The sequence below is a fragment of the Hibiscus syriacus genome, unplaced genomic scaffold, assembly GCF_006381635.1.
Source record: "Hibiscus syriacus cultivar Baekdansim isolate YM2019G1 unplaced genomic scaffold, ASM638163v2 tig00110548_pilon, whole genome shotgun sequence".
Classification (NCBI taxonomy): domain Eukaryota; kingdom Viridiplantae; phylum Streptophyta; class Magnoliopsida; order Malvales; family Malvaceae; genus Hibiscus; species Hibiscus syriacus.
This window is the reverse complement of record NW_024062775.1, coordinates 6,436,541-6,578,916: the sequence shown is the minus strand read 5'-3', so window position 1 is coordinate 6,578,916 and position 142,376 is coordinate 6,436,541. Positions and strand designations below refer to the sequence as shown.

Here is a 142,376-nt window from a genome sequence, read left to right as displayed (position 1 = left end):
TTGCCCCAAAAAAGGTCTCGAATAACTGCATCTCCGGCCTTCGCTCTATGCCGAGCTCGTTCCAAATGAAAGTTCCATTGGAGCCCTCAATCCGATGTTTGTCGACCTGATCTTGGAATTCATCAATAATGGTCTCCGACTTAGCTAGGGTTTCACCATCTTGTTCTCGTAATTTTCGAAATGACTTTCTGGGTCAGTAATCATTTCCTCGTCTTGCCCCTGCAACCTTTGCCTCTGAGTATTCTTTGATCACGGTTGGACTTCTGAGCTTTTTATCTCTTTGTATTATAACCCCTTTGTCCATTTATGCAGATTATTTACGTTTAACAAACACATTTTTGGTGGATCAACACCTCGTTTTAATGATGCGAATGATAAAAAATGCAAAAGAACAAAAATGAAAGGAGAAAAAAAAAGTTAGTGAGATAAGGATAATAATATATAAAAAAAGATGAAAAATGAAAAGTCCTACCCCACATGCTTATTATTCCTACCCGGACATGATCTCTATCCCGCATGCTAATTTCAAACAAATCCTAACCGCATATTTGTCTAGTTCGCATGCTTGGAGCAGAAAATATAACAGGAAATAAAAATAACCTAGGGTTTGGAATGAGGTTTTGGGGTGGGCTCTAATTCCCTACAATCTCCCGATTTACGTTCTAAAAAGGTACTCGAGTTCTCCTTACTGGTGCCCCCTTGGGCTTGTCAGACCCTTAGTCCTAAGCCCATTACAAGCTTGTGTGGACTAAGTTAAACTCGAGAGGAAACATTCCCTTATGCCCGCACGGTGAATAAATTCACACGAAGACATAAGGTATATGAATCCCGAAGGCTACTTGCTAGGCATATGCGGTGAATAAATTCACACGAATGCGTCGCTTTCACCCCCACTTAAAAGGGTTTGGAGCTCGGGTATAGAGCCAAAGATGAAAAATCTGAAATCATTGAACAAACGTTAGTACAACTATTTATTTGAAAAATAATCAAAGGTAAATAATTGGAATCGAATAAATAAATTAAAATTAAATTTACAATTTTCGCATAAAAAGACAACGGAAAATTAATTCTGGCCTGACTCACTTACCTGTCCCCAGCGGAGTCGCCAAGCTGTCGGATCCGTCTTTCGGTTGGGCCCCGGAATTGGGCTTCGACTTAGATTAATTGGGTTAGGAGTCGCCACCGACCACTTTAAAACAAATTTAGGTGGGTCGGACACCATCTTACCTGATCTGCGTTGTACCAGAAACGTGTCGGGCTCGGGAGTCGGTTACGGTCAAGGAAGGATTAGCACCCTTGAACCGCCCTTTCGGTACCAATTAATTTATCGATTGTCTTATTTGCGAAAATTAGAAATTTAAAAAAAAAAATTAAATACTCGATTCAAATCATTTACCTTTGATTAGTTAAAATTCTTCTAAAAAAAGGGTCAAGGACGTTAGATAAAAAAATAAATAAATGGGAAAAAACATAAAAATAAAAAAAACTTAGAGTATCAAATTGAAACAAATCGGGGTTAATAGATTAAATCGGGACTAAAAATGAGCTGCAAGAGAAAAAAATAAATAAATAGTTAAAGGGGTTAAAAAAATGTAAATTATAAATAGGGACCGAATTGAATAAATTGAGAATTCAATGGCCAAATTGAGCATAGTGACCAATTCTAGCAAAAGGCATACTAATTCCCCATCCTCTTGTTCAACGCACGTGAATGAACATAATTAAAGCTCTCAAATGACTGTAAGTCCAACAGTTGCCATATTTGGTCGAGTACTCCATAGCTCCGACACCAGGGCCGTAAACCCTTCCTCTGTTTGTTGAAAAGCTCTTTGAATGGTCTCAGCAGTCACAACTTCCCCCGATTCAACCACCATTGCTCGAAAATTATTGAACAAGTGATCGCAAACGTAACGCACCGCCTCGGGTCCTCCGTGTCAGTCATAGATTCCGATGAAGGTGCCGAATTGGCCCGACTCGATATGGCTCTGGTCCTCTAGCACCTGGTTCGCTTGGATCACGGCTATGGAAAATTCACCGGACCCAGATTACCCTATATCATGAAACCAAATAAACCCGTCTCTAACTTCCCTTGAGCCACCGGTACTTCCGCTGTCGCCGCCTCCGAGAATGCCGTTTGTTTCGTGATTTTCTACTTCATTCCCAAACGGGCTCCAGCAAACCGAGAATAGATTCATTAATCCCTCGGTTCGTGCTCTGTGTCATGAATACTCAAGTGTAAACCTTTATCTCCAGATTACCATAGCTGATTCGTTGGAAGCTGCCTCTAAACCCAGCAGTGAAAGAGAATTTTGACTCGGTCTTCATTGTTGAGGCGTTGGCAACGTATCACGCGTTGAAATTTGCAGCATAGAGATAATCAGAGTACACTGCAAGAAGAAATGTTGTTGTTGATGCATATTGCAAATTGTTCCATTCACGAACATACATTAAGCCTCCAGGGGTGAAGAGGGCATTGTAGCCATCATTCTTTTGCAAGCAAGCACATGCAAAGTTATATGCTTTGACCTCCTCCCCCTCGATTCAACCAATACGTGAAGAATATATAAGAAAATTATAATCTAAAAATAGCTTGGCAAAGCGGTGATTTTCTGTTGTTCCTAGTTTACAGGAGAATATGGGTGGTGCGTAGTTAGAGAGAGGGGTCCCCAGAGTCCCATTTTCAGTTGAATTTATCGGGGTTGCACTAGCCGGGTTTTTAGGGATTTAGTGGGTTAGTTGGAGTAGTGGTGGGATAGTTTGTTGTTGAAATAAACCTGCAAAAATAATATTAATAGTATTAATAATATAATAATAATAAGTAATAATAATAATAATAATAATAATAATAATATAATATATTTTTTAAGTCCGGTCAAAAACGGGTGTCTACAGTGTACTTTCGAGAAAAACCAATATTGCCCTCGTATTATTTTTTTCCTTAATGTGATCCTTCAACTCATAAAACAAATACAATGTGACCCTTTGACCAACGTTTTTTCGTCGTTGACCGTTACAGTACTGGCGTGTCGATTCACGGTGCTAACATGGCGGTCCACGATACTGACATGGTAGTCCATCTGCAATGTTTGACTAACCAATTTAGCCAATCTATCACGTTAATATGTCTCCCTAGATTGTTTGTCAGCATCATAGACAACCATGAACTGACACATAAGCACCGTAACGGTCAACGAAGAAAAAATGTTGGTCAAAGAGTTACATTTAGTTTATTTTTTGAGTGGGAGGGCCACATTGAGAGAGAAAATAATATGATGATCACATTGAACGTTTTTAAAAGTATAGGGACCTCTGATGCGAGTTTGCCCTAGTTTTTTTTTATTCTTACACAAAAAGTTTATGGAGTATAAATTGATCAAGTCCCCCTCTTTTTTAGGCTGAAGATGAAATATTGAAGATAAAGCTCAACAATGGCGGCCAAGCTTGGGATTCATCATGTATTATCCCTCTTCTCCACGTTCTTCTTCGTTGCACTGTCGAATAACATGACCGTAAGCCCAGAGCAATTAACCTTCGGACATCCACTTCGCAGGTCCCAGATTGCGCTGGTGAACTTCGCGTGTGCCATGGTGCCTATACTCCCGATGCCGCATCCTCCGCCGGTAGACGGACACGAGCGTAGATCGCACCGGCACAAGAACATGAGGAGCCGGCACAGGCGGAGGCATGGGATTCATGAGACACCTTAACAACGCTACTGCCGTGAATGGCTGAAGCAGATAGATTCTTTCCGTGTGTGTGAGATTCTGATTCATTTGCCGCCGTTCCTTTGGAAGCCTAATCATAAGTACACCATGGTCGTCAACGACAAATGCAGCGTCACCTACGCATGCGAAGGTTGACGAAGATTGTGATGCAGCCGGCGGCCGGTTTGATGCTGAACAAATATGTACGTGTTGCTATCAAGTTATTATCATCTAGAAAGAGAATTTTTTATTCAATTGTTTTGTTCTCTTGACCTACGTAAAAATGCATGTAAATTAATCTAAATCTTTTTAAAATTATTGTCTTAACATATAACATATGATTGGATATATACATTTTCCTATAAATTTGGAATTATAAAATTTTATTTTAAGAATTGAATAGGTTTATTAAATTATCAAAAAAGTAATTTTCTATATTATTTTCTTAATATAAAGAAATCTCTCAACACAAAAACAATTCATGTCAACAAGACATGTTAGAAGGATTAATTTTTTAAGCCATATTTTAACCTAAATATTAATGGTGATAACTATTTGGACTAAGGATAATGTAAAAGAAAAGGATTAAATTATAAGAAACTAAAATACAGATACTTGATCACGAATTTAAGCATGGTAAAGGGACCGAAATTAGGATTTGACCTAATATTTACGCTATTATTGAAGTCAAGGGAAGATTTTTGGACCGATACCTAATAAAAGTCTGGCCCCATGAATGCAGCAACTATTTCAGCACTCGCCCGAGCCATGAATTTCCCTCCCAAAGCAGCGAACTCCCGCTTATTCACACAGTTCCTCAGCCTCTCTCGCCTTTGCCTCAAGCCCTAATTTTCCTCAACATGAAGCTCGTCAGGTCAGTTCGTTGATTCTCTCGATTTATTTTACTTTTTTTTATTCTCGATATATTGGAGTTGATTTGAAATAAACGATGGAGCAGGTTTTTGATGAAGTTGAACAATGAAACGGTGTCGATTGAGCTCAAGAATGGAACGGTTGTTCACGGCACCATCACAGGTTCCGTTCGTTACCTTCCCCTTTTCTAATCCGCATTAGGGTTTAGCTAAACTAACTCTCCGTTTTAGCGAAGTTGTTGAAGGTGAAGGTTATTTGTTAGATCTTTTCTCGGTTGACCAGAGTTATTGAGGGTTTACTGTTTTCTCAGTTTTTTTCCTTCATTTTTATTAAAGTGAGTTATGCCCTTCTCGATTGTGAATTATGTAGCTTTCCTTTTGGTAAAATTACTAACTTTAAAATCAGGGATAGATTTAGGTGTTTGTGCACACTTGTAATCACCTTTGAAGATGAACTGGTTTTGGACTTGGTATGCTTGTTTCTAGGCCTCATTTTTCAGAGGAAGCTTATATTCGGTAAAGTATTTGGCTATCTTGCTATTAGTTGGTTACATGTATTAGATGGAATCGTCTCATTTGCAGACTTTTGTTTAGGTTATGAACCTATTACTATGTGCAAATTTTCTATTCATATTGTATATAGGACGACTTTGTGTGGCATGTTTATCTTCTATTAGTTGTTCTATTCTATTATTGGGCTTATTGAATTGTAGGAATTCAATATGAAACCGGTGATTATGTTTCTAATTCGAGCAGAATCTGCTTTTACCAAGTATTGGGTTTTTTAAAATGGTTATACCTTAGGGATTTCCGTATGGAACATAACATTTTAGCATGCAAGTTTTCTGACTGTTCAATTTGATGTGTTTGTTGTAGGCGTGGATGTCAGTATGAACACTCATCTGAAAACAGTGAAACTTACACTGAAGGGGAAAAATCCGGTGAGTTTGGATCACCTTAGTGTGAGGGGTAACAATATTCGTTACTATATTCTGCCTGACAGCTTAAATCTTGAGACCTTGCTGGTTGAAGAGACACCTAGGGTGAAACCCAAGAAACCAACAGCTGGTATCGCCATTTCTCTCCGGCTCCATTTTCCCTCTTTGAAAGTTTCCTACTTGTATAAGCTTTGTTTTTTTAATGCATTTTCAAATTCAGGGAAGCCTTTGGGACGTGGTCGGGGTCGTGGGCGTGGAAGGGGACGTGGTCGAGGCCGTTAACCCTGTTCCCTTGCTTCCAGGCTCTTGTTCTCGAGGTGATTTTACGAATATTAAGGGAATCGTATGGCATTTACCATCGTGAATGATTATTAACCTGGGCTTGGATGGCTTATACATGAATCCTGAGATTCCCAACATCGGATGCTATGATCTAATGCTAATTGGTGAGCAGGTAATCTTTCTTTTCCCATTTGTTGCCTTTAGAACGACAGGGTAAAAATATGATGCAATCATGGACTTGAGTCATGCAGATGTTGAGCCTGGAACTTAAAGACGATTGATGTTGTTACTTGCTAGAGTTATCAAATTGGTTCGTCTAGAGCCTAGTTATCTTGTTGTAAATAGTAAGCTGAAGTGCCAATAAATGCATAGGGAAGGCCATAAAAATGCAGGATTTTGAGGCCGCAACCACCATCTACCTACAAGATTACACAGTTCATACACTCTCAAGGCAAGATGCAATAATTCATCGTGTATTTGAATTTAGATAAATGAAATAAAAATTGCAGAACGTGCAATTGGCTCTCCATCAATATTTACATCAAATTACCTTACCATACAACTTGCCTCAATCCATGGAAATCCGGTCCCTTACCCCATTTCTTCCTATGGAAGAACGGGTCACCTGTCATTGTACGTTCAAGGTCTCAGAACTACTGTTAGAACACCACAGCAGTAAAACTCTCAGGCATACTATAGAAGCCATGTTTAAATCCAGAGAGGAGGAAAACCTGCTTTGTGAGTTTATTAACCAAATACTATAGCGGCACAGCTCGACTAAACTGTAAGAACAAAATTGTGTTCTAGGGTGGGGAAGATGTCTGCACCATAAGAATAATATTCTCCTAATACCCAAAATAGGACAACGGATCAAAGCATAAAGTTCAATCCCTGCTTGTATTAATCCTTTCTATACATAGCACTACCTCTAAATACCCAAAATTCCGAGAAAGTTCAGAAGGAAATCTTTAATATTAAAAAAAACATAGATAAAGCAAAATCAGTATAATAGTGAAAAAGAATCATATATTACTTTCTACTGGCACAGATACCCCATTAAGCAATACCCAGACATGCAATTTAGATTGCAATAGCAGGCAATAAGCAGGTAATCATCAGAAACTTAGAATCACCAAGGTTCAAAAGAACTTACAATATCAAATATATTGAACAGAAAAACAAAAAACGCATATATTGAATAGTAAACCCATGGCTCTGCACCAACAGATGTTGCAGGGTTCAATATCTCCTTAACATGCTCCCAAAATGGTGAACCAAGGATACTACAAAAATGCAGTGTGTTAGATAATTGCTGGGCATCCGAAAAAAGATGGCCTTAAGGTAAGTGCATTGGATAAGACGAACAACAAACCCAGGCTATGTAATGCATCAAAAGAATATTACCTTGAAATACAAAAAGAAACGAGGATTCAGGACAAGTATTTTAATCACATCAAGGCCCACTTACCTGGCAACAGTGAGAACAGGCTGCATTCCAGATGGATTAATATTAAAAGGAATATAGGGTTCTACTTCAGTGATCGGGGAACTGTCCCTGTCCAACACACAAAATAAAGAAAATATGATATTGATAAAGATCGTATAACCATTAATTATAAGTAAACAGAGCGAAAGTTACAAATCTCCTTAAATGAGTTTAACCATAGCCTTAGTTCACATAAAATCAGTTATTGTGCTCAGATTAGCCATGGAATGTAGCATCTGTAATTGAAATCAAGGTCTATGTCTGTACACCGAATGCATCTAATGTGTAGGTAAATAGGGCTGACTTTACCTTGCAGCGGATGCTAGTTTAAATCCATAGTACTGTAGCTTTATTTTCCTGCAACCCTCAGTTACAACAACTGCCCCCATCGTGACCACAGTAAAAATACCTAGTACAGCAAGCATGTAAGGCCACCAACTCGCAACACTGCCTGTGAAAGCAAGAAACTATCAATGATGCACTCTGAAATGTTATAGTTCTGACAAAAGCTCCACACAACTTACAAAGAAGACCTTAGTCAGCACACATTACATACCTGAGAGCTGAGTCAACATCTTGTACAGTGTATCAGTGTATCCGGTTAATATTCCAACACATAATTTGAGACGAACCTTGACCTGAGAACATTCCAGTAATATGCAACTTCACTTTCAAAATATAAGAAAACATGATTTATAATAAGCACAACAATTTTCTATATATTTTCTTCGACTTCGGACAAGCTGAAGAATGAAAGACCAAAACTTTTAGTGGGTTTCTTATATTCTACAACTTCTAAAACTAAAATACATTTTCTAGAAAAACAGGGATGGTACCAAATCCAGATTCTGACATTGTATCACAGATCCATGTCATAGTCGTTGCACCACAAACCAATAGAAAAACAGTCACCATCACATGCTTGACCCTGCAAGAAACTATAAGACTTTAGTTTACAAATAAAAGCTCAAATAAAACATATAGATGGAAGAAAATTTATTCTAGGAAAAGGCGGAATGTCTCATATCCTGCCAATTTCTTGTGAGAAACAAAAGCATCAAAGATTGTTGCTTTGATGTTTATAATGCTAAAGCACCTGTATCTGGCTGCATAAATTGAATAGGGAAGAGAATAACAAGAAACTATAATAGCTTCTAGTATTGCAAAGCCAAGCGAAATCAACCATCTGCAAAAGAGAGAACAATAACATGTTTTGTAAATGTTCAAGAAATTTGATCAAGAATTATACATGTAGCAAGGACTCATCTCACTGTCTGAGATGAAAAACTAGACACACATATAATTCTTAATCTTCTCGTGACCATCCAATCCCTCCTTCCTCAACTTCACTAAGGATGGAACAATATGACAGAGTACCTGTTTTCAATCAGTCCAAGAAAATGCATGTGAGAATGCACCATAAATTAAACACACACACACACACACCCCTTAGGCCAAAAGTAAGGTTCTATGGATTATCTTTCTCTTGGAAAGGAAAAGTATGTCCATCTTCCTTCATTTTTTAAAGATAATTTCACAAATATGTCTACAGAGATCATAGACATTGGTCACAAGGACTAAATGAACAAGAAAAATTTACAACCACTCATAAATACAAAATAGAAGAGCACCGCCACAAAGTATGAAGAGATTCCTATGTTAGACAATGAGGTTGATTGGGTTGCTAAGCCAGTTGGACTTACAGCTGGAGCCTGTTAAAATAAACCTTATATGGTCAAAGAGAAGTTACACAAACCTGCATAATTATAGATTCAATGATCTGAGGGCTGATTCCAAGCTGAAAAAAGGACAGTTTAAGCTCCGCAGAAAAATCACCCAGGTCATCTACCAAAAGCAAAATAAAAGGCCACAAATTTGTTATAGACGAAAATTAATTAACAATACTGACCATAAATAAAAACAAAACTCCCCGTAGCTTAAAAGGAAGGGAAAAGGGTGAAAGCTTTTATTCTAGATTGCAGTACCAACAGACCCACAGACAAAACTAAGATAATCCTGAGGTATCAACCTTCTATCAAATCCAGGTGGAGGGATGAAATATCCAACACGACTAATTACAAGAAGCACAGCTGTAACAAATAGCCTCCGTCGAATCTCACTCTTGAAGAATGATTCAGCGGCATTATTCAGGACAGAACTCAACCGTACAAAGTTTAGAAACCCATTTCTAAAATATTTTGGTCTGACACGTGAAGTCTCAATGTTATTAACAACATTGTAATTGGAAGTATCAGCCCCATCATCTGAACTTGAAGGAACTTCCACATTTAAAGACTCTGAAGATGATGATTCAACATTTACATAGTCACTTTGAAGCTGATCTGTAGAATTGCTCGGCCATGCTCTTTTTGTTCTTGACTCGCGCCATCTATTTGGCAGCACAAAATGGCTTCTACTTGAGTTTACCAATTTCATCTTGAGAACCCAGTGGGATCGGGTATGAAGTGAATGATAAAACCGTAGGTCGCAAACCACATTTCTATCTGCATACCAAGTCATAGTAAAATATTTACACATTATCGTTCCATTAACACATCAAAATAAGGCTTATGCGATTGCTATGAGCAGGGATTTAAATAGCGTTCGCGGTCACGTTTTCGGTCGCGTCGCGTTTATCGCGGTTGCGGACATAACGGATGCAATCACGGTCACTGCGGGTGTCGCGGTCGTGAATTTTTTTAAAATTAGCACAAGTTAATAGAAAATATAATAATTATACTTGATGTTCTATTTTTCCATCATACATTTTAAGGTAACAACATATGCTTCTAACTTATAAACGGTAACAAGTTTACCACATTTTTTAATTGGATTCTTAATCTAATTTAAAATCCAAGATCCATACACCAAAAAACAGCATCAAAATCAAATTATAAAGGTCCGCTTTAACAACCCAAAATTTTAAATATCCAAATATTCACCCAAATTGAACCCCAAGCCCAAATCCTTTCCTTACCTAGAATAAGCCTTTGTCTTCTTCTCCACTCCAACAATCCTCATCGACAAACACATGCAGAGAGCACCAAAACAAAAGAAAAATTAGAAAGTCCCAAAAGCAGCATGTAATTCTCAAACAAAAGCAAGAAACCATAAAACATAATCCATAAACAATGCAAATTAGAGCTTCAAAAATGGAGGAAAGTGACAGTACATACCATCTTCAGCAAGTGAAGAAGAAGATGAATGAGCATAAAAACGAAGACGCATTTGCTTATCGACCAGCTCTCAGCCATTTGTAAGAGGCTTACTCACTTTCTCTGGCGTTGCTTGCTTTTCTCTCTCTTTAATATTTGTTCTATTTTGATGATGAGAGCAAGCTATGGCAGTGGGTTTCTTTTACGCGAAAACTTGTGTATAACGGGAATAGCGTCCTGTTATCGACGTTATTTGCCGTTAGACGCTAAATTGCGGCCGCGAAAGATTGTTATTGTTGTGATTCCGCCACCCACCGCAATTTTTCCAATTATCGGTTTCGGACGGCGGTGCTACCGCGAAATAACGGTCGCTATTGCGGTTGCGCTCCGCTTTTTGATTCCCTGGCTATGATCATATATGATCATAAATAAGGCTTTATATCATGCTTATAACATAAATCATGTAATCTACCATTAGCATATAACACTAAGCTTCATAACTTACGCTCAAGCTATAACTCATTTCTAATGACCACTAGGAGTACGAAAGAGTTGTTAGTATGTTACCTGGCCTCCTTAGTTGCTAAAAGCTTTCTCAATTCAACTAGGAGTCACCTTACCTTTATCCTTTCCTTTAGAACTTCACCCACCTCATTGGCTAATCAAAACAAAACTAGGGATTATTAACTTGTCTTTGACTTGGAAACTAAGTTAAAACACTCTATACTGATTAATATTACTCAAAACGAGCTTAAATCTCTAGGTTCCTTTCAAGTTCCCAAAAACTCATTTTGAAAACAATTTCTAAAACTAACAAAATAGAGCTTGAAACAAATCTTGAAGGATGGAGAGAAACATTCTTACCCGAGCTAAACAAATCTAAGATTGAAATGCTCGAAACTTGACTCTTGAAAGGAAGAAGAAATGGAAACTAATGGACTTCAACAAAATTATCATTTCACGCTAAGAGGTAGTTTTAAAGTTTAGCCTAAGGTAGGCCCAAGAGTTAAAGCTAATAGATAGTTTTAAAGTGAGTTAATAGGTGAAGGACCTAAAGTGTAGTTTACCCATTTTGTTGAAGTTGAGAACTTTTATCACCTTTTATATCATTTTACCTAACCAAACTCCTCATAATATCTCACCCACTTTTGACTTATACAACTTGGTCCAACTATTTTGGGAGGTCTAATTGGTTTGATTTAAAGGTCTCGAGTTGACCCAAACAACTCGAGTTTCGGGGTATTATATTAGAAGTTTTGAGTTTGAACATATCATATACATAGATGTTTGGGAGAGTTAATTTTCAAATGATAAAGAATTTTTCGAATAGATATTACCTTGTAATCGTTATAAACTAATAAAAATATTAAATTATATATACTATTATGAAGTCAAAAGAAATAAAATTATATATTTTTTTCAATAGAAGTATAATGATTCTTACCACTACAACTATAGCGGGTTATTCGATGATAATAAAAAATGGGATTTTATCCTCAATTAGCATATGGGCTTTACTCAGTTTGTCTCCGAAGAATTGAGTTCCATAAACACATGGGCTTAGTAAACCTATAAAACGTATATCCACTCAATTTTGAGTTTGTTGTAAATGAACAGAGCGTTTGGTGAACTGTTCGTATAACGTTCGTTTATGTTCATTTGGTAAGCTAAATAAACGAACATGAACAAATAATTTTATGTTCATTTAATAAATGAACGAACACGAACAGATGTGTGTTCTGTTCATTTATGCTCAAGAACAAGCTCTTTTATGGGCTCGTTTATGAGCTTGTTTATCAACTCGTTCATTGATGTTCATGAACAAGTTCGTTTACCCAATTCCCCTTTTATTTTTTTACATTTTAAATACTAGTGAAGATAAGAAGTAAATTGAACACATGATAAAAGTTGTATTTGAAACTATGAATTTTAAGGAGTTTAAGCACTAGTAGCGTAATTTTATTATTTTTTATATAGCTTGCAAATGAAACTAAAAATTGAATATATAAACGAACGATAAACAAACACTAAAACTACGCTGAACAAACCCTAAATGAATTCTAAACAAACATGTTCGTGAGCATATAAACGAACACATTCGCGAACGCTAAACGAACATGTTCACGAATACATTCGTGGACAATAAATAAACGAACACGAACACCTTCAAAAATAAATAAACGTTCATGAACATGTTCGTTTTTTAATATAATTTTATATTTTATTTTGGTTAAATAACTTCATTTTGACATGAATGTTAACAATTGTTTAAAATAATTCTCAATCAATTGATATTAAACGCTCACACTTTTAACATTAATCATTTAAGTCGCTCGGTTCATATATGAGTTTTTCTATATTATTTATTATATATAATATCCATATAATATAATATAATATATATACCCACCATTGGGGATCATAATCATAATCATAATAATAAAATATCTATTGAATTAGTATTTAGGGTTTTAATCGGTTCTCCTTGATGTGTGATATAATGGATCGTTTTATTATGTGGTGCAACTTTTTCAGGCAAACTTGGCTCGTCATCCGCACAGGGACAACGACGACCCTATCCTAAACTCTTAATTAGCAGCCATCAAGTTGGAGATGTCGTCCATGGCGTAAAATGCCAAACCCTAAAGCGAAAGCTCAACTCATTTCCTCGTCGACGCTGATTGTGAACTCATGTCAAATTCAATCCACAAAAACCGAAGGAAATTATCCATATTTGGGTTCGGATAATGTTCATGTACGATGATTATGATCGTCGGTGACAACTTATCTTTACTAATACTAACGTGGAACCACGAGTTATGATAATATGAAGCCCTAAGCTTGACGGGTGTATTTGGAGAGCTGTGGGGGCATCTGGGGGAAGGCCAAAATCCTGGCCTTATCGAGTGGAACCAATTATTACGCTCATCTCGCATTTGTCTGCCCCACATCCTCCCACTCACTAACTACCATCATATAATTTCATAGGCTATTATATAAATCTTAAGAATTATAGGAGTTGACTTGTAATTTAACTAAATCTCTAATTTAGTTAATCTTTGGTTTATTTTATTATGTTTATTAATGGACGTGTTTGTTTTATGTTTTGTTATTTATGAAATCTGTGAGGTTGCAGTTAGGCGGGTATGAGCGGGTAAAAGATGGGTGGTGGGTATTTAGTTGAGTAGTGGGTGTAGGGTGGATTTGAGAATGTACATGCTTGAATGGATGTGGATCCAAAAAAAATTATACGTCATGGGTGGTGAGTAGGTAGTCGACACAAAAATATTATGTGGATATAGGAACGGGAAAAGGGTATCTGCATCCACCTGCTCGTTTATCATTCATACTTATAGACAATTTAGATTTGATGTATTACTTGAAGTTGGTGAATTTTGATAGGGTTAGACTTACTTTAAAATTCAGATCGAAATCGAATTTAAGGTGAAAAATTCAGTCGGGATCACATAGAAACTTTTAATTTTCGAAACGGAATAGAAGCAACAACAAAAAACCTGAACTGATATTACCCAACTCTAATCTAAACTACAACTACACATGTTTATAATCTTGATCTATAAATTTTGGATACATATGATTTATTAGGCTTCCAAGGTCTTATGTCCTTCTATAAATAACAGTGATGATGAAAAGCTTGCTGCCCATTGCTTTCCATCACATGGTTTCTCCCGGCCATGAACGATATTTAATTGATATATGGGTTAATTATACTAAACGTCCCGATTTGTTGTTTAAATTCAAAATTGGTTCCCAACTTTAAAACATTCTGATTGAATTCTTATAGTATTACTGTTATATCAATCAGCCTTGTATAGATATAGATGTTATTCAATACATTGACGGTAGGGTTTTTGAGCTTCATAAACGTGATTAAAAATTAATATATTTATAAATAAAAAATAATTATCATATATATATATATAATATATAAGGATTAGAATCTACTTACACTATGTAAAACTAATAAGTTTTACAGTAATTTATAGGCATTAGATATAGATAAATAAATGACTTAGATTTAATTAAAATTTATAACCCATAAATATTTTTTTTGACTCACGGTAAAACAATATATTTTCCTTTTAGGGTTAGGTTTATGATTTAGGGTTTAGAGTTTGGGATTTGTGTTTGTGTTTGGGATTTAGGGTTTGAGGTTTTAGGGTTTGTTGTAAAAAAATATTTTACCATGAGTTAGATAAATATTTGTTTATGGATTATAAATTTTAATCAAATATAAGTCATTTATTTTAAATCTAATGACTATAAATTAGTGTAAAACTTATGAGTTAGATAAATATTTGTTTATGGATTATAAATTTTAATCAAATAAGTCATTTATTTATTTAAATCTAATAAATATAAATTAGTGTAAAACTTATGAGTTAGATAAATATTTGTTTATGGATTATAAATTTTAATCAAATATATGTTACCATGAGTCAGATAAATATTTGTTTATGGATTATAAATTTTAATCAAATAAAAGTCATTTATTTATTTAAACCTAATAAATAAATTAGCGTAAAACTTATTAGTTTTACATAGCGTAATGTAAAACTTTTAGTTTTACATCTTTTTAGAATCGTTGAATGAGAGAAAATCAAATGATGAGAATAACTCTTTATTTTTTTACGTGAATATCTCTCATTTTCTACTGTTAATCTTAGTCTTTGATTTCCTCTCATTTAACGGTCCTAAAAAAATATAAAATTTGTAGTTTTACACTGCGTAATTGGATCCTAACCCTATATACCAAAAACTATTTAGCTAAAATCAAATGAAATATTCTAGCAAGTGGAGTTTGATTTTGTTCCATAAGCTGCACCACTCATATTCCATCTTGTCCTGAAAAGAGGAGTGAATGGTCATCAAAAGTTCCAAAACCCTACATTACCAGACGAGATAACGCCATTCCCATGTTTGACGGTGTAAAAATATAGGTAAAATAAACAAAATGACACTAAATAATGTCCAAATGATCTTTTGATCCTTGAAATTTTTGAAAGTTATAAAACCATCATTAAACTTATTGAATTATCATAAAATAGTCACTACAAGTTACTGAGTAATAAGATTTGATAAGTTTAAGGATCATTTGTAATAGTTCTACAAATTTAATTGATTATGTTATAATCTTTAAAATTTCAATGACTAGAAAGGTTATCTCAATATAACTTAGTGACTATTTTTGTACTTTACCCAAATATATATAAATAAAGGGTGATGAGAGAATCTGTGCTTTAAAGTAAGGGTCTCTAAGGTTTTCCAAGGGCATGGTGTTAAAAAAAGACAATGATACAGATGCCGATGTTTGACAATTCCTACATTGGCCCCCCACCTAAGGCAACCAAACAAATATAAGGTACCTTAATGTATGGATGCCCACTCTCCACGGTAGGACACTGCCCTCCTCTTTTAAGGGATGTTTGGCCTACTCCTTTACTGAATCCGATCCGACCGACCAACCAATCAAGTCCCAAACCTTTACAAATTACAATCGTTCTTAAAAGTATTTTTCTTTTATAAAATTTTATTGTTGATTAAAATCTAGGGTAAAGTATATAAATGATCCCCAACTATAGACTATTTCTTTATTAAGTCTCTCGACTGTTAAAAATTATAAAATGGTCATCCGACTATTCATTATGTTTCAAATTCGTCCTTTTCAATTAAAAGATTGATGTTATTTTGAGTTGAACGTTAGCCTACTGATTATGATATGATAAAATATGATCTTATAATCTCAAACGACTATCATATCTCAGTTATCATGCTAACGTGTAGCTTAGACAAACACTAATTTTTATAGGAAAATAACGAGTTTGGAACATGATGAATAGTCGGGTGGCAATTTTGAAACTTTTAATAGCCTAGGGACTCGATAAAGAAACACTCTACAGTCGAATGACCATTTTGTAACTTTTAATAGCCGAACGACTATAAAATCATCATGTTGACTCTATAGTCATCATGCTGACGTCTAACTTAGGTAATCGCTAATTATTCGTACCCTGATATATTACATAATATAATAGTAATATCATGTCTATTTTCATTATTATTATTTACGATAATAAATGTTATCATTTTATTTTATAACCATATTTTAAGAACGTAATACATAATAGACTTTAGGACACGTGAACTAAAGTAGGGATAAAAATCGTGAGGATGTTTTTAAAAGTGAAACTAAATTGTGTGTCACGTGACATGAATAAGAGAAAGAAATCTTATGCAATCATAAGCATCTTTTAACCGATTGGAATATGATACGGTAAATACAGCAGCTACCAAAGCACATGGAACATCAACTTCAGTTGCAAGTAGTGTTGTGTGGGTCCAAAGCTTCGACAGTTGCCTCGTATCCGTATAGTACGAATATTAAATACAAGGTAAAAAGACATCGAGGTATTTATACTTTTAAAAATAAATAAATGTGACCCTTAAATAATTTTCTTTTTCAATTTGGCCTTCCGGTTTAAAAAATAAATCTAATGTGGTATTTTGACCGACTTTTTTTTGTTGTTGATTGTTACGGTACTGATGTGACAATTCATGGTTATGACGTGAGAAGTCCAGGATAGTAGATTAACGTGGCGGATGACATGGCAGATTGACTGCTAACGTCAGCACCGCGAACTGGCATGCCAGTACTATAACGGTCAACGACGAAAAACGTTGGTCGAAGGGCCGCACTGAGTTTGTAATCTGAGTTAAAGGGTCACATTGAGAGAGAGAAATAATACGATGAGCACATTGATTTTTTTTTAAAAAAGTACACAGACTTCTTATGTCTTTTTACCTAAATATAATTATTTATTTGATAATAGAATGTTGAATTTCATAATATTTTTTCATATTTTAAAAATTGAAGATTAAAACCAATTTCAACCGTTTTTCATATTAGAATGCTGAATTTTCAAATAGTTTTTGGATTTCATGTGGTCACTTATCCAATGAGGAAGATGCTGCTACAATATAATTAAGCATTATTTTTTAAACGTGACTCGATAGTTAAAAGAATCGTTATTGTTTCTAAAGGTCATGAATACGAGCATCAACAGCTGCAATGTGATAGTTTTATTGAGTCATTTGACTATTAAAAGTTACAAAATGGATATCCGACTATTCATTATGTTACAAACTTGTTTTGTTCCATAAAAGGTTAACGACACTTCGAGTTATACGTTAACCTGCTGACTGAGATATAATAAAATCTGATCTCATAATCTCAAACGATCATCATATCTCAGTTAATATGTTAACGTCCATCTTAGACAGACGTTCATTTTTTTAACAGAAAATGATGAGTTTAGAACATAACGATTAGTCAAGTGATCATTTTATAGCTTTTCATAGTCAAGTGATTCAACAAAGTAATTTCTTATAATAGAGGGGTCATTTTATAAATTTTAATAGTCAGAATACTCAATAAAACATTGTCCGGAGATATTTGTGTACTTTCTCTTCCGAAATAAAAAGAAAAACCAATTTTATAAGGACACGTCCCAATGAAAAAACACGTTTTAGTACCAAATATGTGATGAGTTCATTGTAGTAATTTTAAACCCCCCCCCCGTCTCGTCCAAAGGTTCGTATTTCCCTTTCTTAAATGGTATATGACGATGGTCCAACAATTTGTGCCCCTATGAAAGCGATGCTAAACATTAAATTGAGGAACCCTATTTGATCGAACGTGCTTGGTTGGGACCATTCAATTCAATTATCTTCGGTGGTCGGAAAATTAAATCCATACGTTATTTTTTATTGATGTCGGTATGATAATTTAATATATTTAAATAATCTTGAAACACAATTTTGAACTCTAAATCTTAAATCTCGCGACCTAAACTTCTAATTAAGAGAGATAGATGACCCTAAAACTTCTCTACCTATAGAATGTATTTTTATAATGTTGAAAGAACATTTTAAGTAGCCACTAAGTATGGCTCCCAAGCAAGTAACCCTTTGTGCTTGCAACGTCTTTCTTTGCAACTGCTTGGCCTTGCCAACTTCCCCATTCCAATTTTACCCCCAATATTCCCACTCCTTACATTCATACCCTCGTCTCCCCAATGACACTTTCTTCTTCAACTTCATATTCTACAACGCCGTTTTCTTCTTCTTCTTCGGATACCTCTCCCCGTTCTCGTTCTTCATCTTCATCGTCGGAATTCAGGATGGTAGGGATAGTAGTATCTTCCTCTTCACCGTCTTGGTCGTCGGAAATTGGGGTATTAAGGGTACTGTCTTTAAAAAGGCAGAGCCTAAGCCTTCCCTCGCTTCGTTCTGCATGCATGTACGTATGACAAGTAGGGGCACTAACGGCTTGAACAACGAGGCGGCCGCCTTCACGGTGAGACGTGACTTGAACACCGTTTGAACCGCTAATGGACGTCAATGGAGGCGGAAAGGTGCTGCTTCGACTCATTCTTCTAGTATTCGATGGAATGTAACTCACGGTTGAGCCGCTAATGGACGTCAAAGGAGGTGGAAAGCTGCTTATACGACTCATTCTTCTTGTACTCATCGGATAGCAACACACGGTTGAACCGCTAACCACCGAATTTTCCCTCGGTCTCGATGTGTCGCAACCGTCGGTCCCCGGAAAAAGAAAGGGAATGCTGCAGCTACGGCCGCTGATTTCGCTTCCCGTCTCACTGCCTAAGCTTTCTGTGCACATATCAAGGCTTTTTTCACTTAGGGTAAAAGCTGTGTTCTTAACAAGAGGGTGCACGTAAACTTCGTCATGGTCGATTGAACTCTTTGAGCAGGCCAAGGATTGAAGAAAACTCCAGCCACCTATCGGTTTACACTCGTTGTCGCCGATATCAGTAATGCCGGCACGTTTTTCTTCATTGTAGGACGTAGTTTCGGGCTCCGTCGGGTTAAGGTTAATCGGTGATGGAGCCAAACTGAGCCTAAAAAAATGTGATTCAACGATCCTTGGCTCTAGGCACAGTTGCAAACCTTGACAGACACCTGAGAACATCTTTCTCTGCACAATAAAATGTAGTGGGAAAACAGAGCAAAAAACAGGGGAGCTTAAAATCAGTAAAAGACGACCCTTTTTTTCTCCTTTTTGTTTTGGAATTTCCTGAGATAATGAGAGAGAAACCTCAGAATCAACAAAAGAAAACAAAATGTTTGGTTTTGTAAGAGAGAGAAACTGTAAGGAAAAAAAAGACTGAAAGGTGAAGGGAAGTGAAAGTGTTGAAGGATGATTTATAGGAAGTGATGAATAATAGAGGAGAGGACATAAACCTTTTGAAGCCCACACTACGTTCTTTTTATGCTACCACACGTTTGATACCATAGAGAAGAAATGACATAAATTCGGCCCAATCGGTCATATCGGTAAAAAAAATTGGTCCATTGGGTCATCCCAAAACTAATTTGGAGTGTACGATATTTGTTATAATGATTTAAAACTCATCACGTCGACCGCAACATAATGATTCTACGTTTATTGTCATAATTAAAAATATTTAAAACCGATATTATTTTAAAATCACTTTAGCTTAATAAAAAACATTAACCTTATTTATAAAGCCATATTTAAATTGGATGGTAGCAAAAGGACCAATGATCTTCCTAGTAAGTGTGATATGATTAAAGTGAGTTTATTGCGTAAAAGAACCGGCCTAGATTTTAATGTCTTCTAAGGCAAGAGGTCTCTCAAATTCTCTTCTTTCAACAATCATTCATGAGAAGGCTTATAAATTATACCTTAAATCTCACTTAATTATACAAATGTCATTATTTTTTTTTATAAATCTGGGGTAAATATGAGGTAGTATCTATTCAAATACTTCCGATCATTTGATAATAAACGCTCACACCCCTGATATTTCACGATGCTCGAAACCAAAACCTCAAGAGATAATAACAAATTCCTTAATCATTGAAGTTGTATATGTTCTGTTCTATTTTACAATTTATGCACTAGATTTATTCTTCTTTTAATCATCTAAAGTGATTACAATGTAGTTAGGGATATCAACGGGTCGGGTTTTTTGTCAACCCGACCAAAAAATATGTATCCTTCACTCAAATTTGACCCTACCTGAAAATTTTATATCATTCATCTAACCCGAAAAATATATATCATCCACTAGATTTTTTAGAGTATAAATCTGACCCGACCCGATATAAAATAAAGACTTAATTAAAAATAATAAAATTTTTAAGCAAATTACATTATTATACTAGGTCAGGTTAGGTCGGAGTTTTTCACTCTTCATCTGAACCCGAACCGAACCAGAATTTTTTTAAAAAAAATCCGACCCTATCGGGTCAGGTCAGATTGGAACTCGTGGATTCAGGTTAAATTACCATCTCTAAATGTAATATACATTTAAAATCTTTCTTAGTCATTAATAACACATACACAATATAAACATAACCGTTCGAACATAAAATCTAGAGATAAACATATTTCCTTTCACAGGTTGATTTTAATATAGAATTCTAGTCTTCTTCCGTATTAGCTTAGGCTGATTTTTATATAAGCTATGGATCGTAGGTTGACAAAGAATATGTGCCCGATCGCACATACTCTTTGCCCTAACCATAGAATTTTGCTTTCAAAATTGTTGTTTGAAAACACGTGTTCGTTTTGTATAGGTTGGGCAACCAAAAGGAATAAGAGGAGACCTTTAAAACCAAGGATATAGGGCTCTTTGCATGGTCATCTCATGCCCCTATAGCCATTGGCCGAAGGTCATCCCATAATGAATTGAAGTCATGTCTGTGTATTTGTCTCTCCTTTTTTTCACTTTAAATTATGATTAAACCTAAGAAAGATGATAGAATCAAATTCTTGGGTAATGGATAGTACATTGCTTCCATTCTTTTATAAACTATCTTTTTATAAACATAGGTGAGATTATCTAACACCTTTAACCCGTATACATCTCGATATACGAATTAAAGATATCACATCAACTTAAAACCATTTACTGAATTGAAATTGTCTAAAAATTTGTTTCCTTTGAAAACGCTCTTATTCTAACTTTAAAAATCTCTTTTAAAGTATATCTCAATTTATAATTTATTTCTTTGTTACATGAAAATAAAATCATTTGTTAATCAATAATTTTACTAAACCATGTCTTTTCATAAAATCTTTTAAAAACATAATAACATAATATATTCTTTTCATGCATAGATATTGATAAAACTAAACTAAGTAAAATAAACTAAAATAGTTCTAGTTTACTATTACAAATTATTTAAAATAAATACGATAAATAGAAACTACTGACTTAATTATACATGCCACTACTAGTCAAAAGAAAATTCAATGATGTCTTACTGATACTGATATTATAGATGATCTGCACATGATGCTTGGAAGACTCCTCATAAAACATATGTATCTCAATCAGACCCTACGCATGAAAATCATCACGCGCTAAGTATAACTTAGCGAGGCAGTAATAATCTAAGGTGAGAGAAATCTGAAAATATCATAAACTGATATGATTAAAATAATTCGAAATAAAACATTAAACTGACAAACCAACTTTTCCAAGTCGATTTATTCACTGAGACCTGAAATTTCTTTTTAAATCATGAACTCATGAAAATTCTAATAAATCATATATGATAAAATAAGCATATCATGCTTTCTGTCAACTGGAATTCATTCATAACTTGCATATTCATTTTCATAGCACAATGCATATTTATAAGAACATAAGATACGTGAGTAAGGTGCGCACTATGCATACTGCGCAAATCGTAATGATACTGAGATATGATGCACTTCAGTGCCTCATAATCTGAATAAGCACCTATGGTGTGGACATTGATACACGAATACCAAACTGATATGATAACATTGATACACGAATGTACTAAAGTGATATGATAACATTGATACACGAATGTATCAAAGCTGATAATACTCAACTAATGGCATGCCAAGTGTACCAGTAATTCTCATTATACATACAATGGGCTCATGTACCATATTTAAATCCATAATCAAAATGTCATGCTTGGGCAGTTCATACCCTAAATCATTCATAAAACTGATATAGAATATTATGAAAATATTCTTTATAAACTTTATAAATCATGCTGTAAATTGGAATGAGGTTGACTCATCGCAAGTCATTCTCGATCAAAATAATTAAATAAATAATTGCACTCACCTTTGCCTCACTACAGAACTTGTATATAATAATCCTAGTCACGAGCTTTGTCCTTTACTTTTGAATCGTTCGGATTGCTAGATTTAACGTAGTCTGACAATACCAAATTATAACACAAAAATTGTTCGAACTACATATTAGTACTGTACTAATATAAGCTCATTTTAACATTTGAAAATCGATATCATCCAAACTCATAACTCCATTATAACTTCAAACTTATCGAAACATTTACTCAATTCCATAAATAATTATTCCCAACATGATTCTTCAACTTTTACCAATTATAAAATCAAACCACATATTTTAAATTCTTTCTAGAATTCAACTCAACTTTTCCTTTAATTCATAATGGTCCTTCACCATTATGATAATTGTACATTAACTACTAAAATTCCATCACTTGAATAAAATACCCAAATCAATTCTTCAATATTCAAAACATTATAAATTTCAACCCAAACTTTCCTAAACTTTCGATTTTCAACACTTAACTTTATAAATTTGTAATTCAACTTCAACTCAATATTTAATTCAAAATTCAGCATAATAATAAAATTTTTCAGCATTCAATAATTTACTCAAATAATACTTCTTCATTTAAGAACTTGCAAACAAGTCCCCAAAGTTTTGGAACCTTTCGAATTCCACCATCTAACCATTAAAATGAATTCTTTTAGAATTCTTCTCAACATTTCCAATTTTATCTAAAATGGTCTCTTGCCATTTAACTTCAATTCCAAGCATCCAGAATATACTCAACATTTAAACATTACTCTTCATCTTCTAATCCATTTCAACTTAAATTCTAAAATTTTCATATTCAGACAACTTGCACTACCGTTAAAGAATCAGCATTATGTATTGATATTACACTGGAATTTAATTTCGTTTCTTCTGTTGAAAACTAGACTCGAATACAATATATCCATATAAAGAATTCCTAATTCATTATGTACAATTTATGGTGAATTTTTAAAGTTGATCGACAAAATCTGTTTTGTGCAGAATCTGCTGCCCGTTTTTCTGACATTTCCTCAGTTAAAATTCATATCTTTTTTTATACAACTTGAAATTGATTCTCGTTGTTTTAAACAAAACTAGATTGATATAAGAACATAATATATAAAAATAACCTCCAAATAATTTTTATATAACTTCGGGTGAATTTTCAAACTCACTGCCAGAATCAAAAATCTAAATTGTTTTCATTAATTTGCATCCTTAGGTTCTTCATCAATTCTTACAACCAATTCTTTAAAATCACTTAACTCTTCATAATTGAACTAAGCCAAACCTCAGCTTATTCAAAATTTATCAAAATAAAACAAATCAATTTTAACCGTTCTCACCCACCAAATTCATGGTTGAATCACTAAACTAGTCTCTCTAATATTTTTTTCCCACTTTCATGCTTAATCATGCTTCCATTACACTCCTAAACCCAAAATCCCAATCTTATTTCCAGTTCAACCTCCAAATTCACAACTCTCGTAAATCAACATGAAACAAAGAAATAATTATATCATCTTGTAGAGAAAATAGTGTAGGTAAATTTCTTATTTCACACTTTAGCCCAAAATCCTAATAAATTGAACCAAAAAAATAAAAAAAAAATAAAACACACTTACCTTGCTATGGAGACTCGTCGGTAGCTGAATATGGAGGGATAGTTCATGAAATTTCTTGAGAAAATATCTCCCTTATCTTTAATATATGATTAAAAATGAATTTTATATTATTTTAGGCTAAAAACCTAAATTATCCTTAATGAAATCCCAAAATTACACCCATGCCACTCAATGACATCATCCCTTACCTCATCATATCCAGAAAAAATATCTTAATTCTGATTTTATATTTTTTTCCTTTAAATTTTTTAAAGTTGCAATTTAGTCACCTAATTCTAAAATTTGGCTTAACATGGAAAATCGACCTTAATTCTATTGATCCATGTTAAATTTCACTTTTCTAAAATATAAATAATATTTCCAACCATTTTATAACATCCTTCAAATTTTCATAAAATTTCAATTCAATCCGAATATTCGATTTCAATACCGAACTTTACTGCTTTATAGGTTTTAACAAAATTCTCGTACCAAAAATCTGATTCCCACTAAAATCTCTGTTTTAATCCAAACTGTTCATTTACAGGCTAAAAAAATATAACTTTTAAAAATTACAATTCCATTCCCTACACTTTTCAAAGTTTATACTTTAGCCACTAAACTTTCAAAACTTACATTTTAGTCATTGGTCAAAATTTGGGGTATTACAAATTAGTTTTTGTTAATTAATTCGCAAAGGCTTTGACATTCATAGAACCTTTGATGGACGGTAACGTAGCAATTCACGGTGTTGATATGACAGTAGTTTACAGTAGTCGATAACATGTCGAATAACACGATAGATGAGTTAAATTGATGACTCAAATGACAGATGAATTACGACATCAATACCGTGGACTACCACATCAGTACCGTTAACTATCACGTCGGCACCGTAACGGTCACAAGACAAAAAACGTTAGTCAAGTGATAACATTTGATTTATTTTTTAAGTTAAATGGTTACATTGAGAGAGAGAAATTTTAGATTTTATGTGTATTTTTTAATTGAAAATCTATGTTCGACCCCCTAAAATTTTATAAGTTCAAATTTATCTCCTTGAATTTTAAAAAGTTTAAGATCCCCAAAATAAATTATACGTTGTAATAACTTATTAATTGTAGTCAACCGACAAAACAATTTCCCTAATATATTAAATCTTTGATAAAATTCGAAGTCAAAACACCCAATTTGTAAATTTGCTAAAGAATCGTAATGACATTTGTTTATAGGGGTGAGTATTCGATCTAGTCTAGTTGAGTCGAGTCAAAAAATTTTGAATTATTCGAGTTGACGAGTTCTATTTTATAATTCGAAGTTAACTTGAAACCTTTTTGAGTTGAGTTGAGTCAAATTTTCAAGTTTTTGTTTAAATTTAATTGTAAATATTTATAATATTATTTAACTTAATTTTAATTTTTTATAAACATATACAATAAAATTATATTTCTTCAAGTTTTTTTCGTATGTGATATACACATATCATATAGAGTCAAAGGACTCGATTCGAACTTGAAAAATAATCAATTAATTACTACAAATTTTGATTTATTCAAGTTGTATTTGACCACTCGATTAAATTTTTTTTTTTTCAAATCGAATCGAATTTATAAAATTACAATGTATATTAATGAATGTCAAACTGGGAAAATACATAAGCCTTTTTAACTATATATTCTATGGGTATACAAAATGAATTAAACAAATTTTCTAAAATCTCTGACTAAATTCAAGTATCAAATTAGATCAAAATCCTTCGAGTTCGAGTCCGAATCTCGCGTCCATCCCTATTTTATCCAGTTATAGTCTTAAATTTTTGGTGCTCCGAGTCGACTCTGAGCCGGGCCTAGTGTTTGCAGGCGGTTAACCCAAAGTTGATGGGCTAAGACTTGCGTATTGGTGGAAGGTCAAATTGTAACTAAACCGAAAGCCATCTGATCCGAGAGAACTCTGTGGAAGTGTAAAAACTAACCAATATTACAGGCCCTTTGTTCTGTTATTTGACTTGTAGTGAAGGGAAATATGATCGATGGATTAGTTTAAGTGGTAATCAGTTTGATATAAGATTTTAGATTCGAGTCATTATATATGAAGAAACTCTCTATTATATAATTTATTCACTAAAATTAAATATGTGACCCGAATCAAAACTTATAAGCGAAGAAAAAAAGGGGGAAATATGTGGGACCAAGCCCGATTTTGACAACGCCTGTATGCTGTTGCGGTCGTGAATTGTGCATTCCCCCTAGCACTGCTGTTCTTGTTGTAATAAAATTGCTTCACTTCCGTTGGTCGTGTCCGAATAAAAGCCGTGTGATTTACAAGTAGAAACGACACTGACAAATAAACTGCCTGCATCAGCACTTGTCGTTTTGTTTCTATCTACAGAGTACGGTGAGATTGTGGTCCATCATTTGACCAAATCTTTGACCTTTTATTCCATGAAAAAGCTCGAGTCGTGAACCGATGTCCATATACAGATTTGGATTGCTAACTTTAAAATGCATCAAGAATCTTCTAACCTCACCGAGAATTGCCCTGTCAGGTTTCTCTAGAGGTTTAAGGTTGGATAATATTTTTATTCAACGTATTAAAATAATTTTCTGCGCTCTCTCTCTCTAATTTATGTCATTTTTTTAAAAAAAGGTACAATTATTTAGGGTTTTATCTTTCTAATCGATGAACTCAAGCGAGTAACTATTATATTTCTCCTCAACAATGAAAGTGGAAGCCAGGGTTATAAACGAATCGAGTCGAGTTCGAGTATTATAGAATTCGACTTGATTCAAAAATTTTAAAATGAAGTTCGATTCGACTCGACTCGAAACTATGAAACAAAGTTTAAAAAAACTCGAAATAAAATAAAATCTTAAACTTAACCTGGTTAAAGCCCAAAGTCGAGCTCGAACATGAATCTTATGCACATGAAAACCTTATACTATATATATATATATAATCAATCAATAAATGTTAATATTATCAATACTTTAATTTTTTAAAAAATAAAATTTAAATATATTTTTTTCAGTTCTCGTGACCTATTCAAGTCAAGTATCAAGTAGTAGCACGTTTCAACTCGTTAAGAACTCGAGTCGAATATATTCGAATCGAGTATTGATTGAACTTTGACTGAGTCAATCTCGAGTAATTCACAATTTGACTCGTCTCATCTAAAATTCTAAAAAAAGCTGCTTCTTACACATAGTTTCTTAGAAACTTCCGACAAGTACAAGATGAAAACACTACTTTTAATGAACTAGTAAAATATCAAGGGATGAACTCGAAAAATTGATAGAACGATCGTCCTCTTTAAAATTTTAAAATTTATATATTTTAGATACGTTCTTACGATTTCATTAAATTTTTAATTTATTTTTCTTTAAAAGTTAACCCTATGACCCACTAGAATCTGTTCCTTTTAGTCCGACTAGATCGCATTCACATCCTTACTTTGCCTTTTCTTTACTCTATATTTTTTGCAAATCATATGCTCCCATCCTCTATGCATATCTATCCAACAAATTTATTTTTATTTTTATTTTTCAAAATAATAAAAAAATGATCTTTTAATGCCACCATCACTCGTTGCTTGAAGTGATGTTCGTATAGAAGTGAGTCGAATTCCATCTTTGTGATATGATTAAGCTCCTCCCCCTAGTCGGCTGGCCCCATGCCTATCTTATCAAAGTCTAAATGATTTTCCATGTTAATCTGATTATTATGTCATTAATCTCTACATTTTAATTTGATCTGATCTAGTACGAACCAAACGACCTCGATAGTAAATGAATTGTTGTTATTTTTTAAGGTTTTGAGTTTGAACACTATGAATATCAGGGGTATGAGCGTTCATTTTCAAACGGTTGAGAGTTACCTTTGAACATGTATTATCTTATATTTATCACAGATTAATCAAAATTAATAATTTGGTCGGTTTTAGTTTATATATTTTAAAATTTTAATCATAACGTACATAATATAATGATATTATGATTAAGTTGTAAATATTAAATAATAATAATAATAATAATAATAATAATAATAAATTTACTATTTATGGTTAGTGCATGAACCAAGATAAAGTATACTATAGGTCACTATACTTAAATAATTATTTTAGCTATTGAAATTTTAAAAAATAAATAATAAATAAATTTATTAAAATGTTATAAAATAATTTCGCATTATATTTTGGTCTAATAATAAATTTGGTCATTATAAATTTAAATATTAGATAAATTAGACATTGTCTCTAAATTTTAAGTTTAAATACTTAACAACTCATTATATTTTTATTAAAATGTTCAATATTTTAACCCTGTCCATATTTAATTCTGACTTCGTCATTGAATTCGGTACTAATGTGAATTAAAAGTTTAACAATTTTATAAGAAAATAGGGATATTTAATTATTATACTATTCTATATTTATAATAACAGTATCTTTTATTAATTAATAAAATAAATGCTCTCCATAATAACAAATCCATCAAGACAAAAAATTTAAGTTCCCGACTTTTGTCTATTTAGCTCTGCTTGAATCCAAAACTATTTTACAATATATATTTCGTTTTCTAAATTGTTAATATTTTATACAAAAATACTTTATTGTTTAATAAAAAAAAGACTTTTTTTTCTTTATATCAAATATTAAGAATGCGTTCGGAATTATAGCGATTGCGAATGAAATAAATTAGATCGGGAGGATCGTCATTGTCTTTACAGTATCTTCTGGATTAGTCAATAATAGATCAAATACCAATGGTTATACAAAAAAAGTTAAGAATGTGTTTGAGAAAGTTATCTTATAATTAAATTTAGGTGTGTATACATGATTTTTAATTAGGATGACGATGAGTCGGATTAAGGTTGAGTTTTTGGTCAATCAGATCCGGCTCGAAAATATGTATTCTCTACCTGAATTCGATCTGATCTGAAAATATTACATCTTCCATCCGATCCGAATAATACATATCCTCTAGTCGATCCTGTACAAAATAATGATTTAATTAAAATAATAATAGAAATGTTAAGGAAAACATATAATTATCATCGGGTTAGAGTTTTCCACCTTCCACCCGAGCCTGATCCGACCCAACATCGCCCACTTAAAAAATCTGACCCGACTCGAAACTATTTTAAAAAAATAAATTTGATCCTATCAGATCGGATCGAATCGAAACCCGTCAATTTCAAGCTAACTTGCCATCCCTATTTCGAATGATGAAAATATTGATTCCGATAAGAATATCAAAAATATTTTCTTTACCAATCATTAATGGTTTATATAAATGTCAATTGATTATAATTATGTAAATTTAACCCTTAAAGTTGCTCAATTGCTTCATTCTATAACCTACCATTAACTTAAACCCCTAAATTATAAACCCTAAACCACAACCCATAACCTTTAAATAACAAGCACTATACCCTAACTGAAGGTTTATAATTTAGTGTTTTAAGTTAGGAGTATGTTATAGAATGATGTAATTGAGCAACTTCGAGGGCTAAATTGATGTAAAAATACGATAGAGGCAAAAATAATAAATCGAGTCTACTACATGGAAGATAACCCTAAGCCTAATATTTTCATGTGATTACCATATCCAAACATGTTTTAATTACTTTAACAATACATTTCATATTTATCCATTTATAATTTCACACCAATAATTTATTTATTTTGCAAATGGGCCCAAAGCGCTTGTCTCAATCAACTAACATATCATATTCATTTGTTTTAGTTGTGCATGTACATAAAATACAACAAAAGAAATATTGTCAAGATTACATTAATAGTTTACTTTATTAAAAAAACAAACGGGGGTATAATATAAAAATATATATATATTAAAAAACTATATATTAAAAGTCTAAATGCGCGTATACTATTACTAATCACGTGGATTAGAGGTTAATTAAAACCCAACCCAACAATGTTGATGATGATGAGGGGAAAATTTTGCTTAATTTTTTAAACATTATTTTATTTGAGGCGTCTAGCAATATTTTATTTGATTTAATAATTAATTCGGACTAGTGGGAAGAAGGTGGATATCTCTTTCTAGGGTTTAATATTATTTAATTATTACATTTAGGAACACAAAGTATTGAAGAAGAAAAAAAGACATGTTTTTTTATTATTTTATTGCTAATAATAAAATATTAAGTTAAGGTGGATTCTTGCGTACCCAGATTTACTTCCAATAAAATAAGGTTTTGTCATGAGATGGCAATTGGTGGGTTTTTTTTTTAACCTGGACCGACTTAAAAATATGTATTTTTTACTGAATTCAATCTGACTCAAAATTTTATATCATTTATATGATCTGACTCGAAAAATATATACTCTCCACTCGACTCTGACCCGACATGAATTTTTAGAGTATAAATCAGACTCAACCCTATATAAAATGAGGATTTAACTAAAAAATAATATATTTTTATGAAAATTATATTATTATCCACGGATTGAGTCGGATCAGAGTTATTTCACCCTCCACTCGAACCCGACCCGACCTCACTCAAACAATTCAACCTGAACTGACTCGAACTCAATTTTTTTTATAAAAAAAATAGATCCTATAAATTTGAGTTAGGTCGAACCTGTAAATTCAGGTTAAATTGACCTCAATAGTTTTGTTATTTAAAAAAATATAATCTATTTAATCTATTTAAAAACATCAAAATACTTATAATTAAAACCTCTTGTAGAGTTGTATAGTATTTAATCTAAATTAATTAATTAATAATTTTGATATAAATAAATAATTTGTATTTAAATAATTGGTCAATGATATTAAGATTGTTTCATTATAATTGGTTTTATTAAAATGTTTGGATGATGTTGTGTAATTCATTTTCCGATGTTGGTAATTTTTACTGAAATTATTTTTGTGATTTGTTTTTATTGAAATTAAAAACATAATGTAACTTTTTTTTATCTTTTACTTTTTATTGAATTAATTTTACAAAGTTGTGTGTGTGTGGGTATATATATATATATATATATTATAATATTTAAATTTTATAAGTTTACCAAATTAAAGTTTAATATTACTCATTCTTTTATAAATATAGATAATATGAATAATAATTTCTATAATCAACAATTTTTATAATCAAACAAACTCAAAACTAATAAACACAAATTTAAAACATATTGATATTTCCAATAACCAACAAACATGTTAAAGAGGTAATAAAATCCTTAGTGGTGCATTTAATTCAATAAATAGAAACTAAAACTATTTTTACAATAATTTCCTTATATAAGCAACAAATAGAAACCGAAACTATTTTTACAATAATTTCCCTATATAAGCTTATATGAACTGATACACATTTACATATCATGGATAACATTAAACTATACCTCCTGGGAAAACTTTAAAACGACGAGGAAAGCCGGTGATCACCATAGAACACGAGCTGACGCTTTTCGACATTTGTTCTCAAAGTTTTCATCTCGAGATCGAGCTCACGCGTAGCCTCTTTGAGTTTCGCAAACACTTGGCTTTCTGGGGGGGGGGGTTTCTTTGTCCACTTTGTGTGAACTTTTATTGCTGTTTCAAGTTCAACATTTCCGAAAAACAATGGACACAATTGGGACGACAATGTTAGTGAGCTTTGAACTTCCTAAAATGAAAAAGAAAGAAAGGAGAGAAAGGAAAGAACATACTCGATTGTCTACTCGATTTGATTTGAATGCTACAACTCTGCAAACTTGTAAGAATGTAATGGAAGTAAATTCGTTGAGATGGTAATAAAGAAAATTCTTCACACAAATACAAGAGAAATAAATCGAACAATACCTTAAACTTCGAAGAAGTGACCAAATGGAAAACTAAAACATCTTATTCGACTAATTTCCGATTAGCCGAGAATGCTTTTCATCCGGTACTCTATGTTTTACTTTGTGCAATATAAGATACTTTATATTCTTTCCCATTTTCATCTTTCGAAATTATTGTTGTATCTTGCTTGGGCATTATGCAATTTGCAGAAAGGCAAAGGAAGAAGTTATCACCATAAGACTAAAGAGTTAGGTGGCGTTTGGTTCGTTGGAATGTTTACGAGGGAATTGGAATCTGTGAAGGAATTGGAATCTGTCAGGAATTCGAATCTGAATCTGAAACCTGTTTGGCTGGCAGGAAATTGAATTGGAATTCAATTCCATATTCTGTTTGGTTCGCAGACATGTCAGATGAATTTGATTTTAGTAATTTAAAATGACAAAATTGCCCTTCTTATTTATTTTTTTGCTTTATTTTAGTTTGTTTTATAACTTACATGTAGCAATATTTATAAAAATTAAAAAAAATATTAAATTTTTATTTTATTGATTGATTATTCATTTCAATAAATTATAAAAACATGCTAATAAACATCATAAGTTAATATCATCGCAATTAGGGATGGCCATGGATCGGGTTTTTTGTCCATACAACCTGAGAACAAGGGAACCTCCAAACCCGACCCGACCCGACCTGAATATATGAATTAGAAACCCGACCCGACATGAAATAATAATAAAAATTATTTTTATTCAATAAAAACAGTGACTTAAAAAATCCTAATCCGACCCCAACCCTAAACTCGACCCCTAAACCCAACCCGAACCCGAATATCACACTTAAAAAAATCTAATCCGACCCGACCAGAATATCAAACTTAAAAAAACTCGACCCGACCCGAACCATAATTTTTTAATAAAAAAATCCAACCCGATCCCGATTTTTTTTAAAAACCCGACCCGAATAGCAAACTTAAAAAACCCGACCCGATCCTGGATTTTTTTTTTTTAAAAATCCACCGAATACTAAAAGATTGATGAGGGTAGTATGGTTAAATTTCACATTCCCTCATCCAAAGGATTTCAATTCCATCATGTTATGGTTGAAATTTACTTTCCCTCATTTGATGGAATTGGATTTCAATTCCCCCTTTGAAAACTTGAACCAAACATGAGAAAGTGGTGGAATTGGATTCCAATTCCCCCTAATTCCAAGGGATTCAACGAACCAAACGTCACCTTATAACTTCAAACATTTGAAACTTTTTGGCACGATTGATATCATTCAGAATTGAATTGCTTGAAGATCCTACCCTTATTCCATAATATTAGGCTTGATTTGATCAAAGATTAACACCTTTAGCTTCTTTTATTTGCAACATTTCCTGGGGAATTAACACAAGCCAAATCCTAATCGAGACTCGAAACGATATTACTAATCCTAACCGATAATCCATACCAAGTGTAAAAACTATCTCAAACGACACCAACATAGTTATCTAGCAGTCGAAAGGGAAAAGAAAACCTATTGTAGGTGTTAAATGTACTATGCAACAAATTGTTTAAATCTAAAGCTAACCCAAATTAGAGTTGTTCCTTAGAGAGCCATGATATCAGACAATAACCTAATAATCATCTGCATTCATAGATTCTTTGACAGTACATAACTGTCCACTAAAAAACAATTTGAAAACTTCAACTTTTTGTGAAAATAAAAGTAAACCCATTAATAATTATTACGTAATTTAAACAGGAAATAACAGTCGGCGTTGATCTCACATCGACAAGTGAATAAATCACGAGGATCCAAAGACACTTCAGAAAAATAAGATAAAGAACCAAAGGATTTGGAGAAATAGAAAGAACCTGTACAAAGCTTTAGATCGACGACAATGAACCCGTGAAAAATTGATGAGAGGAACAGAACCAGTGAGGGGAAGAAAGCCGATGAATGATTGACAATGGTGAACTGTGGAAACTTAGAATTTTATATTTTAATTGTTTAAATATTCGGTAATGGAATGTTTATTTTTTTTTAAATTATCGACGAGGAAACTTTATATTTTATTTGTTTAAATATTCAGTATTGGAGAAATCATTTTTTAATCCCATGATTAGAAAGCTATTATATTTTAATCCTTTAAATATTCACATGCAAGTTGATAATGTTAGGCATTGGGGTATAAAAACATTATCTTTTTTGGTGACATTAGATTGTTTAATAAAATATAACCATTTCGCCAATGAGTGTTGGTACAAATAGTTGGGATTCAGAAATTTAAGTTTTTAAGGTCAGGTTCGAATCTTGTCACCGGTACTCTTGGTGGGTAATATGTACATTCCTATGTAAATCCCAATTGGGTATTAGGTATGCCCTAGTCATGGACCAGACCTAAACTTTTTGGTACCAAAAAATAACATATAATCATTTCTTAATCCTAGTTTAAATTTAACATTTCCTACTTGATTGTTTAAACTTTCCTTAAGATAATCATGAAGCATTTGAGCTATTTTCTAATGCATTAGTACATTAAAAAATTATTTCCATATACATTTTTTACCCTAAAAGTTGCAACTTGAAAGATTTTGATAATAAATATTTATATTCTATCCATGATCTACTCAATTAACTTCTATATTATTTTTTAAAAAATAAAAATAAATATTACAAATAAATGTAATGATAAAAAAATTCCTATCTTTTGTTTAAATAATTATTTTGATACATATTTTTAAATATTTCAGTTTCTAAAATTTCATTTAAGGAAAAATACATGAATGTTTGATTCATTAAAAAAATTAACCTTTACGATGATTATTAATTTAAAGATTTTTTTCATATTAATATTTCTTAATGAAAAAAAATAATAATAATGTTAATAGTTCAATTTTATTATAAACATTTAAGGATAATTGTTGTAATGTCTCTTTATAATTTTTTTAATGATGTATTTACCGTATAAAAATAATTATTGTATATATTTCTGTCAAGTCAAATTGGATCTAATGTAATTTTTTACCATAACAGTAAATTCGAATGAAAGATATATACTTTTTAAATCAGAGCAAATTCAAGTGAAAAATGTATACTTATTAGATTGAATCAGGTTTGCCCGACCCAATCCGTTGCCATATCGAGTGTCGTCTGTTGTTATTAATTTGGGTAAATTACACGTTTAACTAAACTACTACTCTTGATTCATTTTAATATCTAAACTTTAATTTTTTTTAAATTTATACCTAAAGTTTAGTTTTTGTTTTATTTTAGTGCTCTGTCATTAAAAATTAGTTTTTATTTTATTTTAGTATATTGTTAAAAAATTGACGTTATCTTTTGAAAAATTGAAAGTTTAGGTATTGAAATGAAAATTAAACGTTAAATCTATTTTTAAAAAACTGAAAAATTTATGATCTAATGATAGTTAGATACTAAATACGTAATTTACTATGTTAATTTATAGATGACGTGGCAGTAACGAGATCTAAGACCATTTGCAGTTGGAGCTAAAAGACACGAAGCAATCACAGCACACACGCTCACTGTCGCTATTGCCTCCTTGGCTACCTGCCTTTTCTCCACGAGTACGCTCCCGTCTACTTCTCTCACACTCGCTCCCTCTTCTATACTCGCCATGCCAGACACAAACTTGTCCTTGGGTAAACAGTCCCGCCTGTTGAAACGCGAGTGCACTGTACGCATCTAACCAACACCACTTTCCACATTAAATTTTTCAATCATCATTCATCCCTCTATATCTATGACGTCATGCATCAATGCCAGATCAGCAAAAAAGCTCCACATGAACCCGCTGACAAAAACATTTTTGACCGTCCGATCATGAAGATGATTGCTCAATCCCGGTTTCAAGTCTGACTCACCGTAATGTTAAAGCCACGTCGGATTTGGATCCAACGGATGCTCTCTTCCTGTCGGCATCGAACAACAAATCTTGATTGTTGATTTCCCCTAAAAGGATTTGAGGGAATGTCTCAGGAAAGGCGGGTTAATATACGGCTAATATACAGCATTACCGGATACATTAAAATGTATTTAATAAATTCGGTTTAGCGGTACCTATTATGTTGACAACTAATAATGTTTTAGGTAGAAAATATGAAAAACTATTAAAAAATTTGGTAACCGGTAAACTTTGGTTATCGGTAAGTATCTATCCTTTTTATAAAAGTGTCCATACGTTTAACATATCAAGTAAATTTTACCGGTTTTGTCATAATGAATCTGGTTTTGTCATATTTTTACTTGTTATATTGTAAATTATCTATCCTTTTTATAAAAGTGTCCATACTTATTTCACTGTGAAAATATTTATTATTATCTTTAGTTAATATTGTTAAATAATAAGTCTAAATAATATTTTATAAAATATCAAAACAATCAAATAATTTTTTGTGTAAATGAAATTATTAAATTAATATTGTAGGTGGAAAACATGAAACACTATTAAAAAATTTGAAACATAAATTACATAACTTTCAAAAAAGTATATCATTTTTATAAAAGTGTCCATACTTATTTCACTGTTGAAAACATATTTATTATTATATTTGGTTAATATTGTTAAATTTAAATGCTAATAATATTTATAAAATATCAAAACAATCAAATAAAATTGTGTAAATTAAATTATTAAATTAATATTGTAGGTGGAAAACATGAAACACTATTAAATAAATGAAACATAAATTACATAACTTTAAAAGCAGTTTTAAATCCTAAAAAATGTCGATACTTTTAAAAATATATCGATCCAAAACGATATACCAGGTAAAAATATGATAAAACCGGTAACAAAATGATAAAACCGGTAAATTTAAAAGTGTCGATACGTTATATAAGGATCGACACTTTGTGAATTTAAAAGAGAAGCAGTTATAGCGCCTATAATGTGTCGATACTTTAAAAAAAAATATCGATCCACAACGATATAACAGGTAAAAATATGATAAAACCGGTATCAAAATGATAAAAACGGTAAAATGATACCGGATATATTAAAGTGTCGATACTTTCGTAAGTACGTGTAATAAATTATCGCACTTTCAAAGAAATAGGTAATTATCCTTTCGAAAGTATCGACACCTGACATAAAAGTATCGACACTTTTGTATTTGTATCGATTAAATATAATAACATATCCGATGAAAATATAAGCTAAATATCCTCTGAAAATAGATAGAACGGACGAGTTTTTGAAATCGAAGAGTAATTGTTGCTGCATTTCAGAAGGCGTTTCTAAAGCGAAGTTTGTTTGTTTGTTGCTGCAGTCGAATCGAAAAGTATGTTGTCGAAACCCTAATTTTTTATTATTACAGTAATCGCGATAGGGTTTTTTATGTGTTGTTTGGGGTTTTGGAGTAAGGAAGCATTTGGGACCGATTGCAGGTAGAAATAGATATTCAAGGAAAAATATAAATGTCGATACTTTTATTAAATATTATAGGTAGAAAATGATATATAGGTTGTATAAATGTGCCGACACATTTTGGTGTGGCCATTCAAATTCTTTTGAAGAAAACCGTTTTACCACAAGAGTAGTTATCTATATTTGTATATTGAAAAGTGTATGTAACAAATAATTTGATTTGCGTAAACTGATATATGAAGGAAAAATGGAGTCAATGGGTTGGAAAATTGTTGGTGGAGCAGATGACTTTGAAATTGAGGCCGAGACTCGAAAGCAACCAAAGGGTGGATATATGTACTTCTAGTAAGTATCAATGTCTTTTTGTTATTATTGTTGAAATGGTAATTGGATTAAAGTATCGATAAACTTTAAATTGATTACAAATTTTAAATGTTAACAGTATGGCCGAATGCAAAAGGATGAAGGGAGATGGCACACAGAGCGGTTCGGTGTAAAATGAAATTGACATTGAGTAGTATTAGTATTTAGTGTTAATGTATTGATTAAGAAACGTTTATGTTTAATATTAGGTGAAAAAAGATGTGAGGTCCAAATGGAATTCAATGAGTGATGCTGAAAAGGAACCTTACATCACACAGTCAAGGAATGATAGTAAAGAATACAAAGAACGGAGGAAAGCACATGAAAATAAGGTATTCATTAAACTTGTAAATACGTTGATACAAATATATAAGAACTATAACATTATATATTGTTAAAAAATGTAGGAAGTTTCGACAAGATGCAGCATTAAAAGGGTGAATTTATTAATTAAACACCTTAAGGAGAAGGTCAGTTGAATGTGCTGGGAGAAATAGGTTTTGGATCGTTGATCGGAGTAAGGGATCGACCTATTCGGAGGGAATTGTGTCGATCCTTGATGGCACAATTTGACGTCAGTCAATGTATGGCTAAGTATGGTGATTATTCATTCCCTCTGGGGGTATCGACTGCTGCAGCCGTATTGGGGGTACAAAACAAAGGCAAAAGTGTTATAGAAGTCTGTAGGAGTAAACTGGAAAGCACTTGCCTCCAAATATGGTTTGAATCATAAGGTGACATATACTGAAGTTGAAGAGGATATCAAAAGTGGATCTTACTTGGGGGATGAGCTGAAGGCCCGAGTTCTATTGTACCTTGTCGGTATATTTCTTGTCCAACGGGTGATACGTCAACGAACAAGGAATATATGAAGCTCATTTGCGATGAAGGCTTGAAGGGTGAATTCAATTGGGCTGAATATATCCATTCGAGATTGATTGAATCAATTATCACCTTTAAAAAGGGCAGCCAGAGATACCTCAAAGGGTGCATAGCAATCTTAGAGGTAAATGAGTTGAATCACTTTTTGTGTTTTTATATAAAAATTCTAATTTATTATAAATGCAGGTTGCACTGTTCGATTTTTGGTCGGGCTGTGAGGCAGTGCCGGCTTATGAAAGAACCGGAGTGGCACGCATCCGTGCATGGGGGAAGGAAGAGGTGGTTAGAGTGATGGTGAAGTTGAAGTTGGATAGAGGGAAGAAGCAAGAAATGGTAATAAATGTAATTAAATAATATTAAGAATATAATCAATGTCTTAATATTGTAATTTAATTTTTTGAAGGTTATTGGCAAGGATGTAGAGGAGGCAGTGGAGGCAAGGAGAAGAAAGGAGGGATGGTTGTATTGGGGGATGAAGGTGAGTGGGACGACGGTGAAGCAAAACAGAGTAACTTCGACATTTTGATGTCTGAATTGGCTGATATCAAAAAAATCCAATTTGAAATCATGCAAAGACAATCAAGAGTCGAAGAGAAACTTGATCAAGTCGTAGAGAAACTCGAGAGGCATAAGGGGGTAGTGGAAGGAAAAATAGATGGAGTGGTGAAAGAAGTAGAGGTGTTGAGGGGTGAAGTGGTGAAAGAAGTTTCGGTGTTAAGGGGTGATATTAAGATGGTGACGGGAGAAAAATTTGAGGGAGTGGTGAAGGAGGTTGTTGATTTGAGGAGTGAACTTACGGGGGTGAAGGGGGTGGTTGATAAATACTCGGATGAAGGAGCTCAATTGAAGGGTGAAATAAAAGATATGAAGAGCTATGTAGAAAAAAAGTACGATGAACTGAAAAAATATGAAGAAGAAAGGGAGGAGGAAGAAGAAGAGATGGAAGAAATGAGGAGGAAGGAAGTCGATGTCATTTATACACCGGAGAGTGTTATAGCAGCAGTTTTGGATTCGGAATGTCCTGCACCCCAGAAGAAGCAGAAGGTAAGTTTAATAAAAGAATACTTAATTTGATTTTTATTATGTTGTTGTGACAAAATTTGTATGCAAAATTGTAGGTTGAAAAAGCGGACATTCCAACCGGAATTGATGACATCGAAGCTGCAATTTGTGATTATTTATGGAATAGCGAGTTAGAATCGGGGTAAGTGAAATATATTGTTTTGTGAGTGATATTTAAATATTTCATGACAAGATATTAATCCTAATGATTCATACAGTATTCTGTAATATCAATGGGAAATCAATTCGCTACTGTATACGACGTTGCAACGTTGAAGCCTACAGAATGGGTTGGCGGTGTGGTAAGTAGAAAGTAAAATAATAAAACTTATTGAATATGTTCTGATTGTGTAATTAATTTTGTTAGGTTATCGATTTGCTCGCCTGGACCATATGCTACGATTCTCAAAAGTCACACCGGAGGATTGGCTACCTTCCATACCTCTTAGTGGTGAGTTAAATTAATAAATATTGAAAAGTAGTGTTATAGACGGTAAATTAATAATGTTTGTTGCGTAATTACAGCAACAGGCGTTGGAAGCCAACATAAAGAAAGTGTTGAGAATATTTCTACCTTCTGGGGTGTCATATTGGATAACTATGTGAAATTCACCGACTGTGAGAGGTAAGACACCATACCAATTGCAAATGATGTTTTCGGATATAGAATGTTGAATTTTGTCAAATTGGGTGTGAAATTTGTTGCAGATAATGATCACAATAACTACCATAATTCACACTGGTATCTGTTGGTGTTGGATATGGTAGATCATGTTGTAACAATATGATAGTATGTTTACAACTGAAGCAGCTAACAGAGAGTGAAGGATGCTAAGAGATTGGTATGTATGTATGTATGAAAGGACATTATGTAAATTATAATGCATAATTTTTTTGGTGCATAACTTCTTCTATTTTAATGCAGATTAAAATATTAGATTCTTATAATAAGAAACGCATTTGGGTTGAGTCATGTGGATCTCTAGGAAAGTATCCCTTGAAAAACTTCAAATTTGTGGAGCATAAGAAGAATAAGCAATTGAATGGGTATGAGATGTTATCACAAATAGAAAGCTTAATTTATGCAGTATTCATCATAATTGACATGTGTGGTTTTCAATTTTGTAACAGATATGATTGCGGCATGTATGTGATGATGTGATGGAATCGATCGGTTCTACAGGGCAACTGGTGATTTTGTAAGTGGATAGAAAAAATTGTTTGTGGTAAAATTGTTAAAAGTCATAGATTGAATGCTGTAGTTGACAATACTTAACGTTCTGACAATTTGAATATAGGTTGTTGGAGACTGGGATCGATCGCGAGTATTAAATGATCTCGTAAGCCACAATCAAAATGAACGAAGACAGGAGATAACAAAGCTGCAATATTACATAAGAATAACAAAAGGATGCAATGATGTAAATGTCGAGTTAATTTTGTATAAGATTTATAATTTTGTATACGATTTATATTTTTTTATGTGAATATAATATGAATGAGATGAGAAAAGTTAGCAGTATGTTGTTGTACATGTTTCTTATACACATTAAGGGTCATGTCGATACTAATATAGTTTGTGTCGATATTTTTTTTCCAGAATGAATTAAAAACAAGGTGCACCAATAAAGTGTCGATCCATATATAAAAAGTGTCGATCCAAATCATCGAACCCAAAAGTATAATGTAATATGTAATTTTTTAATCTAACCGGTACAATTATACCGGTTTTATGAGAGAATAAGTCTAAATAATGTGTCGACACTAATATAGTTTGTGTGGATATTTTTTCCAGAATGAATTAAAAACAAGGTGCATCAATAAAGTGTCGATCCTATATAAAAGTGTCGATCCCAAAATCATCGAAACCAAAAGTATAATGTAATCTGTAATTTTTCATCTAACCGGTACAATTATACCGGTTTTATGAGAGAATAAGTCTAAATAATGTGTCGATACTAATATAGTTTGTGTCGATATTTTTTTTCCAGAATGAATTAAAAACAAGGTGCATCATAAAGTGTCGATCCTATATAAAAGTGTCGATCCCAAAATCATCGAACCCAAAAGTATAATGTAATATGTAATTTTTTAATCTAACCGGTACAATTATACCGATTTTATGAGAGAATAAGTCTAAATAATGTGTCGACACTAATATAGTTTGTGTCGATATTTTTTTTTTCCAGAATGAATTAAAAACAAGGTGCACCAATAAAGTGTCGATCCTATATAAAAAGTGTCGATCCCAAAATCATCGAACCCAAAAGTATAATGTAATATGTAATTTTTCAATCTAACCGGTACAATTATACCGGTTTTATGAGAGAATAAGTCTAATAATGTGTCGACACTAATATTTTGTCGATATTTTTTTCCCAGAATGAATTAAAAACAAGGTGCACCCATAAAGTGTCGATCCATATAAAAAAGTGTCGATCCCAAAATCATCGAACCCAAAAGTATAATGTAATATGTAATTTTTCAATCTAACCGGTACAATTATACCGGTTTTATGAGAGAATAAGTCTAAATAATGTGTCGACACTAAATAGTTTGTGTCGATATTTTTTCCCCAGAATGAATTAAAAACAAGGTGCACCCATAAGTGTCGATCCATATATAAAAAAGTGTCGATCCCAAAATCATCGAACCAAAAGTATAATGTAATATGTAATTTTTTAATCTAACCGGTACAATTATACCGGTTTTATGAGATAATAAGTCTAAATAATGTGTCGACACTAATATAGTTTTGTCGATATTTTTTTCCCAGAATGATTAAAAACAAGGTGCACCAATAAAGTGTCGATCCATATTTAAAAGTGTCGATCCCAAATCGAACCCAAAAGTATAATGTAATATGTAATTTTCAATCTAACCGGTACAATTATACCGGTTTTATGAGAGAAAGTCTAAATAATGTGTCGACACTATATAGTTTGTGTCGATATTTTTTTCCCAGAATGAATTAAAAACAAGGTGCACCCATAAAGTGTCGATCCATATAAAAAAGTGTCGATCCCAAAATCAACGAACCCAAAAGTATAATGTAATATGTAATTTTCAATCTAACCGGTACAATTATACCGGTTTTATGAGAGAATAGTCTAAATAATGTGTCGACACTAATATAGTTTGTGTCGATATTTTTTTTCCCAGAATGAATTAAAAACAAGGTGCACCCATAAAGTGTCGATCCATATATAAAAAAGTGTCGATCCCAAAATCATCGAACCCAAAAGTATAATGTAATATGTAATTTTTTAATCTAACCGGTACAATTATACCGGTTTTATGAGAGAATAAGTCTAAATAATGTGTCGACACTAATATAGTTTGTGTCGATATTTTTTTCCCAGAATGAATTAAAAACAAGGTGCACCAATAAAGTGTCGATCCATATTTAAAAAGTGTCGATCCCAAAATCATCGAACCCAAAAGTATAATGAATATGTAATTTTTCAATCTAACCGGTACAATTATACCGGTTTTATGAGAGAATATGTCTAAATAATGTGTCGACACTAATATTTTTGTGTCGATACTAATTTAAATATCAAGTGTTTTCCACCGTTTATATAGTACTCTTAATCGAGAAACCCTAAACATAAATGCAAGCAGGCAGATCTTCCTCTTCTTCCTTCTACGTTATCATAAGTGACGATCAGATATTCAGGTAAATTTATCGATATTTTATGGGTTTGATTGATTTCTATATTGGAGTTTTTATCCTGAATGTGTTTGTGTTCCATTGTAATAGGGGTAGCATCCAACCAAAATGGCTCCAAAACGTCAGCGTCAGAAGCGAGGTCTTTCTCAAAGCTCTTCTCAACCCAGTTCTTCTCAACCACCTCCTTCTGTAACAAACGATTCTTCTGAGGAAATCAGGTCCTTCGAAACTCTGAACTTTAGATCCGACATGGAGAAACAAAGATGGCAGACGAGTTTTTAAAGTAAGGAAGATTCGTCCCGAACGTGTCATTGACCTGGGTTTCTTGTTTGATGATAAATATGCATTTAGTTTTAAATCCACATTTACATCTTGGGGTTGGCTTGAATTCCTTGGTGTAGAACCAAGATATTATCCCAACCTAGTTAGAGTCTTCTACAACAATGCTTCCTTACAGCACGAGCCTAATAGACTAATATAATAGGAATTAATACACATGTCATGGGGAAGGATATATATATCTCCAGAAACTATTGCGGAGGGTTTAGGTGTAGCGAATACAGGGGATTCAGATGAAAATGGTGTAGATTGGTCTACAATTAAACGGGTTACTAGAAATAGCCCAATTCACCTCGATGTAGAGTCGAGAGTGTTTCACAAAATGCTCACAGGTATATCCGGCCTAGTGGGGGAAAACATTCAACGCTTCGAGACAGCGATTATTGGTGGATAGCAAAGTATAAATCCAAAACGGCTCCAAACATTGCAAAACTCATATTTAATACAATTGTATATGGTCACAAAGGGAGCAACAATTTCAACTACACTACCATATGGATGTGTCATCACCCATCTGTTGAAGAAGAAGGAAGTTGATTTTTCGCATGACGCCCCTGTTCGATTAACCCGCAAGATTGACATGGTATTTATTAAAAAGCGGATATGATTTTGTTGAAAAACTCGGTTGGAAGCGTGTCAAGGAGGTCGGATTAGATCAAGAGAGGGAGGAAATGGACCCTGTTGGCCATGAAGAAGAGCAACCAAGTGGAGACGCAATGATGGAAGAAGCAACAGTTGCAGAGGATGTCACAATTAAGACCGTGATGGAATACATGGTCAATTTTCGGGAGCATATTGATTCCCTTGTGAGTGGAATGCGATCCGATATTTCATCATTGCAACGTGAAGTCTCCATGTTGCGTAACGAATTACGTCAACGACATCAACGAGTTAGGTAATTCATTATCTATGTTTCTTAACATTTACACGTTCTGAACTTTATTTTATTTTCTTTTAACAGATGTGGACAACCAATCGGTCGCAGAAGATGAAGCTGACGATGAAGATGACGATGATGATGATGATGACGATGAAGCTGGCGATGAAGATGATGACGATGATGATGATGATGATGAAGATGATGATCCAAACAAGTATATCGTGTCTGCAACGCCGCCTTCAAGAAAACTTTTAATTTTTGATCTCAATGGGTGTCCTTGCCTACATCCCAAGACTGCCGGCAGGTTTTAATTCTATTTTTTGTATCCATTATTTTAACATATAAGCGTAGAACTTTAATCTCATTTTCTTCATGTTGTAGATGTTGTCCTCAGAAGAGGATTATTTGAATTTATGCAATTTTGTGTCGACAATTTTGTTGTTGCCCTTTGGTCTTCAAAGATGAGGTTAGAACATGTTTGAGGCAATTGAATTACTGTAGTCAAAATCGTTAATATACATTTGAATGTTAACATTCAAACTTGATTACAATCTTAGGCATAACGCCGACCGTGTACTTGAGAAACTACCTGTATTTTCCGAGCATTTTCTATTCGTGTGGGTAAGATGAATGTCATTACAGTTTGCTGACTTTTCCTTGTCTATGATTCCTACATATTTATGTTCGACTGTTTGTGAACAGGATCAAAAAATGCAAAACATACGATTCTGTTACCTATTGTAAAGATCTCAATGATGTTTGGAACGCGTGTCCAGATTTTAACGAGCTAAATACACTTTTGGTCGATGATTCAGCGGAAAAAATGATTTATAATCCGGTAGGTTGCATTTATGCAATATGTTTCTGATCAGTTGAACAGGTGTTCAGACATTGATTATTTTAACAACTTATGTGTTTATATAGAAATACAATTACATATGTCCACATACCTTTGACGCTGCTTCTCATTCGAACGACAAAGCTCTAGGTATGACAAATTATTCATGCTTATGCGAATTTAATTTATTGTTAGTAAAATTGCACCTCATTAGTTTGATAATTGAAATTATTTATGTATGTCCTCAGAAAAAGGCGGAAACATACGAGAGTATTTGGAAAATTTGTTGAAGGCCTCTAATGTTCCGGACTTCGTTAGAAACAACCCTTTTTCATCGGATTAATTTTGTTTGTCGGTACATTATTTGAACATTCTTGTGTATTTAAATTTTGGTGTGATTATATTGTATGTATATTTTCATTAATTATTCCATATTTGCTTCTATGTGTAATATACATTTGAGTGTCTATACTTTTTAATATATTGTAAAGTATCTATCCTTTTTATAAAAGTGTCTATACTTTTTTCACTGTGGAAAACATTAATTTAAGGTTATCTTTTGAGTGAGTTTTAAGATATTAATTTAGTAATTATAGGCGTCTAATGATTAATTTTTTACGTTACGGTATATATTATTGTTAAATTAAAATTCTTAATATTATTTTATAAAATATCAACACAATCAACTAATTTTTTGTGCAAATGAAATTATTAAATTAATATTGTAGGTGGAAAACATGAAACATACTTAAAAAATATTGAAACATAAATTACATATCTTTAAAAAAAGTATCGATCCTTTTTATAAAAAGTATGGACACTTTCAACATATTATAATAAAATAGATAATTTTGTAAATATAACCGGTATAAATATACCGGTCTTATGCGCGAATAGGTCTACAACCTATATCGACACTTTTTAATATTGTGTCGGTACTTTATGTCCATATTGGAAGAAAAATGTGTCGATACGATTTAAAAAAGTGTCGACATTTTACACATCGGAACCCATAATTATAATGTAATAGATAATTTTGTAATATAACCGGTATAAATATACCGGTTTTATGAGCCAATAGGTCTACACCTATATCGACACTTTTATATTGTGTCGGTACTTTATGTCCATATTGGAAGAAAAATGTGTCGATACAATTTAAAAAAGTGTCGACATTTTACACATCGGAACCCATAATTATAATGTAATAGATAATTTTGTAATATAACCGGTATAATATACCGGTCTTATGCGCGAATAGGTCTACAACCTATATCGACACTTTTAATATGTGTCGGTACTTTATGTCCATATTGGAAGAAAAATGTGTCGATACGATTTAAAAAGTGTCGACATTTTACACATCGGAACCCATAATTATAATGTAATAGATAATTTTGTAATATAACCGGTATAATATACCGGTCTTATGCGCGAATAGGTCTACAACCTATATCGACACTTTTTAATATTGTGTCGGTACTTTATGTCCATATTGGAAGAAAAATGTGTCGATACGATTTAAAAAAGTGTCGACATTTTACACATCGGAACCCATAATTATAATGTAATAGATAATTTTGTAATATAACCGGTATAAATATACCGGTTTTATGAGCGAATAGGTCTACAACCTATATCGACACTTTATAATATTGTGTCGGTACTTTATGTCCATACCATTTAAAAAAGTGTCGGTAATTTGAAGTAACGCGTTTTTCTTCCTTCATTCAAAATATTTATATGTACATACAATAGGAGTGATGTTGATACTTATATTATATGGAGATCGTTGTCATTCCATTCCGTCTTCGAAAAAATCAGTTGATGTAGGCTGTGTGCTTGTACTCAAACTAAGCTTGACTTGAGGACATGTTAGTTTGTTATGCCCCTCACGTTGCAGTACCCACATCGCCTAATTTGCTTATCGACCTTGTTCTTCGGCACTTCTTTTCGCTGCGTTGTTTTCGTTGAGGGTCACGAACATTGTTTACTACAATGCTCTGGTTGACTGAATGATTCAAACCAAACGAGTTTTCTAATTCTTCTATTAGTTTTTTCATCTCATCTCTTGCGGTTTGAAAGACTCGTCTGTCTTTGATGCAATGTAGCATAACCTACTTGACGTTGAACGTAGAGCAGCGAACCTTGCCATTTGCATCACTTCTGGAGACACATTCAAATCAACATAGCTGGGTGCAGAAGCCTTCGCATCATTAGTCCACCTACTTTGAATCAAAGTCCCGGGCAAATATGTAGTCCAATTGCTTCAAAATGTGAAGTTGATGGCGACACGGAAGTCCAACGGTCTCGAATTTTTTGCAGGAGCAAATTAGAGTTTTCGTACGAGAATCAAAACTAATTTCAAATTTCCTATTTTTTCTGCGTACTTTGACAAAATATAATGTTGACATTCATCTGATAAGGACTTAATCTCTGCCTCAATCCGGTACAATGTCTCCCGTGTAAGTTCATCTTGGAACACACGAAAGATTCGCGGGGTAAAATCGCAGCGGCATGGCTTTCAAGGTCGACCAGTTTTGTGATCTGGAAGGGCTTCGTATGGGAACTTAAGTAATCCGCTTTCAACTCGTTCATACGCATTCTACTAATTCCATCTTCAATTGCACGAACAACATCTAAATATGTCTCTTGTGTTTCAGTGCAATAGCTAGTGAAGCATTCATAGACTCGCACCTTTGTGTTGAGCGAATATTGGCAAAGAAATGACCGGTTAGATATGCTTGTGCCCATAAGTGTCGTGTATTTCCCTTCTCAATCACCCATGGATGCTTTTGGACGTTGAATTCTGAAACAATCGAACGCCATTGAATATCAAATTCCTTGGTTGTCCACCAGGAAGCCATGCATTTTGAGAATGCTGCTGTAAACTTTGGGTCACCAATGTTAGCTTGTGCATTGCGAGAAAGATGCCAAGAACATAATCTGTGCTTAGCATAAGGGATAACAGATTTGATAGCCCTCTGCATTGCCCTATCCCCATCGGTTACAACAGAAATAGGTGATTTATTCATCATGGCTTCTAAAAAATTCTGTAGCACCACTCGAAAGATTGAGACGTTTCGTCAGCGATTATGGCAGTGGCAAACACAATTGTGTTATGGTGATGATTGACACCAACATAGGCTAATTGGCGACCATACAAATTATCTTTGTACGTTGTGTCGAACGCAATTACATCACCGAAGCATGTGTAATCCGATCTCGATGTAGAATCCGACCAAATAAGATTATACAATGCCCCCGATTCGTCTACCGAGTATGTCATAAAAAACCCGGGATCATCATGTTTCTTATAATCAAAGTAGGCAATAAGCGCATTCACATCCCCATCGACGATTTCCTTTGCTTTACCTCTTTGAAGTGCATTGTAGAGGTCTTTATGTGTAAATCCAACATTATGATAGCCCCCTGCCTGCTGCGTTAAATAGTTCATTACTTGTGACGTGCCAACACCGACCTCTTTCAATGTTGTTGCCTCATCGATATCAGCCTTACTTACAGCTCGATTAGAACGCATAAATGGTGTCATAGCAGATGTGCACAATGCATGATTATGTTTCTGATTAGACTTACTTATAACCCACTGATCGTTTGTATTTGTTGCTGTAACTACGACTCTAGCCTTACATCCTGTTCTTGTGACTGGCGTATGAGCACGTTGACGATCAACAGTATTGACTTTTGATACTCGAAACCCTTCTTTGGAACAACAAAATTCTTGTGTCTTCACATTCCCTTCCACGTCAAGCCGTGTTGTTCCCTTACGTGCACTAAACCCATGTTCCCGTGCGAATCCCTTGTAAAAGTGCCAAGCTTGATCACGTGAACAGAAGAGCTGACCAACCAATCTGTCAGATTCATCAACATTATGTACTTCATGCATTCCTCGGTGGCTTAACATTGTCTACATCAGTATTATCCATGGCAAAAATTTTGTTGTGCAAGTTCAGTGCTCCAGGAGTTGATGGATATGTAAACGAAGGTTCATTTTGAACATGTTTCTGTAGTTAAAGGGGGGTACAACATTAAATTCGCAGTACATATTTAGGTATGTACAATAACTACAAGTATTATCATTTTAAATTCGCAGTACACTGTTAAAAAAATTGAAACATAAATTACTAAGTTTTAAAAAAAGTATCGATCCTTTTTATAAAAAGTATGGACACTTTCAATATAATAGGTAAACATATGATGTAATAGGTAGCCCTTATAATGTAATAGGTATCGTTTATATAATGTAATAGGTAATGGTTATATTGTAAAGTGTCTATCCTTTTTATAAAAGTGTCCATACTTTTTTCACTGTGGAAAACATTAATTTAAGGTTATCTTTTGAGTGAGTTTTAAGATATTAATTAGTAATTATAGGCGTCTAATGATTTATTTTTTACGTTACGGTATATATATATTAAATTAAAAATTCTAAATAATATTTTATAAAATATAAAAACAATCAAATAATTTTTGTGCAAATGAAATTATTAATCAATATTGTAGGTGGAAAACATGAAACACTGTTAAAAAAATTGAAACATAATTACATAAGTTTTAAAAAAAGTATCGATCCTTTTTATAAAAAGTATGGACACTTTCAATATAATAGGTAAACATATGATGTAATAGGTAGCCCTTATATAATGTAATAGGTACGTTTATATAATGTAATAGGTAATGGTTATATTGTAAAGTGTTTATCCTTTTTATAAAAGTGTCCATACTTTTTTTCACTGTGGAAAACATTAATTTAAGGTTATCTTTTGAGTGAGTTTTAAGATATTAATTTAGTAATTATAGGCGTCTAATGATTTTTTTACGTTACGGTATATTATTATTAAATTAAAATTCTAAATAATATTTATAAAATATAAAAACAATCAAATATTTTTTTGTGCAAATGAAATTATTAAATCAATATTGTAGGTGGAAAACATGAAACACTGTTAAAAAAATTGAAACATAAATTACATAAGTTTAAAAAAAGTATCGATCCTTTTTATAAAAAGTATGGACACTTTCAATATAATAGGTAAACATGATGTAATAGGTAGCCCTTATAATGTAATAGGTATCGTTATATAATGTAATAGGTATCTATCTCGCATGTGAGTACTTTATTCCAACCATGTGACAAGTGTGACAACTCCATCAACTCACACTCAACTTTGAACTCAATCAATATTGTCTTTAGCTTGATGGTTCATAAAGCATGTTACTTGAACAGTATGAATCAATTATGCAATTTTCATGTCAATTTAACACTGCATTTCAAATTCATTCATATGTAATTGGAGTTTGAATTTAAATTTCAATTTGAGTTTGAATTTCATATATATTTCGGCTCCACTATAAATATTAGCCCAAGCCAATATGCATGTTATCATTGATTATTCCTAATTTCCATTGTTTTTTTTCCAACGTATAAACGCGAGGGAAATCCCGACCATTTTATTTTTGGTCAACTTTAAAGCGTCAGAAACGTTTCGGGCGTATGATCTGGGTGGTATACAAGAAATGTAACAAATAGCAACTAAAATCATAAATTGAGTACCACCCAAATCATAAGTCTGAAATACTTCCGATGCTCATCAAAATCCAAAGCTCATTTGGTGTCAAGCAAAAGGAAATCAAAATCCAAATCTCATATGATGCCAAGCAATAGGTAGTGGTTATATTGTAAAGTGTCTATCCTTTTATAAAAGTGTCCATACTTTTTCACTGTGGAAAACATTAATTTAAGGTTATCTTTTGAGTGAGTTTTAAGATATTAATTTAGATATAGGCGTCTAATGATTTATTTTTTACGTTACAGTATATATTATTATTAAATTAAAAGTTCTAAATAATATTTTATAAAATATCAAAACAATCAAATAATTTTTTGTGCAAATGAAATTATTAAATCAATATTGTAGGTGGAAAACATGAAACACTGTTAAAGTATCGATCCTTTTTATAAAAAGTATGGACACTTTCAATATAATATAATGTAATAGGTAAATTTGCAATGCTATCGGTATAAATATACTGGTTTACTTATAAAATAGGTAAATAAGCGCTACCTATTACATTATATAAGCGCTACCTAGTATGTTATTGTACTTTATAATATTTCCGGTTAAATAATATAACATAACCGGTCTAAATTTTAACCGGTCACTTGTTTAACCGGTCACACCGTATATTAGCCGTTTTTTAGGCGCCGCACCGCAGAACGACCCTTTGTCCGACCTTAGGGTGCACACTGAACAACGGCTCCCAAATTTGTCTATTATAATTTTTATTTTTATGGTTGAGGCTTTCAACTTTTAATTTTAATTTTTTTTATCTTTATAATTAAGTTTTTTTTTTAATTTTTTTAATTTTATTTTTTATAATTGAGCCCTTAATTTTTTTAAACTCATTTCTTTACATTTATAATTGATAACTCTTAAGTTTTTTAATCTCACTTTAAGTTTTTTAATCTCACTTTGTATGCTCCCAATTTTGTTAATATCACTTTTTAATTTTATAGTTAAGGCCCCTAATTTTTTTATTTTCACTTTTTTAGACCCATAATTTTTTAATCTTATTTTTTTACTTATATAATATAGGTTCATAATTTTTTCAATCTCAGTTTTTACTTTTTGTAATTAAGGTCTCTAATTTTCGTAATCATATTATTTACGTTTATAGTTTAAACCCTTAATTTAATTATTTTTAAAATTTATTAATATAATATTAAATTAATTATTTGAAGTAATAGAATATATTTTTATTTTACAATCATCTATATTTTAATTTCACTTAGGCCCCGAAATATCCGGGACGAACCTAATCCGACGACGTTTTTACCGATTTATCACCTATATATTATATATTTCCCTGTCAGGCACCCTTCAGACTATTTTTCCCGATCTAACACCTTTGCAGTAAGGCGCACCCCTTGTAGCGCGCTTTACGCTGATATGACGCCACGTGGGGTAAAACGCACCACCTGCAGCGCGCTTTATGCTGAGTTGGATACACGTGGCTATAGCGCGGCCCCTGGGGCGCGCCTTACTCCACGTAGGGCTATAGCACTGTGCAGGGGCCGCGCTTTTCAATTATCACATGCTCAATTATCAGACATGCATAATGCAAGGCGCGATATAAACTTAGGACACACTATAAAACACATGTCCACTTCTGCTGTCATCAAGTAACAATTGATGAGGAACTAATGTAGTTGTTTATGAACTAAGAATTCTTGTACTTTAATTTGCATTTACTTCAAGTTAATGTCATTCGATATTACAGTAAGTGACAAACTGAAGAAAGTTATCGAACACAATTATTAAATTTTATCATAACAATAATAATTTGGTATTTGAATATAATTTTAAATACAACAAACTTACAATAAGTATTAAATGGTAAATGGTAAAAAAATTAAAATAACTGATATTGAATGGTAATAAACAAAAATAACCAAAATACATTAACAAAAAGTCCAACAAATTTAACAAAATAAATTAAAATAAATCCAACCAAATTAATGAAATAAAGTAAGTATTAAATGATAAATAAAAAAAATTACAATAAAAAAACCCAATAAACAACTAATTACAAATATAATAAAAAAATAAAATCTTTCGATGCCTGCGACGCGAATGTGTTCCATAGGGCGGTGGCTGTCGGTCTCGAGGAGGATTTCTTCGTATCAATGGTTGCGACTCCTCACTGTCATCATCATCACCATCGTCGTCGTCGTCGTCGTAAGCAACTACATTAGGTTGATGAGAAGCTGATGACGATGAAGCACCTCTATAGAATAAGGACCCTGGAGGTGTATGACTGACTGTCTCACCGACCTACGAAAACTGGGAAAACTCATAAAACCCAAACATCGCTGAGTGTGAAAACTGTACAGGATGTGTTTGTGCTGCAGCCATGGGTGACGAAGTTAAACCCACCAAAATATGGGCATATGAACCCCAAGTCAGATCTGTAAACATAAACTCATAATATCCTCCAAGAGAGGTCATAAAACTCTGTGACGGTGGCGGCGGCGGGGTCATAAAACCAGGTGACAGTGGCGACGGCGACATTGGGTAAGGGAACGACGATGGCGACATCACATATGGCTGCGGAAGGTAAGTCCCTGTAGACGGTGGTTGTTGTGAAGGTCTTGTTGGTGCAACTGAGGATAAACGGAAGCACCTACTCTCCGTCCACGAGTTGGGGGACGATAGTGCTGTGTCGGTGAACGTCTTTATCGACGTCGCCGAAAGGTCCGCCCTCGTCCATCCTTGGAAAGAAGAAACGGTTTCCCGTTACTATTGAACCACTCGTAATAACCGTCAGTAACCGTCAAGAGGTCAATAAAAATGGGCTCTCTACGGGGAAGACGCCGATGTCGATCCTCCCACAGCACGACCTACTCGTGATGCCTCACCAGTCAATCTGTATCGGTCTTGCCGCGTCTATCTGTGCTATGCAACTCGTCCATCTTGCGAGGTGCTTGCGGAATTGGTTGAAAACAAACAAATTGCCGAAGCACGCGATCAGTGGAGTGCCACTCGACGATCGCATAACAGATCAAAAGGATCATCGCCATCCAAACATTTAATGGGCCCCTCAACTCAGGTGGGATCACCATCCTCACATCATCATTAGAATATGACACACATTCAAACTAAAACAAATGTATATAATTTTTATCAAAATAATAATTTAATTATACAACTATAATCTAAAATCGATATTTAAACATTAAAAGGCTTAACTGTGTGGCAGCCTTCTGATCAATTAGCACCTTAATTTTTTCTAAATCATCATGTAGCTCTTGATGATTTTTCCTATCAGTAGACCACCTATTCAAGGAAAACAAAATTTATTATACACTGTATAAAATGATGAATATACGAAATCAGTTTTATAATTACCTCAAGAGTAGCGGAAATATAAATGGGTTCTTGACAACGGGACATAAAAAGGGCAATCGATACCATGCCCAAGACTGTAGCAGCAAGAGACATCCGTCGATAGCATTTTTCTTATAGTCAGTGGCTCGACACATCTCCCTGTACAGGAAAGCCAAAACTGCCGAGCCCAAACTGAGTGATTCGGCCATACGAAAGTCGTCAAAATGTCGCAACCACATACAGTGAACTTGGTTGCATGATTTGTTCGGCATCAGCAACCCTCCTATCAGCTGCAGTATGCATGTCCGTGCATACATTTTAACTTCATCATTAGAGGCGTCCTCGCTCAACTCCCGAAAATTGGCATATAACCAATTTAACTGTATCCCACCACCGTTAAAACTTTATGGGACACATCCTAGATAGTCCTGACACAAAGCAGTCCATGAACCGTGCGCCATCCCCGATATCACATCTCCATCTACCGGAAGCCCCAAGTGCATAGAAATATCTTCAAGTGTAATTGTGCACTCTCCGCACAGAAGATGGAATGTGTGGATCTCCGGCCTCCACCGCTCCACTAAGGCAGAAATAAGGTATGGTTGTATCTTACAGTGACCCTCATATCTACCTATGTGACCGAATACAGCCTCTACTAAATACGACAATACACAGTTAGGTATTACTAACTTAAGGTTCCTAATAAAAGGATATAATACACGATATTTCTCTTAAAATTAAATAATTACAAAAATTAATTTTTAAACTAATAATCATGTATTAAATAAATAAATAAATTATTACTAAAAATTTAAATTATATTAAAACGTTAAAATGTTATCGTATCAACAAAATGTCGCGATATATGATTTCTATCCAAGTGAAGTAGACCTCCTTCCATTTTATATCTGGGAAAAAAATTAATTAAATAAAATTTTAAAAAAATTAAATACTTAAATAAATTAATAATAAAATATTAAATATAATAAAATATACCTTAAACAGTTAAAATATAATATAAGAGTATTTGAGAGAAATTGAGAGGATTTGAGAGAATGAAAGTGATTGTGAATAGGGTATTTATAGGGAGGGGGTGGGGTGTGAACAGCCGGGGGCAGGTGGGTAATTAAACCTAAGGCGCGTCGCATGGGCGCCTTACTGATGCGTGTCAGATTTAAAGATAAAGCGTGACTCTTGCCCCGCGCTATAACGCACGTAGTGCTAAATCAACGTAAAACGCGCTGTAAGGGACGTGCCTTACTACAAATAATGTTAGATAAAAAAAATAGTTTGAAGAGTGTCTGACAGAAAAATATAAAATATATATATATATGGAAAAACGCCTAATCCGACCGGGTTTCCTCTGGCTATAATGAATAACACGGGCAACCGGCGAAAACGGGCTTCCTCTGCCAAGCTGTACGGTAAAAGAAAATAGAGATATTTCATTTTAGTGGACCGGCCAATGGGCAGTGGACATGTGTGCTTTCTGAAGTGGGATCCGCCGGATGAAGATGTGAATCCTTCTCACATCGTCTACTCACGCGCCACATGGAAAGTGAAGATCAGTTCCCGCCCCTAAAGATAGAGACCAAAAGGTCTACGTTAAAACGCCAGCGTTTTGTTTTTTTTTAATTGTTAAAATAAATTCTTATAATTTCTGGTTAAAAGTAATAGCTCGTACAGCGTTATATAAAATATTTTCACAACAGAAAAGTAATTTTAATTTTAAAAACAAATAAAATAAAAGTATTTATCTTAAATTAATATATTTAATTTTTATATTCAAAATCGGTTCAAAGTGAGTAAGGTTGTTGATATTTAATTATATATTTTTTTAATATTATTATTCAAATTATGAAACGTGGCGAGTTAGTGGTCATTTGCCATATTCCATCAGGAAAGTGACGTATCTGTCATGTAGGCATCTAGAATACACATCTGTACAAAAAATAAACGGTGGCGATCACCCCACTCTAGTGAAGGAAAAATCTTGACCGTCAGCGCAAGAGTAGGTTTCCACTTTCACGCGAGTGAATAAGCAAAAAATAATATTAAACAAATTAAAAAGGGTATAAATTGGTTAACAGCTGGCCGTTCAAAGTTAGTTAATATTATTTTTCCATTTTTTCGATTAAAATAATGAAAATATATTAATTTATAACCTTTTTTTTAATTTAAATATCATCGTCTGGTTACTAAAAAAATAGAGAGAATGAACAAACAAAGAGAAGAGATCAGAGATTTTTTTAGCATAGAAAGCGAAAAGTCAGGTTGAAAATCAGAAGAGAATCGCTGAGAAGAAATAGACGAGAAGAGAGAACGACGAACTCTTTATCTTCTCGAAAGACAGTTTTTTTCGCCGGAAACGACGGCGAATTGGTTAACGGCCGGCTGTTATCGTCGGAAGATTGATTTTTTTGGTTGGCTGAGGTTTTGATTGAAGAGTATATATATTATGGAGAGAAACAAAGAAGGAAGAAGAGGGTTGCATAAACTTCGTCAACGAAGCAATAATCTCCGATATTCACCTGGTCTTGGACCTTTTTCCTTTTTACCTGTGTGGAGAGTTTTTTTTGAGCTGTTTGTTTGATGTTTTTCATTGCTTTTTTTTTGGCTTACAGAAGGTGGAGAGATGGAGATGCAGGAAACGGTGAGGTTGAGGGAGAGAATGGGCAAGAGAGAAAGAGACCGAGATTCGTTGAATCGGAACAAGCGTCGAAGACCGAATAAGGTGGACGGAGAAGAAAGTACGGGTGATAGTTCAGGTGAAGAGGAGGAAGAAAACGTAACCGAGCAGCTCAGTAGACGTAAAATCTCACCCTCGGCTAGAATTTCCGGGCAAGCAGCAACCCATTCGAAGGCCGCCGATGAAATGATAGGTTTTCCAGTTCCCAGAAAAGCTCGCTCGGGTACCAAAATTGCTGTCTTTCTAATTATTTATATTTAGATATGGAAAATGGAGCTGATTTTCCCTTTTGGTATTTTTTCCAGCTTCATTGAAAAGGTCGCACGAGAATTGGGTGGCCGAAAATGGTGGTTTCGTCGAGGAACATCATCATATGCGAGCTTCCGTGTCACCGGCTCGTCGGAGCGTTGAGTCTGACCGAGTTCCACCGTCTTTATCAAATGGTTCAGTTAGAAAGAAGGTGTTAGCTTACGTTTTTGGTTTTAGATTTTCTTCTTCTTTTGAGTGTGACGAAATTGAGAGGATTTAGCTGTTTTTGGGTCTTTCTTTTTTGGATGTTGCAGAAGACAATTAAACCCAAGACTCGGCTTCCAAAGGCGACCACGTCGAGCTCTGTTCAAGAGGATATTGAGATCGAAATCGCAGAGGTTCTTTACGGATTGATGAAGCAATCGCATAGCTCCAAGAAGGAAGATAGCGCCAGAAATCCTTTGTCGAAGCTTGAATCTGAAGATGCAAATATTTCCTCCGCCGATATTAAGCCTGATCCATTACTTGCCGATGGTAAGTACTTTATTATTCAATCCTTTTGCTAGAAAGTCTTCTTCTTCATCTTCTTCTTTTTAATTATTAGCATATGCAGGCTCAAAGGAGAAGAAAGTTGCAATTGAGGATTCTCCAACTCCACCGATAGTTGAGAACCAGCAGCAGGCAGAGATGGAAATTTGTTCACCGAAAAAAGGTCAAATTTTGGGACCTACTGCTGTAATTTCCGATAATGGCGCTCCCGGAGCTGCATCGGTGGTAATCGAGTCACGGGACAAGCAAGGAGATCCGAAACCATCCGTTGAACAAACAAAATCCGTGGATAGAGTTACGACCGAAATGGAATCCGCTAATTCTAATGTCGATTTTCAGGACCCGACAGTAATCAAACCGTAAGCATCAAAGAATCTTGTTATTTTTCTTTGCCTCCTTATTAATGCTCTCAAGATATCCGATTTCTTTCTAACTGGTATGGAATATTTATAGAACATCAACAGAGAAAAACGTGGAAAACCAGCTTGAAGAGAATTTCAAGATCGATTTAATGGTGAGAATATCCTTCTGTCGAAAAAAATGATGTCCAAATCACTGAGGAAGACTAATGAGTAATGCAACCTTTTTTCAACAGGCTCCTCCTATGGCGTCATCTCCGGTAAAGGATAGCTATGTGGATATCGCATTGGATCCTAATTACAAGGTTCGGGACCTTCGGGTATATTGATTTCTGTTCATGGACTAAATATATTTATCTTAATTTATCATTTCTGATACAGAAGGTGGAGACCTTGGCCAAGGATGAAGCAAATGCTGTGAAGAAAGAAATGAGGGCAGATGATGGTAAAGGGAAGAAGATGGATACTAATGTGAAACGAGATTCGTTGAACCTTACTTTGGAGAAGCCGGATCAAGCTGCTAGTGGTTGTTGTATATCCGAGCAAGGTCAAAAGCAATGGCTACCTAAGGTTGACCTTTTGAAAATGCAGCTAACAGTAATTTATTAGTATGTTTCAGTTTTGACTCACTGTGCTGCTCAATGAGTTTTATTCGTTAACTTTAGCTCTCGGTTCTCTCGAGTTATGATAAGAGTCGGGTTTACTAATTGTTTCTCTCTTATTCAGCTCAATCTACTTCAGTGCCTATGCCAAATGGTTTGCCACCTTTGGGGTAAGCTATCAAGACTTCGTTTTGGACCCACATTTGTTTTTGTTTAAATATTCTGGTGGTATATCATTTTTGTTTCTAAGAAGTTGAATATTATTTTTATAACAGGTATATGCCTCCCTTCCCAACAATTGCGCCCATGGATGCTAGTGCTAGACCATCTACGGCATTGCAGGTATGAACTACTGATTTCCTTACTAAGCCAAAGGTTTCAGCATATGGCTCAGATTATTTGTTACATATTTTCTTGGCTTTAAGTTAACCATGAGTTCCTATTGGAAATATGCAGCCTCTTCAGTTCTTGCTCTCCCAACCTCGGGCAAAACGATGTGTCATGCATCATTACATAGCTCATAACATACAATTACACCAGCAGTACGCAAAAGTGAACCATTTCTGGCCACCAACGGCCGGTTTTGCTTCTCTGTCTGGGGCCAAGCCCAGCAATCTCAACGTGGCACCATCTGCAGAAACTTTGACTCTTGGAAACCCATCAGTGAATCTAAGCCTTGCGGATGAGAAAAGTAAGGTTGGAACGAGTTTTCCTGGTGTTACCAGGAAAGATAAAAGATGCGCCACGGATACGGCACAGAGAAAGCAGGTTGTGGTTCAAAAGGCTTCCCAACCAGTTTCTGCTGGCAACTCAATGGTATGTTAATATACTTTTTAAGTTAATGAAGAGTTCTTGCTTCTCCATTTTCATTCAACTTGTTTCAAGAATTTATCATTTTCTAAGCCTTGATAAAATGTTGTGGCAGCATGGCCCTGCTTTCATATTCCCCTTGAATCAGTATCAAACAAGTGCAAATCAACCTGGCCTTTCCAAATATGATACTTCTGCTAGTAAAGCATCCTCCACTGATAATTCAGCACCTGGAATCTCAACTAGCTCTACGGTGTTACCGGGAGTAGCAGCAGCTGTGAGCTTTAATTACCCTAATTTGGCCGCCAACCAAGCTCCGTACATGACTAATGCAGAACAACGGTTACCCTTTTTCTATATCTGCTCCTGTTGGAAACCAGTCGGCAGTTAGAGGAGGAACCCCCAGTCAAGCGTTGCCTGTGTTTCAGGGGTCTTTCAATTCTTCTCAGATGTTCCATCCTCAAATTAAGCAGCAGCAAGCTCGCTCTCAGACTCTGTTTCAACCGGCTTATCAAAATGCAGTCCCGTCAAGCAGTTCATCATCATCCCACAAGAAACCAAGAGTCAGCAGCCACTGGTTGCTCAACAAGCATGCATTCACAGCAGTTGCAGGAGCATAAGAAGCTTTCATCCAATCAATCTCGTAAAATGGAGCACGAGATGAGTGGAGAGAATACAACTGCAAACACGCTGAAAAAGGTTCATGGCCAGAACCCACCAGTTCATCATCAGCCGCTCAACTTTGCCTTGGTACCCTCTTCTGCATCTGTGGGTGGAGGCGGAGTTGATCTCGTCCCTCCTCAAGCATTTGCCATGTCGTTTGCCTCCACTGGAAACAACAAAGTTTCAAATCTCAACTTCTCATCAATGGCTCAGAACCCTACAATTTTTCATAGTCAGCCTGAGATGGCTCGGCAAGGATACCAAGTTGCACCTGTACCACACGCTACGCAGCCGAAGAATCACCAAATATCTGATGGAAAGAGTGGATCTAGTTCAGGCAATACGGATGATGGAAAAAAGGCAAGTTCGGGGAAGTCACATACTACAAACGGACGGACATATGTTTTTGACAATTCAGCTAGATCTTTGAATTTTGTATCCTCCCCTGTCACTGGAAGTTGGCCTCCACGCACCGTCACCTCCACTACTGCAGCCATAAATCCTCCTGTTGTTTCTAATTCATCAAGTTCCCATCCACAGCTGCTTCAACTCCAGAAGCAGCACATGGCGCAACAACACCATCAGCAACCTGCTACAGCTTCTCGAAGCAAGACTCAGGCAACAGACGCCATGCCTGCATCTTCCATTGCGCCTAAGTTTTCTAGCAATGCTGCTATATTCTCACAAACTGTGCCCCAACGCAACCCTGCTGCACAGTCAACCCCATGGAAAAACTCGACTAGAACCCCAGCTTCCCCTGCTACCAATGTTAAATTTCCCCACCAGCAACCATCGAAGCCTCCAAAAGGCCAAACACAAATATCGTTCGGGGTAAATACCAAGTCCGGGTTATCACCCCAAGGACAAGAAATACCTACAGCAGCTGGTCTGCATCGCCTATGATTGTTGGGTCCTAGCAGTGGCAACTCGAGAAGAAGCTCAACAAGCAGCAGCACAGTAGGCTCTTCGGTTCCTACTTCCAACACTGCAATCAAGACAGAACGAGAAATCTTCTGCTGATAACAGCCAGAAATCATCTCCGGTCCGTAGAAAAAATGTGCATCTGAACTCCGATCTTGACCACACTTCCCAGCCACCTTGTGGAAGGCATTGAAATTAACTGCAATTAGTACTTATGACTACAGCAGATTCAACATTCAAGGGACAAGGTGCAGAGCGCATTACAAAGATTTTTTGTAGGGGGCAAGCTGTTCATGTTAAGTGGAAGTCTCATGGGTTCTTGTTCACAATAACATTGGTCTTGAGAAGAGAGGATGGTGTTGAAAAGGACGTTGGCGGCTTTTTGATAAAAAAAAAAAAGTTTTGAAGTAGGAGCCAAAGTGGGGGGGGGCGACCGACCAAGCCAATACCCTAGTTCCTTTACTATTTTATTTGAAAATTTGATCAAGTTTTGTTCACTTCCCTTGATTTTGTTGTGTTATTGATCGTGGGGGGACGTTGAGAACAACTTTTGATCCAACACAAGCTTCTTTAAACAGTATAAGTAGCAGAGTGTAACCCAAACTCATTTCACATTAGATGATTCATAGAATGGTGTCGAAACCCCAAAATGAGAGAGTTTTGAGGATAACCCCACAACGTTTCCGCACTAATGGGAGCCTTGGACTTTTGGTGATAGAGAAGGCCCATGTGAATCCTGATATCTTACCATATAGAGTAGGTGATGGAGCCATTAAATGTCCTCTTTAAGTCATTAGATACATAGAAATTGATCTCGATGGCGATTCATAGGTGAACAATAACTCAATTAACTGCACCCTTTTCTTTTTGTTCCTGTTGCTATTGTGGAGGGGTTTTAGAGAGATTCGAGAAACAACGTTTTGGGAATAACTTGATGACGCTTCAATGGTGATGGGAGAGTCTTAAAGCAAAGTATTTTTTTTAATTAATCAAGGAGGCTTACAAGTTACAAGTTACGTTATGTGATCCGAGTCTTGAACAAAACTTGATGTGAACCTTAGTAACCCTATCAAACTGATAAAATTATCGAATGTATCCATATAATGTAATTAGATTATGCTAAATTTATATAACGACAGACATAAAAGATTTTATTGCTCATGTGCCAGATATAATTAAAGATGATAATAGACTAGGTTGAATTTTTTTTATCTACTCAAATATCGCCTTTTTACTCATCACCCGACTCAACTCGAATAGAAAAATTGTATTTGACCTAACATTCAATCTAAGTTTTAAAGTAAAAACCCACACCATATTCAAATTAATTTTTATATATTTAACTATAATTATTATAATATCAGTCTATTCTTCTTTTAGGAAAAAAGACCAACCTCTAGGTATGTATGAGTTTGGTGGTATGTAGTTGATATTCAATTTTATTGCACATATTATATGAAAATAAATGTATTGGATATTAGAAAAAGTGAGAACTAGGGTTGGGTAAGAGCAAGCATCGAAATCAAGTATCCTATTGGTCCAAGTAAATATCATCTTATCCGAATGATCTAAATCCAAACACCACCACCCATCTAAAAACATTTTCCCTTATCACCATCATCATCCATCACACAAATCTCCAACCCCCCCCCCCCAATAAAAATTCAACAACAAGAGAAAAGGGAACTCACCCCTGCAGACCTCATCATCCATCATCTACATCGGCATGGCAACTCAAGCAGGTTTCTTTACCCCCACAATCACCACCCCAAAACCCCTGGTTGCATGGAAGCCATCCTCCTCTATTTCCTTCTCAATCCCCAAGTTCCTCACCTTCTCTCAAAGAACCATCAGGGCTGCAGCTGCAGAAGAGGCACCGGCAGCGGCAGCCGCCGTCACAGAGGAAGCTCCGGTTGGTTTCACCCCACCAGAGCTGGACCCAAACACCCCTTCACCCATCTTCGGAGGAAGCACAGGAGGACTGTTGAGGAAGGCACAAGTTGAGGAATTCTATGTCATCACATGGGATTCCCCCAAAGAACAAATCTTCGAGATGCCGACAGGAGGGGCAGCCATAATGAGGCAAGGCCCTAACTTGCTCAAGTTGGCTAGGAAAGAGCAGTGCTTGGCGTTGGGAACTAGGCTGAGGTCCAAGTACAAGATCAAGTACCAATTTTACAGGGTTTTCCCTAATGGTGAGGTTCAATACCTTCACCCCAAAGATGGTGTTTATCCTGAGAAAGTTAACCCTGGTCGTCAAGGTGTGGGTCTGAACTTCAGGTCATTGGGAAGAATGTTAGTCCTATTGAAGTTAAGTTTACTGGGAAACAAGTTTATGACTTGTAAGATTAGTGACTTGGGATAGCGCTTAATGTAATTGTTTTAAGTACTTCTTTTATGCCACTGCTGTGTTTGTTTACTGCATTAAAGTAAAATGTATTATCAACTTTTAGCTAACAATTGCAATGGAACCTTCATCCTCTAAAAGCACTTCATACTTTGCAACAAAAGATGTATACAAAACAAATAAATGATGGTCAGTAGATGCATACAACACAGAGATTCAAACATCGCATGACGCTTACCCAGATGAATTGTCCAATGGTCTGTGTACGATCATGATACAGTTTGGCAAATTCTGATGACAAACTCAAGAATATGCATGAACAAGCAATATGCTTAATGTCAAGTCCCCTTGCAATAGCCATATATGATATAAACTAAAGAGGACTTTAGATCATGCTACAAGCTCTTTCTTCTTTGTCACCTCTAGAAACAATCATAAAATGTGTTCGTAAGGCTATGGCACCCAATCTTCCAACATTTAGCAAACTACAAGCCACAAAACGTAGTATCCAACAATTAGAGCTTGGATTCCAAAACCACTATGGTCAGTAGATGCATACAACACAGAGATTCAAACATCGCATGACGCTTACCCAGATGAACTTGTCCAATGGTCTGTGTACGATCATGATACAGTTTGGCAAATTCTGATGACAAACTCAAGAATATGCATGAACAAGCAATATGCTTAATGTCAAGTCCCCTTGCAATAGCCATATATGATATAAACTAAAGAGGACTTTAGATCATGCTACAAGCTCTCTTTCTTCTTTGTCACCTCTAGAAACAATCATAAAATGTGTTCGTAAGGCTATGGCACCCAATCTTCCAACATTTAGCAAACTACAAGCCACAAAACGTAGTATCCAACAATTAGAGCTTGGATTCCAAAACCACTATTTGAATATATTAATGGCGAAAAGAGAGCACATTCTACATGTCCTGTGGCCATGATATTAGGGGGAAAACCCCAAGAAAAGCCTATTCTGCTCCCAATATTACCAGAATGCAAATCATTAATCATCAACCATTATTTGGTCACTGAGTCGGATTTTGTATGAAATCATTAAAAAAATCCATAAAGAATATAATAATCTCAAAACCAACTCACCCAAGCCTATCCATCCTATTAACATCTAAAAAACTTCATATGCTCCAACGATTTCTACGACGTGGCAGACAAATTTAAGTTTTCATTAACAAGATCCCAAGCTTTTAGCCCCCGTAGCTTAGATACTTGAAAGATATGCAATCATTAGGACCTGAGCAGTGACAAATTTCTCTTAAAACATTAAAAATACAAACAAGAACCTTCATCAGCTTTTGCCAATGTCAGTATAAGAAATTTTGAGGAATATATTCTGGAATTTTCTTGTCCAAATATATTCTTATCACCAGCTGAACGTTCAGTCACCATAAAGTCCAGGGTTTCTATGGATTAAGGGTTTCTCTTTCTAACCTTTTGCCTCCTCCAAGACCACCTGACAATAATCTTCTCAGTTGAAGTATCACTAATTAACCCCAAACAAAAAAAGGATTTCGTAACAAAGCAAATTGTGCAACATATCACAAATTTTCTCATTTCTAGTTTCTAATGACTACATTAAAAATGCTGTCTTTAGTGCATACAGACCCCAAAAATACTTAGAAAAATCTCAGCAGTTAACATTTACTTATAATGCTTTTAATGCAACACACATGAACAAATTAGCAATAAACTAATAAACCCAACAGCAACATACATGAGGTTCAAGCATCAGCCCCATCTTTTCCAGCAAAAGGGTTGTGAGTAGGACCAACATCCTGCCCAATATGGCGCTGAACCAGCCTTTGCAAATCAGCCATAACCTTGTGCTCACGTTTTGCTTTCTCTTCATAGTTAAACATAGCCAATGCCCTCTTGTCCTCCGCACTGTAAACCTGGTTTTCTTTCCTAATACGAATGGCATTCATTCTCTGATGTCTGCTACCACTCATCACAAACCCAAGGTCCTCAAACTTTTGAATCTCCTCAGCAGAAAGACCCACTTCACCTCTTCGTGGGATACGCTTTCCTTGTTGGACATATTGTGCAATAGCATCACCTTCACCAGGCCTCAGAGCACCACCATAACTTATATGTCCCTCGGCTCTTGGCAATGGTGCCGGGCCAACAATAGGCTCATTATCTAATGCAGTTTTCTTCTGAGCCTCTATCATTTCTTTGAACATAAGAGCTTCAGCAGCATTAATATCAGCCATATTAGGATCATCTGTAATTGTTTTACTCTTGGCATCGACTTCAGAATCTGAGCTCTTATCAGAATCCAAAGTTTGACTTTCAGATTCTGATCCTCTCCTTTTCTTACTCTTTCTAGACATTGAATTCGGAGAGTTTTTCCGCTTCTTTGACTTCACACGATCATCAGAGGATATGTACGTTTCGCTTTCACCACTACCGCTCTCATCAGAACCACTATGCCTACTCTTCTTCCTGCTTATTTTCCTTCTACTGCTTTTCTTACTATTCTTATTACGGCTACTCTGCTTTCTCCTCGACTTCCTTCTCCGTTTGTCTTCCTCGTCATCAGATTCGCTATCCCTGGAAGATGATGTCTTCCTGCTTATACGTTTGCTTCTCCCACTTCTTCGCTTAGAAATCGACCCCTTCTTCCTCTTCCTAGATCTTGAATAATCTGATTCAGATTCCGACTCACTCTCTGACTCGCTCTCCGATTCGCTACTACCAGATTTGTCAGACTCGAACTCGGATTTAACTCTCTTATTGCTCTTCTTTTCGTTTTCTTTATCAGATTCTTTCTTCTCATCACCTTTATCATCACCGTACTTCTCTGAAATTTCATCACCTTTATCCTCCAAATCATCGTCTTCATTCCTTGGCGGACTCGGCGTATTCTCCCAAATACAGAATCTCAAAGCCTTCCTCATCTTCTGCCTCTTCAGCCTCCTATACTCCTCAAAGTTCAATCCTTTCAACTCCTCGTCCGATTCCGACTCCGATTGTTTTCCGTTCCTATAATCTCGGTCCAGGTAGCTATGATTCTTTCCAAATTTCTTGGGCAGAGATTTTAGGTTTCGGTCAAGGGTAGGGCTCCGCCTTCTAGGGTTTTCGCCTCCAGGAGACTCTGCTCGGTCTCGGTCATACGCATCGTAACTGGGACTGCGTCGGCGGCGGTGGTAAGCGATAGAATCATCAGATTTTTCGCGATCAAAACGCTGTCTTCTTTCAGGAATTTCGTTAGGGCTTCGTCTTCTAGGGTTCCTGTATTCAGGCGAAACAGAATGGTCAAGCTGTTGGTTACCCTTGCGTCTCTGGTGGTCGCGTCCGTACGCTTCATAGCTAGGGCTATGGCGGCGACGGCGGTAGTGGGGGGAACCATCGGATTCCGATATGTAGCGGTCGTTTTCGCGATCAGATTCGTGCCTTCGTCCCGGAACTTCGACTGTGGATGTCAGGCGGCCCATCGGATTCCAATCAAAGGACGTAAGCAACTCGAAGTATCGACTTTTGCAAAATTATCAAAAGCGAGCGAAGAGGATCAGATCATGTTCATCGAAAAATTTATCCCGAACCTCAAATGAAGATAACGATTTAGGCGGAATATGAAAATAACATATTCTAAAGCCTATTGAGCTTGAGAGGCTACAACCCAAAGTCCCAATGAAAGTGGACTGGCCCAATATTTATATAGGCAGGCTCTCCTGCTTTAGTAAAATTATTTTCCCCTAAAATCGTAAAATTACCCTTTGGTCCCTGATTTAGTAAAAGTGTCCGTTTGATCTTAAAATGACAAATTTGGTTTAGATGTTATATAGTGTTTGAGGAGCACATATAGGGATTGGAACTGGTCGGCTTTCGGTCAACATCCGATCCGAAAATTATATATCTTCTATCTGACCCGTTTTGACATGAAAATATACACTTTCACTCAATCCAAATCTGACCCGACTTTTTGAGATAAAATTTGAACTCGATTCGACCCGAAATAATATATTTATCAAAAATATTAGTTTTATTTCAATAAAAATATGGATTTAATTGAAAAAATAATATATAGAGGGTTATTATTGTAATTATCCTTAAATATGTAAGGTAAATTATATTCTTTTCGGGGTCAGGTGGGATATTTTTCACCCTAAATCCGAATCTGACTCGAACATACCTATGAGAAAACCCAACCTTACTCGACCCGACCCAATTTTTTAAGAAAACCCCGACCCGATCAGATTGTATCAGGTTAAAACCCGTCAGATTGAGATCTCATGCCCATCCCTAAATACATTATTTAAATATGATTAAAAATAAATTTAAAATAATATAAAAATTAGAAGTAGGTGGAACTAATAATGAATATTATAGTTAATTTAAATTTATCGAATTAATGAATTATATTTTATCATTTCAAATTTATTTATTTGAATTTTAAAGAAAAAACATTGGAGGTTCCTATACTTCTAAAAAAATCAATGTGGCTCTCGTATTGTTTTTTCTCTCAATGTGGTCCTCCAACTCAGAAAATAAACCCAATGTGATCATTTGACCAACATTTTTTCGTCGTTAACCATTACAATGATGGCATGACAATTCATGGTGCTTACATGACGATCCACGGTGCTGACGTGACAGTCCATTTGCTATTTTTGAGTTATCAATTTAGCCCATCTCTAATGTCATCCTCTATGTTATTAACCACTGTAAACTGCTACGTCGATACAGTAAATTAATCTATCATATCAACATCATAACAATTAACGACGAAAAATGTTGGTCAAATGTCACATTGAGTTTATTTTCTTAGAGGACCATATTGAGAGAAAAAATAATACGAAGACCATATTGGTTTTTTTCAAAAGTACAATGACCTCTATTACATTTTTGCCAATAAATTTTGAACCAATTTTTTATATCAAATGTACACCCATCTCAACCAATAATTGATGTGAATGATGAAGAAAGTAATCAAGGATAAAGGCCAGTTTTCCAATCAATGCATCATCACCAATTGACAAATCCAAATCATATACAATACTTTGATCTGACAAAAATTAATTTATAATATTTCTACATCATCTCCTCTCTTATCTCTATCTGCAGGCTGAGAGGGTTAAACCAAAATTAAAGTAAAGAAAAAGAAGAAGAAGAAAAACAAGAACTGGGTTTCAATGTTTGGTTTATGAATTCAATCATTTGAAACTTGAAAATAATTTAACCATGCAGCAATGGAATGTTCTTAATTCTCCTCTCCATCAAGAACCATTTCCTGGTATTGGCATTCTTGACTGCAAAATGCTTTATCGCCTCTGCAATTATTAAATCAACCATCACATTATGCCCATTTAAGCTCAACAGAATCTAGATGAACACGAACCTGTAAATGTAAATGTCGATTTTCTGGTGAAGATTCTTCTTGCATGTATGACAGAAGCTGAGGAAACTCTGGGATGCACTGCAACCGGACGCCACGACACAGTCATCGAAGATATGGGTTGTTTTGGGGTTTGGCCCGTGTGATATAACGCATGTGTAATCCTCTGATAGCTCCATTTCTTCGACAGGGAGGCGGCCATTGATGATCCTTGGTGAATCCTTCATGCAAAATGGTGACGAGGGAATGTGAGAATTCCTGGTTTTGATCCCGAAGTCACCTGGGGATTTTGGGGAGGAAGTGTTGCTGTATGGAGATGGTGGGATTAGAGGAATCTGAACCCTGAGTTTTGGTTTATCTTTTAGTGCATCGACTATGGCAAGAGCAATACCTTTCGGTTCTGGGATTTCAGGTGAGCGGTGCTTGTTCGACGAGAAAATTTCTGGGGATTTTGGCTCGTAGCCCAAGGGGTTATTACATAGAGGGAAGGATGGTTTTTTATCGAGGATTGAAGTTGGACTCTTGAGAGCTTCGGGTTCGGTGAGATTTTTTGCTATGAAAGCTTTGAATCTCGGAGACCATAAGAAAGACGGGGTCGAAGAAGTGAGATCCTTTGGAGAAGATGATGATTGAGAGCCATGATCAGCATTAAAGCTTGCTTGTTGCTGCTGGTCACTGCTCTGGCCTATCCTCAGCATAACTCGAAGCAACTGGTAAACCAACAACAACGAGAGAGAAAAAAGCCATGGATTTACCTCTGAAATTAAGACACAAATCTAAGCAAAAGCTTTGTTTTTAACTTCGAAAAAACCAAAAAAAAACGTATAATCTGGGAAATTGAAACGCAACCTAAATCTCTGTAGCCTCCATGGCAGAAAAAGAACAGTCGGATTCCTTGTACTCTTTTCAGTTTCTTCAAATCAAAAACTGTTTTTCAACAGTGACGAGAATCAATACCCATCATAATACACCCGCGTGCCAAGCACATGGTGAAGATCAGCAGCCACGATCAAGCTGCCATTTTTTTACTGCAAAAGAACCATCTAACGTTGAGTCTCTAGTGTTTTGCAATTCCCTATGAAATGAAAAACATCGCCATCACCAAGTAAATGATATATGTGTATGTGTGTATAGTTTCAGTTAGTGGGATCTGATTCTTGAAATGGATTTAACGCTGCCAATCTACCTTTTATTCAGCTTTACAAAATCGCCATTAATTTGCAGAACTTCCAAAAGAGAGAAGAAAAGGTATAGCCGGAAAAGGTAAGAGTTCTGTTATTGCGTGAGCGTTTTAAAAGAAATAAATAAGAGAGGAGAGTGCAACTATTAGGTCACAATTAGGTTGAGTCGAGTCAAATAAAAAGATTTTAAGTTATTCGAATTGATAAGTCTTGTTTTACAATTTAAAGTTGATTTTAAATTTTTTAAGTCAAGACGAGTTTTTAAATTCAAGTCGAGTCATGGTAAATTTTTAAGTTTCTGTTTAAATTTAATTGTATATATTTATAATATTATGATGTTGTTTTATTCGAATTTAAATAGGTTTTATAATCATATACGATATTTATATATTTCTTTATATTTTTTCATATGTGATATACATAAATCATACATAGTCGAGATACACAACTCAAACTTAAAAATCACTTTGTATTTGTAATGTATTTCTCGTAATATTTATACAACTATTTATTTCTTAAAATTTGTTTTAAGTATATAAGATACTAAATTTATTTTGTAGTAATTATACAAGCATGTAATTTTAACTTTTAAAAATACAATTTATATTATATAATTTTTTGTTTACTGATGTATTTTTGCATTATATATTTAATTGTTTTTTAATAGTATATATAACTATTGCTTTTATTATATTTATATTTTATAATCAAATCTAGGAGGGTAACAAGTCGGATTTGATTGAGTTTTTGATTAACCCGATTCGACTCAAAAAATATGTATCATTCACAAGAGTTCGACCAGAACCAACCTGAAAAGTGTATCATCCACCCGGTTCTGACCTAACTTGAATTTTTAGAATATAGATCCTACTCGATTTAATATAAAATAAGGACTTAGATAAATAATAATATTTTTAAGGAAATTATAATATTATCCCGAATCGGATTAAATCATATTTTTTTCACTCTCTATCCGAACCCGATCCGACCCGCTCCCATAAAAGTCCAACCCGAATCTAAATTTTATGAAAAAAAATAAATTCTATCGAATCAAATCAGATCAAAACCTGTCGACTTATGATTAAATTATCATCTTACCATATTAATGATCTATCTACGTTGAGCATGATACAGAGAGGACAGAAACAAACTGGGGCCCGCATCTGATCAACGTCATCCAAGAAAATAAATCGATTTTTTTGTCTTATGGGGCCCATTGCTGATGGTGATGGGCCCATTGAAATTCAACGGTTACCGTAGCAAATCATAAAGCCGGGCTTCTGTATTTTTCTATGAAAACGACGGCTTATAATTATATAGATAAATACTATAAAAATACAGTAAAGAAATGGTTACACAGAATTATTTAAATTTAAAAATATTTAATAAATTCATATTAATATAAATATAATTTTATCAAAAATAAATTTAGCCTTTTGAATAATATATAAATAAAATAATAATAAAAAATTGGGTGTTTGTTTCTGCCTGTATGTACTTGTATATTATATAAATATAATACATATAATATAGTATTAGATAATATACAAATATAATACATAACATTATAGTATTAGATAGCATATACTATTTTAAACTTTACCTTAATCCTTTCGAAGAATGATTATGAAATATTTTATAAAGGTACTTTCATTTTAAGGTAAAATTAGCCCAATAATTTAGTCGTAATAATTATTTAAGTTTATAGTACAATTTAAAAATTAATTAATAATCTATGATATTTATTATAATAATTTAAAATTCATCACGTGAGTACGATGAGATTTAATAAAAAATATTTTTATTAAAATTTATTAGGTTGATATGATAGATTTTAATAAAAAAATTATACTTTATTTTAGAAATCATTATATTCACCTGACGAGTTTGAATTAAAAAATATTTTTTAGAATTCATCACATTCATATGTCGAGTCCACCCTTCACTATAATAAAGGTCGTATATCTCAAAATAAACTTTAAATTATCTTATTAGACTAAATAATTTATCCGTCTGGATTATTGTCCTCAATTTACCAATATTTTATATTTTCTTTATCTCATATCGATATTTGAATTTAAAAAATTCTCATATATATATATTATCATTATTATAGTTCAAAGCAATAAAAATCAAAGTATAATAAATTTAAAGCGATAAAGTTCGTATTATCGTGGTTAAATGAATAGTTATCTTTATTAAGATATATATTATCATTATTATAGTTCAAAGCAATAAAAATCAAAGTATAATAAATTTAAAGCGATAAAGTTCGTATTATCGTGGTTAAATGAATAGTTATCTTTATTAAGGTCACAGGTTAGAGCATCAATAATTATAGTAGGTTAATTGAGCATTAATTATCAAATGATTAAGAGTATTTAAAACATATATTACTTATAATTACATTAACCTAATAAAAAATATAATCCATTGAACCATCATAAGTACTTTACTTTCTATATAAAAAATAGGGTAAAATACACAAATGATCTATTGACAATAGAATATTATTTTATTAAGTCACTCGATTATTAAAAGTTATAAAATGATCATTTGACTATAAAAAATTACTTTTGTTACGCCCATCAAATATTAAAAATTAAAAAATGGTCACTCAACTATTTATTATGTTTCAAACTCATCATTTTTTCGTTAAAAAATTAGCAATTATCTAAGGTGGGCGTTAACATGATGGCCGATATATGATAGTTGTTTGAGATTATAAGATCATATTTTATCATATCACAATCAGTAAATTAATGTAGATCAGAATACCGTTAAATTTTTAACAAAAAAAAACGAATTTGAAACATAATTAATAGTCGAGTGAACTTTTAATAGTCGAATGACTCACCAATGCAACACTATATAATCGGAGGATTATTTTATAATTTTTAATAATCGAGAGACTTAATAAAATAAAGTACCTTTTAGATACTTTATCTCAGAAAAAATAAGTACCTTTTTGGATGGTTAAAACTCAAAAGAGGATTGTTCCACGGATAACCTTCATCCCTACAAATAAAGTTTGATACCATAATCTTGCATATACATCTTACACAATATCTAATTAAAAAAAATACACCCTAAGCCCCTTAATAATTAATAAGATTACAAATAAATTATTTATTTTCGTCGGATTAATGAACTATTGATATATTTATTATTTAATAATTTTAGTATTCGACTGATGAAATAATTTAAGTGATGTTGTTTAGATTTCTGATGTGAATATTATACTATTGAGTAAAATTTTATTTTAAATTATTTATTTATATTGATTTTATATCAAAATGGAATTAATTTAATTATGGAAAAATCATCAAAATAAAATCAAGGTGTATTTTGATGACTAGGTTGCAAATGGATTGTGCTTTCCTTTATAAAACTCTAAACATATAGAACTAAGATAATATCACAAAACAACTATATATTCGTGACATTTTATTAAGTCTCTCAATTTATTAAAAACTATAAAATGATTATCTGATTATAAAATATTATTTTGTTAAATCTATCGACTATTAAAAGTTACAAAATGATCATCCAACTATTTATTATATTTCAAACTCATCATTTTCGTTAAAAAATTAGCGGTTGTCTAAACAGGGCGTTAACATGATGGCTGAGATATGATAGTCTTTTGAGATTCTGAGATCATATTTTATCATATCACTGTTAGCAATGACGTTCACTCAGAATGCCATCAATTTCTTTTACAGAAAAGACGAATAGTGGAGTGACTATTTGTAACTTTTAATAGTCGAACTCAATAAAGTAACACTCTATAGTCGAAAGACTATTTTATAACTTTTAATAGTCGTGAGACTTAATAAAGTCATACTCTATAGTCGAAGGACTATTTGTATACTTTACTCAAGAGTTAAGCATTTTTTTTGGATGCTTAAAACTCAAAGAGGCACAAACCAACTTAATTCGGTAGTTAAATGAATCATTATTATTCTTAGGGTTACATGTTCGAGCACCGAAGATTGTAGCAAACGATTTAACGTTTATTATCAAATATTGAGAGTATTTTAATAGAGAAACTACTTTGTACCTAATAGATGTGAATATTATTCTATTGAGTGAAATTTTATTTAATTAATTTGTTTATATGATTTACGTCAATTTGAATTAACTTAATTATGGAAAAGTCATCAAAATAAAAATCGAAGTCTATTTGATGACTAGGAAGCTGCAAAGGGATTTGTGCTTTTCCTTTAATAAAACCCTAAAATGTTGCTTTCATTGTATGGTGGTTCTGAAAAATATAAAATCCATCTATAATAAATTAAATTATAAAATATCAAAATTTATCGATATAATTGTTTTTAAAAATAAATAAAAAAATTCAGCATATAAACTTAAGATAATGTCACAAAATAATTTATATAATTAACCGTGACATCTTACTTAAAAAATATCATAATTTGAATAGACTTAGAAATAAAATCGTGATATTTTCTTTAAAGTGTGGGATCCTATGAACAAGATACTGTTATAGATGCGTGACAATGACACTATAGCCTTATCTACTCCATGGATTTCTTTGACAATTACGTCACAGTCACAGTTAGTCATCCCTTTCCATTATCTTGAGACTTAAGTGGCATGATTCTATTCATCGACAGTGCCACATGGTGACATGCAATAGGGAGGAGAGTAAGTTGAAAGTTTAGAGTATAAGGAAAGGTAACCGAACCTAATTTAAGACTAAGAAAAGATACGACCGAAAATATTATAGAACTCATAACATTTTAGATTGGATTGGGCACAGCTTAAAATGTTAATTTTTTCTTAATATTTTTCGATTGAAAATCTTCTTTATAACATTTTAGATCATACCTTCTCATCAATTGAAATACTTCCCTGCAATTTCTCCAGCAGTTTGGCTCCGCCGGGTATATCACTATCAGCCAACACAGCCGGTTCCGGCTCTGAAGAGTTAGGACTGCTCTTCTTGAGACCGGAAGTGGCTCTCACTCAGGAGAAAGACGAAACATCAGATCCTTGCAACTTAGAGGCACCTGTTACCATCCATAATAATCCTCTGGATATACTACAGCTAAGGCTTGTAGGAATGAAATTCTCCTCGACGATTGAGAACACCTGCCAAAATTAGAAGTTACACAGGACACAATGGTTAGCCATAGATTCATAAAGCTTTAAGTATACATCAGGGTTCAATCTCTATCTATTAAACTATAAAGTTGACATGAACCGAATATGGAATGCAAGCTAGTATGATGTCAGGCAAAGGGAACGATACCGGTCTCGAAGGCATGCAAGTTAAACAATCCTTCGTGTTTAGATTGTTGTTAAAGTTGTAGTCTCACCTTCATGACAGAAAGAGCCCGAGATGAAGTCGCAGGTCAATAGCATTCCCCGCAGACTACATAGAACAGAATGACTGTTATGATACTCAACTAAACAGCAGACCATTGAAGGAGAGAAAAAACATGAATACAGGATATCCGGAATCTGACCTTTGAACGGAGACAGCAATAAGAGTACATTCGGGAATTGCGCATATGTCAGTAACAGTTGAACAGTTTCCTTTGGTAGATCAGTTTCAACCTGCCCCACCTTCAGTAAGGAAGTAAAAGTAAAACCAAGTTAAAAGGTTAACAGCAAAGTTAAAAGTAGAAAATGGTGATGGACAGTGTTTTCTTTCTCCGAAACATCATCAATAATCTCCAAAAATTCTCATAACAAGAGAGGGATACCTTTGTACCAACTCACAAGTATCAAGGAGGGTTCCGGATATAATATCCCACATGCGAACCTGAGAGGAACACGAGAAGTTTATTGATTTCCAAAATTGCACATTGGAAACTTAAAGAGCAAGACAATAAACAACTTGGAAGGTTAAAGAAATAAAATTCTCATTACTCACAGTTGAATCACCACCTCCAGACACAAGAATACCCTGCGGAGAATCTGGAGTGCAAATGAAGGCAAGGCAGGAAACAAATCTGTACACAGTTAAAATGAGCATATATATCTTCCCTTATATAAATAGAGAATCATATTTTCTCAGATAAAGAAATTGAGATTTAAGTAAACTCGGGTTGCTAAAAAAGTGTGTTTAAACAGGTTAAAATATACCTACTAGAGTCCTCGACTAGGAATCAATCAAGTTCAAGCATACTATTGCCACTTTAGTCGGCACAAAATTTTCTTTGGAAATAGTACCTTTCATATGTACAATATCGAATCAATGCAAAGGGAACATGAAATCACAAAACTCACTCACTCCGTATGACCAAGACAAAAGCTTTGAATCACATGAGCACCATCTAACGGCTTCTTAGGAAACACCGTAACCTGTCAATAAAATATAGCACGTAACTCTGGTGCTTTATCGTAACAGAAAGGTTAAGGCATGGTGGTTTACACGAATTTTGAAATCTCTATCCGCGCTGACAATGAAACGCCCATCAGGTGAAAAATCCTGTAAGTCAGTCATGTTAGTAATTTGGTAACTAACAAACGAATCATGTTTGCAACAACATACATGTGCCAACTAAAAGGGAAATAGATCTTCTCGATAATGGGGAAAATGACCCAAAGCTAATTGGTTACCAGCCTATAATGATACTACAATAATGAGCAAGCAAAGGCACAGCCTTCTTGTTAAGAGGAGCTTCGGTTCCATCGACCCCGGGGAGATCCACTGTCAGCAAAACAAACATAAGACCATCATTGCTTATAACAACTGCACTCACTCTCTTCTCAAAACCCTGCCATACATCATATTTCATAATGCATCACTAAAATAGAGTAAACTTTTTCCCCAAAAATTGTGTTCGGTTTTAAAAACTTACACAGTGGAAATACAGCGCCAACAATCGGTAGACCAACCCTTGACAAGTTTATCATCTCCAGCAATACGAATAGTTTCCCATTTGTTCCAAATTTAATACATCTTATTGAATCAGTATGATAAGCTCCACCCGACTCATCCATCAAAGACACCGCACACTTGTCTCTGTCACAATTTTTTGTTCTTTAAAACACGATTCATTTCTTCACAGAATTGTAAGCAAGGTAAAATTGATCACACACAAAGGCATGATGGAAGGGGATACGAAAGCTTAACAGGAGATTGAAGACACAAGGTCCGACCCGACAGCGACAGCAACTGAGTTCTGGGCCGGGTGGACGGAAACAAGGGCCGGAGCACCTCCATGTCCTTGTTGTTTTGTTCAAATTCTTCCGTTTGAGCATCCTGTGTATTGCCGTTGTCGTGTTCACACTCTTCGACCCGAGCATCCATTGCTACTTCCAGGAACGGTTCCTTGTGTTTTAAGGGTTTAGTTAATGGCGGTTAGATGGTTTAAGCTTGCCGGTCGAATTCAATCATTGGGTTTTTTTTTTTAGTTCTAAGGGCCTTAGTGACATAGCGCCATCCATTTATTGATTTTTTTTTGCTTTCATAGTTTGGTTAAAATATTCAACAATACTATTTTTAATTAATAAGATGATGACCTATTTAATGATCTCACTGGTTAGAAGTGTTGTTTTTAGGTCTAAATTTGAGTAATTGTGTCTATAGAAGTGTATTGTCATAATTATTCCAGACTATTGAAAAAAGGATAAGTTATGCTTTTAGTACTTAAACAGTAGTTTTAGTTCATTTTAATATCTAAATTTTTAATTTTTTAAAATCATAGCTAACGTTTAGTTTTATTTCATTTTAGTACCTCACCGATAAAAAACTTATCGACACACTGCATTTTTATGGTTAAAATTACACTATTCATTACTCAACTATCTTTTAACTCCTATTTTAGTACTAAGTTTAAAAAGTTTCAATTTAACTACTCAACTTTCAAATTCTCCTATTTTAATCACTAATTTATTTTATTAATAAGTTTTGACATGAAATTTAATATTATTTTCTATTAATATATAATTAAAATATATAAATTTGAAAGTTAGAGTAATTAAATTAAGATCAATTTGAAAGTTAAGTAATTAAATTAAAAAAATTTAAACTTTAGTGACCAAAATAAGAGTAAGAAGATAGTTGAGTGATAAATGTGTAATTTACCTATAAAAAGTTGTCACGTGCAGATCACCCATTAGTTTTCAGCGTTGATGCATAAAAATGAAACAAAAATTAAATGTTAAGTATGATTTTTGAAACAAAATCAAAAGTTAAATACTAAACGATCAATTAATAATTTAGATACTAAATGCATAATTTAGCCTAAAAAACTCTTCTTATCCAGAGTGATTTTTATATTGACCCCCTTGTATTCAAATGTATGAACGTAATGCTCTCTGTTTTATTAAGATTGTGATCCATAAAGATCCATATTTACGAATCAGAAACCACTTCCTCCGACTCAGTGTGATAAATAAAATTGCCAAAAAAAACTTATATCATAAAAAATGTTAATGGTTAAAGTGGTGAGCAACTTGATATCGCTTAGGCAAGGTTTTAAGTTCGAATCTTTGTGTATATATAAAATTCCTACCGGGAGACTCACCAATATTCGATTCGCTGCCTTCTTTTGTAAGGACTGTTTTAGACCCGGTTCCTGCAAAATTTTCATGTGTAAGCTGAAAATGAAGAATTCAACACACATTTATATTGGAATAGAACTTGTAAGTTCCCATCACCCGAAGGAATGCTCGGCATCGACGATGATGTAGCCGGCGTGTCCGATGTCTCGTCCGAACTATCAGCTGATGGACTTACAGCAGAGCTCACAGGGGCAGCTGCTGGACCGTTGGCACCACCGTTACACCTGCTAAGTGGTGGTGTTTGCACATTACAAGCATCAGGGAGTGACAGGGCTTTGGTCTGGTTAATGGTAACAGTATAACACCCAACGCCGAGCCTCCGCCGTTGAGCGCCGAGCAAAGACACTGAGGCTGCAATTGAACCACGCTAGACAGCTGAGGGCAGCAACTCGATGCCGGTGTTGTTGAGTTCCCCCGTAATGTAGTTCAAACACGGGGCTAAACAACAAGAGCACGCTGGTACAACCCGACTGAGCTGCGGTTAAATCAAAAACCATGGTCACGGAAACCAAGGCCAGACCCGACTTGACATGTTCGAAAGCCATTTTGGAATTGTGTCTTCTCTAACGGGAATGGTGAGCACATTTATAGTACCTTTGATGGCAACAGGTCGTAGTGTATTAGTTACATTCGGGTGGCCAACTTTTACGAAATCAGGTTGTTTTTGGTTGAAACAGTTATACGAAGCTCAACCATCTTCCTTCCATGGCAAGTATTGAGCCTAATATGTACAACCAGCTTTAGCTTCTCAAGCCAAGGCAAGTCAAAAAAAAAAAATTAAGCTCAATTCAAACTCGAAACCACGAATGAAAAATAAAAATTTTCAAGTCTTACAATAATCTTAAATTTAACTGTCGCATAATAGAATTACTTAAAACGGGATTCGGGATATTAAAACCCAAAGCTGAAACAAAAACTGGGCTCTTTGGAAAAGCCCAAATCTGAAACCAAAAACTGGTCGGGATCAGGGATTTTGAATTATCGATTCCCACCCGACGCAAACCCGATAATATTAGGGTACAAGCCAAACCCTAAGGCCTGGTGGAGAAGGAGACGATCCAGATCTTCCAAATCACTGGCAAAAGTTCGGTGCTTTAGCTCTCTAAGGTAAGCTCTAGCCTTTTTTTTTTCATTCGTTGTTCTGAATTTCTGAAGCTTTTGAGTTAGGATTAAAATGGGTTGGAAAGCAGCTGAGAAGCTTATTAGCACTGGAAAATTCTTAGGGGTGAATGTAAGCATCTGATTCGAATTTCCATTTCCTTTTTTTCTAAATTTATGTTAAATTCGAAAACAATATATGTTTTCTTCCCTTTTGTAATGGATTGGCAGGTGATGATAATCAGGGGCAAGATAAAGGTGAATCTGGCATTATCAACGCGTTATTCGCTCTCAGAATCGTGTAATTGTTGAAGGGAAAAATCTGGTCAGACTTTCTTCAAATTCAAGATAGAATTCTTGCTCTGTTATTAGGTAGGATTGTCTTTTAAAATTCCCCTATTTTACAGGTGAAAAAACACATTAAGCAAGGTCCCAGGTCATGAAGGGGTATATTTACAGTCGAGGCTCCACTTCATGCCTCAAAGTTCAAGTTCTTGATCCTGTTACTGGGTATTGGCTTTGAGTATGGTTGTGTATAGTTTGAAAGTTTAAAACAAATAAGAGCATTTTTATGGATCATATTGATGTAGGAAGCCCTGCAAGGTTGGAGTTAAATATCTCGACGGAACTAAGGTGAGAGTATCTAGGTATAGGAGCTTCGGGTCTATAATTCCTCGCCCTGAGATCTTGAAGATAAGGACAACACCAAGACCTACAGTCGGTATTTCTCTTCCCCAATTTATGTGGAATATTGTCCTTTTTCTTTTACCCTTTATGCTGCTATATGTGATATGTATGGCTACCATTCGGACTTAATATAGAAAAAAATATCATGAATTCAAAAGTTGCCGGTATCAATGAGCTAGAAATCGTGAACATATTGAGTTGGTTTTCAGTTCAGTGATCAGTGAAGTGGTAATGTGTATCGGAAAATGTTAACTTGGAACATAGAAGGCTATCTATGCACATGTTTAGAGCACACATAACGGTGTTCTTGGAATCCTAAAATCATTTTTCCCTCGCCGTACGCCACATTTTTATAGCATCTCTTCTAAGGGTAGTACGACTACTTGAGTATAACGTGGTTGCATTAGTTGTTGAATTGTTGTCGTGAAATCTTCATCATCAAAGTGGTCGAACGACATGCTTTTGTAATCACGAACTTTGTAAACGCTTCTCGTAATTTTTCGTTGTCGTAAACAAAAACACCACCTTGCGGTGTAAGATTCGATTGACTAGGATCCGATCTTGAGCGAAGTGCCTTGCATGATTTTGTCAAATGGTTCTTCAACGTTGGTTTCCTTCCGATGCAGAAACTTTAGACAAAGTTTACAACGCGCCCTCCTCGAGCCATTTGACTCTCAATAAATAGTAGTGATCCCAAATATCTGTTGGTTTCGAGTGTGTTCGATCACTCTCACGACTTCAAGGTTTCCCCCGACGGAAGATTCAGCAGTGTTACTCATGATGAACAAAAAATTACAAAACTAAGATTGAGAGAAGTTTAAATGTTGTGTAATAAGATTTGAGAAGTTTGTAATCAACCAAATACATCCCCAACCTATTTATACTTGTTTAGGGTGGTAAAATGGTAATTTTTTTAAAGAAAACGGTCAAAAACGGGTCACAAACGGCTATATTAACGGCTAGTTTTTTAAACCGGACCGGTTTTTTTCGGATAAAAATCGGTTTTTTAACCGGTTTTTTTCAAACCGGTTTTTATCCGGTAAAAAACCGGTCTGGGTTTTTTTCCAAACCGGTTAAATAACCGGTTTAAAAAAATCCGATCCGGTTAAAAAAAACCGGTTTTTCCCAAATCCGGTTTCGGATATTTTTCGCAAAATCGGATATTCGGATTTTTGTGCACCCCTGTTACAGTGGACACCCGTCTTCATGCATGCATTCAACTGCCGCTATATATAAACCCAATGTTCATCTCAATCTGCAACAACAAGGGACGCTTTAAAAAATGTCTGCTAAATCGAAGCTTTCATTTTAATCCTGTCTGTGTGGCTCCTTTTGCCGGCTTAGCCTATGCTAGGCAAGACCCAGAGCTAAAACAATGTTCCCACAAATGCAGAGTCCAGCAACAATTTGATGAGGACAGAAAGAAGAGTGTGTTGAGGAAAATTGAAGAATACCACATACATAAAAAAGAGAGAGGGTGAAAAGGAACTTGAATTTGATCCTCACGGATTTAGAGAGTGCCAGAGCGGTGCTTGAGACAAGGAAGGGGGCAGGCACGGCAGCTGTGCCGCTTCCGGTGCTGACAGAGATTGGAGAGAGAGCATGCCGAAGAAGAAAAAGCACAATCCGTATGTATTTGAAGATGACATTTCTCTACCCCAATCAAGACTGGGGAAGGAAGAGTTGATGTTCTCACCAAATTCACACACAACTCGTACTTCTTTGTGGCATGAGAATTATCTACTGGCCCTACTTGTCGCTAATCCGAAGGCGTTTGTAGTCCCAAACCATTTTATGCTAATGCTATCTTTGTTATCACTCAAGGTTATATAATCTCCTTCGAAGTTTGAAACAACAACAACAAAACCCAATTCCATAGTATGGGGTAAGGGGGAGGTAGGGTAGTAGGCTGCCCCAACGCCAGGTTGAGAATAGCTTCCGTGAAAGACCTCTGGCAGTCAGAAAATTAAAAATATAGATAAAATGCAATGCATGTATAAATAATTACATAAATACATAGCAAACAGTATTCATATGCAGTCATTAATATCATATGTGCTTCTGTAATGGGGAGTAATCCTGCAAAAAATCCTGCGAAAGAATCTCTGCATATAGACAGAAAACATAAGACCCGGCTAATTTTAACAGAGGAAACATGACGAGAATGATACAGAAGACAACGATAGCAAGCCCAGTTCTAATCTTTCATAAATACCAATAACAGAAAAGTATAAAAGTAGAAGTCATGGAAATTACTACAAATGCATTTAAAAGAAGACAAAGATGATACACCCTATAGATGTGACCACACACTACTCGACCTAGTCTTAAGCCTCCATAATTTCCTATCATAGGTCATGTCTTCGGTAAGGCCTAAATCCATCAATCAGATCTCAAGCAGTCATCCCCACTTCCGCCTTGGTCGTCCTTTCCTTCTGGCACCGTGGACTGTAATCGACTCTACCCTCCTGACCGCATCCGACGGTAGTCGCCTAAGGCGTGCCCAACCACCGTAGTCTTCCCTCCCTCAATTTTTCGGAAACAGACACCACCCCTAAGGACATCCTATAGCAGAGTTGTCGTCATATCCCACAGAGTCCTACCACATGTCCATCGAAGCATTCTCATTTCTGCAGCCTCTATCCTCCTTACGTGATCTTCTTGGGTGCCCAACATTCTGATCCATACAACAGCGCTGGTCTTATTGCCATTCTATAAAATTTTCCCTTAAGTTTTAGAGGCACCTTCTTGTCACACAAACTCCAGTAGCGGCCTCCACTTTAGCCATCCCGCCTTTATACGGTGTGTAACGTCATCATCTACACCCCCATCTTTATGTATCATAGACCCTAAGTACTTGAAACAATCCTTTGAGGGAAAAACGTGTCCTTCTATGCATACTTCTACATCTTCATCGTTTTGGTTCCCATTGAAGTTTGAACATAAATACTCTGTCTTTCCAATATTGATCCTTAAATCTTTATCTTCCAAAGCAGTCTTCCAGGTAGCCAGTCTATTCAACTCAGATTTTTTTCAGCAACTAGGACAATGTCGTCAGCGAAAAGTATACACCAAGGTACACCGTCTGGTGTCGCACAATAGATGTCGTCATAATCAAGGCGAAGATGTAAGGGCTAAGAGCTGACCCCTGGTGGAGTCCGATTTCCACTGGGAATGCCTCGGTGTCGCCAACTGTAGTCCTGATGTAAGTAGTAGATCTACAGTAAATATCAGAATCGCCGGATATAAGCAGTTGGTCCGTCTCGTTCCAAAGTCTTCCAGATCGTATCGCGAGGAACGCTATCATAAGCATCTCAAGGTCAATGAACGCCATGTGAAGATCTCTAGACTTTTCCCTATATTTCTCCATAAGCCGTCGAAGTAGATGAATCGCCTCCGTGGTAGACAGTTTGGCATAAAACCAAATTGGTTTCCGAAACCCTAGTAACTTGTCTCAACCTAGCCTCTATCACCCTTTCCCATAGCTTCATGGTATGGCTGAGTAGTTTAATACCTCTGTAGTTACCACAACGTTGGGATCTCCTTTATTTTTATAGATTGGTATCACCGTAGACTCTCTCCACTCCTCTGGCATCTTGGCAGTCTCTAAAATAATATTAAAGATGTGGTCAACCACTTAACCCCTCATCTCCTAGGGCTAACCACACAGGATAGGAATTGATCAGGACCGACAGCTTTCTCCTTCCCATCTTTCTAAGAGCCATTTTGACTTCCTCAAACCCAATCCTTCTTGTAGGGCATTCATGGCCGTAGTATGATGGTCGGCTGAACCCATCAACGATACTATCTATACATGGAGAGGCACCGTCATTAATAGCCAAAGAAGTAACTACCCCAAACCCTCTTAATATCATGATCTTTCGTTAAAAGAACACCATTGTTGTCCTTAATAAACCTAATGTTACCTAGATCCTTTTTCCTAATCTCCCTAGATTTTGCAAGTCTGAAGATGCCATTTTGTCCTTCCTTGGTGTCTAATCTCTTGTACATTTCCTCATATGCCTTATCCTTTGCTTAGCTACCGTTTTCTTGGCTTCCCGCTTTGCCTCCTGTATCTTTGTTTAGCTCTCGACCTTTCTTCGTCGTCATTGCATTGAAGAAACTCCTTGAAGCAAGTTTGTTTTGTCTTCACCTTAGTTTGGACTTCGTCGTTCCACCACCACGATTCTTTATGTTCTTGGCCTTCCCCGTCGACAACCCAAGGGTGTTTTTTGCCCACCTCTCTGATGAATTTGCCATATTTTTCCATAACATATCTGCATATTTGAGTTTGTAGTTTCAAAACCTGTATTAGGCAAAAGCTTACTCCTAAAGTCATCAGTTGTCGCTCCATGTAAGTTCTTCCAGAGGATCCTAGGTTTACCCAGTTTAGCCCTCCTATGAGTGCTCCGCCCGTTGGGTACGCGGAACCCAAAACCAACAATTTGTGTTGTGATGCACATACTTCAGGGAACACCTTACAGTCAATGCAAGCCCACGTTCCCGATTTCTAACCAAGATGTAGTCGATTTGGGTACTATCCCCCGCTATGAAACGTAATCAAGTTCGCATCTCTCTTATTAAATAAGGAGTTAGTGATCACCAAATCGTGAGCAGTAGCAAAATCAAGCAACGTACCCCTCATCATTCCTTCTGCTCCATAACCGAAACCCCCATGAACACCGTCATACCCGTCGATTGCACTACCTATATGGCCATTGAAGTCTCCCCCTATGAAAACTCTTTGGTCCTCCGGAATGCCCTAGTACAATATCTAACTGTCCTAGAAGCAACGTTTCTCTCTCCTCCCCTAGGCCAACGTGTGGAGCGTACACTGAAGGACATTCACCACTTTCGCTTCTATAATAACCTTAATCATCATGATCCTATCCCGGTATCTACAAACTTCAACTACATTTTCCTTGAGACTAGAGGATACCAAGATACCCACCCCATTTCTAGCGTTATCTACTCCTGAATACCACAACTTGTACCATTACACTCTCTGGCGCGAGCCCCTTTCCACCTAGTCTCCTGAATACATGCAAAATCTATTTTCCTATTACTAAGTACGTCGGTCAGCTCCAGCAGCCTAGCATTTAATGTGCCTACATTTAACGAACAAACTCCAAGTCTAGTCTCCTTGACCACTCCGTTGAGCCCTCCCCCTATACGCCCTATGGGATCTAAAGAATGACATGACCTCAAGTAATCATCTATAATCGAAGCTATGAGGGATTATGAAAAAGAAATCCAAAGAAGAAAGAGATGCACCAATAAAACGCTAGAGAATTGAGGGTACTAAAAAGCCTAGTTGGTTACTTAATAGGATTTTAAGATAAATTTACTATCTTACTTAACTTTAGGCCAACAGCTAGAAGAACGCAAAAATATTAAATAGTTTAAAAATCCTAATCAAGTTAACTCCAAATTCGCTTTTTCTACTGCGTAAGCAAAATTCAACAATCAAAACTACAAACCTCCTATCTTTCCCAAGCCAGATTTTTCCCACTAATCAAACAAATAAAGAATCTACCACATACGGGAAATCAACTAACCAAAGACGGCGTATCTGAATAATCAAAGCAACTTAAAATCCCTAGAAAAGCTAGAACCGAGAAAAAGAAAAGAAAAACAACGGACACACCTGGAATCAAAGGGAGAGAAAAAAAAATTGGCTCAATCTTGGGTTGAGGCTATCAAATGAATCAATTCCGATCCAACGCCAAGAATATTCGCTGATGCTAAAGAAATAATCCCAAAAATAGAATAAACCATCAAACATAAATAGATCTGAGAAAAGAACAACCTTTACTGCAACTGTTTGAAAAACCTTCAAGTTCACTGGCTCCCAAACGTTTATAGGTTAGAAAACGAGATGGGATTTTGATCTCAGCTTATGACCAAAAATCTCTAAAAAAAATGGTTTTGAGAAGTAGTTCAAGCTCAGGCAACACTCAAGATTCAGCTAGATAGAGATTCTGAGGCTAAGTTAACAGCTTTCGAAAACTTATCTGAATCTGCCTTCGAATCAGAGCCAGTTGCTGATTCGAGGAGGTGCGAGCCAAGAAGTTCGGTTGAAGATGTCCAGGGCGAGGGTTACAGTTGAAGAACTCTATGGTTTGCTTCAGAAATCTTAAAGAATCACAAAGAGAAAGCCCTGCTTAAACCCTAAAATGAAATTGAAGTTTAACTGAACACTGCAATTTTATTCATGAACAGGACGGGGAAGAATCTCGATAGGAGACGGAGCTTCAACATTGAAACAGGAGACATCATCAGGGTTCGTGCTGGGACTCTTTTTTATTTGATCAACAGAGATGAAAACGAGAAACTGTTCATCGTCAAGTTATGCTACCCGTCAATCGTCCAGGCCATTATGAGGTATTTTACGGTGCCGGTGGTGCAACACCGGAATCGTTTTATGGAACATTTAGCATTGAGATCCTTCAATCTGCTCTCAAGGTAAAAGTCTTGATCCATACTGTGTTTAACTTCATGCATTGCCGAGTTTTGCTTATTTCTTAAATTTATCCAGGCTTCAAGAGATAAGCTGGAGAGGTAATTCGACAAACAAGGAGAAGGAGCCTTCCTCGAAGCCTCGAAAGAACTAATCGAGGCCATGAGTAGCGGCCAGGAAGGTGGCAAAGGCGTTGGTATATGGCCTTTTGGAAGTGATTCAAAGAATCCATTCAATATCTTCAAAAAGCGCCGCCCTTCGAAGTCTAACAAATATGGTCAGTTTTTTGAGGTTGATGCAGATGAATTTCAGCACCTTAAAGATTTTGATCTCAGGGTTCCTATGCTAACATCACCAGGTAATGCCGCCCTTTATTTTTCTGCGCCTGCAAATTGGATAACCGATTAACCACGTTCTTACTTTATGTTCAGGGATCCATGACTGCCCCATTGTACAACTCGAGGGCAATAAAGATAGCCATTGTCGTGCGAGGCGAAGTGTACTTGGAAATCGTATTCGTATCTCCTGATGTCTTCCAAGTCCAGTCATCAACAAAGTCAGGATTCTGGACGAAGAAAGAGTGGCTCTAGTTATCAGAAGATGAGCTCACGTCTACGGCCCGACACAGTTAGTCGTTCCGGCGGGGCATCCTTTCGTAACAGTTGCAGCTAGACATACCGATCTAGAAGTTCTACGTTTTGAGGTCAATATAGAAAACAATGTTAGACACCTTCTAGCAGGTAAAAAAATCCAAATGAACCTTGTTATTATAAGCCACAACAGTATCCTTCGTCTTTCATTTCATGTAGTCTTGGTTTTCTTTTACAGGGGAGTGCAATTTTATGCAGCAATTCGAGAAGGAAGCCAAGGAGTTGGCATTCAACACCAGGGAAGAAGAGGTGGATAGGATTTTTGGTAACCAAGACGATGAGTTCTTTTTCCCTGGACCAAGGCAACAAGGTAATCGTAAAAAGGGCTTAAGCTTTGAGGGGGGAGGCACTCCATGGTTGAGCTTTAAGCTACCAAGTACTTGTATAAATTTTGCATGGTATAACTCATGCGAGCCCATGTATAGATACTCCAGGCTTCCAACGAGCCCATCACATGATGAAGATGGGCCAAGAATGTTGTGTATAGAAGCCCGAATAAGATCCCACATCGAACAAAAACGTGTATTGTATCGATGATGTAGACCTCTCAACAAACTAGATGTTAGCCAATGAAAAATGACTGCCTTTGATGGGATGGGAGTATCAGAGAAAGAGACCAAAGACCAGGCATCCCGTCGGTTGCCTGGTGACATCTTCTTCCAGTCTGAAGATACCCTTTTTCTTTCCTTTCTTCCATTGGCTTAGTGAAATCCGGGTCGATTGTAATAAGAATCGGCATTGTGGAAAACGAGGTTGACTATCTCAAAACAGAAAAAACCCCATAAATTATTGAACAGAAAAGAAACAAGTGTTAGGTTTAGTGCAACAGATATCTGCAGGTGGAACATTAACGAGCATGACACCAGGTATACGAAAACAACTGACACCTTGTTTAACAAGTAACAATCGTTAATATGATATTAGTTTAACATTATTCATGCTCTTAATTTGGGTAGTTTGCATCAGTGTGGGGGCATGCAGTTTTGTCAGGTCTCATATGAACATCTCAAACAACATTCCCCACGATTCAATCTCAAAATCTAAAGGAGCTTTGGCCCTCTTCATAATTGGTCGTGCACTGGTGGCCCTATTGCTCGTACCATGTTGGTCGTGCATTCAGTGAAAGGCATTGTGCTTGTTTAGAATGACTATTCCCCATGCAGACATGCTTTCACGCATAGCATGGTTATGCGTAATCCCACATGCACCACTCGGCTCCCCGTGTTAATTTCTAATGCCAAAAAATTGCCTTCAAACTGTACGTCCAGTCCCCTCGGTGGGGTGACGTGAAGTGTCGGCCTATGATACCACCAACGAGCTAGCATGCTTAAGCAAACCGGTGGGGTTGGGGGACCAGTCAGACTCAGAGGCGTGCTTTTTTTTGACTTTGTGCTCTCCTCCAAGGATGACGTGAGGGAAAGAGAATTCGATGACATTCTTTGAAACGTGGGGTACCCTTTCAAAGGGTTGTCAGTCCTTCAGAAGTGCCATGATCTGTGGGCCTTAATATGTCCGTAGTTCATCAAATTTTACCTAAAAATTATATGCTATTGATGAAACAGAAAATGACAGTCTAATAAGAACAAAAATGCAAATGGTAAACACAAAGCATAGATTAGGGAAATTTGTGAAGTTCACGTACTCCAAATCCTGGTGTTTTGTTTGGCAGCTTCAAGAATTGCAGATGTTTTAGTGAAGTGAAAAATGACCCAAATGTTGGGAAAAAATGAAATGATCGGAACCACAAATTTATATATTTTTTAATATGAGGTAAATATAAGATAATATATATTCAAAGATAACTCCCAATTATTTGACATCTCTGACATTTTCTGTAGATACTCGAACCTAAGGAATAATAACAATTCCTTGTTGAGGTTGCTTGGTCATGCATAGCTTTCTATATTCAAAGCTGTTAGAAGGGGGCTATTGACAAAGAGCTTCCCTCTCGGCACTTACTTTCTGTGACCGTCCTCTGCCTTAATAGCTACTAGACAGCAGAATGCAGGCATATATATGCACAGCATCAAATCAAAAAATAGTAAGAATAAGACATTTTCATATTGGAAATTAAGGAACAAAAGGATACTAAAATAAGAAAAACGAAGAAAGTGTTGAGGCAGGTGTGGGAATTCCCAGTTTCCCACTATTATAAAAAGAAAAGTACTCTCTTGTGTTGTTGTTCTTTGGATGAATCAGGCTTTTATGGGATTCTCTTTCAAAGCTTTCAGCTTGTAGAAAAGTGTAAACGTCCAAACATGTCGTTTTAAAAACCTGTAATGTAACCCAAAATTCAAGCTGGAAATTCCCTCCACTGAAAAAGCTTCATGTTGTACTAATATATATAACATCAAATAACTTTGATTCTGGACAATGAAAAAGCCATCTCTCCTCAAGCCCCACACACCTTATCAAAACTGGGCCATCATTATCCACCTCGAAAACGATTTTATTCTCTCTTTTTTATACAGAAAAGTGTGCTTTTATCAATGGATTTTTATTTGGAGCTTGCTGTTGGTTTGTTGCAGTCTTAAGGGTCTCTCACCTTCTGTCGTCAATGCAAAATTTACAGTCCCATTCCTTAGAAGATATGAGATAATTCATTAAAAGAAAGTGTATTCAAATGGAAAATTTCATCCCACATGTACTTCTTCAGGAAAAGAATATGCTGTTTCATGTCTTTTTCTCAGTTCATCTATAATCTTACAAGATTATTTTATTTACCATGTAGAAAATGCTAAGTGAAATGAAACCAGTGGAGATATAAGTCTTGTAACTAGTTGACTTCAGATTGAAACCTTGATGGGGCTAAAAATAAAATAAAATATCTTGTTTCTTGAGTTCTACAGCTCCCAAAGGTTTGGTTAGGTCCAACCAAATACTGAACAGTAAGCAGGTAGGGTTATACCATTGCAGTCTGCAGAGAGCACCAGCATTGCAGTCCTGTCCAGGCTTCAGGTTTTGGATCATAACTGAAAATCTGCATTCCCATTTGAAGAATGCTTCAATGCATTCTGATGACAGTAGCTGAAGCATGGCCCATGGATGAGGCTTTCCAGATTTCAAACCACAGAGGCACTGTAAACTTGCCCTTTATTGGGATTCATTTGCCTTTGGCAGGCATGTTCTCTATACATGAAACTCAATCTTAACATCTGTGATTATTTTTTAACCTCAGTAAAGTATCCATCTTTTTACTTTTGATGAGTTCAGGTCATTGTTTGAGGATATGTACTAAATTACTAATGACAAGGATAACCAATTCAAAGTTCAAACAAAATAGTTTTTACTTTATCAGTAAAATGATTAGCAGCAACTGGAAAAAAAAAAGGTTTACATAAACCAAAGCTTCTGTTTTATCCATTAGTAATGAGCATCCATCACATCTCTAGCCCCACCAGGCTTTTATTTTCCAACACTAGTACAAAAAGTAAATTGCCAATTGATTCCATTATCTCTCCCCCCTTTTCTTTTTCTCCCCTTTAACAAAAACCCTTTCTGCTGTAATTTACAAAAGCATTTAAAAAAGAATCTAGACTTCTGTTAAAACAGTCATCAATGATAGTCGGGCAATGGTGTGCCATCATTCTGGAGTTAGGAATTTATTAACAATACAGAGTTGAACCTGTTACGGCAAGGAAAATCCATGTTAGAGAATTAAAAAATTGAATTTAGGACAAGAATTTACATCCAAACTATAAAAGTAAAGACCGACCTTCTTTCGGGTTGCGGTCGACTGTATTCGTTCGTCGGAGTCTCACCAAGGCGTTACTCACTAAAATGGGACCATTAAGAACAATCAATAGATATTCTCAAATTCAAAAACTTCAACAGGGAACGGATACATGATTTATAGCAACAGTTTCAGAACATGTATTGCAAGTGTATGGATCACTTATACACGAATGCACTTAGTACCACGTCGTCTCCCGGAACTGTGGCACGGAATAAGGATTGTTACATAATTCTCTCAAAAGAAACTTTGTTCAGTGTATCCATGTAACTGTGGCAACAGCTCTTCAGCCTCAATCCTGCCCCTGGAACAATTCATGCTTTTCCTGATTCGGCTACAGTGAATAGACTCGACATCTGCCGAAAATACACTATACACCGGCCTATGGTCTGAGAACTTGACTCTCCACGAACATAAGATAACTGGTAGAGGCCTTGTCCGTACCACAGTATACGATCGCACCTTCACAAATATCAGGTAGCTCATTTGTTTGTTTATGATTATTATAAGATCAATGGTTCATTGTGAAAGCAAATCATGTCAGAATTTCTTCTCATGAACATTAAGGTAGATAATTCTGATTACCATGCAGGAGTTCTTCGCTTCTCCTTTGGATGCCGATCCTCCCCTGCATATCTGTCTGAATTATTTGAGTACTTGTATGTAGGAGGAAATGTATTTTGCCTTCGTTCCAGCCCTCGAAAACACGAGCGTGCCTTTGTTCTAAACGAAGCTGGAAAACCATCAAATTTTCAGATTCCTCGCAAAGCTCCATGAAAAATGAACATAAATATAGGATCAATCAAAAGGATAAGAACATGCCTGGTCATTCTCTAACAGCGACTTCCAATCGCGCATCTCAACTAGAGCCTTTGCAGAACGGTAGGACAAAGCTATCCGATAATTCAAATCCCCAAGCCATATAACACGACTGCACCAAGATATCCAAAACTTAAGTTTATACCACAGCTAAGACATTAGCCTAGAAGAATTAATACAATCAAAATTTAGCATATAAAGGCTTACTCATGCTCTAGAATCGTTGGGGGAGAATTATCATATACAGTTTCCATTAACCCTGGGAAACCTCGTCTTTCTGAGGATCTCCATAACATCGGAGTTTCTTCGCAGCTCATCACCCTCCTTTTGCCCCGAGGTTAAATGACTGCAGACGAAGCAAAAGCTGGTTCGATGCAAAGACATGCTAATAGATATGGAACCCTGTAAAACCAAAGAAATGAGCATGCTTCCTTATCTTTAGTTCAACAAAATCTATCAAACCAAGAGTTCAATAGGCAAAGGTGCACCTTGTTTCCTAGATAACCCATCAATCCTCGGCCAACACAAGACACTTTCAAGTTGCGAACGTCGTCTCTAAGATCACTCTTCACCCATACTGTTAGAAATATCCCTACCATTTGCTTGCTAGCAACCAAACAGTACCTTGAATGCTCCATCGGCCTATTGCTTTCCTCAAATGCAAAAGATCCACCATAGGACATTGGAGAATATTCGGAATAGTGAGCATTGCCTGGTGAATCTCCAGCTACATTCTCATCATCGAGGAACCCCATCTGAATTTAGGGTCATAATCACTCAGTCTATGCCCAAGGACAACACGATCACAAACACTGAAGCGGCGATCAAGCCTCGGTTGTGTGGCATCGCCATGTCGTTATCCATTCTCATGCTACGACTCAATGACTGAAATGACCGGCGGTGAAAGAAAGATGAAGCTTCCGGCCTTGACCCTTCAAAGTCCGCATCTAGTTCTACAAGAGGGTAAGGGACAGGTGAAGGTGTATGGAAGTCACCACTGGTTCCAGGAACTGTTCAGAGTCCTCCTAATGAGCTAGCCATTTCCTAGCCGGTCCATTGTCTTCAGTGCCCAAAACATTACCCGCATTTAAAGGAACGATTTCTTGAAACCTAAGAAAGGCCAAAGGAAGGGATCCAAAAGGCTTCTGTCAATACCAAAAAAACTAGTTTGTTCAAAAGAATTGACACATTGAGATGCAGAATAAATCTGGATCGGTTTCGCATACCCAAGTACATAAATGTCAGCAGGAGGAGAGGTAGGAAGCCAATCTTCCAGATTCAAATGACCAGGGGGTGATTTTCCAGCCACATTCCTGTAGCTACAAATATCCTATACCAATGTGGAACAAAGAAACACACTTTAAACCAAATCCTATTGAGAAACAACATAACACTAGAAAGCAATCAAGTTCTAAGAATAAACCGCATACCTATAATTATGCACATCTGCAAATTGCGAGACATCAGGATCAATTTTACATCGTCGAACTCGATCAGAATACCTCTTGCTCGGTCTCTCTAGCATAAAATTCATTAAATTGAAATGATTGAAACAATATGAAAAACATTTTAGTATCGGTTAAATTGAAAGTTCCATAAGAGGTGACATGAAGAGAGAGATGTGGTCCAAAAAGGACCAAAACAATCACTAAAGTGGAGTGTGATTCCAAATCAAACCTGTTTTGCTTTTCTTGATAGTGCATGCCTCCCTATCTGTGAAGTTGAGCCCCAGTCTCATCAACACCTGAAAAAGAAGAACTACAAAGCTGTTAAAGCTGCTCAGAATCAATTTCACATATTCAAACACCCATAAAAAACAAATAACATGGATTTTAGAAACAGGAAGAAAGTAACTCATGGATCTTGAACTGCAAATCCAAGAATCAAACCCATGACTGAAATTAAAAACAAAAATTTAACGAAGATTCAAATCCAAAAACCAAGTGTATAATCTTAAAACATGCAATAAAACAGGAAAAATAAAAGACTAAAAACCCAATCAAAGAATCACCTCCATGATCAACATCATCAGCATGAAAGTCCTCAGCTTTACTCTTGATGTTGAACCATTTCTTAACCAACCTCTTAGGCCATGAAAGCTTCATCAGGAAATATACATTTAACATCAATAGCTTACAATACATAAAATGACATAAGAATCAAATGAGATTGTAGCTTGTCTCAAAGAAGAAGAAGAATAACCTTGCTCTTCTTGGAGTTCCCATCTCCCATTGTTTCACAACTTTCATATAGCCTAGCAATAATTACGATTTTCGTGAAGTTGCTCCATTGGTTCAACTATAACTTGATATTCTCAGACGTTTCGTCCAAATGTAAACAAAGACAAATACAAAGATGGGAACTTCGAAAACAGGAACTTTTAGAAGATAATGGGAGAAAAGTGGGATAATTTTGAATGAGAGCTTAGGATAAGAGAAGGGTAAACCTCTGTTCCCCAGGCAATGAATAGAAAACAAGTGAGGGAACAAAGGAAGTTCCATGCTTTTTATCATCATCTATTTCATTCTAAACAAGGTGAAAACAAGTTGTCTTTCACTTGTGAAGCGTTTGCAGCTTTGCCGGAGAAGACTAAAGAGAGAAACAGAAAGGGACAACAACAACTTAGGAGAGGAAATGAAAATAAGAGATTCTGAGGATAGAACAAGACAATATTGGACATATAAAAGAGGGAGAGAGACGGGAAGAATAGAAAAGATAGTTTTTTTTTTTTTTTCGGGGGTTCCTTTAAGTTAGCTTAGAGCTCTCTCTATTGAAACAAAAACCTCGTTCAGGGTACAGTGCAAAGTATCGAACTTGAAGAGAATAAAGTGCAAGCGAGCATGGGTTTTCACTGCTCGCTCTCTCTCTCTCTCCCCCCTACAGTCTAAAACAAAGGCAAAGCTTTCAGAGCAAATGGGGAATGGGAAGTGGAGATATCAGCAACCTTTAAGTTAGGCATTGTCTTAGTCTAATATGCCCCCAAAGCTGTTCCCATTCCCACATTTGGTCTCCCTTAAAGGGCAAAAAAAGAGGTTAAAGAAGCAATAGAAAGATTAGAAAACAATGCTTTATCTCAATAATATACCAACATTTTGTTCTATTATCTCTCAAGCCTTGGTTGACTTATATAAGCACTAAATCTCAAATTTTAGCATGGTAAAAGGACCAAAACAAGAACTTGACCTTAAGACATGAACCCATATGGGGAAGTTTAGAGGGAACATTTTGTGAGGGACTCAAGGGACTGTCGCTTAAGCATGGGTTTTTGGTCTTTCAAACATCAATAGGAGAGAATGTTTGTGCCAAAGGAATGGGTGGCTGTGTCTCCAATGTGTTCCTTTGCTTTTTAACCCTCCAATCTCCTCGAAACCTTCAGCTTTGCTGCTCTTTTAGCAGTCACTGTTGAAGCCTGCTATCCAATTCGGAGGCCCTTTTGACTCGATCTAGGCTTGTGTCCATCAGAAACAGACCAGTTTTTCCTTTAGCTGCTCGGCGGTTTTCATTCTGCCATAACAACTCAGGTTTCAAGCATTGGGTGCTTGGAAAGCTCCTATTTCAAAAATAAGTATGTCTACTTGTAAATAGGGGCCTTCTTGTTGTTCAGGAGGTCATTAAATGTTCCCTAAAAATGAAACCAAACTCTTCCACGTTATTTTCTACATGCATAAGACTCGAACTCCATACTCTACTCGATCAAAATAAAATATCGATTATTCTACTCGAGTATTACTTTTTAGTGTTAAATCCTACTTCGATAATTCGAATGAAAAAAAAGAGAGATTTTTGACAGTTTAAGACTGCTATGTACATGAAGGAAACTGGTCTTGTTCCGTAAGCAAAAGCCCCTACATTCCCCCCTTTTCAAGCAGTCTCCTTGTATTATTTGCTTATGTTTTGAAGTTAATTAACAAAGGATTAAACTAATGAAGTTGACGGCAAACACTCCAAGGGAAAAATGGGAATCCTTAACACAATCCATTAATCTAAGGCTAAAAGGGTGAAGGTTCCACCATCGACATTGGTGCCATTTGGTCCCAATTATAAGTTGTCGAGGAACTTGTCCATGTCATAGTTGTCGATACCTAAGTCACCCTTTCCACGTGGCACCCATTTTAGCAAAAGCTGGAGATAGAGCTCACTCAATGTAATTTAGCCTTCTTCTTTTTCTTCTTCTTTTTATTCATGATTGACATCTAATCAAAGCTAACATCATCCATTTGTTTTCCCTATAATGTTATTAGTTTATATAATATTAATATTTTAATGATTCAATCATTAAATTGATAAATATAACGCAAAAATGCATATGAGATCCCCAGACTTTTTTTAAGAAAAACAGTGTGATCCTTTGTTAAATATTTTTCATCGTTGACCGTTACAATACTGACTTGGCAGTTCACTGTACTAACGTGGCGGTCCACGGTGGTTAATAACGTGACGGAAAACATGACAAATGAGCTAAATTGGTAACTCAAACATAGCAATAGACTGCTACGTCAGTATCATGGACCGTCATGTCAGCATTGTGAACTGTCACACTAACACCGTAATGGTTAACGACGAAAAAAATATTGGTCAAAGGGTCACATTAAGTTTGTTTACTGAGTTGGAAGTCCATATTGAGAGGGAAAAATAATATGAGGGCTACATTGTTTTTTTTCTTCAAAAGTACAAGGATCTCTAGTGCCTTTTTGCCTAAATATAATTATATTTTTATATGCACGACCCAAGTTACTGCAATAGTTAAAGAAATGGTTATTATTCCTATAAATTTTAGGTTAGAGCATCGGAAATTATAAAGTATTTAAATGTTTGTTGCCAAATAGATACTACTATATAATTACCATAAATTAATAAAATAAATTGCATTTTTATGTATATTAAATTTTGAATCGATTTTATACATCTATTATTTCTATAAAAATATAAGATTTGTTAGTATACCAAAATTCTATTTTGGAATAACAAAATAAAATTATAAAGGATAAAAAATTGATTGAAATAATGGAAAAAAATGTTGTTTCATGTTGATGTGAAGTTTTTTCACCTGGCGGTTAAAAAACAAATTGGTTTTCACCCTACAATTTGGACTTCACACAGCTTTATAGTAAAGATCTTGTCACAGTCATTCCATTTTTTACCCTTCTCCCAGCCCTGAATTTATGTATAGCGCCCATCAATCAAAGGTCCACCTTCTTCACTTGTGAACCAAACCCTTTCCATCTGGCATTCTTATGAGCTTATTTTCAAAACCCCCCCCCCCCCCAATCATCACCATAATAATATTTGTATTATTTAGTATCTAAATTATTTTTTTTAATATTTTAATTTTTAATTTTTCGTAGTCATATCTAACGGTTATTTTTATTTCATTTCTAATAACTTTTCATTAGAAACTTTCACGTTTAGTACTTTAGTACCTAAATTTTTATTTCTTTAAAACTTAATGTTGAATTTTGAACGAAATATTAAAATGAAATAAAAATTAAAGTATTTAATGTCAGGGTACCAAAACTGATTGAAGATCTTTCAAAAATTAAAAGCTCAGATACTAAAATAGACCAAAACTGATAGTTTATGTACTAAACTCATATTTTACCCATCAAATGCTTTGCTAAAGAGATGATTTTTATATTAAAGTTCGTTTGAACACAACATCTATGGGACTGTTTAAACATTCATTGTCAAGTGATTGAAGATCGTTAAAACATATATTATATCTTTTAATCGTTCCATATTAATAAAAAAATATTTTATTTTAACAATTAATTAAACAGGTATAAATGATTTTAAATTACACGAAGAGTCCCTGTGAATCAACTCTCAAAGGGTCTTTCCTAATATTTTTGAATAATTCAATTTTATATTTTATATGTCCAATATCAGGTGATGGTTTTGAAATTAAGAAAGACTAATGGTTAATGATAAGTGGTGGTTGGAGTATTATGGCTCATTCTTTTAACTCGTCAGTTGTTTGGCAATCGAAGTTATCGGACCAGTCATGTGTCAGTTAAGCTACGTATTTAAACTTTTAATTAAGATGCTTCACAAATAATAAAAAATTAAGTTACATATTTAATACTTAAATTATAAGATTTAGTCTGTTTTTAGTATTTAAATTTTTATTTTTTTAAACATACATATTGTCTAGTTTTTATTTCATTTTAATACTTAAACGATCAGTTTTGGTCCGTTCAAAACTTAACGTTAAATTTTGAACGGGGCATTAAATTAAAACAAAAATTAAAGTATTAACGGTGGATACTAAAATGAAACAAAAGCTAAACTTTAAGTATGATTTTAAAAAATTGAAAGTTTAAGTATTAAAGCAGATCGAAACTGATAGTTTAAGTACTAAAGAGTGTAATTTACCCTAATAAAAAACTGGCCTCAAATACAGAGAGAATTCCCACCAACTGTATCACGGATGGTAATCTTTTTTCCCATATTTAATGGGGTTCTTATACTACATGTGTCCCTTTAAAACTGTAGCTAGTAATGCAAACTCATAACATTTCAGTGAAATAAACAGACCCTAAATATCGATAAAATTTGCAATCTGGTAACCTATTTGACTTTGATGTTCTTGGTGTCTTAAGCAAATGAAAGTAAAATCTCAGAGAATTATTTACTAAGCAAACCTCTTAGCAAGAAATTAAGATTAACGTCTATGATTATTGGTATCACAATGCTTTCATGGTTAACTCCATTATTACTGAAAACCCACCAGCTATAAAAAGAAGTCCAGCAAGGGAAGTGAAATCTGCATTATTAAGATCAATGGTTGCCTCTAAATGCTAAATGACTTTTGAGCTAGTACTGGTCTAATTCTGGGAATTTGCTTGTGCCTTTGCCAAGGGCTCCCCACCACATGAACAGTTCAACATCATTAAACTAACGAGGGGGAGTAACATTTATTATCTTTTATGCTCTCTCCTTTTGAAATCTAAACAACTTTGTAACAAGAGATGAAGCAAATGGGTCCGGGAGAGTCTAAAAAAAGACAACCTAATTTAAGGCAAAGGAAAAACACGACCAAAAATGTTATATAACTCAACATTTTAAGTTGGACGCAACCTAAAGTATTAACTTTTTTTTCGTAACATTTTCGGTTCAACCAAAAATGTTACAAGTTTTATAATATTTTAGGTAGCACCCAAATAAATGACACTAGTGTAGGTTGAAGATAGTTCTGATCAAACGTGTAAGGTAATACTTGAAATTTGATTGTGTAATTGTATACAACAAACTTAGATTAGATTGAATTTTTGTAAACCATTGAAACATTATTGATATATAATCATATTACGTTTACATATAATGTAACCAAATAATTATTTATAATTTGTATAATATAAAAACAATTATATGTAAACTAAATTAAAGATTTGTGTACGATTGACTTGCATGCACAAATACAACAATTAAAATAACTTCATTCGCGTAAAAGCTAAATAGAATACAGAATTCCCCCAAGTTGAAACAAATAATGTACTTATACACCATGATCAAGTCCAATGATCCAAACAAGAGCAATATACAGGAACTATAACATAGTGATTCTAAATTACTAACCACCTTTCTTCTCCATTGCATTAAATCAAAAGATTAACCGATTCCCCTACCTTATGGTCCATCTATGGCTCATCCAACCATTGTGCGCTTGCGGCCCCTTTGTCGAACTGCAGTTCATCGTGGAAAAAAAAAACAAGAACACAATAAAAGAGATTAGGGATGATGTAGATGGAGCCTGGAGGGGTAAAGGAATTACTAAGCTTAAAAATGGAGCGGTCCAAGAGTGGATCAGAGAATGCAGTACCTTGAGCTAGCTTGTTCAATGTGGAACACCACTGCTTCGACGACTTCTGTATGCAGCAAGTATGAGGTCCATCTATGCATCAATTTAGGCACCAATTAGATGATAAGGTTCACTAAAAATGACCCTTTGAGATTAACACTTCCATGTAGCCTAAGCTATGCATAAATTTAAGCACCAATTAGACGATAAGGTTCACTAAAATGACCCTTTGAGATTAACACTTCCATGTAGGCTAAGCTATGCATAAATTTAAGCACCAATTAGACGATAAGGTCACTAAAAACGACCCTTTGAGATTAACACTTCCATTTAGGCTATTCTATGCATCAATTTAAGCATCAATTTAAGCACCAATTAGAAGATAAGGTTCACTAAAAACGACCCTTTGAGATTAACACTTCCATGTAGGCTAATCTATGCATCAATTAGATCCATCTATGCCTCAATTTAAGCACTAATGTAGGCTAATCTTCTACAACACTTCCATGTTTTTGCATAATGCCGATGTAAAAGAACTACTTGGTTTCTTACCACATTCCCACACGAAGAATGCATTGAAATCAAAGCTCGCTCCAGCACGTACAAGTCGACTGCTTTGTCTTCTGGGAGCGTTGATGTAAAGCTAAGACCGAAGTCGATAAGGACCTAAACAAAAATGGAAAGGTTCGTTTGAGATTAACTTTGAACTAATGCAGACCCAAAGCTGATTAAAGAGAAAAATATAACCACTGACGAGCATATTAGTTCCATCTCTGATTAACATGTTTGACGTGGTGAGGTCACCGTGAACAAGTCCACCGTCGTGGAGTTTGCCTATTGCGTCGCCAATTTGAGTGGCTATATCGGCTAAACGTTCTTGAACAACGCCGTTTGACCCGAATCCGAGGAAAACGTCTTTGACGGAAGGCCCTTCCACGTACTCGAAAGTCAGGGTATGGAGCACAGGATCGACGGCGTAAAGAACCGGAGTCAAAACGCCAAGCCGCCGCGCCTTTGTCGTGCACCTAGCTTCCTGCTCCGAACAAAACAAGAATTTATTCGATTGAACTTTACAAAAACAAATGGGTTTGGAGGGAGGGAAAACGAACCGCGTTTAAGCGCTTGAGAGTGAGCTTGGAATCGAGAGAAGGATGCCTGTATTTCTTGGAGAAACGCTCTTTGACGATGGACTTTTTTCCCGCGAACACCGACTCGAAAACTCTCTGTAAATGGGAAACAAAACTAAGAAATTGAACAAAAATTGGAACAATCTTCCTTCTCGTGTTGTATCTTGGAAAGAAAAGGGGAGCATTTTGAACTTACAGCTTCAGCTCCTTGCTTAACCAAAACGAGGGCGTCATCTCCAGAATCAGTTTTGGGGTCTATCTCCATTAGGAAGGTTTATGGCAACGGAATTCTTCAGTTATCTGATAAGTTTGAGCTTTTCGCAGGCGGCTGTAGCGAGGGAATGCGAATTCGAGGTTTTTTAATAAAAAAAATTAGGGTTCTACGTAATTTGGGCCCCCAAATGGATAACAGATGAATTTGGATCCACTCTCGAAACCCAAAAGAACAATATTTAATGTGAATATTTCATCACGATTAAAATCAATATATTTTATGAGTAATTAATTTTTTTAGTCTAATATTTTATCACGATTAAAATATTACGTTGAATAAAATAAAATTAAATAATAAATTGTAAAATGATAATAATAATAATAATAATGTGAATATTTCATCACGATTAAGAAACATCCGATACAAATCTAAATGAAAAGATTCAAAACAAAGAGAAATTAAACAACAACAACAAAACCCTATTCTCATGTGCAATGGAGTAAGGGGGAGGTAGGGTAGTAGGCTGCCCCCAACGTCAGGATTGAGAGCAGCTTCCGTGGAAGACCTCCCGCAGGAAGAAAATTAAAAATAAAGATAAAATACAATGCATGTATAAATAAATAAATAACTAAATACATAGTTGAAAAGTCTTCCTATGTAGTCTTCAATATGCTCGTCTGTAATGGGGAGTAATCCCTGCAAATACATCCCTGCGTAAAAATCTCTGCATATAGACAGAAACGTAAGGTCCGACTAAATTTAAAAAGAGGGAACCTGAAGAGAATGATACAAAATGGTCAAACGATAGAAAGCTACGAGAAGGAATAAAGTCAAATGGGTTAAAACATAAACTGAAGCAACACTAATCTGCTACCCTAGTTCTACGCCTTCATAAATTATAATAACAGACACGTATATAAAGTAGAAGTCATGAAAATTATTACAGAGGCATTAAAAAGAAGACATATGTTACACCCTATTTCTGTGACCCGCACTACTCGGCTACCCTGGTCTTAAGTCTCCATACTTTCCTATCAGAGGTCATGTCCTCGGTAATGGCTAAATCCTTCAAATCAGATCTCAAGCAGTCTTCCCACTTCCGCCTTGGTCGTCCTCTTCTTCTGGCACCGTCGACTGTAATCGACTCAACCCTCCTGACCGCATCCGATGGTTGTCGCCTATGGACATGCCCAAACCACCGTAGTCTTCCCTCCCTTGATTTTTTGGATACAGACACCACCCCCAAGGACATCCTAATAGCAGAGTTTGGTGTCATGTCCCATAGAGTCCTACCACATGTTCATCGAAGCATTCTCATTTCTGCGGCCTCCATCCTCCTTATGTGATCCTTCTTGATTGCCCAACATTCTGATCCATACAGCAGCGCTGGTCTTATTGCCATTCTATAAAATTTTCCCTTAAGTTTTAAAGGCACATTCTTGTCACACAAAACTCCAGTAGCAGCCCTCCACTTTAACCATCCCGCCTTTATACGATGTGTAACGTCATCATCTACACCCCCATCTTTATGTATCATAGACCCTAGGTACTTGAAACATTCCTTTGAGGGGATCACGTGTCCGTCTATACATACTGCTACATCAACATCGTTTTGGTTCCCACTGAAGTTTGAGCAAACTCTGTCTTTTCAATATTGATCTTTAGACCTTTTTATTCCAAAGCAGCCTTCCAAGAAGCCAGTCTTCTATTCAGCTCAGTTTTTGTTTCAGCTACTAGGACAATGTCGTCAGCGAAAAGCATACACCATGGAATACTGTCTGGTGTCGCAGAATAGATATCGTCCATAATCAAGGCAAAGATGTAAGGGCTAAGAGCCGACCCCTGGTGGAGTCCGATTTCCACCGGGAATGCCTCGGTGTCGCCAACTGTAGTCCTGACGTAAGTAGTAGATCTACAGTACATATCACGAATCGCCTGAATATAAGCAGTTGGGATCCGTCTCGTTTCTAAGGTCCTCCAGATCGTATCGCGTGGAACGTTATCATACGCCTTTTCAAGGTCAATGAACGCCATGTGAAGATCTATATTTTTTCCCTATATTTCTCCATAAGTCGTCGAAGTAGATGAATCGCCTCCGTAGTAGACCTGCCTGGAATAAAGCCAAATTGGTTTTCCGAAACCCTAGTAACCTGTCTCAACCTAGCCTCTATCACCCTTTCCCATAGCTTCATGGTATGACTGAGTAGTTTTTAATACCTCTGTAGTTGCCACAACGTTGGGGATCTCCTTTATTCTTATAGATTGGTATCACCGTAGACTCTCTCACTCCTCTGGCATCTTGAAAGTCTCTAAAATAATATTAAATATGTTTGTCAACCACTTAACTCCCTCTTCTCCTAGGGACAACCACAAAGTGATAGGAATCTGATCCGGTCCGACAGCTTTGTCCCTCCCCATCTTTCTAAAAGCCATTTTGACTTCCTCAAACCCAATCCTACTTGTAGGACAGTCATTAGTCGTAGTATGATGGTCGGCTGACCCATCAACGATACTATCTCTACAGGGAGGAGCACCATCATTAAATAAGCCAAAGAAGTAGCTACCCAAACCCTCTTAATATCATTATCTTTCACTAAAAGAACACCATTGTTGTCCTTAATAAACCTAATGTTACCTAGATCCTTTTTCCTATTTTCCCTGGATTTTGCAAGCTTGAAGATGTCGTTTGTCATTCCTTGGTGTCTAATCTCTTGTACCTTACTTCATATGCCTTTCCTTTGCTTTAGCCACTGTTTTCTTGGCTTCCCGCTTTGCCTCCTTGTATCTTTGTTTAGCTCTCGATCTTTCTTCGTCGTCATTGCATTGTATGAACTCCTTGAAGCAAGTTTACTTTGTCTTCACCTTAGTTTGAATTTCGTCGTTCCACCACCAAGATTCTTTATGTTCCTTAACCTTCCCTGTCGACCACCCAAGGGTGTTTATGCCCACCTCTCTGATGGAATTTTCCATATTTTTTCATAACATATTTGTATTATTTGAGTTTGTAGTTCCAAAACTTATAGAAGATAAAACCTTACTCCTAAGAAAATTATGGATCATAAAATAATCAAACAAATTAACTAAAGAATAAAATAATTTTATTTTAACTTTCATTTATTTAAATTTTACAAATTTAAAATTGATTCGAACTTGAAATCTAAACCAAAAATTTGATTTGATTCGAGTAATTCAAAATAATAAAAAAAACCAAAATTTTGAAATAGAATCAAGTTCTATTCTCCCTATTTATAAAGTATAATTAATAAAGTCATGCGAGTATATTAGTTGCATATCTAAAACATTTAGGGTAAATTACGCGTTTAATATCTAAACTATCATTTTTATATGTTTTAATACCTAAATTTTTAATTTTTTTTTAAATTATACCTAAAGTTTAGTTTTGTTTCATTTTAGTATCCCACCATTAAAAGCTTTAGTTTTTGTTTCATTTTAGTACTGCTCAAAATTTAACGTTAAGTTTTAAAAAAAATTAATAGTTTAGGTACTAAAACGGATAAAAACTTATAATTTAGGTACTAATAGCGTTAAGTTTTTAATGGAAGGGTACTAAAATGAAATGAAAACAAAACGCAAGGTATGTTTTGAAAAATAAAACTCTTAGGTACTAAAACGGACCAAAACTAATACTAGGTATCAAATACTTTTTACCCAAACATTATGAACAAAACATCTCCCAATGTTCCATGCCATGCATCTTTATCTGCTTCCACTTTTAAAGACAGAAAGGGTATGTATTCAAAGCTTTACCTGCACATACTACTTAATATACGTGGTAAACAATACGATTATATTCATGTGCAGTTAGGGGTGAGAATAGGCCAGGCCGGCCTACAAGGCCTACGGCCTGGTATGTATAAAGTCTGGCCTGACCTGACCTATTTAGTAAAAAGGTCAGGCTCAGGCCTTTTAAAAACCTATTTAATTAAATATGTCAGATTTAGGCCTATTAAAAAACCTTATAAGCCTGATAGGCCGGCTTATTTAGAGTGATTACTTTGTAAAATGCACTAAGTTAGAGTGACTTAATAGGTATTTTACTCTAAAATTAATAACTAAACTGAAAATATTATATGTTTATTGTTAAACAGACTTTTAAACATGCTTTTAAACAGGCCAGACTTTTAAACAGGTCAGGTCAGGCCTAAATAAAAGCCTTTGACATGCCACAGGTCAGGCTCAGGCCTACAAAAATCATTGTAGGTCAGGCTCAGGCCTATTAAAGCCTGACCTGGCCTGGCCTATTCCCACCCCTATGTGCAGTATAGAAATCAACGACCACGTTCTCGAAATACTAGCAAGAACCAAACAATCAACCGCTTCACGTTTGTCTCTAAAATTTACGATAAAGTAGAGGGTAAATTACATATTTAGTACTTAAATTATTAGTTTTAATCCATTTTAATACTTAAAGTTTAGTTTTTGTTTCATTTTAGTACTCGCAGTTAAAAACTTTAGTTTTTGTTTCATTTTAGTACCCCGTTTAAAATTAAACGTCAAGTTTAAAAAAAATGAAAATTTAGGTATAAAAACATACTAAAATTGATTGCTTAAGTGCTAAACATGTTAAATTTTTAACGGTGAGATACTAAAATAAAATGAAAACTAAACAATAGGTATAGAAATTGAAAGTTTAGGTAATAAAACGGACAAAAACTGATAGTTTAAGTACTAAATACTTAGTTTACCCTAAAATAAATGAATGAGCTAAAGTTTTATCACGGGCCACGACGGGTGAAACAGAAACAACCAAGAGATTTGTCATCAGGTATCAATATCATGCCATATCCCTTGCTTGTATCCACTGCTTACAGCAATCTCACCGCCTCGTCCATGTCGGGACGTCTCTCGGGGTGCCCGTCCCAGCATTTCCGCATGATGCTCGCCAATGATCCCGGGCAACACCGAGGAATTTCGGGTCGTAAATTCTGCAACGAACGATATCCGATGTCGTTAACATATGTACCATTGGACGGTACTACCGGAAGTATCGGAGCCTAAGAGTAACTTGTACCTGCCGTACTGCTGCTGATGAAACTTCAGAAAAACTAAGATCAACATAAGGCATATCACAGCAGTATATTTCCCATAAGGATCTACCAAAGCTGTACACATCGCATTTCCTGCTGTAAGGCTTCCCATCAAGGACCTACGGAAACAGTCGCGTTATATTCTCGTTCTTTTACGGAAAAGGGAAACGATAGCCGGAAAGAAAGGGCCATTCGTTTACCCTAAACTAGTAACCTATAATCGGAGTACCGTTCGTTTATCTTAAAATTTAAAATAAACTAGACTAAATGCCACCTTATTTTGGATCATATATCATTAAATTTTTAATTTCTTCAACTATAATATTAAAATTTTATTTTAACTTCAATTATATCATCAGATGATTAAATTTTAATAGTTTAATAATATGGATAAATTTTTCTGTCAAAAGAATGATATGGGCAAAACGACATCATTTTGACTATGATTATTAATACTCAAAACGATATTGTTCTAGACACTAAGTTTTAGAAATATATGGATTTTACCATTAAATTTTTAAACATTTTACTTTTTGGTAACAACAAATAATCGCTCTTCACCGATTTCACCGATTATTTTCCGTGACAAGATCAATACTTAATCAATTGATGATATTTTATTTTATTTTCTTGTTAAAATTACATTGCCACGACATGCATCATCGTACAATTTGCAAACTGTTAGAAAAGAGAAACAAAAATCTAGGCTTTTAACATGGTTAATTCCCTGTCGATTCAGCCTAAACATGCCATGCACCCTGATTCTCGGTTGCATGAACATTCTAGTTAGCTTAATCAGACATTGTTCCACGGTTGCGATTCCGCCGGTTTGCACGTATGAAGCTTGTAATTGCAGGCATTCACCGCTTCTCCGACCGTCAAATGTACCCATTCTTGACCTATATTTTCCAGGAACTTGGACTTGTTGAGCTTCTTCATCACTTCGGCCCCAGGGTTTGCCAATACAAGCTAAAACATTACATGTATATACAAATCAGTACATGTTTTCCGGTGAAAAAAATATACATTCAAAACCAATTGCAAGGGAAAATAGAGTAAATCACGCGTTTAATATATAAAATATCAATTTTAATATGGTTTAGTACTTAAACTTTTAATTTTAGTTTGTTTTAGTACCTAAACTTTCAATTTTTTTCAAAACATAACTTTAAGTTTTTAACATGATACTAAAATAAAATAAAAATTAAACTTTTAGATATAATTTAGAAAAAATTAAAAGTTTATGGAAAAAATTAAAAGTTTAGGTACTAAAACGGACTAAAGCTGATAGTTTAGATACTAAGCTCGTAGTTTACCCAAAAAATACCTTGATCTCCCTTCTGTCAGTAATTTTCTTAACCTCTTCAAGCATGCTTATTCCACTGGTGTCAATGTTACCAACAGCCGTCATGTCCAGTATGACAAACTGTAAGCTGTTGGTTTTCCCTGTTTATTTCAGCTTGTCTTCTTCTTCATCGATCCACCTTGTTATCCTGATAAGACCAAACATAAATTGTATTCGATTCGATCGAATGAACAAACGCAAAATTTTATATTAGAATTACCATGGTGTAAATTTAGTACCTTTCTCTCAAGTAACTTGAGTTGGCAAAGTAAATGGGAGCGTCTATCTCGAGTATTAGAACACCGTGAACATAATTCGCATTCGGATATTGCTCGACGTTTCTGTAGATGGTTGAGTTCGGGAGGTTTCCCTGAACGAAAGTCCTCGGCCTGGCGACGAACAGCAGCAGCCTCAGCACGGAGATTGCGACCGCTATGACTAGGCCGACCTCGACGCTGGCGAAAATGACGCCGATATACGCGCCGATGCACACAAGGAAATCGAATTTATCGACATTCCAGAGATGGATGGCAGCGTCGTAATCGACGAGGCCGAGCATGGCGGAGATTATGATCGCCGACAACACTACGAGGGGAGTGTAATGGAACAACGGTGTCAAGAACAGCAACGTGAGCATAACCGCACTGGCCATGATCACGTTGGACATCGCCGTTTTGCAACCGGCGTTGAAATTAACGGCGGATCGTGAAAATGGCCCTGATATATACATGTCGACAATGGCACCATTAACAAGTCGAATCAATGAAATATAATCACATGAATAAAAGAAGAAGAAAAAAAGCTTTACCAGTAGTGAGATAGCAAGAAAAGCAAGAACCAACGATGTTCATTGAACCAATGGCTATCATTTCTTTGTTTCCGTCGATATTGTAGTGCTTGAACATCGCAAAGCTTCTCCCACAGCTATCCCTTCCTGTATGAAATTCACAACGACCAACAGGCAGGGACTAATGCTCAATTTTTTTCAAAGTACAGGGACTAAAGCTGAAGTTTTGGCAATAATATAAGAGAGAATTAGAAGGCAGCTTACGGCAAGAGCAATGATGCCGGTGACCATCCCAGTTTTCAGGGCCGCGGTCATATACGGCGTCGTAAACACCAAATCACCAAAGGACAGTGGATTCAACCCTTTCTTCAGGTTTCCTATCTGCCATTATCACACAATCACAATTTCAATAAACCACAAACTCTGTCTTCTTGTTTCATCAGACGTGACATAAACAATAAAAATACAAATACGAGATAATGTGACAATAAATACTTGGGCTGCCCCAGATAGCAAAAGATTATGTGCTTGCATTGGGACCTATCCAATAGATCAGAAGGGTACATGGGCATCATTATTGGTGGGACACACTAAACAATTATCATGTCAGTTTGGGTCGCGCGTTGACAACTTACCTAAACCCGTAGAATAAGTCAACTTTTAAGTAAAAAGGTATGGTACTGATGTAGGGCTGAACACGGTACTATTTGAGTTATTAGTTTAACATATTTCTCTATCGTAATAAATTATTACGTTAATATCCTAACGATTAACGATAAAAAAAATTTATTAATTTTTTTTGTTAAATGTGTGTTTGATTCACGAAATATAAAATTATTGGCGGGAATAGGATTACCGGCGGAAATAAGATTACTAAGAATGTTACATTGTTGTGTTTTGTTCGTTTAGTAAGAATGTAAGATTACAATGTTTTGTTAAAGGAATAAAAGATTATTAGAATGTATATTTTACCAAATTATCTTTATTATATATTTATTTTTTTAACAAGTCGAATTCTACTATAATTAATTTAAATATTTTCTTTAAAAAATTTAAATTCATAAAATTTATATAATTTTTTTTACAAAATTGAAAACATAAATAGGTTTAATGGAAGGGTAAAATTTTATTTTAACCCCTGAACTTCATATAAAATTCTAATTATGGACATTTTTTGTAAATCTAAAATAGTTTACGGATAAATTTGTAATTTAACATTCGTAGAATTTTTTTATTCAATGACATAAGAAGGATATTTTTGAGAAAAAAAATAAGGGCATTTTAGTCCAAAACACCGAGAATGTAACAATACCTAAGAGAATTGGGTAATCACATTACCGGTAATATACTCTCAAAATACCACTGTTGGGGAATAACTTAATATCGGGGGTTGGGAATGTTTGCCAACCAAACGGGAATGACATTCCATTCCCTCCGGAAATCCAATATGACCTGAACCAAACGCCCCCTAAGTTTATTTTTGAGAAAATAACTTCAGTGATCGAAAATGCCTTATAGTATTAGATTTTAACCAACTTTTTTTGGATTTGTAAAAATAACCAACGAATTCGCAACACGAACTCCAATTTCGCAACAAGAATTTCCTAAATTCGCAACTCAGTTTTCAAATTCGCAATCTGAATTCAATTACAGATATAGGTAAACACGGTAGAGAAAATCCACAACTCGAATTCGCTAATTTCGCAACTCGAATTCTACCGTGTTTACCTATATCAGTAATTGAGTTGCTAAATTGGCGAATTCAAGTTGCGAAATTGGCGAATTCGAGTTGCGGATTTTTTCTATCTTGTTTACCTATATCGGTAATTGAGTTGCGAAATCCGAATTCGAATTGTGAATTTGAAAACTGAGTTGCGAATTTGGAAACTGTGTTGCAAAATTGGAGTTCGCGTTGTGAATTCGTTGGTTATTTTTGCAAATCCAAAAAAAGTTTGTTAAAATCGTATATTATAAGGCATTTTACGTAACTCAAGTTATTTTCTCTTTATTTTTTGAATTGGAGGTCCCATTGATAGAACAAATAATGCGAGGGCTATATAGTTTTTTTTAAATACAATAACCTTTAATGTCTTTTTGTCTTTTTTTACCATTATAGGGACTGAACTCTGAATTTGAGCATAATAAAAGGGTGAAAACCAGATTTTGACCTTTATTTATCTTTTAGTTGAAAAGTTTAAGAAGCTTACAATTTGAACACCGTGTTTCTCGGCATGCGTAAGATAAACGAGAAGACTTCCGAGGATGACCGATGTCAAAGGCGCCATTGCTGATATCCAGAAGAACTTGGGTCTTCTCTTGCTCTGTTTGTATCCAACAAATACATTATACTATTAATGCGAATAATGTACTTAATGAGGGAACATGCAGCGGGAGCAGGTTTAGAGGCTAATTGAAGACTTTGTAAAGCATATGTTTACTATAAAAAAGGGGTTTTTTTAAGGGACAATTAGGCACTTAGCAAATACTATTTTAAGACCACAACAACCCAATAAGGGAAACCCTTTCCTTATTATTCTTCTTCTATCATGTAATATTGGAAAGTTCATTCTTTTACTTTCCGAGAAGTTATAGAAGTGGGTTGTTACTATTAAGGGAGAATTGTAAATCTAATCATTCAACTTTCTTCTTACTCTTATTTGGTCACTAAAGTTTACATTTTTTTAAAAATTTACTCAATGAACGTCCGGTTTGCTCCTATTTTAATCACTGAATGTTGAATTAAAAATAAAATTGTGACATGATAACCATGTGTGCTTATGGGAATTGGTTTTCATCGATACGGAACCCATGTGTCATCCTAGTCATGTGTCATCCTAGTCATTTTCTCTCTCTTTTTATTTTATCTTCTTCCTCCATAAATAAAAGTTTTGAAATTTCATCTTTGTCTCGTCGGCGATACAATTATCATTCTCCAGCTTCTTCTTTAACCATTTAAGATATCGAAAAACTCACCTCGTTGTCTTATATCACTTTATCAGATTCGAGTTTACTAAATCACTTTAACTCATAAACTCAATCCTACACCTAAAATTAATGAAACCCCAATCAGTTTGATCTATATATAATATAAATTAGCTGACTCTATTCCCATATGTAATGATGGGGTAAGGGGGAGGTAGGGTAGTAGGCTGCCCCCAACGCCAGGTTGAGAGTAACTTCCGTGAAAGACCTCAGTTATGAATTGCCCTCAATGAGACTCGATCCCACAACCACAAGGTTAAGAGCCTTGTGCTCTACCAACTGAGCTAGACAGACAAGACTGATCTATATAATATTTGGAACAAAAAATATACACTCTGTTTCCTCCTTCTCCACCTCTCTACTGTTGGAATTTGGGAGAAGATGCTTTATCATTTGAGAAATAAAAAACTCAAAGCTTTGAGGGTCATTTCATAATTTTTAAAAGAAAATATTAAGGTATAATTCGTTAAGTATTCAAAGCTTTTGATATTTTAATTACGTTGTTTTATTCATTAATCTAAGTCAGTTTTATCATACAATGATTAATATTTTAATAAATATTAGATCTATTTGAGAAATAAAAAACTCAAAGCTTTGAGGGTCATTTCATAATTTTTAAAAGAAAATATTAAGGTATAATTCGTTAAGTATTCAAAGCTTATGATAATTTAATTACGTGTTTTAATCATTAATCCAAGTCAGTTTTATCATACAATGATTAATATTTTAATAAATATTAGATCCATTTATCTAAAATAAACATTAAATTAATGATGAGATATACTTACGAAATATCTGGTGACGAGGAGGAAGAACAGGAAACCTACTCCCAAAACACCACTCTCCCATCTCCACCGTCAAACATCGCATTTTACGACCGTCAGGAAACTATATACGCCATGCACGAATGATTTGTTTTTAATAATTGTACTAATTATAAATAGGATAAATTACACGTTTTAGTACCTACACTATCAATTTAGTCTATTTTGGTATCTAAACTTTTAACTTCTTTTAAAATATACCTAAAATTTAGTTTTTATTTCGTTCTAATATCCGTTCAAAATTTAACATTACTTTTTGGAAAAAAAGTTTAGGTTCTAACGGATCAAAACTGATAGTTTAGGTAATAAACAAACTTAACGGCGTGTTCCAAAATGAAATGAAAACTAAATGTTAGGTATGATTTGAAAAATTAAAAGTTTAGGTACTAAAATGGATCAAAGTGATAGTTTAGATACTAAATGTATAATTTACCCCTATAAACATTGAACCGCCCGTGACTAATAGCAAGAATATAAGTACCATCACATGTCACATATTATATATTTCAAGTAATAGAAAAATACTGCCACAGTCCCAATAATTCCATTAATGATCAAGTTTTAACCTTTGATAGCAACATTTAAAAAGGAAAGTGAAAACGAAAGAAAGAAAGGAAGAAGACAACCTCATGAGTTTGACTGAAGACAGAGTGCAAAACCGAGATAATGTCGGTAGATTTAGTAAAGTGTTCAAGTCCTAGGATTCCCTTTAGCTGCTGCAATATCACTACAGTGGCTGCCCCTGCCATGAACCCTACTATCGTCGCGTGTGAAAGAAAATCCACGATAAACCCTAGACTGCATCAACAAAGTAAAAATTAATTTACCATGCAAAGATTAGTTGAAGCTTTACCGATGAACTATTTTTTTTACCGTAAAAGGCCTAACGAAGCTTGTAGTAGTCCAGCAAAAAAGGTTGCAGTGAAAGCAAGGTGAAGGTAGAGCGATGGATGCTCAGCGGCGTTTACTTCTTTCCCCAACATGGAAGCAATGAGAAGCGATGCAACAGCAACAGTCCCCACTGCTAATCTCTTGAGCTCCCCATCATCGCATAAACCAGTGGCGGAATAAAGCTTGAATCTTCATTTTTAAAAAAGGGTTAAGAAGAAGAAGAAGAAGGTTGATTAATGTAATCGAGTTATTTACTTACAGAGGCCGAGAATGGGTGGCAAGTTAGCAAGCTTAGCGTAGCTTATACCCTGAGGGATGGCAAGGCTGGCGATGGTGATCCCGGAGATGAGATCGGATTTCAAGAACTGTAAGCTGTAACGAGGGGCCCATTCGAGAATGGGTAACAAATATCGCAGGCCGAGTATGAATTTCTTGGAAGGTGTTTTGTTCTTGAATTGCCTGAGCGGGTCTTCCGGGAAGAAAGTCTCCTTGAGGGAGTTCTTGAACGACGTGAAGAAAGGCAGCGCCGGAGGAATCGCCACTCGGTGAGTACATTGTTGCTGATGGTGATCGCTCGTGGAAGTGTACACAAAATCAGCGTTGCCCATGAAATATTGTGTGTTTTCTCAGTGATGACTATGATGAGAAGAAGAATATATGAAGGCCGTGAGAGATGGTGATGAACAAAGCCTGGGTTTTATAGCAGGGAAATTGTTCAAGGAGACTGTTTTTGACTCGGTTTAGTGGTGAAGGGACCCGCATGAATTTATATATTAATTGTTGTTGCTGTTTGTAAATTCTCCTCGGTTGCACACCTCGCGCAGATCTTGTTGGTTTTATGGACTGAAAGAAAGGAGAGGCAAAATGGGTGGAAGTTTACGTTAATTATTAATGTTCGGGTAAATAACGTATTTAGTATCTAAATTATCAGATTTAATTATTTTAATACTTAAATATTCATTCTCTTAAATTATATTTAACTTTTAGTTTTTATTTTAATACTCCACCATTAAAAACTTTAGGTATAATTTTGAAAAATTAAAAGTTTAGCTATAAAAATGTACCAAAACTAAATAGTTTAGTACTAAAATCGTAATTAATCCTTTATGTTTTCAAATTCTACTTTACCAGTAAGACTACATCTAGTGGATTACGTGGCATATGCAACGTGTTAGATTTTCATTGGATATCGAAAGGAATGGTACCCGTTGATCGACACGTTACGCAATAAGCTGGGTAGTTAATTTCTGGTTATTTCTTTCAAATTCTACTTTCTACGTTTTATGAATTACGTGGCTTAAGATGCAACGTGCTACATTCCCATTGGATGGATATTCAAAAGTAGATTGAGGTTTTGGTTGACACGTTATCCAGGGTAGTTAATTTCCGGTTATTAAGTTTTATTAGGTTAAGTTACATGACGGTCTAATTTGCTAATGAATATCTAGTACATATGATCTAAGAGTAGGGACGGTGTCATTATTAGATATTGGTAGGGGTCGAAATATTAAAATTTTTAAGAAAAATATATATTGACTTATTAGATATTTAAACTAAAAAAATCAGAAGATAATGTTTAATTTATCTAATATTTAAACTTATAATGACCTAAATTATAATTAAACAAAAGAAATCGAGAACATTGGATTATCATTATTTACTTCGGCCCCTATTTGATTAAATATTTAATAAATTCTTATATTTTTTTAATTTAAGTATTTATTTTTACATGAACTAAAATACTATTAGATCAAAATCTATTAAACATAAAAAAGTTTATAGGGGGGCGGGGTCCCTTTGGGCCTTAAGAGAGCTCCGCCCCTCTCTAAGAGAATATGAGAGAATAAAGATTAGTAACTTGATCAACCGGTCAAATGTGCTTGCTCAATCATAATTAAGTTTTATAAACAAGTATTGATGTGATATTTTATATTAAGATATAAATTTTTAAGAAGGTATATTAAAAACAAATATTTCAAAATATAATAATAGACATTATCCTTAGGGGGTGTTTGGATGGGGGAATGTGGGATTCTCATGGGAATGGAATCCACATTCCCACGTTTGGTTAGTCCGGGAATCTCATTCCCGGTAATGTGAGATTACAAATAGTGGATTTTTTGGGGTATATTACCGAGAATGTCATTACCTCCCTTTCCTTATGTATTATTGGATTATCAGTGTTTTGGACTAAAATACCCTTAAATTTTTATTTTTTTTCAAAAATATCATTCTTCTGTCATTGAATAATAAAAATTCTACGAAGGTTAAATTACAAATTTATTCTTAAATTATTTTAGATTTACAAAAAATAATCTATAATTAAAATTTTATATGAAGTTTAGGGGTTAAAATAAAATTTTAACCTTTCATTAAACCTTTTTTATATTTTTAATTTTGTAAAAAAAATAAATATTATGAATTTAAATTTTAAAAGAAAATATATAAATATTTTATAACTTGTAATATTATACAAATATATAATAAGGACAATTTAGTCAAATATACATTCCAATAATCTTTTATTCCTTTAACCAAACACGGTAATCTTACATTCCTGCTAAGCCAACTAAACACAAAATACAACATTCCCAGTAATCATATTCCCTGGTAATCTTACATTCCCACTGGTAATCTTACATTCGGTGAACCAAACGCACCCTTAAGATATTGTCGCTAAAAACCTAATTGTACGTGTAAGAATGGATCGAGAGGAAATAATTCGCTAGTACACTCTCTCAAAATTTTAAATTATTATATTTTTTTATTAAAAATCCATTTTTTTTCTCTTAGAACTAACAATATGCCTAACTTAGGTTCTTATTTGAGTGAAGGAGATGGAAATGATTTTGGCATTAATAAAAGTATTTTATTTTAGGTTGTATTTTTAAACCGACTTCCACACAAGTTAGTATTAATTATACGTGAATAAAGATATTTTATATACTGTTGATATAAATATGGATATTGACAATGAGTAAGACATTTTTTTAATTAATCACTCTCGTATCTAATCTATTGTCCTATTAATTCATATAGGATATTACAGAAGTGAGGGTGACCCTCTCAACCCAATGTGTTCTATTCACAAACGTCATAATTCAAACTCCTGGCATTACTTAAGGAATTTAGTGTCTAATCCCACAATAACTACCTGTTGGTTAAAATATAAATATTAAGAAAGTTAAACGTAAATATAATGCTTAAAACATATTAGTTTAGCTTAACTTAATAGTGTTAGAATTGAAAAACCTGTCTTGTAATGTCGCATGAAATATAGATTAGGAGAAGCGAACAGTTCCCCTGCAGGTGAGACCATCACGGGACTGAAAAGCTCTTCCCATAGAGACAAAAGAATAAAAACAAAAAGGGAGAATAATTAATTAATTAATTTTCTAAGCGAACTCCCACTTTAATCATACTTAATTAATTTGCAATTAAAATAATTACTGAACGAACCCTTTTGTCTTCCCTGTGTGTCTCATAATTATCGTGTTCTTTGTCTGTGAGTGAATATTTACGTGCATGATTATGAGACGACAAAATTTAATTCTATTAATTTTGTGGATAAATTAATCCAAGTTGGTTGCCAGTGTGAAGGGAGAGCTTAGACAGAAAATTCTTATGGTTCGAGGAATGATCAACTAGATATATGTATATTCTGTAATTTTTCTTTAATCCGGTAAATACGAGAGAGTATTTATTCAAATATAATTCTACACTATTCGATTTAACGCTCACATCTTTGGTATTTTTGTACTCGAGCCCAGAACCTCAAAAAATAACATCAATTTCTTCATCAATGAGGTCGCTCGGTTCGTTTTTTTCTTCATTGAAATTACTAAGAAAACTATAATTATTCTAACTTGGCCTTAGAGATATCGATTGGGTCGAATGTTGAACTCAATAGTGGTGATATTACAAAGGGCTGATAATAATATAGTGGTGATAATTGGTTCGTTCAGACTAGATTTAAGTAATTTTAAGTTTAGATTGTATTCTATATAGGTTTAATCTTAGTTAGATTTTATTCTATGCTAAGTCGGGTTGAATTGGATTTCGGGTTTGAGCAATATTAATATTATTTCAGTCGGTTTTCTGATCAGATTAATATTAAATCGATTAATTTTCCGTTGAGTCAATATTAGATTAGTTGGGTTAGGTCAATAGAACCTGTTTCTTTTTAGTCGGGTTAATATCGACCCGGATCAATCAACTATGAATCCATATTTCTCCAACTAAATTCATACCAATTCTGATTCAGTTCGGTTTGTTTCGAATTTCAGATTAAGTTTGGACTACTAAGTTAGAGTCCATATGAATCTCGAATCGGGTGCATTGATCTGAATAACCGACTTTAAATCAATTTATTATGTTTAGTATATTCGAATCAAATTGAGTTTAATTCTTGATTAGAGAGTAAAATTATTTTAGTGTATTTATTTTATTTAAAATATCTAAATATGAATTTATTTTAATTTATCGAAATTTAATTTGATTGATATCATTGTTATAACATATACAAATTTATAAAATCGAATTATTCAAAGCATAATATCTTTTATTTATTTTAATATGAAACCAACTCAACATACAATGATAGTGTCAAGGATGGACCTAGGCGAGCAGGTGGGGCGATCGCCCTCTAAGATTTTAAAATTATCATATATTTCATATTTTTTCTATGTTTTATATTAAGAATATGTTTCATCGCCCCAAAATTTTTTAAGTTCAAGTTATTCCCCTTGATCTTTTATAAATTCAAGTTCGTCTCCCTAACATAAAGTGTTGTGTCTGTCTAGATCGTTTTAATTATGTATAAAACTTTTCTTATTCAATTCATTCGTGGTTCAAAATTAATAGAGATTTCAAATTAATTAATTTAATTTTGAAGTTAAATAATTTAACTATGTGATTATGAGGAACAATACACACCATTTTCCTATCAACCAATTCTTTTTAAAAGAACAAAATCGAAACAGGCTTGTGAACACTCTTAAAAGGAAATAGGGTAAACTATGTATTTAGTACTTAAACTATCAATTTTAGACCGTTTTAGTACCTAAACTCTCAAGTTTTTCAAACCACATCTAACGTTTAGTTTTCATTTCATTTTAGTACCTGACTTTACAAACTTAACGTGTTTAGTACCTGAACTATCAGATTTGATCCGTTTTATTGTCTAATTTCATTTTTTTAAAAACTTAACGTTAAATTTTAAAATATACTAAAATTAAAGAACCACTAAAATTTAGCTGCAGTTACAAATCTATTGAGTGGTTATCACAAGTTTTCCATCAATGATAGCAGCAGTGGTCTCTCTTCCGACTATTTCTCTGTCAATTTTACTTTATTGTTATTATTTTTTTTAAAATTATGTATATTTTAACATATATAAAATAATGTTTCTTCTTAACCCTTTTTCGAATAGAGGGTATCATGACTACGATGTTTTTAGATTCTCAGTGAGATTTCTTCCTTTGATTTTCTTCTTGGTCTATGACTCTTCGGGATTTAATGGTTGCTTGCTTTCTCGATGGTTGGTTTCTTTGTTTGTTTGCATATGTCATCCTGTTGGTTCTCAGACATTTGTGTCAGACGAGACTGCGGTTAAATGATGATTTGTTTTTCATTCATTCGTTCAATTTGAATATTTTTCAAGCTTTCCTCCTCTATGTATGATACTTTGAGAAGTCGGAGTAATTTATCAAGTTGTCAATGGTCGATCACCAATACATTTTGCTTATGCTATACTTGAATGTATTTGTTTTGTATGCTTATGACAAGATGTTTGTTGATGTTTTATTTAGCCAATGAATATATTATAGTTTTATACTTTCAAAAAAAAATATTAAAATTTTAAAAATAAGTAAAACACGATACTTCTTTAATTTTATTTATAAGATATAATATCTCATCCCACTAGATCAATCGTGGTTGTTGGTTATTGGTTTTATAGTAATTTTTTTAATTTTATAAATAAAAATTAATAATTTTCATATGTTATATTTATTTATTATAATATATAAAACCACACCCCTCCAAATGCTGCGGTAAAATGTAGCACGAGGGGGATATTGTTTGAATATGATCAGACCTACCAATTAATAATTAAAAATAATAATTAAGTCGAGTGCATAGCTCTGGTGGACGAACGACCAATTCAAACGGTGGACTACGAGAGAATGATGAGTCAACCAACGTAGTTCAGTTTCAGATCCATCGGGCGGTTAACGACAGAGAAAGAAGGATTGAGAAATCCAAGATTTCATCGTCGATTTGGGGAGGTTGAAGCGTTTTCTGGTGAAACGAATGCTGGAATCACGTTCAGGAGGTCGAAAATGTACTAGCTGGAAAGTTTGAGCTTCACTAGCCGATATATGCGACGACTGACGTAGTAGACGCGACAACTAGTGAGTTCGTCCCTTAAGTTTTTAATCGCGGATACTAAAATGAAGTAAAAATTAAATGTTAGATATTATTTTGAAACTTTTGAAACTTTAGGTATTAAAACAGACCAAAACTGATAGTTTAGATATTAAAAGTTTGTTTTTATCATTTGTGGTGCCAGTGCTTCATTTCCGACGAAGCAATCCACCTAGGGGTGTTCATTCGGTTAAAACGGTGGCCGACCGAACCGAATTAACCATAACCGAATTAACCAAATTTTTTTTTTCTTTAACCGTTAACCGAACAGAATTTTTTTCGAACATATTAACCGAACCGAATAAATTTCGGTTAATTCGGTTAATTTCGAATTAACTGAATTTTTTTTAAAATTTTCTAATTTATATAAAAATTAATATTTTTTAATTCAAAAAAAGTTTATAATTAATTTAATAATATAATTATAAAATAAAAATTTTAGATAATTTTTTTAATTAATTAATATTGATTTAAGTTTAAAAGTTATTGGATCTTAAATTATTAATTGGGTTTTAAATGGTTTGGGCTTAGCCCATATTTTATATAATATATTATTTTTTAATTAAAAAACAGTTTACAATTAATTTAAATAATATATAATTATAAAATAAAATTATATAATTTTTAATTAATTAATATTGATTTAAGTTTAAAAGTTATTGGATCTTAAATTATTAATTGGGTTTTAAATGATTTGGGTTGAGCTCATATGTTATATATAATATATTTAAAATTTAATTTTGGTTAATTAACCGAATTCGAACCGAATTAACCGTTAACTGAATTTTAAAAATTTTCTTAACCGTTAACCGACCGAACTAATTCGGTAACCGAACCGAATTAACCGAACTAATTCGGTTCGATCGATTAACCGAATTAGTTCGGTTATTTGAACACCCGTAAATCCACCCAACAAAGTAAATGGAACCAACATGATGATACTTGAACCCATCACGTGCCAATTATTGGAACATATACCCTTCAAAAATGTTGGTGGATTCATGTTCCTCGTATTTGGGAAGTCTCAGGTGCGACAACCTAATATACCGTTAAAAAAAAGTATCAAAAATGTTATTGTTTTTTAACACTTTTTGTAAAGCATTATCTAAAACATTATTTATTTTACTGTAAATGTTAATGTTGCTAGTTAAGTTTAGGTAGCGTCCAATATTATAATGTTTTATAATGTTGCTCGTGTTTATAATTCTGGGTGGGGGAGGCTGAATGTTACCTTCCCAATAAAAAGAAAATCTTGAATGACAACGAAATCATATAGATAGAATCATGCAATGGAGGCAGCTTATAATATTATTTATCATTTATATTTAAACATACAACAAGAATGGTAGGAGTGCAAGTTTTGTTCAGGCCATGGGATTGCATTTTCGTATGAAATTGCATAAGTATAATTTTAAAGAGCCGGTTCATAAATAATTTTAAATCAAACCTAGAAAGTGATTCGACATGTTGACCGATTGATGCGTATTTGACAGGGGAATCCAAATTGTTATTTTTTATCCATTTAAACTTTTGGTGTGGATGATATAGTTTCAAATGACCTCACTAGGTATATGGATAATAATTTAACTCGAAATCGATGGATTTTAATCTTATCTAATTTAAGAGGATTAGATTTTTAAAAGGAAATCGGGTTAGGGTCGAGTCGGGTCAAATTTTTTAAGGGAGAGAGGTTAGATCGGGTCAGGTGAAAGGTGAAATAACTCTGATCCGACCCGAGTTGAAAATAATAATGTAATTTTCTTAAACATTTATTTAAAAAAAATTTAATTTGTACTTTTATACATGATCGGGTCGGGTCAAATTGTAATGGGAGTGAACCACTAAAATATAAGAATAAATAAATAAATAAATAAATAAACAACATAAAAATCTTATTTATTTTATTAAAATCGATAAATAATCATATCTTAAAATACTTTTATTCAGATAAAAATTCATTATAAAACATTTTTAAGTACAAAGACATGTATAATATTGTCTTAGTTATTTTCAATCTCCAAGTAATTCTACCGATTATTTAATTTTTCGTAAATATGACCTACGAAATTCTCAATAACACAGTTACAATATTTATAAAAAAATTACACATTTAATATCTAAACTATCAATTTTTGTTTATTTTATTATATAATTTTTTAATTTTTTTTAAAAAAATCATACATAAAGTTTAGTTTTTGTTTCATTGTAGTATTTCTGTTCAAAATTTAACGATAAGTTTTAAAAAAAAATGAAACTTTAGGTGCTAAAACGGATCAAAACTGATAGTTTATGCACTAAACACGTTAAGTTTTTAAAACTCAACTCAAACCTTGAATTTGGCTTGAGTATCGAAACTTCTTCACTTGGATCTCTTTAATTGTTGTAGAGCTTATTTCTCAATCTAACTAATTTTTTTTTATTAATTTAGGGTAAGTACAATACAATATTTGTTCAAAGTTGACTCTCAACCTTATGATATTGAAGGCTCACACCCCTGACATTTATAGTACTCAAACTCGAATCCTCAAAAAATAACAACAATTTTTTTACTATGGAGGCTACTTGATTCGTACCTCAATCTAACTAATTAAATATTCATTTTTAAACAAATTAAAAAAATTATGATAGATTCACCATAATTTTATTTTCTAATTAATGAAGGTTTTTTCTAGTGCGTTATAATATTTTAATTTAATTTGAACAAAATATGTTAACAAGATAATTTTAACCAACAAAATGTTAGTCTAGTTGGATGAGACGCTAGATTCTTCAAACAAGATTAAGAGTTCGAATCCCGATGATTGTTAATGAAATAACTGGATTAGAAAGATCGATGTTGATTCTATAATAATCGATATATCTTTAAGATGTGGTCATAATTATCCTAATCAATATTTATGCAATGAAAACTACCTCAACCACGAATAAAAAAAATTGCTAGCACAACTTTTCCTTTAACGAGTCTAATCTGCTTGGAGCTCGACAAACACAGAATCTTGTTGTTGGATCGTGGTTACTGTTGGGAATTCGGACATTTTACACTGTTTAGTTGGCATGTAGACCAAATAATTGAGTCAACAGTACATGCATTTTGAATGACGAACCTAGCAAAATATGTGTGGGAGGACTGTTATTAGCATCATAATCATTCAATAATTGACAACAGGTAAACTAGTGGCGGATCCAGAAATTTAAGAATGAGGTCTAAAATTTTAATTTTTTTTAAATAACGGGTATGTAAAAATTTTAATTTTTTTCATTTTTCCTTAACACATTAAGTTAAATTTAATTATTTTTCCAAAGTAATGGGGATGTACTTAACCCCTATGGGGGCTTAGTACATCCGCCACCTAGGTAAACCGAAACAGGGAGATCTACAAACTGAAAAGGAAGAAGCATGCGGGATGGTCATAGTTGGTGACAGTGATTGGTCCGAAAATTTAATAACGAGTCTAAAATTTTAATTTTTTTATATTTTATATACACATTTTTTCTTACTATTTTAAATTAAATTTAAATTTTTTCTTTAAAATAATAGGATACATTTGACTCCTGTGGAGTTTAACTCGGATATTCTATTCTAATGGTATGTGCTTTAGAGACAAAGATTTGAGGGGGGAAAAAGAATGGCGTTTGTATCATGTAAAAGGACGAAGATTTGATAAGTCATACACATTTTTTATTGCTTAATATCATTTCGATAAGGATGGTCTATGAAGGGACAAAAACCTGAGGGGCTCATCCATGGCCATGGACTATCAAGAATAATCCAGCGATCCATATTCATGAATATGTATATAACCTTAATATTGGAAGAATGGGTTGGAATATTCCCGCGGTCCATGGTTGAAAAATGCATGGATTAGGATCTTCCCTGATCGAAGAATTAGAAATGAAAATTTAACTCGAAATTGATAAATTTTGATTTCATCTGAACAAATAGGTTTGATTTTTTTTTAAAAGGATTTAGGCTCGGATCGAATTTTTTATATGAGTGAGGTCGGATCAGGATGAGTTCAAGTGAAGGATAAGAAAACTCTGTTCCGACCCGATCTATGAGTAATAGTTAAAGAAGGGTATGAGACCCAAACACGACGGATTTCGACCCGACCTAATCATATCGGGTTGGATTTTTAAAACAAAATGGGTTCAGGTCAGTTTTTTTAGAGATTATGTTCGAGTCAGGTCGGGTTCGGGTTTAGGGTGTAAAATATTCGACTCGACCTAACCGGAAAAAAATATAATTTTAACTTAAATATTTAGGGATAATTACAATAAGACCCCTCTATATATTAGTTTTCAATTAAATCTCTTTTTTATTGAATAAAAGCAATATTTTTTATAAATATATTATTTAGGGTTGGGTCGAGTTAGATCAGGTTTGGGTTTTATCTTAAAAGGACGGGTCGGGTTCGAGTCTGGTGGAGGGTGTATAATTTTCGGGTTAGATTCAGATCGAGTGAAGAATATATAATTTTCGGGTCGGGTTGACCGAAAATCCGATCCAACCCGACCCATACTCAACCCTAGTAATAGTGTAATTTCTTCAAATAAATTTATGGATAATTGCTACAATACCCGTCTATGTATTGTTTTTTTTAATTAAGTCTTTATTTATACCAAATCGGGTCGAATCATATTTATACTCTAAAAATTCAAGTCAGATTAGAGTATGATGGAATGTATATATCTTTTGAGTCGGGTCGAGTTTAAGTGGATGATATATATTTTTCAGATCAGATCGAATTAATAAAAACCCAACCCAATTCCGTTGCCATCCTACGAATAACCCATTCCACCCGCATTTCTTGCCAACTTTTAGCAGCTTTTATTTATAACCATGATATCTATAAATGAATCGTTTAGGTCTCATATGAGCTGGAAGATTTGGTAGTTGGTACCAATAGACGTTTAGTTTCAACCAATTTAAAGGTTGGGAACTCACTGTCAAGAATGTCAATCCAATTGAATTGAATTGAATTACCTTATTGGGCCTACCATATCAATTTGGGGCCTTTTAATTCTTTGGTTCAGGCTTTTATAGCCGACACGATATTTCTAGGCAAAAAAACATTAGAGGTCTCTATACTTTTTGAGAAAAAACTCGTGTGGTATTTGTATTATTTTTTCTCTTAATGTGACCCTCCAACTCAGAAAACAAACATATTGTGGGCTTTTGATCAATGTTTTTCGTTGTTGACCATTACAATATTGGCCCGCTAGTTCACCGTGCTGATATGACAGTCTATCTGCTATGTTTGAGTTACCAATTAAACCCAACTGACATGTCATCTACCATGTTAATCGTTAACCCTGAATTGCCATGTCAATAATGTGACATGCCATGTCAATATCATGAACTTCCACGTAAACAAAAAAAAAACGTTAGTCAAATGGTCACATTGAGTTATTTTCTGAGTTAGAGGGTCACATGAGAGAAAGTATAATAGGGCCGCATTGATATTTTTCAAAAGTATAGGGACCTCTGATGCCTTTTTGCCATATTTTTAAAAAGAAATTATATTAAAATTAGTTTGAAATTTTATAATATTTTAAAAAAATATTAACATCAAATAAATTTTGGGGAAATTACACGTATAGTAAATAAACTATTAGTTTTGATCAATTTTAATATCAAAACTTTCACTTTTTTCAAAACAATACCTAAAATTTAGCTTTTGTTTCATTTTAGTCCATAGTTCAAAATTTAATGCTAAGTTTCAAAAAAATTGAAAGTTAGGTACTAAAACGGATCAAAATTGATAGTTTAGGTACTAAAACATTAAGTTTTTAAAGGTGTGGGGTACTAAAATGAAACAAAAACTAAACGTTAGGTATGATTTTGAAAAAAAAGTTTAGGTATTGAAACGGATCAAAACTAATAGTTTAGGTAAGTTTACTCTTAAAGTTTTTACTAATCACACGAACCAAGTGACCTTAATGATTAAAGAGATACTTGTTATTCCTAGAGATCACGGGTTCGAACATCATTGACTCTACAAAATTTAAACGTCCATTGTCAAATATTTGAGTCTTTAAAATAAATAATATCACTTGTAATCACCCTATATTAATAAAAAAATTACTAATCTAATTATTAATTTGAATACTAAATGCCCGTTCAAAATTTTTAATATGACAAAAATTGATTTATTCAATAATAATATTTTTAAATTTGAGATCCAATTAAACTTTTTTTTTATTTTGATTAATCTAAAGTGATTACAAGTAGTATATATTCTAAATATTCTCATTCATTTGATAATGAACGCTCAATCACCTTGTTGTAGCCGTTGGTGCTCGAACCATAACCTATAAAAACAACAATAATTTCTTAAACCACTGAAGTAACTTAGTTCGTACAATTAAACTTAAATAATATTGATAATGATTTCCAATAAATATTTATGCTTATCACTTATTAATATTTTATATAAAATTAAGATTAAAATATTAATTTATAAATAAACAATTAGTAATTGAAAAATAACAGGCCGATTGGGAGTCCAAATGAAATCTTTGTGAGGTGGGCAGTCGATATAGACGTGGGGTAGTCCAATCAAATCTCACCGTCAAATTGCCCTTACGCGAAACCTTTTAAAACGAAGTCGTTTGAGAACAATATCATAAAACTAGCCGCTGGATAGTGGGTATCAACAAATCCTCATACGGCGTCGTAGAGAATCATACAAAATAACCAACCTTGTGTATTTTGAATTTTAAATCCTTTCACTCAGCTCTGGCAGCATTTCTCTCTCCCAGCACAGTGATCTCATTTGCCGCTCTCACAGTTTCTCTCCTTTCTTTCTCCTAAACTTATAATAAAAAATAAAAAACAGCTGCTGCATTAAATAAGGTAACGATCTTGCACGTAACTTTTGCTCTCTCGCTTTAAGGGATTCAAAAAGATCTCGCTTGGCGCTTCTTCTCTTTCAGCCGCCTCTTCTTCACTTCAGGTAACTTTTGCTTCTGCTTCAATGGAAGAATACACCAGATGAAACTGTTTTCTCTCTGTTTTTTTATGTTGTTTTAGAATAGACGAGAGCGATTCGTTTTACATAGGCTTGTACCTGCCAGCTGCTTGAATGACTTTAAGACGTTTCCTGAATATGTTCATTTTGGCTCTTGATTTGTAGAAATGATTATGGAATTGTTTACTTCAACACTCCGGTTTAAAGGTTGACTAGAGTGACTTAATCAGATATCTTCATCTCAACGGAAACGGGAAAATTTTTGGCTTATTTAGAGCGGGACAGGTTTGTTTGTTTGTTCTTTTTTTTTTTTTGGATTTTTGTTATGGATACATTGGCTTTTCTTCTGTAGGTTACTTTATTAACTGATTTGTTAGGGTGGTTAGCTCCGCTTTCGGTTTTCATCTTTTCACGTTGAAGAGTTTGTTTTATCTCCTGTTTTAATGTTAGTTTTTTTGCAGTTAAATCGGAAACTGATATACTTGTTGAAATAACAGTTTGAAAGCTCGTTGACTTTGAAGCAAGAGGGGTGCAGAATCTTTCGACATGGAGCAATATGAAATTCTGGAGCAGATCGGGAAAGGATCTTTTGGTTCTGCTCTTCTTGTGAGGCATAAACATGAAAAGAAGAAGTGAGTTTACTTGTAACCCCTGTTTCGCTCCCTCTTGTTAAAATTCCATTGCTCACATATGCGTGTCCATGTGCATTTTGCATGTGAGTAAATGCATGCCTTAAATTGCACTATATTAGTTACATTCGGTTGTTTTGATATTTTTACCTACATTCTTCTTTTCTTTCCAGGTATGTCCTGAAAAAGATTCGCCTTGCTCGCCAGACTGATAGGATTCGTAGATCTGCCCATCAAGAGGTTAGTTCTTTTAGGTGTGATCCTTTTATCGTCTTACATCGATGCTAAGAAATTTTCATCTCACGTTTGGCTTTATGAAAAGGCAGTTGATATACTTGCTACGTGTTTTCTTCCAATTTGGAGAAATTATTAAGATTGTGAGAAATTGGAAGAAACCGTCTTTATATATATACTTGATTAATTGTATATTAAATTATATTTGTATTTTCCTGCTTGAATGATTGGCATCTTTTATACTCAAAATTTGAGCTCCACTATTCAAAGAGTAGTTCTAGTGTTACAAAACCTCTTTTGGTTCCTATGATGCAGATGGAACTGATTTCTAAGGTAAAGTGTCCGTTTATTGTCGAGTACAAAGATTCTTGGGTAGAGAAGGTAAGTAGATAGTCTTTCCTTTTCATGCTTCACTGTTGAAAGAGATACTCATGCATTTCTGTTTCATCTTTTTTCATGCTTTGTTTCCTCTGTCAAAGCTGTATGATCGCACACCACTATATTCATTAAAGATTAATTTTTCAATTGACTGTCGTTGCTTATTTTGTTTTGCAGGGTTGCTATGTTTGCATAATCATAGGATACTGCGAAGGTGGAGACATGTAAGTTGTGATTGTTATTTAATTGAGTATTTTTAGATTTATTATACAACAGAAACTCTGCAAGTGGCTAGCTCAACTCCTAGTGGCACTTTATTACTTGCATGCCACCATATTCTTCATCGTGATGTCAAGGTAGGTGATACTTCTGGTGAAGTTTGGTCAGTAGTGCATACAAATGTATTTTTGACAAAAGATGTTTGTTTCAGTGCTCAAATATATTTTTGACGAAAGATCAAAACATACGTTTAGGTAAAAATGATGCATATTTTGTGATTTACTTTCTATACTATGTACCACTCTCACCTCTGTCTCTAGGGCTCTGTATTTTACATATAGCGATTTTCTAAAACGTTTACCTATGCAGGTGATTTTGGTCTTGCTAAAATGTTGACATCTGATGACCTTGCTTCATCTGTGAGTATCAGACATACGGTGTGTTTTTTCATACAGTTTTACCATTGTATTATTTTAATATTTGTTTTTTGCTCTACATGGAGGTTGTGGGAACTCCTAGTTATATGTGCCCCGAGCTACTTGCTGACATACCATATGGTTCTAAGTCAGATATTTGGTCATTAGGTAATTTGCAGCTATAAAATTTTGGAACATCTCTGTTGCATTGCTGTTTCCTCTTTTTCTCTCCTTGCCTTATTCAGATATATCTTATAATACATGTTTGACTGTTTCAGGATGTTGCCTGTATGAAAATGACAGGTCACAAACCGCATTTAAAGCTTTTGTAAGTGTCGTCTGCTGTGTTTAGACCTTTACTTTTTGCCATCTCTTGGCATGATCAAATGTGCATCTAGTTATTGAGTAATATGATGTTTGGAATTATTGTTCATTCCTATGCTGATCTTACAAGGATTCGGTTGTTTTGAAGTTACAATCCTACTTAAATTGCGAGATGGTAGAATCACATTATAAATGGTTATTTGATATGCTACTTTTAGGATAAGGAACGATTTCATATCCATGGATGTTACTTATCCTGTAATTGTCTTCCATCCTTTTGCCTTTATTTAATCCTACAGCTAACTTCTGTCTATGTCTTAAGGATATCCGGGCTCTCATTAACAAAATAAATAGGTCTATGGTGGCTCCTTTACCAACCATGTACTCCAGTGCATTGTGAGTCTTCTATCCTCTTTATGAAAATCAATGTTGCATTCCAAATACAATTTCACCTTTTGAAAATATTTTCTATTACTGGATTCTGCCATTATTATCAACATCATTTTATTTTCTAATTTTTCCCCCTTGCTTCAGTCGAGGACTAATAAAAAGCATGTTACGGAAAAATCCAGAACTTAGACCAAGTGTATGTATCTTTTCCCTTATTGTTTATCTTATACCGCCTTTAAGGAAGGACGAGGAGATTTCTACAAGGCCAATAGAATAACATTAAAATACAAAGAAAAATGAATGCATGCTACTGTTATTTATTTCAGACATCTTTTTTGGGTACATTAGCTTTCTCGATTCAATATAGTGGTGCCTAACTTATACCTTTCAACTACATTTTCCCTATAAACTGAAGCAACTCATGAATGAAAATGCATTCAGGCTTCAGAGTTGCTCGTTCATCCACATCTTCAGCCGCATGTTGTCAAAATTCATCAGAAATTGAATGGCCCTATGTGCAACAGCTTCTCAGCTCGGTGGCCTGATTCCTTTTTCATGAAGAAAAATAGATTTGTGGAGCAAGATAGTATAGGTCTAAGTGACATAGGCAGAAGGCGGTCATTCAGCAATGATAGGGCTTTGAACCCTAGCGTATCTGAACCGAACATGACTCCTTAAGTACTATCGAAGAGAGCAAGATGTTTCGAGTTATTTGTTCCAGAAATTCATAGAATTTCTGCTGGTATTGAGAATGAAGAGATTACAACTGACAGGTCAACAGCACAAAGTTTCCCACTGCTGCTAAGATCCAAAGATTGACACCAGCAGCGTCGTCACTCCAAGGAAACTATAATACCAGTAAAGGTATCCAAGACCGGTAAAAAACATGATTTGGTAAGTCACATATTTATCTATATCAATCAGTGTTAAATAGAGGATTGATATTAATTTCTTTGATGCATTGGGGGAAGCATGAAAATATCATCTCAAGTTCCCTGATTTTACTTTAGATTAATCCTTGAACGATCTCATTTTTTAGTTGTTGTGGGGTTTCTTAATCATGTCCTGCTTAAAACCTAGTAAGAGTTTTCGAAACTGATAAACCATGAACTTTAAGTTGAAAAACCTGACATTTTGTGTTGGATATTGAAAATTTCTTGAACTGAGAACGATAATCTTTCAATGTGCAGGTTCCAGTGTCACAAACGCCACCAAGTAAATCATCCTACTCGTCTCGCAGAGTATCTCTCCCATTGCCAACAAGGACTGCAGCCTTGGTGATACCCTATAGAGCCAATGTCGGTTCACTTCCCGGCATGAACTCCCCAGATATATCTGTCAATGCCCCACGAATTGAAAATTGCAGAGTTCCCTTTAGCATCTTCCAATGATTCAGTTTACCGATGCACGGAACCTCATCGACATCAGCCAAGTGCTCTTCTTCATCGATCGACAGTGCTGGCCGTTCTATAACAAAGGACAAATGTACGGTTCAGATTCTTGACAAGTTGTCACCACATCAAATTTCAGCGATCATACCATGAACTCGGCTCAGAGCATAACTGTGCTGTTGTATCAACGCATCATCTTCTGACTCACAGCAGCGGCGGTTCGACACTTCGTCGTACCAGCAGCGAGCGGAGGCATTGGAAGGGCTGCTTGAGTTCAGTGCAAGGCTCTTGCAACAACAAAAGTACAACGAACTTGGGGTGTTATTGAAGCCATTTGGACCAGAGAAAGTGTCTCCTAGGGAAACTGCCATCTGGTTGGCTAAGAGCTTCAAGGAGACCCAAGTCTAAAGCCGGAAAAAATAATCAATGCTTAACCTCGGTCTTCAACTTGTACATTATTGACTTTGCCGCTTTTCCTTTTCGTAGTTTCAAAATTAAACGTTAAAATTAGGATAGGTCTTCGGTCTTCAACTCGAAGACAACACCTGGATTCCTGTCTCCCGATATGGAATTGGAACTTTGCATCAGCCCCTCAAGCTGTGGTTATGTTTGAAATACGCATGTTCTGGAAAAGAGAAAATGGAAATCTTCGATAATCGGTCCCTTGATTGCCCATGGCAAGAAAAAGGATAATTAAAGCCATGCTGCTAATATAATATGTGAACTCAAGGTGTCTCGAGGCTTCTTTCGTTCGTTGCTGAAACTGGAAGGAAGCGCCGAAGCAACTACATGGTGCCTCTTCGTGACCAGACTTTGGACTTAGATTAGCTTATTTGCTTCCTTTAAGTTTGTCTACTTCTAGTGGCTCGGTGGAAAGCATGAATTAGGTACTTTCAGGCCGAGGCAAACATCTTAGCCCATTGTGCATACAAAATATTTCGAGCCGGTGCAATTAAAAAGGCGTGCCTGATTCTTTTAGTGCAAAGTGAACTGGTACTTAATATTTGTTTGCTTTCTAATGTATATTTGGCTTTAGCCCATTGTTACTAACTTAAATCTAATCGAATTAAGACACCTTTGTTCATGCTCTGTCGTGGCAGCGTTGATCGCAACCGTTGGCTTTGTTAAACAACCACCGTGCAAGTCGGTTTCAGGTCAGAAAATGGTGTTCCTCCGCCCCTCTTCACGCATGTCTTTTCTCTGTGCTGAAAAATAAGTTGCAATATGCTGTGAGCTTCCAATTAGAGATGCACAGAAGCCGGATTTCAATCCGATCCTGATCGGATAAAAATCGATCCGGTTTTTTCCCCCAACCCAAAAACCGGATTTTAAAAAAACCGGATCAGATCGGATCCTAACCGGTTTGGAGGGCCGGATGGTGTAACCGGTTTCAGTTTGCAAAAAAACTGGTTTTTAATAAAAAAACCGGATTTTTTCGGATAAAAAAACCGGTTTTTTATCCGGTTTGAAAAAAAAACTGGTTTTTAATCCAGTAAAAAAACCGGTCGTTCAATTTTTTCCCGAACCGGTTATACTATCCGGTTTTAAAAAAACCGGTTCTTCAAAATCCGCTTTCGAATATTTTTTAAGCAAAATCGGATATTCAGATTTTTTGTGCAACTTTACTTCCGATGTACGTGGCGACTTTGCCCCGCCTGTGTCTCGCATTTCCTTATGAGTACAGTTTCTGCTTTACCTTGAACAATCTTCCACAGAGTAGTTTCCTACTTTTTCCCTTTTCTTTTCCATTATCGGTTGAACATGTTCCTAGTGACCCACTAGTTTTGGGATAGGGACTGGACTGATATATTTATATAACACGTTTTCCTGTTTATAATGATGCTGTTGGGTTAATGGTTTGTCCTGTTTTTTCCTTTTCTCGTTGAAGGTTCAGTTTAGGGGGTTTGATCCCAATTTTGCAAAATTTTAAAATTATTGATCTTATTATCACGACTAGTACATCCAAATGGTTCATTAAACTGGAACAAAACACCATAATGGTGGTGGAAAAGGAGGAAACTGTAAATTGTAGATATTGAAATGAAGCACTTCAAGCGCGTCATTTGATGAATGGAATATATTGTTCGATGAATTATTTGAATTGTTTATATAATTTTGGTTTATATTAATTTATTAAATTAAAAAGTTTAGTATAGATAAACTCGTTTATAAATTTATTTATTCATTTCTTATTTTTCTTTATTTTTTTCTACATTTTAAATATCGCTGAAGATACTGACTAAATTGAACATAGAGTAAACTTTGGAATTCAATCTAAGAAACTTTAAGAGTTAAGGACTAGTGACATGATTTTACTATTTTTATTAAATTTTTAACATATAAGTGAACATATTCGCGAACAACAAACCAATATATTTGATTTTGGTATATTTTAGTTCTTAAACTTTTTATTTTTTTAAACTATACATAATGTTTATTTTTTGTTTTATTTTAGTATCCCGCTAAAAACATAATGTTAAGTTTTGTAGAAAATCTAAAAGTTTAGATACTAAAATTGATCAAAACTGATAGACATTTTAAATATCGTTGAACATACTGACTAAATTGAACATAGAGTAAACTTAGGAATTCAATCTAAGAAACTTCAAGAGTTTAAGGACTAGTGGCGTGATTTTACTATTTTTATTAAACTTTTAACATATAAGTGAACATCAAGAACAACAAACTAATATATTTGATTTTGGTTTTTTTTAATACTTAAACTTTTAATTTTTTTTAAAATTAATCATGATATTTAATTTTTATTTTATTTTAATATCCTTTAAAAACATAACGTAGTTTTGAAAAAAATTTAAAAATTTATGTATTAAAATAGATTAAAACTGATAGTTTAATAAACGTGTTGAATTTTTAAGGAGTACCCTGACATGAAAAAAAATTAAATAGTAGATATGGGGTGGTGGGGCTGGAGGTTGGTGATTTAATTCAAGAGGTGCTAGCTCCTCTTTTCTTTTATTCATCAAAAAAAAATATATATGGGGTGGTGGGGAGTGGAGCTGCAGCCTGCAGTTGACGGACATAAAAGGGGAAAAGGGTGGATGAAACGTGGTCGTCCGACGGAGCGGATAAGTGGGCCAGTGGCCCTTGCTGGGAGTAGGAGCCACTGTGCTAGGCGTGTATCCGGTTTGATTCAGGTTCACTAAAATATGAGTCGAATCTCTTGTCGGTTTTTGAAAATGGGAGTCAAGACCGGATGGTATAAAAGCATTAGTTTTTGGATCGGTTCGTGTTGGCTAATTTCTACTTTTTATTATTTTCAAATTCAATTTAAAAAAATAAATTTAAAATTTAAATCGAGTATAAATATTTAAATTAAAATATTATTAGCTTTAATATTTTATTTATTTAAATTTATCTTATAATAAATTCAAAATGAATGTATTTTTCATACTTATTTTCTTTTATTTTTTAAATTTGATTTAATTCGATTCACATATAAAAAAAACTATAACCAAATCAAATTGGATATTTATTTTTTAAAAATAAACCGGAAATTAAAATCTCAAACCAAATCAAATCGAACCAAATAATTCAATTCGAATTAATTATTCGATTTGGTTAGCTCGGTGCTAATTGCCGGGGGATTAAAAAGTAAAAGAGGGGTTAATGGACACGTGGGATGTTTGACAAGTGGTGGTGCAGGGGCTGATCATCCCCGCTCTTATAGTGCCCTCCTTTGGGTCCTTACACTTTATTATCCGTACCACGATTCCTTTTCCACCCTCCCTCCCCCTCCCTTCATGTGCTTTCCCCTCCCTCCAACTTTATTAATAATTTTTGTTGAGTCTATTGACTATCAAAAGTTATAAAATGGTCATTTAATTATAGTGTATTAATTTGTTAGTCCCTCGACTATTAAAAACTATAAAATGATAATCCGACTATTTATTATGCTCTAAACTAGTCATTTTCCATAAAAAGATTGATTGCAGCTTGAGTTTGATGTGAATATGTTGTCTGGGATATGATAATCGTTTGAGATATGAAAATGTATATAACAAATACAACTTTATAATCATCTTTAACTTGATAAAAAAATAACGATAGTCGAGGGAGCATGGAACAAATTATATCAATGGTTAAAAGATTGTTTGTTATTCCTATAGGTTCAGAGTTTGAGCACCAGTGATTACAGTAAGGGTGATTGAGCGTCAATTGTCAAATGACTGAGAGTTTATTATCAAATGATTGAGAGTTCATTGTCAAATGATTGAGAGTATTTAGAATAAATTCAACTCTGTACTCACCTTAGTTTAATCAAAAAATAAAAAATTATAGTCGAGGGATTCAACAAAACAATATCCTTTAGTCGGGACCCATTTTATAACTTTTGATAATCAATAAACTTAATAAAACAACGGATTCAACAAAACAACATCCTTTAGTCGGGACTCATTTTATAACTTTTGATAATCAATAAACTTAATAAAACAACACCTTATAGTCGGGGATCAATTGTGTACTTTACGCTGATTTATTTGTAGTTACATTCTCTTTTGAATTAAGGTAATTTTATAAAACTAAATTTGGATTAGGGTAAATTTTGAATTTGAATTATTCCGTCTAAACAAGAATGAGTAAGGAATTTGTATCCTACATATTTTTTTATATTTATTTTGATGTTATAAAACTTAAAGAAGTTTGATCAATTACTTCAATTTAATTTATGATTTTTCAGTCTTATTGAAAATTAAATAATAATTAATCATAATTTTATATTGCAAAAGGACAATTACAAGGAAGAAAAACAAATAGGGTTGCTATAGAAGGTGTAGACCCTCTTCATTACAATCATCCTTAGTAGGGATGGGCATGGCTGAGTTTCGATCAACTTAACTCGATCTAAAAAATTTATATCCTTCATTCGATTCGATTATAAAAGTATATACCCTCTAGCTGACTTGAACCCGATCTCACTTTTTGAGATAAAATTCGAACCGATTTAACCCGAAATAATAATAAAAATATTATCTCTATTCAATAAAAACAATGATTTAATTGAAAAAAAATATAGCGGGGTATTCTTGTAAATATTCATAAATATATAAGGTAAACATATTTTTTTGGATCGGGTCGAGTATGGTATTTTTCACCTTAACATCACTTTTAAAAAACCCACCTGACTCAATTTTTTTTAAATCCTGACTCAATCGGGTCGGGTCAGATTCGAGTCTCATATCCATTCCTAATTGTTAGTATATATGTCAATCATATAATCATTAACTATTTATAGGTCAGTAAGCTAGGTAAATATGATAATCAAATATTTTAGGTTTTATTATAGTAGATCATACATGTATGCCATAGATATTATATAATTTATAATTTATTTTAAAAATATGATTTTATTTTAAATATAGGAGCAAGAGGCTTGACTTTTGTTTGCCTATATGGCTCCATTATTTTTCTAATTAATTATGATAATCTGGATAAATCTGATGGGTTACGTGGCGTCCCGGGGTGGCAATAACAAATTTATAAATCATGATATAAAATAAATGAAAATACGAAATTAAAAAAGAAAACATATAAATAATTTATAAAAAAAAAAAAGGTGGAAGGCTGAGAGGACATGAGAGCGGAGACCTAAGCTTGTCTCAAATTCACGCTTTCTCTTAGGCTTCGTAATGAAAAGTCAAAAAGACCCTGGAGCACTTTCCAATTTACGATATTAGTAACTGAAATCAGTGGAGAGAGTGCAAAAAAAAAAAAATTTCTTCCCCTTAGCCCCTATTCTTCTTGCATTGGTCGATCTCACTGCGAAGAAATTAGAGCTCCGACGGCAGCTTGTTCTGGTAACCGGAAATTGGACGCCATGTCACCGGGAGAAACGGTTTCCCGGTCACCTCTGGATAAGCCTCTCAACCAGCTTACGAGGATGACATTTCTCAGGTCACTCGCGAGATTGCCGCCGTTACCTCAAAGAGAAAGGTTTCACGCACACACACTCTCTGTGTGTGTGCATATTTTCTTATTTTATTTGTGTATGTTTTGTGTTTTTAGTTTAAAAGTGTTTGCATGTATTGATTTAGATTTTGTTGTTTTTGGTTTGTTCTTTGGTTGTAGGGATGCGGAGACCGTCGTGGAACAAATCGCAAGCGATTCAGCAGGTGATCTCGCTGAAAAATCTTCTTGAAATGAATTCAGATTCCGACGGCGCCGATGCTCGGAAGAAGCTTTACATTCCCTGTCCCGAATATCCTCCTCGCGTGCGTAATTTTACTTGGTTATTAGACGCATTTTAGAAACTTTTCTTTTGGTCAAACTAATCGAATTAAATATTTTTTTCACAGGTCGTTTCTGATTCAACCGTTCTACCGAACGAAATGACACCGCACAACGGGATCTTGGCTCCAGCCAACGAACCCATCCCTTATCCCCGTTCAAATCCCTCTAAATCTGAATTTTCCGGTGATAGTTCCGGTCGAAATATCGCCGCCGGAAATGATTCCGTTTCTCCAAGGTTCTCTACTTGTGGCAGTCTATTGTTTCATTTTTGAATAACCCTACTTCAATGAGAATGAGATCATTTAATTCTCCTATTCTTTAGGAAGTTTGATCCAACATAATGTTGGTGAAGCTTGTCCGTGATTGACGGTTGCTAGAGTCAATGGTTAAATATTAGTGTTTCAATGTGAACGGAATGTGAATTTTGCACATGTTCCCGGGTGTCTGTGTGGTATAACGTATTCCATAATTTCCAAGGACGAATTTCTGCTTGCAATTAAGTCCAGATCTTCTAGTCAACAATGACGGCATGCTAATTATAAGTTTTTTTCCTTTTTTCTTTGCACTATTAGACTTGTGATCTGGAGGGTCATAGAGTTCTGAACATTTAAATTAGTTGCATGAGTGGTAGGGTCAACAGATGATGTGGCACCGACTGTTGATTTATTTAGTTTGCCGGAGTAATCCATTGATCTTGCCATCAAAATGGAATGAAATTGAAGTTAGGTACAAAAGCAATTTGGAGTAAGTGTGTGGTTGTTGACTTGTTGATGGTTTTCTTTGATCGATACCAACTGTAGAGGAACTAAATACTTCTTTCAGGAATATCCAATTAATTGAAATCTTGTAGTGCTTTCGTCACATTTCTTCCCATTCTTAGTGCTTTGCTTATAATTAGCATGGCTTCTGGTTACAAATTCTTGTATATATGAAAGGGCAGCTGAAATGTATGCTTTACCCCTTCTTTGCTTTCGTGATTTTGGCTTGTAGGACTATATACTTGATCAAAGCTTCTCCTTCTAGATTTACATTTAATAGATTTGCCGGTATATGATTTTGTGGTCATATATTTGCCTTCATAAAGTTTTTCGAAGAATCATCTACCTCTTCCCAAGTATCAAGATACCACTTGATCAAATGAGTTTAGACTACAGCATATCACTGAAGGTGGTGTCTTTCAATGTTTTCTGTCACTTTCCTCAAGATTGCACTTATTGCTTTACTGGTTAAACCCCATGACTTCTTTACTTCGATAACGAGCCTAATTTCATATTAGACTTTTCTAATTAAAATATTGTATCTTATTGGTTTGGTGCAGATTATTATTATTTTAATTTTTTAAATATACTTGAGGTCATAGTTCAGCTAAGCATGACCCAAGTCCTAAAAGATTTAGAGGGACTTGATTTTGAGTGAATTTTTGGGCCTTGACATAGACTTATCTTGAGCATTTCTTTTAAGGAATATATCATATTACTGGTTTTCCTTGGTTGATGGTGCCAATTGAAGTTCTAAGAGAAGTTTCCAACTGTCCAGAACTGCAGGTGCAGCAGCAAAAGAGCCAGGAGGACAGATGACAATCTTTTACTGTGGAAAAGTGTATGTCTATGATGATATACCTGGTTGTAAGGTCGTATATTTTCCACTCACAGTTCAGATATCTTATCGCTTGTTTTGCTATATAAGGCTTGTCATACAATGGTTTTGCAGGCTGAAGCAATCTTGCAACTTGCAGCTAGCCCAGTGCTATTTCCTCACGAAATTCTAGCCGATCAACGGACCACACCGTGGTCCATTCCATGCCATTCGCAGGCTGCAAGCGTCAAAACAAGCCCATGCTCGCCTATGGTTATATTGCCACCTCAGCAAACAGGTAGGCTTATGGGTTGGTTTAGTTGTTTTTAAGCTTCATTTCTCTAGTCCATATGTAGTTTGTGTGACCCAGAGCTGTAACAAGGAGAAATAAGCATTTTGCTTGGATGAACCTGTTTTAGTCCATAATGAATGTTGGTATATGCCTGTAGAATCTATGAAGGGTAAATGTACTGGCTTGTTTAAAAACGGGTATGATACTGTACTTATATAGCATGATAGTTCTCTACTGATTATTAACATGCCATGTTTATTTTCTTTCCAGTAAATTTAGCAGAAAACTGTCAGTTTCCTCGAGAAGAGTGCAACGCATCTCTTGAAAATAACCTTGGTATACTCTTCCTTCTAATTACTCAAAATCTCATCATTTTCTTATTGTCCCAGATTCAGCAGTGTTGCCAGTCTTTGATTTAATGAATTATGATTGGAACTTACTTGCCCTTGTTTTTGTATTTTTATGCTTATCAGCACTCTAATGCCTTTACTTATCATCTTGAATTGATTGTAATACAATAGAGCCAGCCTTTAGGTGCTTCAACCCCCTCCTTCCCTACATATTCCTTATTATCAACCTGGAGCATAGGCTTATTACAGACTCAGCTGCTGATATCACATTATAATTGAAGTTAGACAAACAGCAGAAGCAGAGTTTTCCTTTCTTGTGATGTTTTTCTAATCTGGGAATAGTTTTTCCGGCTCATGTCAGGACCATTTTTTATTCAAGAAACTATAGGATTTTTCAAGTTTTTGGATTTGATTAATATTGTTGTGTAAACAATAGTGTGATAAAACTGATATACTTCCATGGTAGGAATAACAGGATATTTGTACTAATATTAAGGTGTAAGTGATTGATGTAATCATCATGAGTGAAAAGAAACCAGCAATATATTATGGTTTTCGCGCAATATACAAGATGGTGACTTTTATGATATGATGATATCAACTTTCTTTCTCCCTTTATTTGCTCTAAATATTATTGTAACTTGTTTCCAGAAGGACCTACTAGCAGAAAAGCATTGGTGCAAAGATATCTTGAGAAGAAGAAAGACAGGTAGCTCCCATGCCAAATATGTCTTACAATCTAGTTTGCTTTCGTGTATGTTTCTCATACCCCTGTTAGGTGAAGGTTTAAGAACAAGAGAAAGTTGGCAACGTCTTCATCTCCTACCTTTGACATCTACTTAAATCAAATGGGAGATCAGTTTTCAAATGAGAAACAAGTGAACTGTGCTTTTCTCCCATGCCGAAGCACCTCGCACATCTCTCGAGTGCAGCTCCATTGAAATGTTGCAAAGATTGCTGGTCTTCCTACTCCCGACGGAAAAGGTGACAGTGAATTATCTCTTGTACGTTTTTCTTGCTTTTATGCAATAATAATAGGGTTCGAACCTAGGAAAACCAGGACAAATTTGATACTCATGTCTTAAACCAGTTACACTATTTCAGTGATATGTGAACTTCCCCGCTGATTAAACACATTTCGACTGGCCTGAACTGATGATATGCTGAAATGCATCAGATTTAAATAGTCAGCTGGTGCCACGCCTCAGTTCATGATACGATTCAAACTTAGCATGTACGTACCTAAAGATCCCTCAAGGTAATCATATTTGAAGTCACAGATCCATACACAAAGGATTGCACTTTGTAGAATCGATACCATTGATCTATAGAGTGCACTCTTGTGTTTGTGTTCACGAGGATGTGGGTTCGAATATGTGGAGGCACATCTAAGAGTGGCAAAACCTTGAAGGACTTTGGGATATCTCATCGCATTCCATCTAATGATAATTTCAGAATTTCATATTATTATCATATAACTGAAGTGTGATTGCGTCGTTGCAGATGGATTCAAAATATGAGCTTTGATCGGAGCCATGAGTTGGTGGGTAAGGACTAGGCATGGTGATTTCATCTAAGAGTTTGTAACATAATAGTTAACTTGTTTTATCAGTTGCGGCCATTATTATTACTTAGCTAAATGAGGAATCTAGTTTAGTCGGTGTCGCTGTAAGCTTTTATGATCACGTGGCAGCCGAAGAGAAACAAGTATGGTGTCCCATGGTCATTTTAAGCATATCCAGGCTTTTCAAGTCGTTTAACAAATCGTCCTTACGAAATTTGGAAACAAACAAGCCGTTTTAAGTCTTAAAAAGTTCATTATCATGTGTCATCTGCATTAATATAAGAGCTATTAGGTCTAATCATTTCAACACTTTTATTATGCATTTAGGCATACAAGATTACTTACTATGTAATCATGTCTGACTAAAAATAGATTCATATAATGTTATATATATAATAATCATATCAATAGAAAAATTAGAATTCATATCAAAGGAAAGTCTCATTTTCCATAACTGTACATAAATACTTATGTGCTTAGTCCCAAATAAAAAGTATGCATATATCTCCCCATTCTTTGCATTTGGATTTGGAGTAAAAAAAGTTAGGATTAATGGTTACTGTTTCCCTGTAATATATTCAATTTATTATTTTCTTTTAACTCTCGAAGTTGTTCAATTGCATTATTTTATAATCTATCCCAAAATTAAAATCTTAAATTATAAACCTTAAGTTGAGCTTGAGGTTTATGCTTTAGATGTTATGGGATTATATTTTAGGGTTTATAATTTAGGATTTTAAGTCAGGGGTACAATATAGAATGATGCAATCGAACAATTTCGAGGGTTAAATTGATGCGAAAATACGATAGGAGCTAAAGTAATAAATTGGATCTTCTACATGACAAAAAAAATTGCCCTTTTACCATAGTTTTACCATATAGTTATATAAAGGAGAAAAGAAGAGGCCTCCCAAATTCCCTTTGGTGGGGTTTGCTTCAGCATTTTAACAAAAGAAAGACGGGAGGGGGATGAAAATCATATAAAATGTTGTGTAGTGGGCCGCAAAAAGCTATTCAATAAGATTCCAAAAACCCAACCCAAGATTTTATAAACAATATATCAATGGCCATTATGCAACAAAAACATTCCTTTGTGTATGCTATATATATATAGAGAGAGAGAGAAAGAGAGAGAGAGAGAGAGAAAAGTTTGTTGTGTTTTGTTGAAGCTGTTTTGTGTTTGGCAGTTATCATATTTCTTCCGGTAAATTATGTATTTAGTACTTAAACTCTAAGTTTTAGTCCGTTTTATTACCTAAACTTTTATTTTGTTCAAAACCATACCTAATGTAAAGTTTTGAAAAAAAAACTGAAAGTTTAGGTACTAAAATGGATTAAAATTGATAATTTATGTACGCCAAGTATTTAATGGTGGGTACTAAAATGAAACAAAATTAAATATTATTTATGATTTTGAAAAAAATCAAAAGTTTAATATTAAAATGGGCCAACATTAATAATTTAGATACTAAATACGTAATTTACCCTAATTCTTTTGTGTTAAAGGCAGCAGTGATGGTTTTTCCTGGTCATTTTCCTGTTATTTTTATCTCTTTTTTCTAATTTTTAGTTGATTGTTGTTTAATTTTATTAATTTTTACTTTATATTTATAATAATATTTTCTTTTGACTCTTTTTTTAGTAAAGGATATTATGAATATAGATACTTTTAAGATCTTAATACAAGTTTCTTTCATTGGTATTCTTCTTAGTTTGTGGTTCTACGAGATTTATTGGTCACTTGTTTTCTCGATGTTTAATTTCTTCATTCGTTTGCATATGAAATTTTGTTACTTTTTAGATATTTGTACCAGATGAGACTGCAATTAAGGAGGATTAGTTTTTCATTTATCCACTTTGAATATTCTTCAAATT

The 142,376-nt window shown here is 34.6% G+C and overlaps 5 protein-coding genes, 1 long non-coding RNA gene and 10 pseudogenes across 9 annotated transcripts; 7 read left to right on the top strand and 9 right to left on the bottom strand.

The window, feature by feature from the left end:
* Positions 1-4,468: 4,468 nt before the first annotated feature.
* Positions 4,469-6,008, top strand: LOC120131087 (small nuclear ribonucleoprotein SmD1a-like). Of its 2 annotated transcripts, XR_005516883.1 has the most exons (5): positions 4,469-4,578; positions 4,663-4,739; positions 5,453-5,644; positions 5,735-5,878; positions 5,912-6,008. XR_005516883.1 is itself a non-coding variant. In XM_039148190.1 (4 exons), the coding sequence occupies exons 1-4, from the start codon at positions 4,565-4,567 to the stop codon at positions 5,794-5,796; spliced, it is 345 nt and encodes a 114-aa protein (XP_039004121.1). In that variant the 5' UTR covers positions 4,469-4,564; the 3' UTR covers positions 5,797-5,908. The 2 variants fall into 2 exon arrangements, 1 of the variants encoding a protein (XP_039004121.1); XM_039148190.1 differs by lacking the exon at positions 5,912-6,008 and having other exon boundaries at positions 5,735-5,908.
* Positions 6,009-6,119: 111 nt separating this feature from the next.
* LOC120130707 lies at positions 6,120-10,510 on the bottom strand (annotated as a pseudogene).
* A 7,794-nt stretch (positions 10,511-18,304) lies between these two features.
* LOC120130502 lies at positions 18,305-19,637 on the bottom strand (annotated as a pseudogene).
* A 36,937-nt stretch (positions 19,638-56,574) lies between these two features.
* On the top strand, positions 56,575-61,743 carry LOC120131041 (annotated as a pseudogene).
* A 1,094-nt stretch (positions 61,744-62,837) lies between these two features.
* LOC120130713 lies at positions 62,838-63,615 on the top strand (annotated as a pseudogene).
* Positions 63,616-64,168: 553 nt separating this feature from the next.
* LOC120130910 (NF-kappa-B-activating protein-like) lies at positions 64,169-67,124 on the bottom strand. 2 transcript variants are annotated; one of them, XM_039148059.1, is made up of 2 exons: positions 65,285-67,124; positions 64,169-64,209 (listed from the first exon to the last, which is right to left on the bottom strand). In XM_039148059.1, exon 1 carries the CDS (start codon positions 67,005-67,007, stop codon positions 65,292-65,294), a length of 1,716 nt encoding a protein of 571 aa, XP_039003990.1. In that variant the 5' UTR covers positions 67,008-67,124; the 3' UTR covers positions 64,169-64,209; positions 65,285-65,291. The 2 variants fall into 2 exon arrangements, with proteins under 2 accessions (XP_039003990.1, XP_039003991.1); XM_039148060.1 differs by lacking the exon at positions 64,169-64,209 and adding an exon at positions 65,006-65,023.
* Positions 65,989-79,175, bottom strand: LOC120130913 (annotated as a pseudogene).
* LOC120130912 (FCS-Like Zinc finger 8-like) lies at positions 68,507-70,183 on the bottom strand. 2 transcript variants are annotated; one of them, XM_039148061.1, is made up of 4 exons: positions 70,095-70,183; positions 69,758-69,936; positions 68,912-69,665; positions 68,507-68,843 (listed from the first exon to the last, which is right to left on the bottom strand). In XM_039148061.1, the coding sequence occupies exons 3-4, from the start codon at positions 69,604-69,606 to the stop codon at positions 68,774-68,776; spliced, it is 765 nt and encodes a 254-aa protein (XP_039003992.1). In that variant the 5' UTR covers positions 69,607-69,665; positions 69,758-69,936; positions 70,095-70,183; the 3' UTR covers positions 68,507-68,773. The 2 variants fall into 2 exon arrangements, with proteins under 2 accessions (XP_039003992.1, XP_039003993.1); XM_039148062.1 differs by having other exon boundaries at positions 68,912-69,618.
* Positions 74,924-77,374, bottom strand: LOC120130706 (annotated as a pseudogene).
* A 730-nt stretch (positions 79,176-79,905) lies between the features above and the next one.
* On the top strand, positions 79,906-80,544 carry LOC120130705 (annotated as a pseudogene).
* Positions 80,545-91,446: 10,902 nt separating this feature from the next.
* Positions 91,447-94,425, bottom strand: LOC120130501 (annotated as a pseudogene).
* Positions 94,426-96,067: 1,642 nt separating this feature from the next.
* Positions 96,068-110,729, top strand: LOC120130526. Its single transcript, XR_005516847.1, has 3 exons — positions 96,068-96,080; positions 101,721-101,726; positions 110,599-110,729. It is a non-coding gene; the product is annotated as an uncharacterized LOC120130526 (long non-coding RNA).
* LOC120130524 (EKC/KEOPS complex subunit bud32-like) lies at positions 99,523-101,333 on the bottom strand. Its single transcript, XM_039147751.1, is given in 7 exon segments — positions 99,523-99,759; positions 99,897-99,944; positions 99,947-99,968; positions 100,428-100,541; positions 100,630-100,908; positions 100,985-101,098; positions 101,199-101,333. Coding segments are annotated over 7 exon segments (684 nt in total). The 5' UTR covers positions 101,268-101,333; the 3' UTR covers positions 99,523-99,721.
* Positions 107,041-113,701, bottom strand: LOC120130525 (annotated as a pseudogene).
* A 12,659-nt stretch (positions 113,702-126,360) lies between these two features.
* Positions 126,361-130,883, top strand: LOC120130791 (annotated as a pseudogene).
* A 5,178-nt stretch (positions 130,884-136,061) lies between these two features.
* On the top strand, positions 136,062-140,728 carry LOC120130846 (protein TIFY 4B-like). Its single transcript, XM_039147999.1, is given in 11 exon segments — positions 136,062-136,362; positions 136,365-136,391; positions 136,394-136,423; positions 136,559-136,701; positions 136,786-136,955; positions 138,257-138,350; positions 138,431-138,593; positions 138,858-138,923; positions 139,589-139,646; positions 139,722-139,921; positions 140,441-140,728. Coding segments are annotated over 10 exon segments (963 nt in total). The 5' UTR covers positions 136,062-136,307; the 3' UTR covers positions 139,879-139,921; positions 140,441-140,728.
* The last annotated feature ends 1,648 nt before the right edge of the window (positions 140,729-142,376 follow it).

Bases quoted from the DNA above. Each gene is read 5' to 3' on its own strand.
- LOC120131087 (XM_039148190.1), top strand. The intron at 4,740-5,452 runs GTTCCGTTCGTT...TGTTTGTTGTAG, and splicing joins TGTTCACGGCACCATCACAG to GCGTGGATGTCAGTATGAAC. The intron at 5,645-5,734 runs GTATCGCCATTT...TTTCAAATTCAG, and splicing joins ACCCAAGAAACCAACAGCTG to GGAAGCCTTTGGGACGTGGT.
- LOC120130910 (XM_039148059.1), bottom strand. From the start codon at position 67,007: ATGGGCCGCCTGACATCCACAGTCGAAGTTCCGGGACGAAGGCACGAA.
- LOC120130912 (XM_039148061.1), bottom strand. From the start codon at position 69,606: ATGCTGAGGATAGGCCAGAGCAGTGACCAGCAGCAACAAGCAAGCTTT. The intron at 68,844-68,911 runs GTTCGTGTTCAT...TAATAATTGCAG, and splicing joins ATCGACATTTACATTTACAG to AGGCGATAAAGCATTTTGCA.